We start from the raw sequence: 144,179 nt of genomic DNA, 5'->3' as shown, positions 1-144,179 counted from the left end.
TCATAAGGAATCAGCTCCCCATCGATTAGTATCCTCAGAATCCTGTATACATCCTCGAGGGTGGCTGTCATCTCCCCCATTGGTAAATAAAAGGTGCAAGTCTCGAAGTGCCACCTCTCCGCCAGTGCAGTCAGTAGTCTCATGTTCGCCTGAAACTTAGGCACATACAAAATATGTCTCAGACCCATAGCCTCAATAGCCTCTCGATCCTCGAAGGTCAGCTCAGGTCGCAATCTCTGCGTTGATGGGAACCTCTCCCATGACTCTAACATAGGCAAATACTCCTGCAGTCAAGCAAATCAATCATGTCAGTCATAGTGGCATTCACTGTTCATCACAAAATGCTACTTTTTATCTCAGTGCATATGGTACTCTATCCTAGAGACACTCACTGTTCATCACAAAGTGTTGCTTCTATCCTAGTGGTACTCCCTGTTCATCACAAAGTACTACGTGTGTGGCACTCCCTGTTCATCACAAAGTGCTGCTCTGATTTGCACTCACTATTCATCACAACGTGCTGCTCATATTTTAGTACTCCCTGTTCATCACAAAGTACTATATCTTGGTACTCAACGTTCATCACAAAGTGCCTTGATCTATCCTATCTTAGGGCCTCTGCTTGAGTGAATCCTCTTAAGTAGTTTCCTAATTGGCAACATATGTTCTATCACAGAATTGCCAATCCTAGCCCTATTTGCTATCCTAGTTCTCCCTAGAGGACTTGCTTGAGTGTATCCTCTCAGCAGCTTATCCAATCGACTGCGTATGTTCATCATAGAATTGCCGATTTGACCTAGAAGACACAAATTCACATTTTTTTGGACACAAACGTGCTTTCCTGACATAAATGTGCTTGACGACTGCATAAACGCGCCTGAAACACACAGACATGCCTATGCTCTGCACAAATGCGCCTGGGCGACACAAACATGCCTTCTTGGCATAGACGCACCTACAAAACACAGACGTGGCCGCATTTTGCACAGACGCATTTTCTGACATAGACGTGCCTGGCACAAACACAGACGTGCCTAGCGAGCATAGACGCGCCTAGCACCAACGCAGACGCGCCTAGACATTTTTGACATTTTTTTTGACCCTAACCTAGAGTGCATTTATTACCCTATCTAGCATGCATTAATGACAACAATAAATGCAACAAAGTACGAGGAGGTTTTGTGGTACTTACCGGCTCTCCTGCCTCTGCTGGCCTCTGGAATCGGCGAACGTGGTCGAATCTGTGAACAAAGGCCATCACTGTTGATTGCTGCTACTCTTTTCTCTCTCTGCACTCTGATCTCTTGGATGCGTGGATGACAATGAAGATGTTCTCCCCTCGTGGTCTATTTTATAGACTACCCTAGCCCTATCACTAGCCCTCATTTCCTGAGTTAGTCTTCATTATCTCGTGACTCTGTCACTTTATCCAGTCAGTCCATTCTATCCCGTCTTTCTTATCGAGAGATTGTCTGCAATCTTTCCAGACATTTTCATCGAATCTCTCGAGGAGGCATATCATTCCCATCTTGGGGTAACTCTATATCAATTCATCTTATCTTCTTTGAAACAACGTGACAAGCCGCATTGTCTCAAAGAGGGGCAAAATGTAGACACCCAAAACTGTCCAGTCTAATTAAATAAATATTTTTATTTATTTAATTATCTAAGCTTAATTCTTCTATTAATTAAATAAATCTTTATTTATTTAATTAATTCATTTATCCTCTTCTAGCCTTATTTCTCATTTAAATAAATATATTTATTTATTTAAATTATCCTTTTCCTAAATTAAATAAATATTTTATTTATTTAATTGATCCCACTTCTTCTATTAATTAAATAAATTTTTATTTATTTAATTAATTCATTAACCTTTTCTACCCATGACACATGTCATTCATCTCTTAATTCATACACTACCTACCCCTTTCATTATTTTATTATTTCTTTTACCTAGCCTCTAATCATAGCCGACCTCCTTTTACACCTCTCAATCTTATCTCTCCATTTCTTATAGTGTCTTCTATATAAGGAGATACTTCCTTCATTATCAACCCTAATCAATCATTCTAACTACTTGATCAATTGACTACCTGGCATAGGCGATCCTACATGCAACCACATTCCGTTCTTTGTTGAGCTCTTGTGCACATAAAATCTGAGAGCAAATATATCAAGCAAGATCAATGGAGATAGGAAGAATGGAGATCCAAACCCTATTGGACATGTGATGGTATAATCTTTGTGATTTCATTTGATTTGCATTGTCTTAGGTAATCTTCATATGTTATGGTGGATCTTTGTTGTTGTTAGGCTAGGGTTTTGTGGTTGAATTCATTTAGCCTTTCAATATCGTTATTATTGCTATCCATTTTCACCGTATACAGTATCAGAGCCAAGTTGTACTAATCGTAATCAGATCTTGCACTTTCTTACTATCGTTAAATTGATGACAGGCTCCAGGATTGAGGAGAGATTGAAAAGGTTTGTGATCAAAGGTTTAGCATGGTCACATAACTCTTCAACGTCTTTCAAACTAAGTATTTTTGAGCCATTGCATTCTTGATTGCAAGATATATTATACTCAGCTTATCCAAGAGATTGAAGTATTATCATTTGGCTGACCTAGTTCTAGGTCGTATTGATTTTATGATTCTAATTGCCCTAGTTGGTAGACTTATCTACTATAGAACATTATTTAGATATCAGCGTTATCTTTGGTTTGCATACTCCTTTATAACTCAGAAGTTATTCTAAATTTCTGCTTGAGTGTTGCAAGGTATTATAGATAGATCCTTCGTTAATGTTTTGATTGGAATCAAGAATGTTTTGGTTTCATCATCCACAATTTTTATCTATATGACTATGGTCTAAATACATATTATGTTCTCTGCATATGTAACTTAGATATTGTTATCATGTTAAATAATATGGATTGGTTCTATTATTGACTTTTGATCTAAAAGTTCTAAGTATTCTTGTGATGAATACTTATTCTAAGTCAGAAGCTATGCTTGGTTGAGTTATGTTTTTTTTAATGATCTTCATTCATGACATTTTTGTTGACTTGAATTCTACTTGACATGAATGACTTATGGAGATGTGTACAGTCATGAGGAGCTAATGATTATTTGCCTTGGCATCATTGATATAAGTATATCAACGTGTAGGAATTTTATGTTCTATTAATTATGGAGATGAACTCTTAATGAATAGATAGATCACTTTGACTTAATATTTTGGCCTATGGGTAATTTTACTAATAGGTGTTCTTGACAGAAAAGTTTAGTTGAAAGATGATGTGCAATCTTGTTCGTAGTATGCAAGGGTTAATGCTAGCCTTGTAGTTCATATAATATAAATCTTTTTGATGTGCTTTTTGATGTATTGGATTCTTCTACTATTATAAACTACCTTGAGATCTATTTTGTTTTGATCAAATATAAATTGTGCTTGGTGGTTAACAAAGAGTATAACTAATGAGTATTTTATCATTTTGCAGAATGATGTTGTTATTAGATCAATTTTATCAATGCTCATTTGTTTTGATTCACTTCTAATTACTTTCCTCTGGAATGAACTTCAAATAGATGAACTAATGGATATTATGGCTGCAATCAATCTTTGGTCTTTTCTATGTTCTTTCTTCTGATCTGAGTGAACTACTACCTTCATTTATTGTTACACCAATGTTATAAGTTGTTCTAGTAATCATGTGTTTTAGAAAACAGCTTTGAGTTGTTCTCAACCTTCAAATCTGACCATTGATGTAAATAATGAGATCTACTAAATATTTTATGAATAACTTATGTGTGGCTCCTTGTTGTTTTAGAAGTGTATTAAAGATCCCTTTTGCTCTTAATGTTTTAATGCAAACCTCTTTTTTGTTTTGTTTTGTAATACCAAAGATAATGATCAACTATGGACCTTAATGGAATCTTGAGTTCTGATAATTGTAGATTCATTTGTGAGGCCCTACCTCAACCCATCCTAGCATTTCAGTGATTTTCATGTTGGAACTATTATGGATGCTTTATTGTTATGCATTATGCATATAGAACTTTATATGATCCCAAGAATGGGATAACATTGATATATTGATGCTTCGTTTCTATGCATTATGGATATAGAATTTTATATGATTCTAGAATAGGATCACATTGAGATGGTGTATGTCATTATTTGATTTGCGGGACTTTATTATGATGCTAGAAATATGATGCATATACTATGAACGGATTAAATTTATGAGGATTATGATAATTGCTTATGTGGATTTGCTTTGATATATGGAAAATTGATTTTAATATAGACTTTTATCAAGGCATAATTAAACTGGGGAATTAATTTTATATAGATTTATTATCGTAATTATTGACATAATTTTATTAATCAAGGATTAATCAATGAGGATAATTTATAGATAAACTTTCATATTGAATTAATTATGGATGTTAGGTTAAATTTAATTTGGGGAATTTTTTTTAATGATTATTATTAATTATTTTATGCGAATTCTAGCCTATGAGGTCAATATTGGCCAAATTATTTAATAGTTAAAATTTGAAGGTTTAGGGGGATTTAATTGGCTATAGTATAAATTATATTTATTTGGCATATATCTTTCCTAAGATTGTTAACCTTATTGGTTGTATTTAAAGAAAGTGAATTTTCAAGCGCCCCAATCAATTAACTTTAAATTAAGATAATATTATTATTTTAATTGGCCTGAAATAATTTTAATACAATCGAGACATTTAAATATCTCTCGACTTTAATTACTAGCAAATTAATTAGGTTGATTAAATTAACTAGTTAAATTGCCATGACCCTCTTAGGGAGTAATCAGTCTTCATTAATAATTGTCGTGATATTGATTGAATCAATTATTCCAACTTTAGTAAACAAATTCTATTTACATCTTACTTAAGACAAAACTTAATTGATTTCATTTTACACGTAGCTTATTTTATGAGTTTATGTTATCAAAAAAAATAATTTGCTCTTCCGTTTTTTGCCCAAAAGTTTGGGCACGACATTTTGGTATCAGAGCCAGGTTTCCAACACTAGGAACCTTTCTCCATTATGTTTCACTTTAATTATTTACTTAATTAAAAATTTTCTCAAAAAAAAATTATTTATTTATTTCATTTTATTTTCTCATAAGGATGCCTCTGACTTCGCGACAAGCTTGCAAGTGCGGTAGGGGTCCTAGGCATGCACGTATGGCACGCGAAGATGTTGATAGGGAGGAACCAGTTTCAGAAGGGGACCTAGAGGCTCCTCCCAAATGACCGGTTGACCGAAACTGAGATATCTTATTAGCGCTTCAGAACCTAATTGGGATAGTACGGGATAGGCTTCCAGCAGTTGACCATCATGCAGAAAACCAGAACTCAGGGAGCCATAGATCAGCAGATAGGGAACGGAGTAGGAGTCCACCTCCTAATCCCTTAGAGGGCTAGGTTGAGCATGAGCCTGAGTCTGTTCATCTACCCTAACCACCTCTAGTAGTAGCACTTGTATATTTTGAGAGAGCACGTCATGATCCAAGGGATCTGATTAGAGAGGTTTTGTGCCTCTAGCCATCATCTTTTGGGGGATCTATTGATGGGGTAGAAGCTAAGGCTTGGATTTTGAGCCTAGATCGGTTCTTTGGATTGTGTTCCTATGAAAGCAATCTTAAGGCACGAGTAGCAGTTCACCTTTTCAGAGGAACGACCTCCACATGGTGGAGACAAGAGGAATACAAGTATGGCCTAGTTGCAGACACCCTCACATGGGAGATCTTTACAAAGAGGTTCAGGGAGAGATACCTATCAGAGCACTTCAGGTAGCGTAGGATAGAAGAGTTCCATGATCTCTAGCAGAATGGTCTCTCAGTGACCCAGTATGAGAGTAAGTTCTTCGAGCTCATACCGTATGTGGATTACTTGAAGGAAGAGAAGCTTCTTGTCAACCATTTTATGAGGGGACTGAATGCCGGGATAGCAGGACTAGTGAGGATGGCCACTCCAGGAAGACTTCAGGTTGTCGTGGAGAAGGCCTTAGGACACAATGGATGGGTTTCAGAACCAAAACTCTACACCCCAGTCTTTCAGGCTTTAGAAACCCCACTAGAAAGGAAACCACAAGAAAACATTGGGGTCCTTTAAACCCCCTCTTCCACAGGAATCACAAAAGAATCAGAGGCAGAAGCCCCCTCAGGGACAACAGGGCTTTAAGCTCAAGCAATGGCATTCCCAGGGTCCTATGCGCAACCAGAGAGCACAGGGTACTCATACACCTTTGGTATGGACTCAGTAGTCCTCTAGGGGTGGGTATAGTGGTTCGAGCAGGACAAGTGGATAGTCTTTCTCTAGGCCTCAGGGTGTATAGTTTCAGGCACACGGTGCTTGTTTCACATGTGGAGCCATGGGGCACATGGCAAGAGAGTGTCTGCAGGGTCAGATGGCAGGTAGTTAGAGGATGGCAGCATCAGAGCCTACGGTTGGGTATATGAGAAAGTCCCATTGAGTCTTCATAGCAATTAACAACTGCCAGGCAGAGCACTAGGCCATAGTTATTGAGGCTGCAGGTATGATCAGAGGTATCAGTATTTCTATATTGTTTGACTTAGGAGCTACCGACTCCTTTATATCTCCATTGGCTCTGGAGCATTGCGGGCTAGTGGCAGATAGGCAAGAGGTCAGTTAGGAAGTTGAGTTAGCTTTAGTGGCTAGAGTGTTAGTGGATTCAGAGTTTAGGGGATGTCAACTCTAGATTGGTAATACCACCACCTTAGTAGACCTTAGAGTTACATTGCTTGGATCTTATGGCATCGTACTTGGCATGAATTGGCTTTAAACCCACAGAGACATGATGGATTGTTGCCTGAAAAAGATCGAGTGTGAGGATGATCATGGTGCTCCCATACTAATTACTGGGATTCAGAGGCCCGTGTCTCTTCGTATGATTTCTGCTATGCAGCTTAAGAAGAGCATGCAAAAGGGATGCCGGTTGTTTGCTATCATCATCAGTGATAGAGAGGAAGAAAATGAGAAGGAACCTTTCCTAGATGATCATCCCATCCTTGAGGATTTTTTATATGTGTTTCCAGCTGAGCTACCTAGTATACCACCTAGCAGAGAGATTGACTTCCACATAGACCTTGTACCAAGAGCCAAGCGAGTTTTGAGAGCACCTTATAGGATGACCACGAATGAGCTTAATGAGCTCAAGATTCAACTTGAGGAAATCTTAGAGAAGGGTTGCATTCGTCCTAGTGTCTCCCCTTGGGGCGCATCAATCATCTTCGTGAAGAAGAAGGATGGATCCCTTCAGTTATGCATGGATTACAGGCAGCTGAATAAAGTGGCCATCAAGAACCGCTATCCCTTGCCCAGGATTGATGATTTGTTTGATCAGCTTCAGGGTGCGAAAGTGTTTTCCAAAATAGATATGAAGTCAGGATACCATCAATTGAGGATAGTGGAGAGTGATATCCACAAGACCGTGTTTCATACTAGATATGGCCACTATGAGTTCACCATGGTCCCATTCAGTCTTACAAATGCTCCAACTGTATTCATGAGTCTCATGAATGGAGTATTCAACACTTTCCTTGACTGGTTTATGATTTTGTTCCTCAACAACCTATTAATATATTCTTGGAATGAGAAGGAGCATGAGGAGCATTTTAGGCAGGTTTTGCAATGTTTGAGGGACAACCAGCTGTACAACAATTTGTCAAAGTGTGATTTCTTTAGGTCAAAGGTCAAGTACCTTGGGCATGTTATTTCCGGTGATGGGATCTCAGTTGACCCATCAAAGATTAGAACTATTATAGATTGGCCAACACCAAGCAATGTGACAGTGGTCAGGAGCTTCATGGGTCTATCAGGGTACTATAGACGCTTTGTTGAGGGATTTTCCAAAGTTGCACATCCCATTACATCCCTTCAGTGAAAGTGAAATAAATTTGAGTGGATAGAAAGGTGTGAGAGGGCTTTTTAGGATTTGAAAAGGGCACTCACTAGTGCACCTTATTGTGCTAGACCCCACGGCTGACTTCTTGGTATGCATAGATGCTTCTTTGGATGGATTAGGAGCAGTCCTTATGCAGGAGGGTCGAGTTATAGCTTATGAGTCTAGGAAACTTAAGACTCATGAGCTTAAATACCCTATGCATGACCTTGAGCTTGCAGTAGTAGTGCATGCACTTGTGAGGTGCAGACACTTCCTTTTGGGTCATTGTTTCGAGCTTCATTCAGACCATCAGAGTTTGCAGTACATCTTCACCCAACCTAATCTCAATGCCCGTCAGAGGAGATGGATAGAGTTTCTATGTGAGTATGATTTTGATGTCCACTACATTAAGGGGAAAGAGAACGTAGTTGCAGATGCCTTGAGTAGGAGATGTCATGAGGTATACTCCACATCTATGAGCATAGATTTGAGAGATCATATATTGTAGTGGTTACCAGAGGATGGATGGTATCTAGAGGTTTTTTAGGTGATTTGATCATAAGATACCCTAGAGGGGAAGTATGTTGATTATTCCTTAGAGTCCGATGGACTATTACGCCATAGAGGGCACATCTATGTACCTTCTCCCAAGGGATTGCGAGAGTTCATTATCATGGAGGCTCACAGAGCTCCTTATGCAACACATCCTTGGGTTAAGAAGATGCATGTAGACTTGATATAGTTGTATCATTGGCCAAGTATGCAACAGCTTATTGCTGAGTTAGTAGCCTGATGCCTTTAGTGTTAGAGAGTCAAGGTGGAGCACCACCATCTAGGTGGGTTACTCCAGTCTCATGCTATACCAGAGTGGAAGTGGGATAATATATCCATAGATTTCATCATTGGTCTTCCCATGTCATCTCGTCGCCATGATGGTATCTTGGTGATAGTTGACAAGTTGACCAAAGAGACCCACTTCTCAAGAGTTTGGACTATCTTCATAGCTTCAGTAGTGGCACAGGTGTTCTTGTGAGACATTATCAGGATTCATGGCGTCCCATGCAAAATTATTTCTGACAAGGATTCCCTCTTCACTTCTTCCTTTTGGAAGGTATTATAGGAAGCAATGGGCACCAAGCTCAATTTTAGCACAGCCTATCATCCAGAAATGAATGGACAGATAGAGAGGGTTAACCAGGTGTTAGAGGACATGCTCCGCATGTACGTCTTGGATCATTAGACTAGATGGGAGTAGTACCTTCCTTTAGTAGAGTTTGACTATAATAATGAGCATCACACTTCTTTGGGCATGCCACCTTTTCAAGCCTTGTACGGTAGACCTTGCAGGACACCTTTGAGTTGAGACTGTATTGAGGATAGAGTGGCCATAGGTCCTGAGATGCTTCCTGATATGGAGCAATAGGTGATTTTGATTAGATAGTGCCTTAGAGAGGCACAGGATAGGCAGAAGAAGTATGCAGATGTGAAGAGGATAGACTAGAGCTACATGGTTGGGGATAGAGTTTTCCTGAGAGTGCGACCACATAAGAGTCCAATCCATTATGGCAAGGGTTCTAAGCTTGCACCTCACTTTGTCAGACCATTTTAAATCCTTGAAAGGATAGGACTAGTTTCTTATGGCCTAGCTTTGCCACCTAGCCTGTCATGCATCCACGATGTGTTTCATGTATCAGTTTTAAGGAAGTATATCTATGATGAGTCTCATATTTTAGATTGGGATGCCTTGCAGGTGGATTTGGATAGACAGCTAGCTTTGGAGCCCATTCACATTTTGGCTCGCCAGACGTTGGCCCTTCGAGGATGAGAGTTGGACCAGGTTAGGGTCCAGTGGGATTGCTATGATGACGTTACAACTTCATGGGAGGACACAACATATATGAGATCAAAGTACCCTCATCTTTTTGATGAACTCTAGGAGGAAATTCATGCCTAGAGGGGGAGGGTGTGAGGCCCTACTGCGACCCATCCTATCATTTCAGTGATTTTCATGTTGGAACTATTATGGATGCTTTATTTTTATGCATTATGGATATAGAACTTTATATGATCCCAGGAATGGGATAACATTGATATATTGATGCTTCATTTCTATGCATTATGGATATAGAATTTCATATGATTCTAGAATAGGATCACATTGAGATGGTGTATGTCATTATTTGATTTGCAAGACTTTATTATGATGCTAGAAATATGATGCATATCTTATGAATGGATTAAATTTATGAGTTTTATGATAATTGCTTATGTGGATTTGCTTTAATATATGGAAAATTGATTTTAATATAGACTTTTATCAAGGCATAATTAAATTGGGGAATTAATTTTATATACATTTATTATCGCAATTATTGACATAATTTTATTAATCATTGATTAATCAATGAGGATAATTTATAGATAAACTTTCATATTGAATTAATTATGGATGTTAGGTTAAATTTAATTTGGGAAAATTTTATTAATGATTATTGTTAATTATTTTATGTGAATTCTAGCCTATGAGGTCAATATTGGCCAAATTATTTAAAAGTCAAAATTTGAAGGTTTAGGGGGATTTAATTGGCTATAGTATAAATTATATTTATTTGGCATATATCTTTCTTGAGATTGTTAACCTTATTGGTTGTATTTAAAGAAAGTGAATTTGCAAGTGCCCCAATCAATTAACTTTAAATTAAGATAAGATTATTATTGTAATTGGCCTAGAATAATTTTAATACAATCGAGACATTTAAATATCTCTCGACTTTAATTAGCAGCAAATTAATTAGGTTGATTAAATTAACTAGTTAAATTGCCATGACCCTCTTAGGGAATAATTAGTCTTCATTAATAATTGTCATGATATTGATTGATTCAATTATTCCAACTTTAGTAAACAAATTCTATTTACATCTTACTTAAGACAAAACTTAACTGATTTCATTTTAAATGTAGGTTATTTTATGAGTTTATGTTGTCAAAAAAAATAATTTGTTGTTCTGTTTTTTGCCCAAAAGTTTGGGCATGACATCATCACTTCTCTTGTAAGAGGTTGATGGGGCACGGTTGGATGATTTGTGAGGTTTGAGTATTCTTTATTGTGCTTACTCCGTCTTTTGTTCCAAGAGATTGAATTTATATCTTGTCTTACTAACATTGCATAATGTTACTATTCATTAGCTGAAACTATTTTCTACAAATCCATGATTCTAATTGTGGTTCCTCTTTGAAAGATTTCATAATTGATTTCTTAGGATTTTCATTTTCTATTGATGACATTTGATTGGCAATCTTGTTGTATAAACTCTTGATGGAAGTTATCCTCATCTTATCTCAATAATTGTTCTATGGGTCCACCTTATTGATTGAAAGATAGATGGACAGGATCCTTGAGATTAACATAAAAGATTGATTGTGTGGAAGTTAAGAGGGAGAGCCTCTTTCTGAGTTTGGTATACTCTAACTTATGTTGGTTGATTACCTTTTTTATGAGTATTAGGATGGAATTTTTTTTTGGCTCAAGTATTTTTAATTGTTGAAATGACTTGATGCTTGGCTATCAGTCTGATATTGAGGATTAAGAGGGAGCCCTATGATCTTCAATAAAACTCTTGGTATGAAAGAGTACTTGATAAGCCTAGGGTTTTGTAAAGATTCTATCCTGTTCCTTAAAGTATTTGAAATGCTAATTATGATTCCTTATGTGGATGATCTAACTCTAACTAATAAAGATATCCTCATGATTTAATAAGAAAGAATTAGCTCAAAATTGAGATGGAAGATCTAAACCTAAAATGCATTACTTCTAGGTTAGAAGTGTGGCAAAAATCTAATGAAATTATTCCAAGTCAATTTTTCTATTGTTATGTTAGAATTATGGATTGTAAACTTATATGGAAACTAACTTAAAGAAGTTGAGTATGTTTGCAGTCAACTATGATTTTGCAGATTCATCTGAATAGAGGTAGGTTGATTGGTGAGTGCTTCAGCTAATCAAAACTAAGCATATTGTTTCATCCAATCATATTTTGATATTTGCAAGACACAATTGATTATGGGTCGAAGCTGCTTAGGTTCAGATTGGTCAAGAAGTGTTACGAACAAGGAAAACACTTCAAGCATTCACCTGCTATGATCTCTTGGACCTACAAGGACAGTCCTTAGTTGCATTGAGTATTACTATAGCTAAATACATTTTTGCAAGTGTTGCATCAAGAGAAGTAGTATGGTTTCTCAAAATTCTTGTTATGCTATTTTGATTTATTATTAGGGTTGTATAGAGATACCTAACAACTCAGTGTTTTAAGGCAGGACAATCCTATGTTGCAGATGATCTCACCAAGTCTCTTGAAGCTTGAGATAGACTTGGAGTTGTCGAGAACACCACCTTGCTTGAGAGGGAGTCTCAACCTCAGTGATACTTTGTGTTGTATCAGCCACCCTCTACGGGCAATGTAAGGTGGTAGTGTAATCTTCTCAGGGAGAAGAGTAATTGTTACCATCCTCTGTAGGCAATGTAAGATAGTAGAAAAGATTCTCTCCACCCTCTGCAGGAAATGTAAGGTGGATCCAGTCTATGCTTGTGTGCGATCAGGAAGACTATGCTATGTAGTTCCTTTCTATGCTTGTGTGCTATATGGAAGACTACAATATCGTGATTATGTCTATTCCATTTCTTGCTTGTGTGCAAGATGGAGGATTATGTTTATTAGATTCCATTCTATGCTTGTGTGCAAGATGGAGGACTATGTTTTCATTTTATGCTTATGGAGAGCAATGATTATGTATCTCCACTCTATGCTTGGGTGCAAGATGGAAGATTATGATGTTACATTCTTCTTTGGGAGAAGACTGAGGTTAAGGCAATGAATGATGGATATGCATGATCGATGGCATGGAAACACTCCATGATGTGCATGAATAATTGTGCATGTATTCATGAGTTGGAAGTGTGCATGTTAAAGTTTGAAGTCACCCTCCACAAGCAGTACAAGATGGATACTATGGGATACTTGTTGTGATCTTCTCTCAAGAATATTTGAAGTTGATAGCTAAGTTTGGATTACAATTTAAACATTGTATGTATTACTTAGGGCTAGGCCCTAATCTTGTAACCTGATTGTAAGATTATCTTTCTCCCTAATTAAGAGGGAGTGTTGATTATAATTAGGGAATTGTGGATTACAATTGCCTTGGGCAACATTGGAATCTGCCCAAGGGGGCTAGCCCCTTCCCCAACATGTAGGGCTGGGCCCTATACCTCACGACGTCTAATAAAAGACTCCACACTACACTCCATGCTACATACATGCTAACATGCCAACATGAATAGGGCCAACGCTATCCTTATGCATTTCGGTCAAATAAATTAAAGGTCTTTAGTTTATAAGTCAAGCCGACATGATTAGATTATTTCTCCACATATAAATAAACATAAATTTCACATCATTACTCACTCATTCAGTTTTATCATTCCATGCAAATGATACCTCTACCTAAAATGTGAAGTTTGAAGAAGTAATATTGGTGATTTGTATCTATCATAAAAGGCGCTAATATCAAGAGCAAATACCGGTGCAAGGAGGACGAACTATTTTGCAAATACCATTACAAGGAGGGTGAACTATTCCAGATTCAAACAACTAGGGTTGCAGTCTAGTTTTAGGCAAAGGGGTAGACTTAAGATACAATAAAGTGTTGACCTAGGGTGTGGATCTAATTGTTGTTTACTGTGTTAAATGGGGAAGGCTTGAGACTTACAAAAGTACAAACTTGTTGAAGACCTTATCAACCCTATGTACAATCATCTTCAAGTACTAAAGATAAGTGTTGTAATCTTCATATGAATATAATCCATAATCAAATCTGAGGATCTTTTCTGCCTGGGTTTTTCCTCCTAGGAGGTTTTCCAAGGGTAACCATGTCTTGTTCTTGTTTATTCATTTCTATGTGATACCTAAACCTAGAAAACTCTAAATCTTGCATCTAATCAATTTAGTTAGAAACTAAAATCTGTTTTCTTAGTTTATATTAATCTGAAAGTGCTAAAAGTTAACAATACCAAGGGTGGAACATGAAGGGGGCATCAATTTTTAACACCTTTGCAAAAGGAGTAGGGAGACAACAGATGAGATTGCCAAATAACATAAATTAGTCTGCATTGGGTCAAGGTATGATCCTAGACGGAAGGCCTTAATATAGTGGGAAATTTATCCTAGGTATAAAAGACCTCTCATTCTGGACCCATATGAAATGCATGCTACTCTTTCATTGCACCAAGTAGGAAAGAGTGATCCCATTGAAACAACCATGTTAAACTTGAATGTGGCCAGACTCAACATTTACCAAATAGATTATGTCAAGCATTCGATGGAACACTTTAAATATTTTAACCATAAGGAAAGAGAAAAATGTGAGAAATGGCAGGAAACAATCCTGTAGCTATAGAAGGAATCAACCCCCAAGAGAGTAGTTGATCTTGATGAAGAACAAAAAATCATTCTAGCCTCACAGGATGCAATCTATTGGAAGTACAAAGCAAAGAAGTATGAAAAATAATTGAAAAGGTGGATGCATAGAAAGAGACATCTGTATGCTCATTAATGACAGGGGTGATCAAGCACAAAATTGACAATATGGAGGCACAAATGGTCCATTTTTGGTCTACCTATAAGCAAACCTTCTCAAGCATTGATCACCATATGATTTTGAAAGAAAAACTAATCCATCGGGATAGAGTGGAACCAGAAATTTTGAGAAAATATGATGAATTTTATCAACTACCGAAGGGAGATGTTGATAGACTTGAAGATCTAGAGGGGCTTCCAAACTTGATGAGTGAAGGAGAAATATTAACCCTGGAGCAATTTAAGAAGGAGATGGGAGGTAATCTAGAGTATATGATTTCTAAGACAAAGGAGGATGAAGATTTGGCACCATAAGTCTCGAGAATAACTAATACTTTGTACGCACATGAGTATGCAATGAAGAGATTGATCATTGAGTGTGGCACTCACCAAGATCTAGCCTATGTTGAACACATAGGGAAATTTAATCTTGTCCTTAGAGATAATTAATTTTAGTTTACAATATGGTTATTTTGTAAAGAACATGACCGTTGGTCAAGAATCATGACTGTTGGATATTTCCACTATATAAAAGAAATAGTTTTTTAACATGACGATATCTTTTAGAAAGAATGCTTGAACTATTATGCAAGCAGTGACATATCCAATATTCAAGCATTCTGTAAACAATTTTTTCAATTAATGACCAATTTCCCATTTTCTCTTGAGTATACAGATAAGTTTTTTAATCAATCGGTTCCTTTGTGATTTATATTTCGAGTAAATATAAACTACTTAAAATATCTCTACAAGAGATATTGTTTGAGTAAATATTCAATTTCGTCATTAGAAGTATGATACTTAGAATATTTCTATATGAGATATTGCAACATGCATCTCAATATGTAAGGTATATTCAGGCTCAGATAGTAAAAAAAAACAAGTACTAAAAGACAAAAGAAAAGTAAAGGTTTCATAGCACTGACCTCAAGTTCAACACAACTACTACTATGAATATCATTCACATACTCCTTGGATTCATCATCATCACTATCAATATGGACAGTTGTATTGGCATCAAGGTGTTTTTATTTTCATGTTTCTTGGATAACATTTCTCTGCATGTAGTTAAATCATCAAGCAAAAAAAATTATCCATATGAGGAGTAATTCATTTAAAAAATAGTCAACAAAAGGTAAAATTTCATAGATTCATAGAGCTGAATCATGCGTAGAGGATGGATCAAACAAGGATGCCGAGGGGAATAGTGAGAGTTCACTATGCACAGTTAGAGTCCGTAGGTCATGCGGAGACGAAGGCTCAAACAAAGTAGTATATTTCATGGAAGAATCAATGTTGATAGATCTTATTCCAGAGGATATCTTGAACATAGTATTTTGTAAACTTCCTCTTCATACTCTGTTCTAAATTGAAAGTGTTTGTACTTAATGGAGAATGATTCTATCTAGCTCTCTTTCAGTTTCACAATCTTTGGGATCAGAGTAATCGACAGGTGTGGCTAGTGATGGATCAATATGATGAAACAAGTGAATCCTTTATTGTGAAAAATCTATTACAATTACTGATTATTATCCTCCTATCTTTGATAGATTATTTGAGCAACAAATATTGGAAAATAACACAATTGCAATTTCACAAACTCATAAAAAATGTGCAACACAATGAACACAATATATTCAAACAATTATCCCTAGAAAAACCCCAATGGGAAAACCAGTACTGCAGATGAGAAATATATTAAACTTCAGCAAATTAAGAGATACAAATATTGCTTGCCTCTTATTGACAGAGCTTTGATGATCTCCTAATCCTCCTGCTGATATTCCACCCCGCTACTATCCCAACGCTATCACTGCATCCTTGCTAACATTGCAAGACTACTTGCTAACACTGCAAGTTCTTCACACCATTCATTATTTTCCAAATGCCCCCTAACCTCTTTATATACTACTCTCATTGGAAAACCAACGGCCGATATTAATTCTCAATCAATGGCTGAGATTAAAAACAACTAAACAACCCTAACCAAATTAGTTGCTAGAAGTTTCTAAAAAGAATCAAATAATTAATAAAAATTGTTTGAACTCTAACTACATTTGTTAGCAAACAATTATTTACTAATTATTTAGCAAATTGACAAACAGCTGTCCAACCTACCAAACTAACAAACTAACACTCCCTCTTAGCAAGGAAGGTGTTCTGCATGATACCCAACTTCTCTCTAAAGATGATGAATTTTGCTTTCCCCAATGCCTTTGTCACAATGTCTGCTACCTACTGATCTGTAGGTATAAACTGTAGTTGAACAACTCCACGTTGTACACAATCTCTCATAAAGTGATACCTAATGTCTATATGTTTCGACCTATCATGAAACACTGGATTCTTAGTCAACTTAATGCAACTCTGATTGTCGCAGTGTATCACTGTAGTCTCCACCTTCTGACCAAACAAGGCTACTAGCAACTTCTAAAGCCATATAGCTTCACATGTAGCCATGCTAGTTGCTATGTATTCTGACTCTGTAGAACTCAGAGCCACAAACTTCTGCTTCCCACTGAACCAAGAGACAACTCCTAATCCTAGACTGAAACAACACCCTAAAGCGCTCCTCTTATCTGTTGTACTACCTGCCCAATCTGCGTCAGTATAGCCCATCAACCCGATTCCTTCACCTTGAGCATATCTAATCCCATACTTGATTGTACCTCGCAAATAACACAGCACATACCATGTGAAAAATCTATTACAATTATTGATTATTATCCTCCTATCTTTGATAGATTATTTGAGCAAAAAATATTGGAAAATAACACAATTGCAATTTCACAAACTCATTAAAAAAGCGCAACACAATGAACACAATATTTTCGGACAACTGTCCCTAGAAAAACCCCGATGGGAAAACCAGTACTGTAGATCAGAAATATATTAAACTTCAACAAATTAAGAGATACAAATACTGCTTGCCTCTTACTGGCAGAGCTTCGACGATCTCCTAATCTTCCTGTTGATATTCCACCCCGCTACTATCCCAACGCTATCACTGCAAGACTACTTGCTAACACTGCAAGACTACTTGCTAACACTGCAAGTTCTTCACATTATTCATTATTTTCCAAATGCCTCTTGACCCCCTTATATACCACTCTCATTGGACCGAGATTAATTCTCAATCAACGGTTGAGATTAAAAACAACTAAACAACCCTAACCAAATTGATTGCTAGAAGTTTCTAAAAAGAGTCAAATAACTAATAAAAATTGTTTGAACTCTAACTACATTTGTTAGCAAACAATTATTTACTAATTATTTAACAAATGGACAAACAGCTGTCCAAGCTACCAAACTAAGAAACTAACATCTATTGGGCTTGGATTGATTGATGTGCCTAAAGGCTAAGCTTCAATAAGTTATTGAATGAGGAGTGGAGATGCGCTGACTCACAATGGATTCTCAAGGGGGAGATGGGGGTCTTTTGGTTTTTAGCTGTAAGAAAAATGGAACTCTTCGAGTCAAATCTTCGAGTCATTAATTTTTGTCTGGCTGAAAATTTATCAAAATATTATTAATTTAAAAAAAATCTCAGATATTATTTGAAGAAAATAAATATTATACTGTTTCTTTGCCCAGTTTTATACCAGTCACTGTGCTGATGCCTCATCACTTCAGAAATTTTAATTATTTTTCATTTCTAATAAATGAATTATCAAAAATAATTTTTGATAGAAGTAATATCTTTTCAGTTTAAAAAGGCTGTTGATTTTGATAGAAGTAATATCTTTCTAGTTTAATTTGGCTGGTGACAGATTTATATATTTGGCTGTTTTGTGAAATTATGTATGAAATCGTTGATAAGAAGAAAATATTTCATGTTGTATGTATTTTAGTCTTGAGAATAAGGATATTCGAATTCTTATGTATAAGAGAAGAATGATAATGGTTTGTAGAAGTAAACCAATGGATCTCCTACCTATACACATTGATTTTTTATGAGCTTGAATAGCTTTGATTGTAGTGTAGATCTGAGTATAAAGCAGTTGTATCGCCCCATTGTGTACCAATATTATTTTGTTTAATTTTCTTTCTGAACTAATGATCCTATGTACTCCATGTGAACAAGAAAGAATGGATTAGAAAGAAAAGTGATTTAATCTTTTTGGTAAAGTGAAGTTATTTATGACACGAGATGGTACTCTCCCCCACAGCACAAAACTCACTTCCCAGATCTTCTTTGGTCTTAATTTGAGTTCACAATCACACAATAGCAGTGGATTACATTCATGATTATATTAAATTCTCAAAACAAAACAATACAGTAATAACATTATGGAAAATGACCCTCTCATTGGCCTCTCAACCCATATTAAATCTGAATCACATTCTTTCCTGATTAGAAGGTGTCAATTAATGTGAAAAGTATGTCTCAACCAAGTAGAGATATTGCCATGCTTGGATATTGCCATTTCATGTGGTCCCTTTCAACTGTCAATCTTAATGATTGTTTTTGATAAAGATAAACAGATTTTACATGGTCAATCTTAATGATTGTTCTTCTGGATATATAATAATAATCTCAATCTTAAGAATGAGGTTCTAAAATCTATAGAAATTAAAAGTTAGTTGAGTGTCACTTCAATTTGTCATTTTCCTTGAAGGAAGCCAAGTTGTGTTTCCGTTTCAGAAATTCTACATACTCCTCCTTTATTGCTCTTGTAGTATTTGGTTCTAAAATTAGAGCTATCATGCCTCATAATAGAGTGGGATCTCATTCTGTTTTGTAACATTTTGATATTATTGGCACTATTATTTATTTTGGTCTTTATCTTGATTTCTTGAATATGTTTTTTCTATTGGTGAAGGTTTTTCAATTTGCATAGTGATTTTAACTTCCAATCTATTTATTTCCTACATGACCTAATGCTTAAAGTTTAACTTCTCCTCTTTAATTGGAACGACCACCTTACCTCTCAATTTCCTGGCCAACTATATTTTTCTATTATGTATTTTCCTATAAATTCAAGAGGCCAACTATATTTTTCTATTATGTATTTTCCTATAAATTCAGTAGTCTGTGCCTGTATTTAGTTTTGGTCAATAAAGGCAGAGCCGAGTAGTTTTATATTCAGTAGTCTGTGCCTGTATTTAGTTTTGGTCAATAAAGGGACATATTGATCAGAACCCGTCATTTGAGATAATCTGCGGCCATACTAGCAAACAGTCTGTCTCTTTATTACTCTCAACTCTTTAATTCTGCCCAAGTTTTTAATTGCTGCTCCATTCAATTTAGAGGACTCTCCTTATTCCCTATTCCCTACCCACCTCCTCATGCGTTTCACCCTTAATTCTCTTTCTTTGGTAACACTGTCTATTTCTATTCACCGCTTCGAGCTGGAAGAAATGGGAGTTAAACGGTTTCTTTTCAACACCTGTATTCTTGCCGTTTTTCCTTATTTCTTCGATGGTTTCTAAAGCCTTTTATTTTTGTAGCCTTCCACTTTGTATTCTTGCCGTTTTTCCATAATGCTTCGATGGATGTTTGTGCAGGCTGCGATGGAAGCCTTTTTGACAATCCATTTTTCTGCATATCCTGCAATCATTGTAGTAGATGAGACAATATTTCCTTGACGCATTGCATTAATGTATTCTGGACTAAAAGAGAGGCTGCACAACCTAACTGAGCTGGAGCGAGAGAAAAATTGAAACCCTGGAAAACTGAAAAAAAACTGAAAAATGGTTAGGTGGTGCTGCGATTGCCGATTCCCTAGGTACCCCTGCACCAGAGTCTCTTCCAGGTACTCCTAAACTAGATATTCTTATTAGAGTTTAGGGTTCAAATATTAATTTGTAGTTATATTATAAATTATCTTAAAAAATAGTTGAATTAATTCAGATATAGTAATATATTTTACCAAGTTTTCTAAATAAAGAATATATTTAACTATGTTTCTTTCTGTAATCACCATGTAAAAATATATCATTATCTTATTATGCATTTTTTAATCTTAACAGTAATATCAGAGCAGATTAAAAATATGAAAAAGGATGATAAGATTTTATTGTTTCTATTTCTGTTAAAAAAATTGGTAGCTATTTTAGATTGAATTAATGTTAATTTGTGTGCTAAATCATCTAGTTAAATATTTGATCTAGTACGCTGATTAAAAATTTGTCACTTAAAAAAATTAATTAAAAAAAAAATATTATCATTTCAAGAGAACAAAAGTTATTACATTTCTTTATGTAATATTATACTAGCCATTGTGCTAATGTCTCATCATTTGGCAGATTTTGATATTTTACAAATCTCATAAATGAAAAATGAAAAATGATCTTTGATAGTGCTAACTTTTTTAGAGTTTGAACATGATGTTAAGAATTTACATATTTAGATATTTTTTATTTTTTGGTGTTTTGTGAATTTGAAGTATGAAATCTTTCCCTAAAAGAATATTTGAAGTGGTAAGTATCTTGGTGAGTAGAATGAAGGTAAGAACTCAAAATATATATAGACGTCTACTGAATATATGTCTACAAGATATCTTCAAGGCGTTGTGGTATGTCAAATCCACCATTAGAGCTCTCAACATTCAAATTTGCAGTGCCCATTCATTTTGTAAGGAAAAGAGACAAGTTGCAAGTGTGGAGAAGGAATGTGTAGGGTAAAATAATAGAAGGCCCAAAAACATGAGAATTTGTCTAATGGATTTAAGGTGTATGTTGTAGAAATTAATACAAAGTGGGTAAAGTTTAGTGTTGTGCAATCAATTATTTGAAGTTGTTTGACTTCCTACAATTAGAAATATCTTGATTTCTTGGATGGCTATAACAACTGATAACAACAATGCAACCTTTCTCTCATTTAGTAGCGTATGGAGTATATTCTTTATGACACTATCGAAAGCAAGTAGGCTACAACTCTAGGAGGAAAGTACAAAATTGGAGTTTTAGAGTTTGCAAAGTTTAATGATAGCAATGATCAAGATTATGATTTTATCCTTATAGAAAAGAAGGTTGTTGTTAGGAAAGTTTTAGAATTGAAAAAGGGTGATTCAAGATAGTAAATTGGCATTAAGGAGAACAATAGTAGATGTTGCAAAAGTAGAGAATAAAGTAAGATTTATGTTGTAATGAAAGCTACGTGAAGGGAATATGCAAGAGGTTGGATGTCTCTAAAAGTAGTAAGAAAAGAGCTTATTCTTGTAAAAGGGAAGATAGTGGTAATGGAGATGAAGAAAGTACTGAACTTTTAGGAGTAAAATTTATAAAAGTCTTAGGATATGATAAAGGCCTTGAAGGAGAATGACACAAGTTTAGAAACCTTAAAGGATGAAGAAAATGAAATCCATTATGTATGTCTGTAATGTTAGCAAACGGGACAAAGAAGAGGCCTAATAAAATATAGTAGAATAGGATCGAGAATTTCATCTTATGTGGCAATGGATAAGTAGAAATGCTATGTGTGTAGCCCATAAGTAAAGAGTTGGCTCAAGTTCAACTCATTTAAGAACTCATTCACAAATGAGAAAAAAGAGGAGACAAACCTTGCGAATGAGTACAAAGAAGAGAACGTATTCAAAAAGTTATAAGATATTGGTGTAACAACTATGACAAAGGAGAAGATGACTCATTAGTTTAAGTAGATAAGTGGATAGCCATGGTGGATACAAGTAAACAAGGTAAGGATAAGCCTCAGTTTTTGCTATCAAATTTCTATTTTTAGTACTAGAAGAAAACTATAAAAAGGAGGCATACATCCTTATGATGAAGGATGATGATACAAGAGAGGCTTGCCATGAGGAGAAAGGAATAGAGGTGTTAGTATTTAAAATTGAGTTTAGAGAGTGGTTTGGTAAAGATGAGTAGAGAATGGTAACTAAGGAAGTAGAAACAAAGAAAATTATACGAGTTGATAGTATTGGCCAAGGAAACATTCTAGTTGAGGAGAATGCAAGAAAGAGTGTCACGAGGAAATTATGGAAGAGTAGCACAAACATGAGGGTACATGTAGGGATAAAAGGTTCCCGTGGTGTTTTATTTAAGTGCAATAAATGAGTAGTTTGTGTGTGAGATTTCAAGGAGTTCATTGACTAATTGAAAGTATATACAACATAAAGTTGCACTTATAAGAATTAAGAAAGAATAATACATGAAGAATTGTGCACTTGAGAGTATTCTAGGGAGAATTGTTCCTTGTCACTAACATTCTTCCCATTTCTTAGAATCTCATAATATACTACCCTATTCAACTCCCAAGGAATATTAGCAAAGGAAACAAAATCTAAAAGATCACTTAGCATAAGAGTAGTTTTTAGCAGCATAGCCACTTGCCAACTAACTCCATCCAAATTTTTCTCATTCAACATTTCAATCATTGCTTGAGAACCTAATTCAAAAATATTCTTATGCAAATAGAGAACACAAGATATTTCCACTGCATAAATAACACTAAGAGCTTGCATGAAATTATTAATTTGGTGCCTTTTATATATAAAAAAATGGCCACCCCAACACTATCTCTACGAATACTTCCAATCCCAACATGCCCAAGTAAAACTCTAGAAAAACTATTAATATTAAGTTTGATACCTCCTTGAATAGGGGAAGACCATTGACTCTCTTAATAGAAATTTCCTTTGGCATGTTGAATTTCTCTAAAAAATGAATATCTAATTTCATAACCACCTTAAGTTGAAATCCTAGATTACAACCAATTGACCAAGGTCCACTTAATAAGAAGGATAATACCTCACTAGTAATTCCTCTTGATCTATATTAGTAATCATATGCCACACTTGGTGCACAAAAAAACTCTTATCCTAAAATATCCTACATTTTTTTATAATCAAAGTTACCAAAGAATGAATGTAGGACGAATATTACAAGCTATATGAAGAAAATAAGTATTAGCTAGGGGCTTTCCTAGACTATTACAAAGTTCAACTAGATAAGTAGAATTAACACAAGCTTCTTCTAGGCTCCTCACCACAAGCACCAAATATCCCTTATAGAGAAACATATAAAGAAACAATGCCAGGAAAATTCCTCACTATTATTGTAAAGAACAAAAATAGAAGGCCCTATGAAATATTTTGTTCCATAGTTTCTCAAATGTGAGGCACTTATTTTGTGCATTTTGTAATTTCTATCGAAACCTCAGGTGTCATTGTATGTGTGCACTAGTACACATATAGGACTGCATGTGTCCTAATTCAAATAGGTTTCTACTTTTTACTTAGTCATCGATAGTTGAGTCTTTCCTATTTTTTTTCATTGTGATTCCTCTATATATATGAGGATCCGCATTGTAATAAGGTATGAATATTTTGGCAATATAACAAAACTTTGTCAGTTTGAGAAGCACTCTAAAACTTTGTTTCTACATGTAAATCAAATTGAAATCAATAAAAGAGAAAAGTTCCTTTCAATATTTGTGTTGGAACAAGTTGTAATATGATGACATTATTCAGAGTTGATTGTAAGTATTGTAATGTTATCTGGAAGAGATTTAAACCCAATCTTGTAGACTTTGAGTTGCTTATTGTGTTTATAATTAATCTTATGTTGTCAAACTTGATCTTGTAGTCTTTGAGCTTCTTATTGTGTTTATAATTAATGTTATTTTATCAAACTTGATCTTGTAGTCTTTGAGCTACTTATCACGTTTGAAGTTAATGTTTCATTCTCAAGGAAAGAGATAACTTTCAGTCTTTGTGTTTCTTTTACCTTCTATGTTTGTGCATTTAAGGTGAGGTGTATGTTGAAGTCTTTGAGATACACATATTTCATCTTTGTTTTTGAAGCTTTATAGGAAGTCATGGAAAGTCTTTGAGATTTCATGAGCTTCTTGATTAATTTTGCTTGGTTGTACTCAAAAGTTTGTTGTAAGAAAGGATCATCTATTTTCAAGGAAAAGGATATGATGAAGGAAAAACACTTATTATAAAAAAAGAGAATACAGTAGACTAACACCTTATTAATTAGCTTAGTGTACATAATTTTATTTCCTAGTTAAGTGTTAGTGGTTTTTAGTAGCAATAAACAGGGGGCACCTTCTCTTATAAATACGAGAGATTATACCTTACTTTTGAAAGGTATTGTCTCACACACTATGGTGAAAATCCAAATTTGGTAATCTCTCTCTAGTTTATAAAATTTTCACCCAACAGTTTTTGGCGACTTTGGTGGGGATACGATACACATCCAAAGGCCTCATTCTTTTGGTTGAGGTATACTAGCATCTTATTCATTATTATTTTTTTTCTTTTAATTTGTCAAGATTTCACCAAGGACATGTAAAATGGTTTCCCAAGGTCCTTTGGGGAATGCTTTTGGTCCATTGAATCTGACTCCGCCTCTACATGCTTTTCTTGATAGCTCGCAAAATAAATTTACCAAGTTCTATGTGGATGGCACACAACATCCGAATGAACATCTTGCTACTTTTTATATTATATGTGGGATTCTTGGTGTTGAATATGAAGATGTTTCAGTAAGATTGTTTATTGAAACACTCCAAGGTTTTGTTGTTGATTGGTTCTACCATCTTGCACCACAAACCATAACCAATTGGAAAACACTTAGATAAAATTTTGAAGAGAGGTTCATGTATGTAGAAGATGCTCATGCATTGATTTCATTGTTGACACAAATGAAAAAAGAGTAAAAATAACCCATGCGAGAGTGTGTGGCTTAATTTAACAAGTTGTCTAACAAAATTCCAGTGGTGTCTCAACCCATTGCTGAAAAGTTGAAATGCTTCTTCATCAATGCTCAGTTGCTTGAGGTGAGTTTCTTGTTGAGACCTTGCAACTTTACAAGATCTAGCGGTTGAGGTTGAAGATGATCTTATCCTTATGGGTAATATAAAGATAGAGCCCAATGGGTCCAAACAAATTCTCCTTTGTAATCATTGTCTACTACGAGAACATATCCTATGGTGTAGAGGTTAGCTAATGAACTACTTGCCCTCAAAAAGAAAATAGCTCAAGTGGTATTCTCTTCCCCTTACAAAGACATTCCCAGTAGGTCATATCCAATTATTCCTTCTATTTATGTAGCTATAAATCAAAACAAGCTTCCTTCACCACAAGAAAAAAAAATGTACTTGAGGCACCACTAACAAATGCAGTAGTCGGGAACTCTTAATGTGAACAAACTGACCTTGATAATATCTTCCAAGAGGATGAGGTAGACATAGTTGGAAACTCTCATATTTGTTCAGTGCATTATCAAGGATTTGTTGAGCAAGATACCATGGGGAATAAATCTCTAGGTGATGAAAGCTACTTTTCAAAGGTGTTGGTGAAGGAGGTTCATCACATCATGACTAGTAAAAAGATGGATATGCATGAAGGTACTAATTAAGATGAAAAAAATGAGAAAAATTGATCTATATCTCAAGGTCACAAGCTTGGACATATGTGCGTATGGAAAATAACAAGGAACTTGATGAAGACCTTTTCACAAGCGTAATAGAGGTGTTTTTCTTAAGTCTTGATGACAATTCTCCTAGTGGTGCAGAGCACCTAACCCAAACATGCACCAGGAGGTTAAAGATCATGTCATGAATCATTTCACTCATATTTGAGTTTATATGGTCATTTTAATGTATTTTGAGTCATTTTGTGAAGCATTGTAAGACATTTGTTCAAGATGTGTATTTGAGTCCTAATATGGTCTAGGAGATCACATTGTGAAAATATGCCCATGGAAGGATAAATAGGATGTAAAAGTTTTTTTTGAGTCCATCTAAATGTATTTCAAGTGCACAAGCAAAGATTAGGGGTCATATTTATCAAAATGTCAAAATTGTCAATTGTGTCAAAAACGTTGTCAAGCACAAATTGCATTATAAATTTGCAAACCAAGAATGTAATTGGTCTTGGGTAGTTGTAACTACCATATGGATGTGTGGAGGTTATAAAAACCATCATTTGGTCTAATCCAATGGGTGTGTGTAATATTGGAGGAAGGAAATGAATAATAATTGAAGTTTTTACACACTCCACATTGTTTTCTGGGTATTGCAGTCTGATCATTCATGTTTTTCTTTATGAAAAATCATTTGTATCCATTGGAAATGTATTTCATATGATAATGGAATGAGTTAACTTTGTTTTCCCTTTGGTTTCATTTAATTTCAATCAGTTTGAAGCAAGTTGTGCAAGATTTGGTGAAAATTATCAAAAAAACCCTCCAAATTGGGGTTTGTGGAGAGTTTCACTAAAATCTTTTGATTTCACCATTGGAAATTGTTTTAACTTTGGTTTTTGATAGAGGGTTGAACTATCTTTCAAATTAATTCAGTTTCATTGTTATTGGTTAAGTATTTCATGAGATATTTGATGCCCTAGGCAGACTGGGTATGCATATTTCTTGTTTTTTCTGTAACAGTCAAAAAGGTTTCGGTACAGAGAGAATAAAATTCAAATTAACCGTTGGATCGTTCTCAATTTTGGATATGGTTTTAGAAACATAGTTTTCTACACCCTCACCGAAGAGATCTTCCAAATATGCTCAGGTTTTAAAGTTATTAATAACTGAGTACGGGTATATCAAACTGTCATTAACCGGGACAGCATAATGCATTGTTTTGGTCTTGATTAATGTTCAAAGGGTTGTAAAATGATATGATGGATTTGATATTGTATTGGTTGGTTGATATTAATATTGTTTTGGACTGTAGAATAATGATTATGATCAGATTATGCCTCTAATACAAGTGAAGATGTTGTGTTGAGATTGAAACTCCATGTTGATTTGGGATTCTTGAAGGGTTTTTCATGATGCTCCGCATCACCTAGATCTGAAGTTTGTGAAAAGGATGATGAAGAAAGCTATGCAGACATATTTTTACTTGACTCATATGAGTAAATTCATTCCACTTAGCATGAGGTTGTGGTTGAGGAATCAGTTGATAAAGGCACAATAGGTGAGAAGAGGTCAGATTTTATCATATCAATTGAATGTGCTATAAGACATCTAGCTTGGTTAGAAGCTACCAGGTCATCAAAGGCTACACTGGTTCCTAAACATGAAGATACCATTGAAACTAAGATTAAACATGCATTTGTAGTTGACTAGGATTAATCCTGATTCATTGATTCGATTTGGAGTAGCAAAACATATAACCCATTAGAGGTGGCAAGTAAATTTGTTCATTTCTCCTAAGAAGCAGTGCATCATATCATGGTACTACTATTCGTACTTCATCTACACCTGGTGGCCTATGATTATGTCAATCAAGGCACCTTGCTAAACAAAGGAAGCTACTTTGGAGTACTAGTTAATGGTTCACTTGAATAATTTATTGGTGTTGGTTAGTCTCCAGGTTAGGTTAGTTTCCCTTTCTAATAAGTGTAGCTGCACAAAGTTGAGGTGTGGTTTCTTTTAGTTAGTTCCCCAGTCTATAGCCCAATGGATGATAAAGGCATCTACAGTTCTAGATTTGACCCCCTTCAATCTTTCCAACTATCGAAGGAAGTTCCCTAGTCAGAGCTAGTTGTTATCCTCAATTTTGGCTTGCTCAAAATTGTGGGATAACCCCTACAAATATTGTCCAATTTTTAGCCCATATGTCCTAAGCATATTGATCAAGGTAAAATTTTATTGTCTCTATTCTTGACTTGGTCCTCAAGAATTCATCTTGACTTGAAATCCCAAGTTGTCAATATGAAAGTTTTAGAAAATGCCTTTTATGAGTTATTTTTATTTCATCTTTGTAGAGTTTTGTATCAAATCGGGTCCCAAACCTGATTTTACACTTTTGTAGGGGTTTCTGGTGTCAAATGAGGTCTTAAACCCGATTCTGCACTTGTGTAGTTAGTGTTGGTGTAGTTCAGATCCCTAGACCTGAATTGCACTTGACTTTATGTAGCTTAGATATATGAACCCAAACTGCACTTAACTTTGTCCAATTTGGATCCATAGTCCCAAACTGCATCAAAATTGCACTTCCATTATTTCTTGGTGTTGGTTGGGTTTGTAGGTTTGACCTAGAACATGTCTCTCCCTTTGGTGTAGTTTGGAAATATAGGTCCGAGCTACACCTATTTTATTCTATGCACAATTTAAGTATAGTTTGAACCTAGAGGTCTGAACTACACCAATGACATGTTTTTCCCAGGTGCAGTTCGCATCTGTAGGCCCAAACTACACCTTGCCTTTGTTCTTAATTTTCAAGTGTATTTTGGGTCTATGAGCCTAAACTACACCTTTGAGCCACACTTAACCTTAAAGTTAATTCAGTACTATGTACCTGAATTACACTAAATGTTGACACAAGTAAATAAGGTTCATAGGCCTGATTTACACTTGTTCTACCATGATACAATAAGGTTTTTTGTAATACCAATGGTGCCAAATTCAACACATATATGATCCAATTTAGTTCAAATGATCAAGATGACCGATGATTGCTCTTCTAAAGTATTTATGATTTTCCTATGGTATAGTGCCATTCTTGTACCGATGAAAGAACCATCTCTAGGGAAAAGACAATGAAGTTCAACAAGAAACACTCCTATTTTTTGTTCCTCTCATCCTTAGGGGAGTCAAACATTGTAAACACTAGATGATTATGAGATACAGGCTACCTAGAAACAATACGAATAATTTCTAAAAAAGGATGATCATAATTAATTTGGCATACTTAGCCATTTTTATGCATCGCTAGTGTAGTGGCATTTCGTAATTTCCATTGACACCTTAGGTGTCATTCTATGTATGCAGTAGTAAACATATAGGACTGCATTTTTCCTAAGTCAAATAAGTTTCTACTTTTGACTTAGCCATAGTTAGTTGATCCTGTCCTATATTTTCTCATTGCACTACCTCTATATATATAAGGATTCTCATTATAATAAGAGATGAATCTTTTGGAAATGCAACAAAACTTTGTCGGTCTGGGAAGCATTCTAATACCTATTTTTAAGATGTAAATCAAATTGCAATCAATAAAAGAGACAAGTTGCTTTCAATCTTTGTGTTGGAACAAGTTATAATTTGATGAAATCATTCAAAATTGATTGCGACTATTGTAGTGTTATCTGAAAGAGATTTAAATGAAATCTTGTAGTCTTTGAGTTGCTTATTGCGTTTATAAATAATGTTATGTTGTCAAACTTGATCTATTAGTCTTTGAGCTACTTATCACATTTGAAGCTTATGTTTCATGCTCAAGCAAAGATATTACTTGTAGTCTTGTGCTCCTTTTACCTTCTACATTTGTGCATTTAAGGTCAGGTGTATGTTGAAGTCTTTGAGGTACACATATTTCATCTTTATTTTTGAAGCTTTATAGGAAGTCATGGAAAGTTTTTGACCTTTTATGAGCTTCGTGGTTAATCTTGCTTGGTTGTACTAGAAAGTTTATTATAAGAAAGGGTCATCTATTCTGAAAGAAGAGGATATGATAAAGGAAGAACACCTATTCTAAAAAATCGAATATGGAGAAAGTAACACCATATTGATTATCTTAGTTTACATAATTTTAGTTCCTAGTTAAGTGTTAGTGGTTTTTAGTTAAAATAAATAGGGGGCCTTCCCATATAAATAGGAGAGATTATACCTTGCCTTCTGAAAGGTCTTGTCTCACACACTATGGTGAAATTCGCATTTTTTAAGCTCTGTCTAGTTTACAAAATTTTCACCCAATAGGGTTTTATACTATATTCAGGATTAGTGCTTGCATCTTGATGAGGTGCAATAGATAATGCCGATAGTAATTAATATATTGTAAATATTAGAAATATCTAACAATAATTATGCTTATTATTTTATTTATTTTAAAATTTATCTAATTTATTGAAAGTTTATTTATTAGCATTGTTTATTTTTAATTAACAATAAATACAAAATAATAAGGTTAACAGTTTACATACTTTTTCACTCATTTGTAGTAAATTTAGAACACTAATATTGGCAATTAATATTGGAAAATTTTGAATGTGAAAAACTAATAGGAAAAATAGAGCGGGTGAGTGGGAAAGTTCGAAGGGGCTCTGCTAGGGTTTCGATGGAAGATGTTGATGAAGCTGATGATGGGGATGGCGATGGTAATGGTCCCGATGTCTTCCTCTTCCAGGATCCTGGTTGTAGTGACTTCTTGCGGGTTGGGGTTGTTGGCTTTTTTGTTGGACCTACGTCAACCCCTAGTTCTGCCTTTGCCTCTTCATTCTTTGTTTGCAGTAAGGCAAAGATCATTTTGGTGCATGATGGCGAAGACATGGCATTTGCACCGCTGGTCATTGTCTATTGGATGGTTGTGTTCTTGGATCTGGTGATGATTCATGTTGGGGGCATGAGCGCTAGGCCGAGAGGGTATGATTGTTACTATTTCTCCTATTTTTAGGGCCCTGTTTCTGTTGTTAGGGTTCCTGTTTGTCATGACATTGGGTTTGAGGCGACCTTTCTTAGAAGCTGGGAAGGTGTCGATGTGACCTTGGTCCATCCTTTTTTGGTGGATGTTTCTTATGTTGATGGGTCCCTGCCTTTGTAGTTGGGGTTGAGTGTAAATCTAATGCTTGTCTTGGAGGGATCTTCGTTGTCATTTCTTTGGGGTCTAGGTGTGGAATTTGGGCACTTTCTTGGCATGGGAAGGAGGTGGTGTGGGAAGGAACTTCTGTTGCTAGGTTCCTTTTTGGGTTTGTGGCCTCTCCTCTCCCTGTTCTTTTCCTCTGGTTTCTAGGGGCTTTTTCTGTGTTGGGTCACCTTCTTCTAGTTGTTGTGGGACTGCTTCTATGGTACTCTATGAGAGGGATTTATGGGCTTCAAGACCTTTCCTATCCTTGTCTATCTGAGGTGACTCTTTCTCCTATGGAGGTGGAGATTTGGTGGAAGGGATTGGTTTGGTTTCTGTTGGCTGTTGTGGACTTTGGGCTATCATTTCGCCTTCTTTCTTGTTCTATTGAGGTGGATATCTCTCCTATTAAGGTGGGGAGATGGTTGGAAAAGGATATCTGATTGCTCATGTTGTTCAAGCTGCTGGTGAATATTGCCTATTTTTTTCTCTCATGGCTATCTCTACTAGAAGGTCTGGGTTTCTTTTTTTTCCAGTTTTCCAGCTTGTTTTAGGGCTTGGCTCTTTATTGTTTTGTCTTTTTGTTTGACCCTCCTATTTCAGGTTTTGGGAGCCTTGGAATCCCATTATTGGGCTGTGGGAGCTTTATTTTTCTCTTAGGTAGGATGGATGTTGGTAGTTTTCAAGGGCCCAGTGTGGCTTGTTGTTGTCCCTGTCTTTGGTTAAGGGCTGGTTTTGTGTTTGAAGACTTGAATTCTTTGTTTAAGGTTAAGGGATCCTAGGAAAACCTTTTGATGTTTTTGGGTGCCAGTTCAAAACCCAGATTCAATGTTAGGGGAGCCTTTCAAAACCCTTGGTGTGCAGATTGGGTTTGTATGGTCAATTATTGTAATCTGGAGTTTATGATGGAGGTAATGGGTGTCTAGATCCACTCATGGTTGCAATCGTAGGTTAAGGGTCCCCTTGTAAAATCTTTGTGTTTGTTCTTGGGGGTGATTCTTTTAGTCTTGGATCTAGTAGGCCTGATGGTTTCTTTTTAGCAACATCGTTATGCATTAGTTGGAAGCTGAAGAGTTAGTTGTGCTAGTTTTTGGCTGTGGTTTTCTTTGTTAATATCTTTGAGAAGCCTGCTTTGTTGGGTTATAGATCCCAATAAAATACATTGGGTTTTGGGTCCCTTCAAAACCTATTGTATGGGGTTTCTAGTCCCCTTAAAACCTGTTTTCCCTTAATCAAAAATATTAGAAATGGTTAGGGAAAAACCTAGTTTTTGGAAAATAATATATTTCTCAATATTTTTTTCTTTTTGAAACTGCACTGGAAGGTTTGAATGCAATTAAAAAATAAATAAATATTCAAGCATAGACAAGCCAAATGAGTTGCATGCAAAGTGTGGAAGCATAATCGAGGCATGTGAATTACATTCAGCAAGCCACATGGTGGGAAGGACAATATTCAATTTTACAAGGTGTTTTAAAACTTTGGATTCATTTTCTTGTGCTTAAGATTATAGCCTCTAATGATAGCCATGATATTATGGACATAATTACGAAGTTCCAAAAATTGACTTATTTAAGGGGTCAAAGAAATTTGGATATTCAAAATATTGAAAAAGGTTCAAAATAATTTCTATAGTGATTGAAATGTGGAGAAAATTGAAAAAGTCCATCCAAATTTGAGTCAATATAGTACTAACTAAAATAGATACGGTGACTACATTTATGGAATTCCTAAGTCATATCGAAGCTTGCTACTGCACTAAAATTTATTTCTATTAAAAAGGCAATTAGTCCTTATGAAATCCCTTTATTTTTTTCTTTGGCATTTAACATGTTAGGCTCTATTTGTCATGGTTAAATTTATTGAATGTGGCTACTTCAGGTTTTTGCAAACTTTTGCACGATGATGAAATGATCTTGAGCACTCTAAATTATTTGTTTATAATGGACACTTCAAAAGTTTTTGAGGTTTCAGTTTCAAAGGCCTAAATGATTGATTTTTTTAATCTTTGTTTGGAATTTAATGCATATAGGAATTGAACCTATTTCCTAACTAATGTGGTTTTGCTAAAATGAAAATGTGATTGGTAGAATGGATTGAACTTCATTTAAGTTAGTTTGGTGTGAGTTAAAAGCAGCCAAAACATATATTATGAGGGTTCCTACCATCACCACAGAAATGGTTGATGGTAAAATCAATTGTAGGTTGAAAAGGTAAATTGCTCATACATCAAGTTGATTTCAACTACTCATATAGATGGTTCACAAAAAATTCAAGGAAGACATTTAAGCTTGCCAACTATCAAGGAGACAAAATCATTTTTTCTGCGTTAGATTTAGTCTAGTGCTCTTCAATTATTATTTATATAAAAGGAAGTATATATATATATATATATATATATATATATATATATATATGAACTAAATAATTTGTGTTGGTTTTTGGTTAAGGGATAGGTTAGCCTTTTACTGCCTGATTTTTATGTATATGGGGAGGATAACCCAAAAAATCCCCGATGTCTGGATGAGCGAGTTCATGAAATTCACTAATAGGCTTAGGCTATGTTTCTAGGATATTTTATAATGATTTTCTTTTAGTTTGGCTAGCTTTTGGCTGGCATTTGCTAGATTTGATGATATGGTCTGTTGATTTTATGTGCCTATCTTTAATGATGGAAGATTCTCTATAGGTTCTAGATCCTGGTAAAATCTGAGGGTTTCGGGTCCCTTCAAAACCTGGTGTATGGGGTTTCTGGTCCCCTCAAAACCTGTTTTCCCTTAATCAAAAATATTTCAAGTTTAAGAATAGAAAATATACATCATTAAGTGGATATAAACATGGCTCTTTTTTTTAAGTGGGCAATTAGCAATACTTATATATCTTTCAATTGTTCTTCTTAAATTCAATAATTGTTCCTCACATCCATGAAATGCATGACTCCATTGTTTACCTATACTCTAAGATCTTGTAGAAGTATCTTTGCACTAAACCTTAAGAACAAGCACAAGATGACATGAAAGGAAGTAAGTGTGGTTGATTGATGATGTAATTTATGAAGGTGATGATGATGAAAGATAGAGATATTTTAGCATTAAGAAAGTACACTAATGATTGATTGACAAAAATTAGATGGGAGAAGTCTCTTTTATAGTAGTCTCCATATAATGTCCCTTTAATTAAAATATTATAGTTTTAGAACTAATTACTTAGAACTACCATTTCAAAGGGCTTGTTTTTTATTAAAACACTTAATTGCTAACCAAAATTTGTATAAGGATGTCGATTCCTATGTTGAACCAACTGTTTATGTCCTACTTGCGGAAGTGTTATGCATATGGAATGTAGTTGCAATGGATTACTGATATATATATATATAATATAGTTGAATATGCTGATACATTTTGAATGCAATATAATTTGATGTATAAGATATGATTCATCTTTCTTATATGAAGCTTATATTATGCAAGATTAATAGTTTATCTCAAGATTGATATATAGATCAATTTTTATCTCTAACATCTTCTTGAACTTTATATGAACTATATTTTTCAATTATCCTCCAATGTACCCTCCTCTATATTTCTTACTTCATATTCATATATCTCTTCCAAAATATGCATGTCCTTAAAACACATGCCTTTTCCAAAAGAAGTGATACTTCCTAACAAATCATACTTCTATTATAATAATTGTTGAATTTTGGTGTTTTTTTCTAATAAACAAAACACTGCTTTATAAAATTAGCCACTGGTATTTATGTCAGTTTATATATAGATCACAACCTATATACAAATTGCATCCCTTTGTATCCTCCAAAAAAATCATCCATTTAGGTCATTTTGTATTTACTATATTTCCTTTTATTTGAATTGTTTTCATTTGTTAATAAGAATTATCTCCATCTTGAATGACTATTTTTTCACCATTATTATTGGATATTGGCTGATACGTTGTCATTGATGTCAAAATATGTGACATATGTGGAGATTGTTGATGAGAAGATTGTTGGATAATTTTTTGTGTATTTCAGTGTTGTAGTTTGATTCGAAGAGTTGATTTAGCGTGTGTATTACAGATGAGTTGATGTGGTTTAAAGGGTTTTAAGTATGTTGTCTGTAGATGGTTGATTCTAATTGGCAAAGGTCTACATGATGATTTGATCAAGTTCTAAGATCCGGTATTGTGGATGTTATGCAATTATTTGTGTTATCCGGTATTTTGGTTTGTGCTCTGTATTCCTCTAAAATTGCTATATATTTGGTTACATATGTATGGAATGTGTTTTGGATGTTGATGTGTGTTCTCAATTATCTTGGTTCATTATTTGGATATCCACAAGTGAATCTTTCATCTTGACAGCCAGTTATGTTGATATTCTTGAGCTCTGGTAGAGAGATGATGATGATTCTGATGATCCGAGTTGTTGTGGTTGTTGTGATACAATTTACGTTGCTTGTGAATGTATTTTAATCATGCTCTATATGTATTGGTAGTCAGCATTGATTATTGTGCATGTTATTGAATATTGTCCTCATCTAATGATGCCCTTCATGTTATGTGATATTCTTGGTGGTTGTAGATTGTTGTGGATGATCGAGGCATGATTCTTCAAGGTGTTGCGTGTTTACGGTATTGATTTGGGTCTAGACTATGTCTTAGCCAATAATTTTTTGTCCGCATGTATTGTTGTAGCATGTGAGGATATTATTTTTTAATTTGTATTAAGGGTTTAGCCAATCTCAAAATATAGTTTGATGAATTGTATAAATATATGTAATAATCATGTAAGATGGATTTCTGCAAGTGTCTATGTTGTATACGTGATTAAGTGATCAAGTTGGATGTGCGAACAAGTGATTTGATCTTTCAGAAGTGTGAAGGAAAAGAGAAGTGTTGCAGAGAAGACTGTGCTTAACCAGAACTATATTCAAGCATATGGAGATGTTATTTTGACAATTCATATGATTTGGATTGTAGTCTGAATGTTTTTACAAGTCAGTGAGACTTCTTGTTAGCCTTCCCTTAAGGTTTTAGCCTTTTTGGGTTTTTTATTTTGAGTAGTGAGCTCTAGGCAGTGTCCCTGAATGCATGTGCATTCCTATTGTAATATTCACATTTACTCCTAACAGGGTAATATCTCATTGTGGGTAGGTTCCCACCATGTTTTTTTCCCTTAACCAGCTTTTCCACATCAAAAATATTGGTGTTATGTGTAATATTGATGTGGTGTTGTTTCATGCTTTAATTGTTAATCATTAGATCTATTTTATAGTTTAAGTTGCTAAAGTTTTGGTGCAAACTGATTCACGCTCCCCTCTCAATTTTCTGCATTGTTTCCAAGAAATTGTATCAGAGCTAGATCCTTTGGAATAAGCTTGATTGCTTGAGGAGATCTAGGGTGGCAATATTTTCTATCAAGAAGGATAGTTTGAGATTCGATGGAATAAACAGCACTCTTTGGAAGAGTCGGATGCAAGTACATTTGAGATGCATTGGAGAAGAGTATTGTAATATCACTAAGAATGTTTATAATGTCCCTCAAAATGGTTCCTCTACTCTAGATGAGCTAAAGGAAGCATAATAAAAATATTAGAGCCAAGGAAGCAATGTTGAGTGCCTTGTCAGATTCTGAAATGACTAATGTAATGGATGTTCAAACTTCTCATGAGATTTGAGTAAATCTGGAGACCTTGCATGAAGGTGGCAATAATGTGAAAGTTACTAAGTTTGAGAGTTTGAAAGGAAAGTATGAGAACCTAAAGATGGGTGAAGATGAGAATAAAATCTCTTTTATGCATAAGGTGAATGAGCCTATTTGCAGTATCAGATGTTCTGATGGAGTCCTTGAAGAGTGAGAGATTGTTTCTAAGGTGTTAAGATCCTTTCCTCCTACTTACAAGCATAAAGATGTTGGTATTGATGAGATCCAGACTTTAACAAATGCGACAAGAGATATGTTGGTTGGCAAGCTTGCTGCTTTTGAGCTGAGTGAGTTTGGAGACCCTCTTCTTAAGACTGAATCTGCATTCAAAGCTACTATTTTTGGGAAGAAGAGATATGATCTAGGATAAAGTTCTACAAGAGTATCTAGATATGAGAAAGAGATGAAAGAGATGGAAGATGAAGAAAAAGAGCTTGAGGAGCTTGAAGCACTTATTTCCATAAGATTGCCTAGAGGTGTCGATAAGTATGAAGGGAAGATACCAATAATTTTTTTTCATGTAATAAGATAGACATTTTGCATCAAGGTGTCCAGAAAGACATACAAATCCTAAGAATCCATTTAAGCCATATAAGCCTAAATATCAGAAGAAGTGTTATTATACTACTAATAAAGGTGTGACAGATGATGAGTCGGATAAGGTTAATTCGGGAGATGAGTTTGTGTTCATTTCTATTAAAGAAGATGATCGTATAACTATAGATTCTACAAGCTACAATAATGAAGAGAAAGCTTTAGCTACTAAATTTGAGGAGAAAGATGAATGGGTAATTAACAGTGGTTTCTCTCATCATATGACATGTGATAAGAGTAAATTTGTGAACTTGGAAAGGTATAATGGTGGTGTAATAAGATTTAGAGATAACAAAGCTTGTGCAATCCATGGTAGAGGTTCTATTTCTCTTGATGCTAAACATAATACTGATGATGTGTTGTATGTTGAAGGTTCAAAGAATAATATTTTGAGTGTTGGTCATATGATTGATAAGGGATATAACTTACAATTCAAGAATGGGAAATGTGAGATCTTGAGGAGCTCTAGAACTGAGATTGCATCAAGTACAAAGACTAAAGGTAATATCTTTCACTTGAATGCTGGTGGTAATAGTTGTTTGATTGCTCAAATTGATGAAAGTTGGTTATGGCATAAAAGGATGTGTAATGTAAATTTTGATTACATGGTTAAGATAAGTTCTACTCAGGAGTTAGAAATCTATCAAAGTTAATAAAGCCTTCTAATTTGGTGAGTAAGGAATGCTAAGTAGGGAAGCAAAAAAGAGTTACTTATAAGAGAAAACAGTATAATTATAATAGATTGTTGGATCTTGTGCATACTGATCTATGTGGTCCTTCTAGATTAAGAAGCTTGCAGGGTGCCAAGTATTTCATGTTGTTGATTGATGACTATTCAAGAATGATGTGGGTTACTTTATTAAGGGAGAAGTATTAAGCATTGGAGAAGCTCAAGATTTTCAAGGCTAGAGTTGAAATTGAGACTGGAATGAAGCTAAAGTGTTTGAGATCTGATAGAGGTGGAGAATTAACTTATGGTGAGTTTAATGCGTATTGTGAAGATCATGGAGTTAAGAGACAATTATCTACTCCTAGAAAAACATAGTAGAATGGTGTTGTGGAGAGGAAGAATAAAATAGTTTAAGAAGCTTCTAGAACCATGATTATTGAAGGAAATGTTCCCCATATATTTTGAAGAGAATCTATGAGTACTGTTGTATACACTCTTAATCGAATAAATGTCAAAGGTGATATTGGTAAGACTCGTTATGAGTTATGGTTTGGTCATGCTCCAACTATTGGATATTTCAAAAAAAATGGTAGTAAATGCTATATCAAAAGAGATGAAGATCTTGGAAAGTTTGATGTTGGATATGATGAAGGAATCTTTTTTGTTATTCTATTAAAAGTAAGGCCTATCGGTGTTATAATAAAAGATTGAGAAATATGGTTGAAAGTGCTAATGTGAAGTTTGATGAAGGTAATATAAGATAAATTAGATCTTGCGGATATGAATGTAATGATTAGGATGCTATTGTAGATAAAGGGAAGCCAATGTAGAATCAAGTTCAAGTTGATCTAGAAAAGCCAAAGAATCAAGGAGAAATTGCAGTTGTTAATGCAGAAGAAAGAGTTCAAGAACCTTAAATTCAAGAAAATCCTAAAACTCCTAGGTATGTAAGGTTGAATCATTCAGAAAATCAGATTATCGGTGATAAGAATAAAGGTTTGATGACTAGAAGAAGACTTGCCAAATAAATTTGTTTAATTTCTAAGATTGAGCCTAAGAATGTTGATGAAGATTGCAAAGATGAAAATTGGATTAAACCTATGGAATAATCAAATTGAAAAAAAATATACATGGATTCTTGTTCCTAGACCTAAGAACAAAAATGTAATTGGAATTAAATGGGTATTTCGGAATAAGTTGAATGAATAGGGTGAAGTTGTCCGAATTAAAGCTAGACTTATTTGTAAAGGTTATTCATAGATGGAAGGAATTGAATATGAAGAGACTTTCTCTCTAATGGCTAGAATTCAAGCTATTAGATCATTTCTTGCCTATTCTTCTCACAAAGATTTCAAGTTTTATCATATGGATGTCAAATCAGCCTTTTTTAATGGAGAATTGGAAGAAGTCTACATTGAGCAACCAGATGGATTTCACTCGATAGATGAAAAAGACATGGTTTTCCAGTTGAGAAAAGAACTATATGGATTGAAGCAAGCCCCTAGAGCCTAGTATGACAGATTGGATAAGTATTTGATAAAGCTTGAATTTAACAAAGGTATTGCTGACAATAATATTTATTTCAAGATTGATCAGAATAATATTTTGATTGTGAAGTTTTTGTTGATGACATTATCTTTGGAGGAAATGATTGTCTATGTAAGAAATTTGTTGAAGAGATGCAAAAAGAATTTGAAATGTTTATGATTGGTAAGATAAAATTCTTTTTAGGATTGCAAATTACTCAGTTGGATAAAGGTATTTTCATATGTTAGTCTAAGTATGTGAAGGAACTACGAAAAAAATAAATATTTTTAGGATTCTAAACCTGCTGGTACACCTATGGTGACCGGATGTAAGTTGACAAAAGATGATGACTCTCTGAAAGCTAATCAAATGAAATATAGATCCATGATTGGTGGTTTGTTGTATTTTACATAGCCTAAACCTGATATAATGAATGTTTTATGTCATGCTGCTAGATTTCAAGATGCTCCTAAGGAATCTCATGTTACTACTGTAAAATAGATATTCAGATATTTGAAAGGAACAATTCACTTTGATTTGTGGTACTCTAAAAATAATGACTTTACTTTGAGTGCTTTTATAGATGCTAATTGGGCAGGTGATGTTCATGACCGAAAGGGCACTATAGGTAGTGTATTATTTTTGGGAAAGAAGTTGGTTTCTTGGGCAAGTAAGAAGCAGAATGCTATTTCTTTATCTACTGCAGAAGCTAAATATATTTATATTGCTAGCAATTGTACTCAGGTAATTTAGATGAAATAGATGTTGAAGGATATAAGAGTTATCTATGATGAACCTATTGTTATATATTGTGACAATTCAAGTGCTATCAATATTTCAAACAATCCAGTGTTGCATTCCAAGACAAAAACATATATTAATCAAGTTTCATTTCTCTAGAGAGAAGGTGAATGGGAAAGTAGTTGGATTAAAGTATGTAGCTACATAGGACTAGATTGCTGATATCTTTACGAAGCCTTTGCCTAAATAAAATTTTGAGTATCTGAGAGAGAAGTTAAGGGAAAATGACCCTCTTGATGAGAACTAAGGTGCATGGATTTGCATTAGTCTAGTGAACTTCATAGAGATATCTTTATGATCTAGATTGATGAGTGCGGCTAATACTTAGGGGGAGTAGTCAATATCAGTGTTGGTGGTTCAAATGTTCATATTTTTGGGAAGAGAAGCCTGATTCTTGAGCTTTTGTCATTAATTTAAAAGGGGGAGAGAAGTATGTGAAATACCCTAATTTTTTTAGATTTGAGTTGTTTGTCAGAGGGCAGCCTATCCTTGTGATTTTGAGGGAAATTACTATGAGTACTTGATTTCTTTCTTTGCATTGATTATTTTCACATTCATATGTTGTCATCAATGCCAAAGGTGCAGATTATTGGATATTGGCTTATGTGTTGTCATTGATGTCAACATTTGTGACATATGTGGAGATTATTGATGAGGAGATTGTTGCATAGATTTTTGTGTATTCCAATGTTGTAGTTTGATTGGATGACTTGGTTTAGCCTATTTATTTTAGATAAGATGATGCGGTTTAAAGAGTTTTTGGTATATTATCTGCAAATGGTTGATTCTCATTTGCAGAGGCCCTCGAATCTTTCAGGGTAACAGTTAGTTATGTTGATATTCTTGAGCTTTGGTAGACAAATGATGATGATTATGATGATCTGAGTAGTTGTGGTTGTTGTGATGCAATTCACATTGCTTGTGAATATCCTTTGATCATGTTCTATGCATATTGGTGGTTCTTGGTCGCGCCCACAAAAGGATATGAAAATCACAGTAAAATCTTTTCTGGGAATTGGGCATTCCATCAGGTGACCAATATCTCTCTCCGAAGATGTTCATTTACTTGTCAAACCAGGGGATGTATACTTTAAATGGTGCAGCAAAATATATGCACTAGGAACTCATTTTGGTCAAATCTTAGCAGAAATACATATTGGAAAGAAATTCTACCTACGCTACAGGAAGGTAATGCAAAGCTCTTTAACTCAACTATGATTTGATTAAAACAGATATCATGGTAACTACAACTGAAACATAAACTATGAACTGGCCTTATGTTGCAGGAACAGGCACAGTGATGGATTCCTTGTGCTGCAGGAGCAATGTAAAGCTGAGTTTGTATAAAAACTTTAAAGATGAAAGCAAACTGAAGCTTTAACAAGAAAGAACAACTAACTAACTACCTACAGATACCTACTAAGTGGGCCCCCTTAGCAAGCATCTCCTGATTATGCAGATGCTAAACTCAAAACTTCATTAAACTTTATTCATAAAAACAGAATGATATACATTGTTTTGTTGATGTGGAAACTAACAACAAACTCTGTCTCTGGTTAAACAGATTCTGTCTTTCATTATCATATTGATTCTTACATGATAACTACTATTTTGATCTTATCTTACTCTATCTATATCTCCCTCCCTTCTCTCTCGCGCAGGAGGAGAACTTTATTTCAAAACAGGAGAGCAACTAACTAACTAACTCCATCAAAGAAAGACGTGGGAGTAAAATATATCCCCGAGTCAAGGAACAAACTTCATAAATGAATTTATGCATTCAACCAGATCCAGAGAGAATCTAGCGCTCCACTCTTTCCCAATTAACTGCCATTAAAATTCTTTCCCATGGTTTCGGTCACAGAGTCTTCGTCGGAGCTCTCTCGAAGTCGTGCAGGAAATGGACTTTACTGCAAGGCCGAGATCGGTTGCGCTTGACTCGATCGTTCTTCAACAACCTGCGAAACAAAAGGTAACAAGCAACAGAAAAAGGCGTATGGCACATACACGATATCTATTCATTAATCATACATTTAAATTCACTTCATCATTCAAAAATTGTATACGATATATCAGTCATTTTAGGGAGTCAACGGGGCAATAAATGCAATCAAGTCAACACAAAGAGTTGCAGGAATATAAAAGTATCTTGCTACAGGATATCCCAAAAAGGTTTCAACAAAGTCTGAACATTCATGAAATAACAAAAGCAAAGGCATTTAAAAGTTTATCATAACATCCAAATTATGAGCATATTTTAAGCTCATCACTGCCCCCTACTTAGTCCAATGCTGGTCCTCCAGCATTAACTTTCCTGGTGGTTTCTCTGAAGTCGGTGGCTGCTACATGACTCTGAAATGGATTTTTAAACTTGTAATAAAATCCTCTGAAATCCCAGCATTTTTCATACCTTTGGTCTTCTAATTCATTGTTAAGATTTCTAGCCTAGTGAGGATAAAGTGGCCACATTAGCACAGGGGGTCTGAATGTCAGCGGTAACCACAGTTCAAATCTTGTTTGAAGTCCCAATTGAATATATCTGCTGGTTTGTTTGAGAGCTGCTGTGAAATTTAGTGGACCATGCAGTTCTGATTTTCTTAACCCAACAGTTAATCTCTCCCATCTTTTCTCATTTCTGGTGAATGCCAATTTCTAAAATGAATATTGTTGTGCCTGGAATTCATCATATACTTGTTTTCTGATATCAAATATTTTCTCTCTTGCTGAAACATTATTAATACCATATGTCAGATCAAACCAATATTTCAACATTACATGGGGGTTTGAACTTTGAGAACGTAATGGAACAGGCTCTGTTTTCTCAGCTTCCTCATATGTTTCCCACTGTCTGCCATAATTCGCCTCATTTGCTGCCCATGACATAAATGCTCTCAAATGAATATCACCAATATATGGAAGATGATTCCATTTTGTTTCAAATGGTATTAAAAAGCCATGCAAATAGAATTCACACAAAGAATTCCTTAACCAGTTAGGGGCTGCCTAGTATGCTTCATAGAATTCCTTGGCAGTATGAATTATAGGATCTTGGTTTCTGGAAATTATCATCAATTGGAACCATAAAAACTGTTCTTTAAGGCACAGAGCATAAACTTTGGGTGGTGGTCTACATTCCATAATCTGACCAGTTACTTTTAACATTTCGTCCATTTTTGCTTTCAACTCAGCAATTTCCTGCTTCTGACTTTCAATTTTCTTTTTCAATTTTTTCTTTTCTATTCCCCATAGACTTTATTGCATGTCAGTCTGGGCTATGTATGGGAAAGTCAGGGTTTGCAATGTAACTGTTTCCCAATTAGCTTTAACATATTCCCGAAACTCAATTAAAAATGTTCTCTTGTACACAACAATGGCTTTACAAATTGTAGGGTGGAATACAACTTCACTAGGCACATTCAATTGTTCAGTCTGTTCTTGCTCTTGCTGCAAGATAAATTCTTCTTGTTGCTGTGGTGGAGAAGTCTGTGCTTCTTCCAAAAATTGCATAGCAGCAGTAGCCAAATCATCAAGATTTGGTAACCCTTGCTCATTATGCCTTGTTTCTTTTGTCTCAACTTGTTCCTCTTCAGGAACGAACGAACTCTGGGCAGCATTCTCGGACACATTCTGAGAAATATTAAATTCGGACTCAACAGACCCTTCTGAAATTACAATCACCTCTGGTTGCGGTAAAATAGGGGAGGTCTTAGATTATTTCCTTGCAGAAACCCTTCTTGGTACTGATGCGGCTGCAGGAGGTGTTTCGGTAGCTTTCCTCTTCCTTATTTGTTCAGAGGGCTTTGCCCTACCAGAGGATGATGGTGAACTAGTAATAGCAACAGGTGTTGCTATAGGAGAAACAGCTGCAGGGGAAGGTGCTACAGGAGAAGGGCATTGCCTTTTCTGAGAACGAGGGTCAAATTTTGGGGACCCTTCTGCCTTTGTTTTTCCCTTTTCTTTCCTAGTGGTAGACCTAGTTTGTACCTTAGCAGAGGATTTAGGTGTGAAATTTGCAGGACCAGGTGCTACAGGAGTAGATGACCCTTGCCCTGTTTTACTGGTAGATGGGATAATTGCACGTACGTGTGAAGAAAGATGATGGCATCTGCATGAATTGACAAGTGAGAAAGATATCTTAATTAAGGCTGATGCGGGTGGATGACATGGATGGGTGAGATGGGCAGAAGATAAAGAAGTGAAATGGGGGTGATGAATGAGAATGGAGGAAAAAAAGGGGTTTCCTTGTTAAAAAGAAAACCTTTATTATGGGCATGCTTTTTTTTTTGAAAATTATGGTAACGCTGCAGGAGAAAGGCTAAAGCCTTCGGCTGCAGGAAGAGTAGCGGGAGGAACCTGAACGAACTGCTGCATGAATTCTTCCTTGGAGATTGGTTTGTGGTACAACCGGAGTCGGTGGCCATTCACTAGCAATTTGAAGCGGACTGGGTCTATTGTTACCAGCTGTACAGCTCCATTGTTGAACACATTTTCAAATTCATAGGGGCCAAGCCAGCGTGTTGTGAGCTTACCTTGGTTTTCTTGATATCTGGAATCATATAACAGAGCCCAATCTCCAGCAGAAAATTTCCTAGTTTTAATGTGCTGATCATGCCATTTCTTCCTTTGCTGTTGGATTGCTTCTGTATGCTGCAGGGCGGCTTTTCTCATTTCGTCCAAAGCATTTAGCTATAGGAGACGGTCCTTCTGTGCTTCAGATATGTCTATATTGAGTTCAAGAGCTGTCTTCAAAGTTTTGTGTTCAAATTCTATGGGTAACATAGCTGTTTTTCTATAAAGCAGCTCAAAAGGTGTAAACCCAGTTGTTGTTTTCCATGTAGTTCTGTAAGCCCAAACTGCTTCAGGAAGTCTATTGCTCCAATCTTTTCTATGGATCTGCACTTTCTTTGTGAGGATCGCCTCAATTTCTCTGTTTGTTACCTCTGCCTGACCATTGGCTTGAGGGTGATAAGGGCTGGACTTCCTATGTTTGATTTTATAGTCATTCATTAGTGCAGTGATCAGATTCGACATAAACTGAGCTCCTTGATCAGTTACAAGCTCTCTAGGAACTCCAAACCTTGTGAAAATTTGTTCATACAGAAACTCAGCAACTTTGTTATCTCGGGCATGAGTCATAGTTGCTACCTCAACCCATTTTGTTACATAGTCCGTGCAAACTAGAATGTATGACTTTTCATTTGATGGTGGATCAATTGGTCCTACAAAATCCATCCCCCATTTATCAAAAGGGGTGACTATTATCTGCGGATATAGTGGCATTTCATCAGACTTAGTTGGTCTTCCCATGTGCTGGCATCTGTCACATTTTCTTGTATAGGCCACAACATCCTTATGTAATGTTGGCTAGTAGTACCCTATTGTAAGAGCTTTCATTGATGTTCTTTTTACTGCAAAATGTCCTCCACATGGTTCATCATGGCAAGCATGCAATATGTCATAAGTTTCATCTTCTCTTACACATCTTCGCATTACTTGATCAGGTCCAGTATAGAACAAATTATTTGCAATCCAAGAAAAGTTAAAACTTTTCTCTATTAACAATTTCTTTTCTTTTGGAGAAAAGTGGTCTGGTATTCTGTTAGCTGCTAGATAATTGGCAATGTCTACATACCAGGGTATATGTGCAGCGATGGAAAACAAGTGTTCATCTGGGAACCTATCATCAATGATCTCATGTTCAACAGATGCAGCTGATTGAAGTCTTGATAAAAAGTTGGCTACAACATTAGCTCTCCCTCGTTTCTCAATTATGGAAATGTCAAATTCATGTAACAATAGGAGCCAACGTGCCAACCTACCAGAGATGGCAGGTTTGTTCATCAGATACTTAATTGCTGTATGGTCAGTATGGACGAATATCTGATAACCTGTGACATAATGCCTAAATTTATTTAAAGCATACACTACTGCAAGCAACTCCTTTTCTGTGACAGTATAGTTGAGCTCAGGACCTTGAAGGTTCTTGCTGATAAAGTAAATAGCATATTCAACTGAATTTTCTTTTTGATTCAGAACTACTCCTATACCAAAGTCAGAAGCATCAGCATGTATGTGAAAAGGCAAATTCCATTTTGGACCTTGAAGAATAGGGGCTTTAGTAAGCAAGTCTTTTAGTTGTAGGAAGGATTTTTCACAGGCCTCTGTCCACTCAAATTGGGAATCCTTTGTTAACAAAGCATAAAGTGGATTGGCAATTTTACTGAAGTCTTTAATAAACCTTCTATAATACCCTCCATGACCAAGAAAACTTCTGACATCTTTCTATTTTGCAGGAGTTTGTAAATTCTAAATTACTTCAATTTTAGCAGGGTCGACCTGAATTCCATTCTTTGAAACATGATGACCTAGAACAATACCTTCTTCCATCATTAAAAAACACTTCTCACTGTTTAGAGACAAATTTTGCTCTCTACACCTTTTCAATACTTTTTCTAAATTTACCAGTGCTTCTTCAAATGTGACTCCATAAGCAGTAAAATCATCCATGTAAATCTTCATACATTCATGAGATATATCAGCAAAGATACTGATTACTGCTCTCTGAAATGTTGCTGGCGCATTGCATAGGCCAAAAGGCAAGACCGAATAAGCAAATGTTCCCCATGGACAGGTAAAAGTGGTCTTATCTTGATCTTCAGGGGCAATTTTTATCTGATTGTACCCACTGTAACCATCCAAAAAGGAAAAATATCTTTTGACAGACAGTGAGTCTAGTACTTGATCTACAAAAGATAGTGGAAAGTGATCTTTTTTAGTGGCACTATTCAATTCTCTGTAATCTACACATACTCTCCATTTTCCACCTTTCTTGGGGACAATGACTAATGGAGAAACCCATTGACTGTCAGAGATTGGATAAATAAAACCAGCATCAAGCAACTTTTGAAGCTCACTTTTAACTATTTCTCTAAGTGCTGAATTTACTCTTCTTTGAGGTTGTCTAATTGGTGAACAATCTTCTTTGATATATATCCTATGAGTACAAACTCAAGGATCTATTCCTTGCATGTCCCCATATTCCCATGCAAAAGCTTTATGCTGTTCTTGTAGCATTTTTAATAGGTCAGCTTGTTGAGACTGTGACAATTTGTTATTGATATTCAAACAATGACCTTGAGACAATTTTATCTACTCCGTGAGATTACTCATAGAGTGTATAGGTAATGTTTGTATCTCTTGTGGAAGCAAATTATGAAAAATCACTGGAAGTTTAGGCAGTGAACTTTTAGAATCTGGTTGCTGTAGGAAACATTGTAAATGAGTACCATTTGGACCAGATGAACTACCCATATCAGAGTTGTACTGTAGAATTTGAAACAGCAAGGCCTCTTCACTCTGAAGTTGTGAGAATGGGTCATTTTGAATCATCATTAATTGAGCCAAAGAATTGGCTTCTTCAATTTCCTCCCCCATATCTGGCCAAATAGGTTGGGACAAATCTGGCTGAGGTCTAACAGGCGGATACAGAGCCAATTTCTTTGTGGACTGCCCATCAGAAATGGTCATATCTCTAGAACGACATCCTATAAAAGCATCAGAAGTTGCTAACCATGGTCTACCAAGAATAACTGGATATCCTCCTAAAGTTGTCTTGACTGACAATATTGTGAAATCAGCAGGATACTCCCAAGTTTCAAGAATGATAATTACATCTTCTACTATGCCATCAGGTTTAACTGTGGAGCTATCTGCAAGCTGCAGAACTGTGGGTGTAGACCTAATGTTTAAAATGTTCAGGGAGTCCATAGTATGCTTTGTCATGACATTAATGGCAGCACCTAAATCAATCAAAACATTTTTTACAACTTGGCCATTTACTTTTATTTGCACTACAGGACTTCCAGGGTCAATATATTTTGGAATAACTACATTTCCCAACATTATATCAGCCAATTTTCCTAGTACATGAATTGTTTGAGGATCCTTTTTCTTTCGTCCAAGCTTCTTCAAACAGGCTTCTTTAATAGCTTTTCCAAAAATAGGAATATCTTTAATAGCCTGAAATAAAAGAATTTGAATTTGCACATTCTTGAGTTGATCCAGAATGTCAAAAGTGGGTTCTTCCATGGGTTTATATGCAGTACTTTGCAACCTCCGAGGAAAAGGTGGTTTGTCTTGATTTTGCAGAACAGGCTCTTTAGGAATTGTATCAGTTATGGGCATGTGCTCAGTAGGAACAACGGGTATAGTAGATTCTTCATGGGGAGAATCTGGTATTTCAATAATCAAAGGTGATTTTGGAGCAGGTAAAGTAGTTCCAGACCTCAAATGGATGTCATTAATGTTTAAAGCATAAGCTTGATATTGGTTGGCTTCAGCAAGATACATAGGCTACTGCTGTTGCTGTTGCTTTTTATTGGGATTGGGCAATGGCTGGGCAGGCATAGGTGTTTGTTTTGGAGGTCCAGGATTTGTGACAGTTACAGCAGGAGGCGGCATAAGGGCCTATGGTTGTGGCTGTGGAAGCTGCAAGAATCTAGAGGACTGGTTTTGCCATTGCTGAGGGCCTCGCCATTGGGAATTTTGTTGCCAATTTCCTAAAGGTGGGGTCCATTGCCCTTGTGGCTGCTGCCATCCTCCTTGAGGGGATTGCCATTGCTGGTTCTGATAAGTAGGCCAATTTGGTTGAGGTGGATTACAGGGTGGTGGTGGTCCATATGCATGTTGCCATTGGTTATTATAGCCAAAATAAGAATTACCAAAAGTTAAAGGGTCTTGAGGCATACCTTGTCTTTGGGCCCATGGTCTCCTTTGTGCAACAAAGAACACTTGATCATCATCTCCTTCTACTGGCTTGAAGTCAGTAAGTAGTTGTTTGGCGTCCAAATTAGCCACCATCTTGTATCTGCAGTCACGCTTCTTTTGTCTACAGTGTGGACAAAACTCGGCCAAAACTGCTTCAACCTCCTCATGTTTCTTCCGAGCTTGCATAGTGTCCAGTTGTGTAGCCATATCATTAATGATGCCTTGCTTGAAGTCAGATAGCAAATTTGTTATCTCCATTCAGGAAACTCCACTAGAAGAAGACTTCCCTATTGTAGCATGATGACCTCGACCTTTCTTAACTATTGCTCGAGACTAGTTAAGACATATTTTCTTTATATCATCTCAAGGCAGCTGGGTTATATCACCTCCTCCTATCAGGTCCAGGGCATCTATACAGGAATCACCGATACCCCTTAGAAACAGTAGTTTCTGAGAGTCCTCGTTGAGGGTATGGTTTGAGTTCCTCTTTAGTGAAAACAAGAATCTGGAAATATAATCTTCCAGACTTTCATCGTCCTTCTGTTGAATTCGGAATATGTCATCACTTTTGCTGGCACTCTTACAATATTCCTAATACTTTTCAACGAATTTCGTCTGCATGACCTCCCAACTATCGATGACACCACTTCCCAGACTCATGAACCATCTAAGAGCTCCTTCCTTCAAGGTGGAAGGAAATAACTTTAGTTTATGAGCGTCTGTGTTGTAGTCATAACTGCGACAGAGGACATCAAATTCAAACAGAAAGGTTTTCTGGGTCCTTTGTGACCAGGCCATAAAACTTTGGAAGCAAAGAAGAGGGAATATTTTTAAGATTGTCAGTATCTCCCTGAGGAACAATAGGAAACTCAAATGCAGGAGGTGGATTATTTGCCATGTTTGGTTGCTGGAATAACAGAGCGAATGGATTTTCCTCAAGTTTGTTGTCAGCTGGGTCAAATGGTAGTTCAATAAATAGATTTTCAGGGAGGAACCTTCCCAGGGCGTCTCTTCTTCTTCTATGCATGCAATATGATGAATAGTGACTTGACAGATTTAGAAAATTTTACCAACAAGCTAAACTAATGCTAAAAATGACTTCTGATAAACTCCTAGCTAGATGCCATCCCCGCCAGCGGCGCCAAAAATGGTCGCGCCCACAAAAGGATATGAAAATCACAGTAAAACCTTTCCTGAGAATTGGGCATTCCATTAGGTGACCAATATCTCTCTCCATAGACGTTCATTTACTTGTCAAACTAGGGGACGTATACTTTAAATGGCATAGCAAAATATATGCACTAGGAACTCATTTTGGTCAAATCTTAGCAGAAATACATACTGGAAAGAAATTCTACCTACGCTACAGGAAGGTAATGCAAAGCTCTTTAACTCAACTATGATTTGATTAAAACAGAAATCATGGTAACTACAACTGAAACACAAACTATGAACTGGCCTTATGCTGCAGGAACAGGCACAGTGATGGATTCCTTGTGCTATAGGAGAAATGTAAAGCTGAGTTTGTATAAAAACTTTAAAGATGAAAGCAAACTGAAGCTTTAACAAGAAAGAACAAATAACTAACTACCTACAGATACCTACTAAGTGGGCCCCCTTAGCAAGCATCTCCTGATTACGCAGATGCTAAACTCAGAACTTCATTGAACTTTATTCATAAAAACAGAATGATATATATTGTTTTGTTGATGTGGAAACTAACAACAAACTCTGTCTCTAGTTAAACAGATTCTGTCTTTCATTATCATATTGATTCTTACATGATAACTACTATTCTGATTCTATCTTAGTCTATCTATATCTCCCTCCCTTCTCTCTCACACAGGAGGAGAGCTTTATTTGAAAATAGGAGAGCAACTAACTAACTAACTCCATCAAAGAAAGACGTGGGAGTAAAATATATCCCCGAGTCAAGGAGCAAACTTCATAAATGAATTTATGCATTCAACCCGATCCAGAGAGAATCTAGCGCTCCACTCTTTCCCAATTAACTGCCATTAAAATTCTTTCCCATGGTTTCGGTCACAGAGTCTTCGCCGGAGCTCTCTCGAAGTCGTGCAGGAAATGGACTTTACTGCAAGGCCGAGATCGGCTGCGCTTGACTCGATCATTCTTCAACAACCTATGAAACAAAAGGTAACAGGCTACAGAAAAAGGCGTATGGCACATACACGATATCTATTCATTAATCACACATTTAAATTCACTTCATCATTCAAAAACTGTATACGATATATCAGTCATTTTAGGGAGTCAATGGGGCAATAAATGCAATCAAGTCAACACAAAGAGCTGCAGGAATATTAAAGTATCTTGCTACAGGATATCCCAAAAAGGTTTCAACAAAGTCTGAACATTCATGAAATAACAAAAGAAAAGGCATTTAAAAGTTTATCATAACATCCAAATTATGAGCATATTTTAAGCTCATCAGTTCTCATTGATTATTGTGCACATTATTGAACATTTTCCTGTTCTTCATGTTATCCAATATTATTGGTGGTTGTAGCATGTTGCAGATGATCAAGACATGATTGTTGGAGGTGTTACGTATTTGAGATATTGATTTGGGGATAGACTATCTCTTAGCCGACATTGTTTTGGTCTCCATGTATTGTTGTAGAGTGTGATGATATTATTTATAATTTATATTAAGGGTTTAGTCGATCTTGAAATATAGGTTGATGAATTGTATAAATATATGTAATAATCATGTAAGATGAATGTTTGTGAGTGTCTGCATTGTATTTGCGATTAATTGATCGATTTGGGTATGCAAACAAGTGATTTGATCTCTCAGAAATGTGAAGGAAAAGAGAAGTGTTGCAAAGAAAACTGTGTGGTTAACTCGAACTATACTCAAGCATATGGAGATGCCATTTTCACAGTTCATATGATCTGGATTGTAGTAGGAATATTTTTGTAACTCAGTGGGACTTCCTGTAAGGAAGTGATCCCTCCCTTAAGGTTGTAGCTTCTTAATGGTATTAACATTACCATTCATACCATTAATTAATTGTTTCATATCACCTATAGTATAATCATTTCTTTGATACTTATTCAATCATAAAATATTATTTTGTTTTCCAAAGTAATTGCTAACTATTGTTTAAGTTGTCAACTTTTGAGGAAATGGTCCTATTAGGAGAATTGATTTATCTTTATATGTATGTTAATTTGTAAAGATAATAAAAAAATATTACTATCTTTATTTGAATATTTCAAGAATATTATTAAATAATAAATATTAACAAGTTTTAATTAAATGATAATATTTAATTAATTTCAAAAAAAATTTCCTTGATAATTATTATATGAATTAATAATAATATTTTTTTCATTTAGGATATATATACTAATCAAGGAGGGGACATGACACTCCAAGAAAATCAAACGCTTATATTAGGAGGTTAAAATATGAATGGCAATGATCACATAGTTAGAAGATAATCAATAGATAAAGAGGTTAAAGCGAGATGGAGGCATAAGATTGAGTGGTAGATGGTAATGAATAAGATTAAAAGGTCAATTTGAATGAAGGGCTAAAATTGAGTGGTAGGTAGGAATTAAGTAGATGTCTTGTCATGTAGATAGGAGAGAGAAAAAAGGAATGAGACACTTGTCACATGCCTATGAATTTAGATTATGATATATGTAAACAAGTTAGAGGGCGAGGATTAAATAGAAGATGATAGTGAATTAATTAAATAAATAAAAGAATTTATTCAATTTAAAAGAAAAAATGTAAGATGGATACTTATATAAATAATAAATATTTATTTAATTAACAATGAAATAATGGTAAAATAATTAAATGAACATTAAATATTTTTTTAATTGAATAAGGACAATTTTAGGTGTCTACAACAACCTTTCATCCAATTTCAATATACACAAAGTTGATAGATTTCTTTTATAGAGAACATTATTGAATTTTCTTTCATTTTATTTATTTTTTCCTTTTTATGTTTACAACAAATTTAAAATCATGTATCTCGTAAACAATGAAAAGAGAGAATGGGTTCGTATGCAAATGATCACTATTTGGATCTTAGAAAAACTCCTCCAGAAAATAGTTGTTATTATCTGCTAGTAGCCACCCCATTCATCATCTTCATCATTTGGTTCATCCTCCACTAAGAATACTTCCACTTGAAAAGGTTTTAAACTTTTTTTCTTGATCTTGCTTTGGTCATCAGCATCATTAATTGTTAAGTCACGACCAATGGTGGTGATCAGGAGAACTGGAGCGAGCGCTAAGGGTTTTGGAATGCTCGATGCAGACGAGCAAGAAGATGATGGTGATGTGGATGGTGGGGATCCGTCTCCCACCCTGTCCTGTTCTCGTTGCCCTCCCTATTAGGTCTGCTATGTGGTGCCTTGGTAGGCGAGATCTATCCTGCGTGTTTGCCCTACGTTTGTCTCCCTCTTCTTGTCCGACTTGTGGCCTTTGACTGTTGCAGTTGCTGGCCGTATAAGATGGGCAACAAAGGCTCTGCTATTGTGGATTGTCTTCTCCCTTCATCCGGTTTTGCAGGATGGTTCGTTGGTTTCAGGAGAGACCTTCCATTTGGTGGTTTTGGAGGTCAGGGACCCTCTCGTCTTCTAGGTTCCCTCGCTGGCTATTCTTTGTTGCCTCTCAAGGGTTGGAGCTTACTTTTGGTGTGGTGTGGGCCTTATGTGGACAACCTCTTTTCTGTAGGAGCTTTGGATCCTATTTTTGCCTTGGAATGGGGAGTCTATGTAGGATCCGAGAGGTTGCTTTTTTCTTCCGAAGCTTTTGAGGGGTTTTGAAGGCTTGGGGTTATTTGTTTCTCGAGGTTTTTTAAGCCCGAATTTGATGCTTTTACTGATCTATTTGAGGGATCCTCCTACTAACCCCATTCCTTCTCCCCCTGTTATCAGGATCTACAATGAAGGATATTTCTGTGTCGGCAAAGTTTCAGTTTCCTATCTCAAGCTCTTGTTGATAATTTTGTTCTAGGCGAGGCTCTCTTTTACGGATGGAACTTGTTGGAGTATGAATGGCTATTTGGTGCTCTCCCCATTCTTTCTTGCCTTTGGTCCTCCTTTTTTCCTATAGAGGTGGAGATGTAGACTGTGGCCAACAGCTCGAAGATACTGGTTTTTGGTTTGGGGTATGAATCTCTATTATTTCAGTTTATGGTTATCACATTGTGATTCATTTTGATGGCATTGAGTTTCATCTTGGTTAAGGGAGCCAGTAAAAACCCTCCTCTGTTATTTAGTTTAGCTGTCCGGGTGATTGTTGTCAGTTTTAAAGGGAACACCTTAGCTTTTTCTTGTTTTTGGTTAAGGGATACTCGGTTTGGAAGCCCATTGTTAGGCTGGGGGAGCCTAGTTAAAACACTTTTATCAGGTTGAGGGATCCTAGTTAAAACCCTCCTGTATGGTTGTGGGTGCTAGTCAAAACCCTCAATGCCTTTCAGGTTGAGGGAGCCTATTTAAAACCCTCTTTTGTGGTTGTGGGTGCCAGTAAAAAACCCTCAAAGTCTTGTTTCTTTGTTGGGGTCCAGCCTGATATTTAATGTTCTCTATTGTCATGTGGCTGGTGTTTCGTTGTTGGTTGGTTGTATGGATTCATTGTATATCTTTTGATTAGTTGATTCTTTCTGGGATCTCAAAACATGTTTTTCCCTTAATAAAAACCATCATTAATTGTTAAGTGTATTTAATATACATTTCATTAAATATTTATATATGAAAAATAAACATTGTCTTTGAATAATTTTTATTTCAACTATTCGTTCATTTACTTAAATATAGAAATAAAACCTATACATATTAAAAAAAATTGAACTTAAATTTGATAATTTTGGTAGTCATTTATAAGTCCAATAATTAATATTAAGAAACACAATACTAATCTTATCTTATTAAATAAGAAAATCAAATTAAATGTAGATTAAAGTATGCCAAAATTACAAAGTTTATATTTGTAAATTAAATAAAAAATAATTCTTTGCTAAATGTATCAATAAATAGTATTTATGTTCTTCTAAATTCATTCACATACCTTGTCAACACATCTATCTAGTGGTTTAGACAGACATTAAAAATGATATTTTGTAGTAAATAATTTATTAATTTTTTAATATTTGGTTGGGGTTTCTATTATTTGTGTCAATTACCATTGAGAAGTAATGTAGTTTTTCAATTAAATTAAAGTAAATTTTATCTAAATTAAATTAAATTTAATCTTGACTTAAAACATAATATTTAGAATAAAATATTTTTATGTAGAAGGTGAAAATTTAATTTAGACTTTTTAAGGTGATATATTTTATTTAATTACTAAATAATAACTTATTTGTTACATATCTTAAATATATCACTATCACAATTCAATTTTATTTAAAGATGGTCTAAAATATTTAATAATGAAGTTGTCTTCACATGTACATTGGAAGATTAAGGGATAAATATTATTTAAATAATGAGGTGGTGCATAACATTAAAGACTAACAGTACATGTTTTGTATGATAAGATGTTAAAATTATTTTGAATAATAAGATAGTACAAAACATTAAATAACCCCCTCGTGTGTACTATAGTATAAAACGTTAAATAACCCCCTTGTGTGTACTATAGTATAAAACATTAAATAACTCCCTCCTGTGTATTATAGTATAAAACATTAAATAACCCCCTCATGTGTACTAAACTCAAATGTTAAAATATAAGATTAGATGTTAAAATTAGTTTAAAAAAAATCCAAATTAATAAATAACAAGAGCTGTAGTCCCTGCCAGTTGCATTAGAAAATAACAGTCAATATATTGAAGTGAAACTGTTTTGTATAGAATAACTTGTACATGTGTTCGACATCCACTAGCAGATATGCTCAAAAATATGCATGAAAAACAATATATTATCAAGTAACAATATTATATTTTTGTCTAAGTGCAAGCAAAACATGTGTTCCACATCCACCAGCAGATATGCTCAACAATATGCATGAAAAAGAATATATTATCAAGTAACAATATTATATTTTTGTCTAAGTGCAAGCAAAACATTTTATTTTAAATGTGTGAGTATTAATAGACAAAAAGTTTAAAACTGTTGTTTAGTGAAATTGCCTGTGCAAAATGAGTGAAAGGATGTTCATTTTTTTAAAATAGATGAAAACATATACTACAATATTAATTACACATAATGTCTGGACTAAAGCATCAAGCATGCAACAAGTGACTATGACAATGTTTAATGTCTTAACTAAAGCATCAAGCATGCAACAAACGACTATGACAATGTTTAAGATATGCATAATACATATCATGGTGAAAAGCTTTTTGCACAAAAATGGACATAAATTTGAGGCTTATAGAGAGTGATAGCTATCTTCGATAAGTAAGAGGATTTCTTTTTTACAGTGCATTAAATTATGATATTTATATAAGAGTTCAACTGCAAGTTTTCTTAATATTGACAAGAGACATTAAACACATATCCCCTGAACCATAGTATTATCTTACCGTTTTTCAGATAAGTAGCAGAAGGCTGAATCTAAGGAATATCGTATATGTGGTAGCAGAAGGCTGAATGTCAGATCTTAATTAAAAAAAATTGAGTTGTGGTATAATGTTTATAGCTATAGTTATCTTTCCATGGTGATAGGTTACAGTTGTTCATCAAACAACAGCGGAACAGCAGCAGCTGTCAGCTATGTTATTGCTATTGATAACAAGAATAGTTGTGTTAATTTAATTTACAGTGAATATTTTCAACAAATTCATCTTTGAATTTATATTTAAATCTAAACAATGGATTACTACTGATTTTATTTACAATTCTCTTCTACCTACTACATCCAATAATGGCTAGATTCATGTAATCAATTACTCTATTTAAATCTTCAATTAGTCATCTAGACTTATTATGTAGAATTTGATAAGAGTAAAGTATTTTGCAGAATTAAGCCAGACACCTAGAGATATGCTTGGTTGATATTGCCCTTTTTCTTCCACATTTTTTTTTGTTTTATTTCATGATTGCATAACAACTATCGGGTAGGAGTGTTGATCCAGCTGGTGGAGTGGGCAGGTGGGGGGCCTGTGTTTAAGCGTGTGGCTTTGTATCTTTTCGGTTGATGTTTAGCGTGGTGTTCTGTTTTTTTTGTCTTGAGATGTAGCCAGTGTGTTACTGTTTCGACCATTTATTTCTTTTTGTGAGGGAGGGCCCCTATTTATTTCTCACAAATTAATCAAAGACAACATCATGACCAAGAAAGAGGATATGTATGAAGAAACTCTCTGAAACATTTAAATAAAAAAGAGTATGTATCATTGAAGTTTCCATACTTAGTTGCGCAAAAAAATCATAGAAGATTAAGATTTTAATACAAATTGTTAGGAAAATACAAAATATCTAATCAATTCCATTTGTAGTTCACTACGAGCTTTAACAATGATGATCCTAACTACTCTGAGGTCCAATGATTTGGATATGTTGATAGAAACAAAGACACGTCCCATCTAAAAGCATACCACTATGATACAAATTTTAAGCTCAAATAATCTATTCGTATAACTTAAATAGCTTCCAGAAACCGACAATAAATAAATGCATGAAAACATTAAGAAAATACACCTTGTGGAATCACAGCTATTCTAACAGTTTGGCCAGTTTCTTTCGGTAAAATCACCTGAAAACAACCACATATTATTAATATCACTTGCTCATTTAAACATGTTGATTACAATGGATATCTAAAGCTTTCATAAAATATAACAACATAAACAATTTCACCTAAATGAAAGTAAGTTGTAAAACAAACTCCTTACTAGGACTCTCCATAAAGAGAAAAATCACTTTTACTGGCAAAATAATACAACTGAAACTAATTTTGACTGTTCAGGCATGTTGCAGCTGGATACTGACTTCAAAGGACATCAAAATTTTCAAGATTCATGCAGATGAATAATGCAATTCTTCTCTCAAAACTGAGAGCGAGTTGGGCTTAATTAAATTGAGGAATGTCATTATGTTTCCTAGTAGAAACTGATTAATCAGTGCCAGACAGAGTCCTCGCACTAGAATTTAGTTGCGTAGCTTAGAGCTCTGGACCCAATTTCTAAATTCAATCTCAGCTAAATTCATTTGGATGGTTTAATGGAAGAAAAAAAGGTTGAACTAATATGCCTGTCCACAACCCATTGTACTTTTGCACAAAATTTGTGTACTTGACCGTGCACACAATCCAGAAAAACAGCCTATGCTGCATTTTCTGATTTTGCATCCTCCTAATTCCGTGGCTAAAATAAACGACAAAATAAATGAAACTAAAGTTGCTCTCTTGTAGGCTTAGTGTTATGAATGTAAATAAACATCTTTACATGTTATGGAAATGTTTATAGAACTTAGGTTGCTGGTTTCTACCACAAATGCACCTAAACTAGACCATTTCGAACTCCATGCCCAAAGCTACACTTTAAATAAAAAATCATATGTATAGATAATAGAAATCTTGCACTATACCAGATCTAATCACAGCTATCTAAAAATTTACTATTGCCCTTAGTTGCTTATCTAACAGCAATAAAAATGCAGAGATAAAATAAAACACAACTCATATTAGAACAACACACATTCTATATTACTACTTAATAAAAGGAATACAAGGATTCCCTATAAATAGAGTTTTCCAGCTTCACTAACAAAAAGAATTCAAAGGCTATAAAAATAGAACATGCATGACATGCAATATTTGGTGAAAAAGAAACCAACACTTCTAAAGAAAGCTCTAATCTAAGAATAGTCTAACTGCATGCATAGCATGTTTTATTTGTATGAGAAATAAAAAACTATTAACTAAATTAATCTAGTTGCATGCTGGTGTATGGTGGTGGAGGCTAAAAACAGTTATGAGCTGCATGGAGTTGCATGCTCTAGCAACATCAGTTATCAACATACTCCCCCTTGGTGCTGAGAGGGCTCACAATCTTATCTCGTAGTGCTAAAAACTAAGCTTTTGCAACTGCTTTGGTGAATATATCGGCTAACTGATCTTGGGTGTTGATGTGCTTCAATTCAACATCCTTCTTCTACACCAAATCTCATATGAACTGATATTTCATATCAAAATGCTTTGTTCTGCTGTGATGAACCAGATTCTTAGCTAACTTGATGGCACTCACATTGTCACAATAAATTACTGTAGGCTGAATTTGTTTCTCTCCAACTTCTTCTAAAACTTTTCTGAGCCAAAAAGCTTGTCTACCTGCTGAGGTAATTGCAACATACTCCGCTTCTGTAGATAAGAGGGAAACAATACTTTGCATTTTCGAGCTCCAGGTAATCAAACCAGAACCAAAAGAAAAACAATTTCCATATGTAGATTTGCGGTCATCCATACTACCTCCCCAATCTGAATCACTAAAGCCAACAAGATTTAACTTTTCTGAAGAGTAGTAATGAATACCAAAATCCTTTGACATACCTCAAAATCCTCTTGACAGCCTTCATATGTATTTCAGATGAATTTGTCATATACCTTAATACAAGTGAAACTGAATGGGCAATATCAGGCCTCTTGTGGGTTAGAAACATCAAGCTCCCCACAATACTTTTTTAAGTTGTCTCATCAACTAAATCAGCACCATCATCTCTAGATAACAAAACTCCATGAGCACTTGGAGTGGAGGTAGGGTTACAATCAATCATATCAAATTTCTCCAACATATCTTGTGCATACTTTGTTTGACAAATCAAAATTGCATCCTTACTTTTATAAACCTCCATTCCTAGAAGATATTTCATCAGCACAAGATCTTTCATCTCAAATTATTTCATCATAGCAGCTTTGAATTCATCTTTCATCTTAGAACTACCACCCATATACAAAAGATCATCAACATACAAACTTATGATGAGGATATCAATACTTTCTTATTTGTAGTAAAGGGTAGGATCACTCTTACTTCTTTGGAAGCCATTTTCATGAAAGTATCCATCAATCCTAGCATACCACGCTCTTGGTGCTTGCTTAAGACCATACAAAGTCTTCTTCAACCTATAGACATGATGCTCTTTTCAATCCACTTCAAAACCTTGTGGCTGCTCCACATATACTTCCTCTTCTAAGTACCCATTCAAGAAGGCACTTCTTAAGTCTATATGATGTATGCTCCACTTCTTCTGCACTGCTAATGAAATCAACATTCTTATGGTCTCTTGTCTTGCTACTGGTGCAAATGTATCTTCATAATCAATTCCATACTTTTGTGTGCAGCCTTTAGCAACTAATCTTGTCTTGTGTCATTCAACACTCCCATCACTATTAAACTTGGTCTTGTAGACCCATTTGGTGCCAATCTTTTTCTTGTCATGCAGATGTTTTGTTAACTCCCAAGTGTCATTCCTGTGAATGGAATCCATTTCTTCTTCCATAGCTTGCACCCAAACCTCATTAGTACATGCATCTTCAAAACATGATGGTTCAAAATCAACCTTGGCTAATTAAAGAAAAATTAACTGTCTCACCTATTGGGCTTTCTTCATGTACTTGATTTCCACTCCTCTGGTAGATATCACTCAATCTCCTTACCTTCCTTGTAGAACTTGGAGAAGAAGTTGGACTTGAACTTGGTACTAAAGAACTTGATGAAGGGTTGCTTGGTGGAGTTAAACCACTGGATATAGAAACATTAGTTGGCTGCTCATGATGAATATCACCAATTATATCATCATTCAAAACATATTTTGGCTTCTCAACATGGCCTTTTTGATGACCATAAACTCCCTCTTCATCAAAAATCACATCTCTTGAGACAATAAGCTTGTTAGTGAGGGGATTATACAATCTATAAGCCTTGCTTTTCTCCCTATACCCAATAAAAATACATGAGTCACTCTGTGCATCTAACTTTTGTCTATTCTGATCAAGTACATGCACATAAGCCAAACAACCAAAAACTTTGAAATGATTAACATTAGGCCTTTTTCCATACCAAGCTTCATAAGGAGTCATATTTTCTAGTGCACTGGTGGGGCTATGGTTGAGGATGTACACCGTTGCAGCAACTGCATCTCCCCAATAAGAATTGTTCAATCCCTTGGTTTGTAACATGGACCTTGCCATTTCAACCACAATACGATTCTTCCTTTCAACCACTCCAATTTGTTGAGGTGTGTATGCAGTAGTAAGTTACCGCTTGATGTCATTAAGATTACAATAACTCTGGAAAGCCTTTGACCAAAATTCTCCTCCACAATCAATCTTTAAACACTTGATCTTGCATGCTTTCTGATTTTTCACAAGGGCTTTAAACTTCTTGAATGTATCTAGGGCTTCATCTTTGGCCTTCAAAAAATATACCCAACAATTTCATGAGTAATCATCAATAAAAGTGATAAAATATGATGACTTACCCAAACTCTTAGTCTGTATAGGACCACATATATCTGAATGAACAAGTTGAAGTGGGTGATGAGCCCTCCATGCATTGCCCTTTGGAAACTTTTCCCTTGTATGCTTTATTTTAGCACAACCTTCACAAACTTCCTTGTGTTCCTCAACCTTGGGCAAACTAGAAACTAATGCATGCGAGGTTAGAAACTTCAAACTATGAATATTTAAATGCCCATACCTGAGATGTCATAACCAACTTGAATCCTCATAAGCCATATTTGCCAAACTATTGTTATGTTCACCAAACCTAAAGGGGAACATCCTATTTCTTGTCATAGGAATAACAGTGATCACCCTATTACCCTTATTCTTATCATAGATAGTACATGTCTTATTCTAAAAGACTAGTTTATAATTTTTCTCGCATAGCTACCCAACACTTAAAAAATTTTGCTTCAATTGTCGAGTATAATAAATATCATGAATACTATTCATACCTTCTTTTGTTTGGACCTCCATAGCTCATTTGGCAGCTACCTCCAACGATTTATCATCACCAAGCTGGATCTTGGATTTGAAACTTCCATCCTTTGTTTAGAACAACTTCTCATTCCCTATCATATGGTTAGAGCATCCAGAATCTAGGTACCAAACATCTTTACTAGTATTTTCACCCTTGGCATAAGATAAAAATAAGTGATTTGGAAGATTCTCACTACTTTCTTGAGCATAGTTAGCCCTTTTACCTTCTTTCAATCTGCATTCTCTTTCAAAGTGGTCATACCTGTTACAATGCTAACATTGAACATTTCTCTTATCAAATTTGCCTCTACCTCTTCCTCTGAAACCACCTCTTCCTCTTGAGCCACCTGTTCCTCTACCTCTTGAACAATTTTGGCTTTTCCCTTTACCTTCACCGTGATTGATTTTGGCACTACTGCTGCTTGCATCTTCATTTTTTGTGATTAGCAATTTAGAGGAAAACGCTTTCTCTACACCTTCAAAAGAATATTTTAATATTTCTTCATGAGACATCAAGGATCCAACCAGTTGATCAAACTGCAGTTTTGTCAAATCCTTGCTTTCTTCTATGATTATTGCTACATGATTCAATCTAGATGTCAAAGATCTCAACACCTATTTAAACAAAACTTCATTGCTTATAATTTCCCCAAGTGTAGCCATTTTATTGATCACGTCTTTGACTATAACTCAATAATCACTTATACTTTTAGCTTATTGCATCTTCTAATTTTTGAATTCTTGCTTCAATGTCTAAAGCCTGACCACTTTAACTTGATCACTACCCTGGTAAGCTTCTTGTAGAGTCTTCCAGGCATCTTTGGCAGTTGTTGCTCCTGATATTCTTGGAAATAAGCTCTTATCAAGAGCTATCTGAATCTGAAACAAAGGTTGAGCATTTTTTTTCCTTGCTTCCTTTCTTGTTGTTCTTTCATTGGTTGTAAGGGCATTCCAATCAGTTGGCTCCTCATAACCTAATTCAATAATCTCCCACACATCTTTTACAATAAAAAAGGTCAACATCTGAATGCACCAATTATCATAATCATTCCCAAAAAAATCTTGAACGGGCATATGGTTAGAGTTCGACATGATTAACTTTGGTGAAATTCCAACAATAAAACTTTAACCCAAAACAATTTTACCTGCTTTGATACCACTTGTAGAATCTAAAACTGCCCCTATTCTTATAGGCAGTTGATCAAGAAAATATAATAACAGAGAAAACAACTAACAGCAATAAAAATTGCAAAGATCAAATAAAACACAACTCATATTAGAACAACACACACATTCTATATTACTACTTAATAACAAGAATACAAAGATTCCCTATAAATAGAGTTTTCCACCTTTACTAAAATTTGGTCAAAAAGAAACCAACAGTTCTAAAGAAAGCTCTAATCTAAGAATAGTCTAACTGCATGCATAGCATGCTTTATTTGCATGAGAAATAGAAAACTATTAACTAAATTAATCTAGCTTCATGCTGGTGTATGTGCTAGTGGTGTAAATCAGGCAATGGTAGTAATTCCAGTGGCGGTGACTCCAGTTTCTTGTCGTCATCTCCATGATTTGTGGGTATGACCTATAATTGCTTGATATTGCATAAGCCTAACTAAGTGAACCATGTAAACAACAAGTTAAACTCGGTTTGCCTCTTCTGTTCATTCCAACAATTTCTACATGATCAAGGTTCATGCATTGGTTCATGATTTGTATAAAATCATGCTTTGGCATAATGTAATCAGAATTCATAGAGTTTATTTTTTGCTTTGTTCTTTATTCTGATTTCTCCTGCAAGTTTTTCATTACAATATGCCTTCATCTTCTTCTTCTCGGGCTCTGATACCATGTTATATTTTCTTATCTAGATCTATCATGTGCTATGTAGCTATAGCTGCAAAATTCTACAGTATGGTGGTGGAGGCTAAAAACAATTATGAGCTGCATGGAGCTACATGCTCGAGCAACATCAGTTATCAACAATATTTGGGATCGATAAAGAGGTGGAAATGAGCCTCTCCTGTCTCTACAAACTTTGCACTTGCAGTAGCTTTTATCAAACTAATAGCGACTATATTCCTATTCCTTCACTTGTACTTTCTGAATTTCCAAAAACCTTTTTGAATGTTCCTGGAAAAAAATAAGGATTTGCATCAATTTCATGATAAAAGCTTCAAATCAATGCCCATTTATAAAAATTATACTCACCACACCATATTTTGAATGAATTAGTCATGTCATCTTTAAAAATCAAAACATTTTTTATGCTTTCAAAAGACGAGAACACACAGTAATGACATACATCGCATATGATATGGTCTCATCTCTTTGGAAAAGCAGCAAGTTTAAAGCATTAGGGATACCCCAAACCTTTGTACTCCCTTTTAAATTAATTTATATTCATATACCAAATTATTAAACGCCCAAAATACTATACAAGGCAAACTTATAAACCAAATTATAATGAAAGTGTAGTATAGTTACTCTAGATTTAGTCTACCCTACTGATAATTTCATAGCGAAAAGTAAAAAGAATAGACTAAGTGAATAGTTTGAATGATGAGACCATGTTTCTGACCACGATGAAAGCATGTTTCATACATTTTCCTTAGAACACAAAACGTCATTTATTGAGTCAAAAGGCAATGAAGCTGACTCCACTTAGAAATGAAATCTTTAAACTTCAATAAAAGACACTTTTACAGTACAACTTAGGCCACCTCCAAAGACATGTTCAATCATTGTAGTGGCCTTTCCCAAGTTTTAAATTTAGGATTCTACTTTCTTTGTGCAAAACTACAACATATTGTTTGAAAATATCTTAAAGTAAACTGATAGCTATTTTAAATATTTTTTATTCAAACAAAGCGCAGCGGCATTGAAGTCGCTTCACATTATATGCTGTTAAAGAATGAATTTCAATAAATACTAATTAGTCAAAATTAAATAGCGCCCAAAGAATTGAATGACCCACTTAAAAATCATCATGATCAATATTTTATTTCACATAATTTGCATTAATGAATCTCCATCAACATTTAGTATAAAGTTAATACCAGCAGTCCATGGTCTAGTGGCCTGGCAAAGCAATTGCCATGATGAGAAAATAGCTAATCAGTTAAAAATTACAGCTTTTATTATATGTACAATTTTGGTACTATCATATCACATTTGTAGAATGACTTTTCTTGGGATTTAGTTTTCACTTACTGAATTTTTGTTTGTATAATTATGCCAGACGCTAAGACTTTTCTTCCTTTAGTATTGGCCTTTTACTTTTCTCTGCATTTTATTTCGCTGCCTGCACAACAATAGCAACAAAACAATACTGATTTTATATTCGAGGGATTCAAGGATTTCAATCTGAGTCTGAATGGAATGGTAAACATTGATTCTTAAGGCATTCTACACCTCACTAATGTGACACAGTGAATGCAGGGCCATTCTATTTATCCTATCCCTCTACGGTTCAGAAATGTCTCCAGTAAATCTACATTTTCTTTTAGTACTTTGTCATGTCAATTGTGCATGCATATCAAAATGTGGGAGGCCATGGATTGGCCTTTGTGATGACACCTAGAATCTTCCAGGATCCTTTCTGAGTCACTACCTCGATATATTCAATCTGAGTCTAAGTGGAATGACAAACATTGATTCTCGAGGTATTCTATAGCTCACTAACGTGACACGGTAAATGCAGGGCCATGCTATTTATCCTATCCCTCTACACTTCAGATATGTCTCCAGCAAATCTGCATTTTCTTTTAGTACAACTTTTGTCATGTCGATTGTGCATGTATATCAAGATTTGGGAGGCCATGGATTTCCCTTTGTGGTGACACTTACTAGAAGCTTCCAGAGATCCTTTCCCACTCAGTACCTCGGTGGTGACTTTAGTCTTATAATCACATTTTTGCAATGGAGTTTGATGCTGTCACGGACTATGAGTCGCATGACACTGATGATAACCATGTTGCAGTGGAGTTTGATGCTGTCACGGACTATGAGTCGCATGACACTGATGATAACCATGTTGCAGTAGACGTTAATAGCCTTATTTCAAACATGTCTGCAACTGCAGCCTTTATGAATGAGAGTGGGTTGTATCAGGAATTTGATCTCAACGCTGAAAAGAGCATTCGGTGTTGGATAGATTTTGATGGAGAGGTTAATTCACTGAATGTGAGTGTTGTACCAAGGGGTTTGACAAGGCCCAAGCTGCCCTTAATTTCAATACATCTTGACCTTTTAGGGGTTGTTGAGGAGTTTATGTATGTGAGTTTTCTTCCTCCAGAGGGCTTCTCTCCAGTGCACAGGATCTGGATCTTTCAAACCTTCCAACAGTTTTGGTATCAAAGTCTAAGCATATGTTGAGATTGCAATTGGAGCATCCGTTGCTTCTGTGGTAGTTATGATAAGAGAAGTTTTTGCAGGGCTACATTTTGCCAAGAGACTGAGGGATGCTGAGATTGTTGAGGACTAGGAGATCGAATATGGGGATCACTACTAAGGGCATTAGGGATGGGACTCCTTGGAAGAGGCGTTTACAAGGGGGTCTTACCCAGCAATGGGATAGAGCTTGCTATGAAGAGGGTTTCACATGAGTCTAAACAAGGGCTGAGAGAATTTATTTTTGAGATTTCAAGCATTGGGAGACTCCGGCGTCAAAACCTTGTTCAGTTGGAATTGCTTCTTGTTTATGATGATATGCCAAATGGCAGGCTCGATAGTCTTTTATTTGGAGATAAAAATAATATTATAAGTTGGGAATAGAGATACATGATTTTGAAGGTTGTGCCTGTGGTCTTCCTTGACAAAATGCAAGCAAGAAGCCGATTAATATTCATTTCTTTTGACATTGGAAACATCAGTCAAAATAACAGACCCTTGTTTTACAATTGTATTCAGAAACTGTAAAATTTGAGCTTTAAATTTGAAAACAACAGAATAAAGTATTTTGAAACAATAGCAAGTGATTCACCTCAAGATCCTGCAAATTTCTGAAAATGAGTACACAATTTAGCCACAGTATATCACACAGAATCTACCCACGGCTCTCCTCCTTTCTACTGAGAATAAACAAAACATAGGCTTTTCTGCAACTCACAACCTGTAGATGGAAATATCAATGCGCAAGCTAATGGGACGAGAAAGCATTAATGACACCCATAAAACCAGTAATATTATTACATATATCAATGCAGAAATTAATCACACAGTTAATGAGATTAATAAACAAATATCGATGCACAAATTAATAACACAATTAATAAAGATTAATAATATATTTTTTCAAAAATAAACCCCAGCAAAATATGCATTGTCCAATGATAAAACAAATAAATAACAAATTACCAAACAGTTTAATATAAAAAAATACAATTTTGCAAAACCAAATTAAACTATAAAAATACAAAAAATTTCAAGCTGCTGAATTGAATTATTGCTTATTTCTTTTGACATGAAAACATAGTCTCCTGCTATATAGACGGGGACTAATAAGAATGTCCGCTCTTGGGTTATAAACTAGATGTAAAAATCATTTAAAATAATAAGAAAGCCCACATGTTCATTAAAGATTAAAAAGTAAAATCAAACATTAACTAATTTGGTATACATGAGATCAAATGATGATTTAAGGTTCAATATCGTCAGGTGAAACCATACTGGACGCGTGTCTCGAACAAAATGAAACCCTAGGGGATCTACAACAAAATGATGATTTAAGGTAAAATCAAACATTAACTAATTTGATATACTGGACGCCGAACAAAATGTTGATTTAACGTTCAATATCGTCACGTGAAACCCTAGAACAAAATGAAACCCTAGGGGACGCGTATCTCGAACAAAATGAAGAAAAGTAAAATGCAAACTAAACCAGACATAAACGATAATTTTCCCCTTTTCCTCGTACACCAACTGCAATTTGGAAACACTATAGGTCGTCCAAAGCCAACTCAACAGAAAGTCACATTTCCTAAGAAAATAATTGATGGCTCCAAAAAAATTTGACATAAAAATATCTTGGGAATTGCTCAAAATTTCCTTGCAATGCAAATTCTACTTCTATTTAACCACACGGATTTGTTTGAGGAACCGCACAGAGAGAAAATGGCTTTCACAAGAGAACGTTATGAAGAAAAAGAGGCTTATACAAAGTGGCTCACACTTGGAATTGGGCCATGCAGAGAGGATTGTTCAAACGGAGATAGACATCGCAAGTGTAAAGTAATGGATGCAGAGAAGAAAGGTGAAGAAAAGGAGGCTTATACAAACTGGCTCACACTTGGAATTGGGTCATGCAGAGAAGATGGTACAAACGGAGATATACATCCCAAGGGTAAAGTGATGGATGCAGAGAAGAAAGGACTTTATACCAAGAGAGAGATGATGGCTTCCAATAGAGAATCTGATGATTCAAGTTTCATCCATGGCATCAAAAGAATGATAATCGATTGGAATGGGATTAACTGTGAAGAAAAAGAGGCTTATACCAGCTGGCTCACACTTGGAATTGGGCCATGCAGAGAGGGTGGCTCAAACGAAGATAGACATGGAAAGGGCAAACTAATGGATGCAGATGATGCCGGACCAAAAGGACTTTATACCAGCTGGCTCACACTTAGAGCTGAATCATGCGTAGAGGATGGATCAAGCAAGGATGAGGACAAGGATGCCAAGAGGAAAGGTGAGAGTTCACACTGCACCGTTCTTTGTCTCCTAGAGTGATTTGTGTTGGGGGAGAATATATTTGGTTAATTCAGAAAAGAGAGGACTTTGTCAGCCATATAATTTCGATAGATATAGATGCCGAGGAGCTGAAAATATGGGCAGAAGTTTACCCTTCTATCTTCAATGTGAGGAACTGTCTATCAATGCCCTTAAGCTTTTGTCCACGCCCTTAGATTATCTGAGATGACATTCTTCTTGGCTTTTAAGGTCCATTGATTGTATTGCAATTGTCCTTTGCCGTATTCAGTTATCGATAGGAACCAATTTTGTTTCGTTTAAGTTGTTTTCTGAACCAATCAAGCTGTGTGTACTGTTCCAAACTATTCCTTCAATAAAGAGTTCTAAAGAGTTTTGGGTTTCAATATCTTCAATTCTAATTATATTGGAAATTAATTTTCGAAACGGTTGTATTAATTTAGATACTAATATATTCTGTAAAGTTTGATAAATAAAGAATATGTTCTTTATATTTCCTTTTGTTATTGTTTTGTTATTGTTTTGATCTTATTTTACCTGTTTTTTCTGATCTTAAGAGTAATATCAGAGCAATTAAAAAATTGATTATTAGTTCTATTAAAAAATTGTTAGTATTTTAAATTGAGTTAATATTAATTTTTGTTCCAGTTCCTGTTGTAATGGTTTGGTAGGCTGGTCAAAAGTTTGTTAGAATATTAAGAGAAAATATAATATTTTAAAAATATCAAAAATTGTTTTGAAGAAAACAAATATTTTTTTATGTTTCACTACCCAATATTGTACCAGCCATCTTGTTGATTCCTCATCACTTAAGAAATTTTGATTATTTTTCATTTCTAACAAATGAAATATCAAAATGATCTTCCGCAGAAGTAACATCTTTTCAGTTTAAAATGGTTGTTGACAGATTTTTTTTTTTTAATCTTTTGTAAAATTAAAAAGTGAAATCATTGATGAGAAAAAAATATTTCATATGGTATGTATTTTAGTCTTCAGAATAGAAATAAAAAAATGAATGGAACACTGTATGTTTTAAAATATGTTATACTGACTTTTAAATTATCTATTTATAAATCAGTCATTATATAAAATTCTATGTTATCTGTTATAAGAACTCTACTAGTTCTTATATGTTAAGGTTCTATAATGTACATGTGCATGCTTCGTCCAAGTTTTCATATGAATATTTTAAATTTCTTTATATATTTTAAATTTTCTTATTTTTATATAGCCGTCCCCTTTGCTATTCCCTAGCCGTCCCCAAAATTGACAAAAAAAATCACTATCCCAGAAATACATACCCCATCCCCTACGGTCCCATCCCAAAAACTCAGGGTAACATAGATATAAATGCATCTCCTATGAAATTAGACTCATTTCCTACCACTAAAAGTTTTCTGTACATTTTTTCCACACAACTCTTACCATATTCCACATATATGTTCTATTTGGATTAAATTTAATAAGAAATTACAAACAGCAAATTATAGCATCCTAATGGAGAACCAAAACAATATTTTTTCAAAAATGGGGCGGATGGGAGTACATATAATCTGAATGGAGATTGCAATAGCAGGTTTGTTTATTGTTTATAATTGTTTGGATGCAAGGAGCAATGCACTTGACCCAGACATGGGAAGAATGATAATGTTTTGAAGGAAGCCATTACACATACTTTATATTTAGATCTCCTACCATATAAACCTGCTTCGTCTGCTGTGGAGATCTCCTACCATATTTATTATTATTTTTAACTTCCTTTCTGAACCAATGAATCCTGTTGGACATAATCACCAATTCCATTTACTCCTCTACGGTAGACTATAATTCTCCTGCTGCTTAGTGTCTTTTCTACGTCACCTTGTCTTTTCAATCAGCTCATATATGGCATTTAAATTAAATTTTTTTATTATAATCTTCTTGGGATTTGCATTTCATGTTTCTGCTCATTGTTTTTGCCAAGCTTATAGGAATAGAGGGGCAGTCTTCAAGTCTTTGGCTAGGTGTGAATAGAAGAGTCTAGAAGTTAGGTCTCAGAAGTATTTTTTAATTGTTGTAGCCAAAATAAGCGGCAGTTTTAATAAGATTTCAGAATAGAATACGGGTATATTTTGTGAATGTATAATCAGTGTGATGCAGCTGTTTGTTTATTTTTTCTGCAATCAAATATTTTGTATTATCTGATAGATATATAAATAAATGACATTTTAAATACATCATAGTTTTATCTTGTTTTTCATTTACCTTATTTCAATTTTCTTATCTTTGCCTATGTCAAACAGTGGTATCAAAGTTGAAGGTGTGGATTGAATATTTCTAAAGCTTTTGAAGTAATAAAGGGATTTTTCATAATCAATCATAGCAGCTCCAAGCACACGTTTGACAAACACACAGATTTGTCAATTTAATGGCCAGAACTATGATTATTGGGCAATTACAATGAAGGACATATTCATCTCTCAAGGTTTATGCGTGTTTGAGAAAATGGCTACCTAGAATCAGCTGATCCGGCAGCATACAATGCCTTAAATCAAACAGAAAAAGATTTGTTTAAGGAGAACAGGAAAAATGAATTGCCTATCAAGGAATGGCTAAGGTGAAGTGCCTACCAAGGAATGGCTAAGGTGAAGATAGACAAGCTAAAAGTAGTAAGAAGATATTTTAAGGCAATATACATGGAAGAATAAGATATAGTAGACTAATTATTCATTCAAATCATTGGATTCATAAAACCAAATTAGATCACTCTTGGAGATAGGAGAGTAGTTGAAAAGAGTTAAGAAGTTTGCCTACAAGGTTTGAATGGATTTGAATGGATTTTGGTGGTCATAGATGAGACACAAAATCTCTCACATTTTTTAGTTGATGGGCTGCATGCATCACTCATTTCTCATGAGAATAGAGTGAATAGGTTAGGAAATTCAAATTTGGAGCATGCTTTCAACACACAAGTCTCAATCAGCTATGGTAGAAGGTAGAGGAAGAAATTCATATAGAGGTGGAAGAAGCAACCCATCAAGCTTAAGTGGAAACTCAAGTGGAAGAGGTGACCATCAAACATTAGCTCAAAACCAATTTCAAGGCCAAAGGTATAATAAATATTAAAGTCGATGTCATTATTACAAAAAATATGGACACTATTTAAGTGAAAGTAGAAAGAAACAATATGATTCTAGGCAACAAAGTCCAAAACTTACCATAAAAAATCAATATCAAGATAGCATGTTTATAGCTTGCAAAGTTGCATAAAAAAAAGAGAAGGATATATGTTTTGTAGGATTAGGTTGTAGCAATCATATGAGTGGGAACTTATAAATGTTTTACAGTTTGGATGAAAGTGCAAAATTAGATTTCACATTGGGTAATGATAATAAAGTTTCAATTATGGGCTAAGGAAGTGTCAACATTCTAACCAAAAATGGGAAGAATTTTTTACTTTAGATGTCTATTTTGTCCATAGATTGAAACATAACTTAATGAGCATTGGACAACTTATACAAAAATGTATAGAATATTTCTCAAGAATAAAAATGCACAATTTTAGACAAATTTCCAAGAAATCAGCTTCTAGATAAGGCTCAAATGCACATCAATAGAATGTTTCCTCTAAGGCTAAAATGGGATTTAAAGGTAGAACTTTCTCAAGAACAGTCTTCAACAAACTCACAAGAGAATGAAGAGAAAACTACAATAACCAAGTAATATTTCAAGCTGAAATTAAGGACGAGAATTGGTTATGGTACCTAATATTTGGACATTTAAACTTTAGAAACTTAAAACTATTGTATAAGAAAATAATGGTGAAGGGATCACCACTAATAGAAAAACTAGATAAAATGTGTGAAGGATGTACCTTGGGTTGACAACATAGGGAATCATTTTCAACATGAAAGTCATAAGGGAAAACAAACCATTGGATATTGTTCACTTATAATTGTGTGGACCAATGCAAACACCCTCAATTGATGGAAGCTACTACTTCTTGACATTCATTGATGATTTCACAAGAAAGACATGGGTATACTTTATAAAACATAAGCATGATGTGTTAGACTATTTTTATCAATTCAAGGCTCTTGTTGAGAACCAAAGCAGGCATCTCATCAAAAAATTAAGAGTGGATAGTGGTGGTGAATACATTTCAAATGACTTCATAAAGTATTGCAAAGACCATGGAATCCACAAGAAATTTACCACTAATCATGCCCTTTAACAAACTAGTGTAGCTAAAACGAAAAATAGAACTGTCATGGAAGTGACAAGAAGCATGTTCAAGGCGAAACATTTGTCAAATGAGTATTGGGCTGAAGCTATAACATATGCAACATATTTAATGAATATATGTCCCACTAAAAGTGTCCCCAATATGATTTTGGAAGGAGAATGGAGTAAAATAAAACATAATGTTTCCCACATGAGACTATTGGTGTTGAATCATCAAATACTCCATCAAATGTGCAACAAACACAATCTTCAATTGGGACTATTGGTATTGAACCATCAAGTCCACATTCAACAGGTTCAAATGACATATCAAATCCCACATTAGCAAGCTTGAGGAGACAAAAGATTATAATTTTAAGTGAGATTCATGAACAAAATTAAGGTCTAAATAATGCTATCGAGGAAGAAAAATAGGGGCATGCAATGGATGAAGAAATAGATGCTAATAAGAGTGAAGTGGGTTTACAAAACAAAATTGAATGCAAATAGTGATGTGGAAAAATACAAAGCAAGGCTTGCAACAAAAAGTTATTCACAACTACTCGGAGTAAACTAAATTGAGACATTTGCAATGGTAGCTCAATTAGACATTGTAATGTTCCCACTTTGAGATAGGATTTAATAATATAAAATAATAATAAAATTAAAATACACAAGATTAAAAATAACATTTAAATTAAAAATATATAATTAAATATAATTAAAATTAAATTAAATTATTTACTAGACAAAGGACAAGGAATGAAAAGTTGTGTCTCCCTCAATCAAGAGATATAAAAGGGAGAAGAGAACCTCATTCAAGAGGTTTATAATTGGAGAATTAGAGGTTTAGATCTGATTTAAATAAAAGTGCAGATCTGATTGTGGAAGGTTATGTCCCTTTCAAAGGGCAGATGTAATGAAGATTTGTACTCTTTCAAAGGGTGATGATGGTAAAAGGGTGTGTCTCTTGACAAAGGGCATACATGATGAAAGGGTATGACCTTTCCTTCAAATTGAGAGATATAAAGGAAAGAAATCAAAGCATCCATTGACATCACCATTGATCAATCTTGATCAAAACTATTATTAAGTTATAAATAGTAACATCTTTGTTCTTGGTGGTATGCATTGGAATGCGCTTAATATGAAACATGATAATTAACTCATACTATCATATCCCCCCATATTCTTGTTAGGAGGCATTGGAGAAGAGTACATATAGGATCAAACATCTACAACTATCATTGAGTTAAATGAAGAAAACATTCAAATCAAGAGGATTATAACTTTTCATTAAGGAGGATAGTGTTTGGTTATGAAGAGATTCTGAAATAAAGAGTCATGCCTTTGTCGAGAGGGTAGACATTGTCGAAAGGGGCATCTCTCTTCATAAAATCATGGCAGTATATATGGAGGGAAATATAAGGTAGAAAGGGGCATTGAACAACCTTGGAAGGGAGACGTAATCAAGGAAACAAAAAGAAGTAAGTAATAAGAAGAAAGACAAATAGTTGCTATGGATATACTCAGCTAGATATCTGAACTGGTGATAATTTTGAGCACTAGTAATGAATCAAATAATAGATAATAACCTAAGTATAGGCAGTAACTTAAATAACTGGTAATAAATTTGAATGCTGGTAATGATTTGAGTATTCATAACAATCTAAATAAACTAAACTAATTCATGGGAAGTAGGGTAAATTTCTGTAAGGCACCCTACATGATGATATTGGGTAGGAGAACTGCTATAAGGAACCCTAGATGATGATATTGGATAGGGGGGACTACTATAAGGAACCCTAGATTATGATATTGGGTAGGGAGAACTGCTATGAGGCACCCTACATGATAATATTGAGTAGGGTTGTACAAGGGCACTCTACATGGTAGGGGGGACTACTGTACAAGGGCACCCTACATGGTTACATTGCGTAGGGGAAAATTGTTGTACAAAGGCACCCTACATGATTACATTGGGTAGAGGGAACTCTTGTACAAAGGCACCATACATGGATAAATTGGTTAGGGGGGAACTACTATATTAAGGCACCCTACATGGTTACATCGGGTAGGGGGTACTGTTAATCAAGACATCTTACCAGATCTTGCTCTATAGCTCACTACCATAACTGATGATTATTACTCTATTAATGTTACAAGAATCCCTCTTTATGTTTTTGATTACAGGAAAACTAGGTTTCAAAGGGACCCCGAAACCCTTTACAAAGGAGCCATAAAAGATAAAAGCATTAAGAAACTAAATGGGACATATAGCGAAAAAACTAGCAAAGTGCTAGGCAAAAGCCAACACAAAAGTCCAACACTACTAGCAACAACCAACAAAAACAAAAAAAGACAAATTAAATTATGTTTTTAAGGGCATTAGCCGATTTCTTGCTAATCCCTTGCATTTATTTGATATTCTCCCTGAGGATAGGGATTTCGTTTGATGAAGCTAAGGCAGCCTTTTTCAAGCTCACCCTGGTCCTTTTAGCCACACCTCCAGGAGCACTATCCACATTCCCAGCCTCAATAGCAGCTTCTTCAGCATAAAGGTCCACAATAGACTTGGTAGGGTTGGGACCATCAAGGTGTTTGGCTATTTCCTCCATGTTCATGATCGCAGAGTTGAGGATCTCTTGAATCAGAATCAAGAAGTTCTTCATGACAGCCTTCCCTTCCTCCAGCTTGTTGATCTGAACTTCCAGCTTCTCCACCTTTTCACGCATTTCCTTTTCCCATTGCTCGAGGTTGCTTTCACCTTTCTGTCCCTGCTCTTCCTGATGTTTAGCCTTTTTTTCCATTTTATCAATTCTTTCATAAACCCATCTATCGAAATCCAGACGAGCATCAGACTGGTTCTTAAGCTTATCCAGGATAAGTGTACCACTATTCATCTCATCACCAACTCTATCCTTTTCCATGCTCGTATCCTCCTTATCCTTGTTTAGCTCTGTTTCCATTTCCTTGTCCTCTTATTTTTTCTAGTTATCCGGATTCTCCATGGGTTGGTTGTTGAGATCACCAAGGATCACACTGTGGGTAGGTTCCTCCTTATTACCCTCATCCTCTTCTTGTTTTTCCTTCTTATTACCACTCTCTATTCTGGATGTTTGCTTGACCAAGCTATTTTGATTGGACTCTTCCTCTTCCCCCACTTCCTCATCTTTCTATCTCTCTGCCCTGTTAGTATCGTTAGTCTCCATATCACTACCTTCTTTTCTTGTATACTCAGAATCAACCTCCACATCCTTATGTTTATGGCTCAAATCCGTGTCGTCCACATTTTTCTCCACAGAGCCTTTTTTAGCCTTTTTACTCTATTTTTGCTTATCCTTGCTGGGCCCAGAATCCTCACTTTTCCTCTTGCCTTTGCTTGCGAAAACTGACAACCTTTTATTTTCTTGAATCACCAAAATCTTACAATGCTCATAAATGAGCAAAATAAGACCATAATGTAGCACAGGAGAAGAGGGGTGCTTACTGTGCTTGTTCAACGGGCGTGATAGGGACCTGAAAACATAATAAGGAAGAGACACTCTTTTCTCATGCCTAAAGTGGTTCAAAAGCACAAAGTGATAAGTATGGACCCTAGTAAAGTGGCCCTCCACAGTGATATACTCCATAATGGCATTAAGCACAAACCCCCAAATTATTTTAATGTTAGATGCTTCATAATACCCCCCAGATGCTTTGCCTAATTTAGCTCTCTCCTTATCTTTGCATGAAAAGAGATTCACAACATTATTGGAGACTTTCAGGTCCCTAAAGGAATTGAGGCTAGTATGGGGTATACCTGTGACCGTAGAGACGGGGTCCGTGTCTAGCTTGAATTTGACACCATGGATTTTGAAAGTGTCATTTTTCCAATTTTCAGTCACTCTAGTAACCACCAAGTTAACTTTGCTTTTCTCATAATCCACTAGTTTTTCCATGAATGGTGTCATAAAACCCTTCTCCAGCTTCATCTAGACCTTGGGCATCTCCTGCCATCTAGAAGGGTTATCGGGTTCCTCTCTTCTAAGGTAACCTCACATTCTTGAATTTGTTCTATAATTTTTCTACTTCAACAAATTCGAAGCGAGCTTCCAGATGACACTCGAACACTTGAAAATAAGCACCCACAAAGTGTGCGAATTTTTTCTATTCTTATTTAAAACTCTTCCCTTTTGACAAGCTATCATCTCCTTTTTAAAGTTTTGATGTTTAATCATTAATACAACCATGATTAAAATGCAATCTTTCTTTCTCCATAATTCTGTCCTTTGTAATGAGGTCTTTAATATTGAAATCAATATTACCTTCACCATTCCATATGCTTTGTTTTTCAGAGATAACGCCAAGGTTAGCATGACTGTTTGAGATGATATTTTTTTCCCTAAAAGCATGCTCAATAATAATAGATTTAAAAATAGTAATAATTTCTCTAGCCTTAAAACTGATATTTTTGATAGACCACGAAGAGTCAGCTTCACCCTTTAGGCATTTAATAATATTAAGAGAATCTCCCTCCAACCATAATTTGCATGATTGAGATTTTTACCAATAATCAGAGTATTAAGGGTAGCCGAAGCTTCAACATAGCGACTTATTTGGTTACCTAAAGAACCAACAACAACCACAAGCCAACCTCCAAAGAAATTCTTGACAATACCCTCATATCCAGCATTTCCAAGATTTCCCTTAGATGTCCCATCGAAATTGGCCTTGATCTATCCATGGGGAGTAAAGCTTTAGAAAAAACCATCTCTACCTCTATCCTTTCTATTTCTGCTATTGGAAAGGTTCCATCTTTCATTAAAATCTTCCTTAGCAGATAATCCAGTATCAATACCATATAAGCAATCATGGATCTATCTATAAATTTTATCCACCACCACTTCAGGTTTCACACTTTTTTCCCTAAAAATCCTGTTGTTCCACTCCTTCTAGATGTTCCAGGTGACAATGGGGAGAATAAGTTTTCAGAGCTCAACATTCTTAGAATTAGATCTAGGGAAAAACCATTGCTGCTAGAACTCTTCCAGTGAGTTTGGGAAAACTCAACTCAACTTCTACTTTTTAAGAATTATATTCCAAATATCCTGACTGAAAATGCACTGGTAGAGGATATGGTAGGCAGACTCCTCTTCCCTGCAACAAAGAGAGAACCTATTAGGAAAAAAAAATCCACTCTTATGGAGATTATCAAGGGTTAGCACCTTATTTTGGATAAACATCCAAAAGAAGATATTAATTTTTGGAGTCAAATTCTTCATCCAAAATTTCGCCCACAAAGGAATCTCATTCGAAACTTTGTAATGTATAGAGATAGCTGAAGAAATAGAATATCGCCCATTAGAAGTTTCCTTCCAAATCATACAATCCTTAGAAAGCTCCATGAATATTTTGGAAGAGAGCAAGGTCTCCAAAAATCTTAGGCTCAAACAAACCTGGCTAAACTCAATCCACTTACCATTTCTCCAATAGTCCCTAATAAGATCTCCATACCTTCTTTTAAACCAGTCTTTCCATTAATTAAGAATGGTGATTTCCTCCAGCGGTTTATCCATTAGCCATATGTCCTCCCAGAATCTGATAATTCTCCCATTACCTAGTTTCCACTTTCTTCCAGCAGGAGCCCAGACTTTAGCCATTTGAAAAACATTCCAAATAGCAGAGCCATCCACAAGGAAGGAATTATCCATAAATTCTTCATCAAACAGTTTCATATGAAGGTATTTCTTTTTCCAAATGAAATTCCATTCCCTTTCCTCCCCTTTCATTCTCCAAATTTGTTTAGCTAATAGGGCATTGTTCATAGTCATAATGTTCTTTATTCCTAGGCCCCCAAAAGCCTTAGGAGTACAAATTTAATTCTAGGCAATAAGGAGGATTCTATTTTTATCTTCCACTCCCGATCATAAGAATTTTTTTGTATTCTTTCAATGACCTCAACAAACTTCCTAGGGATCCTAAATATACTAAGGGCATAGATAGGAAGAATTTAAAGAGTAGCCTTAAGCATCGTCACCTTACCCGCTTGGCTGAGGAGGGCTCCCTTCCACCCAACCAATTTGGATTTAAATCTATCAACCAGCTTCATCCAGAAATACTCCAAAGGCTTTAAGCATAGAGGGAGACCCAAATAAGTAGAAGGAAACTCTGCAATTTTACATCCAAGGATCCTTTCAATTGTTCTTTGTCTATCTACAAGGGTGTTGATAAAGAACAAAGAACTCTTATCCCAATTTATTTTTTTCCCAAAAGCAGCTTCATAGGAATCCATGACAATCTTCATATTTCTAGCTTCTCTTATGGTAGCTTATCCCATGGTAATAGAGTCATCTACAAACTGTTCATGAGTATAGGTTAAGTTGGACAAGGCAGGCTTAAGGACTGTGAGTTTCCCTTCCTCCACACTTCTCAAAATAAGTCTACCCAAACTTTCTACCAAGATAGTAAACAAGATAGGAGAGATAGGATCCCCCTATCTTAGGCCTCTAGAACTTTTGAAGAAACTTGAGGGATATCTGTTAATAATAACAACGGAAGAGGTAGTACTAGTCAGCTGAGAACATAGTTGTATCACCTTTTCCCCAAACCCAAAAGCGTTCATAATTCTGAAAAGGAATTGCCAATTCACTCTTTCATGGGCCTCCGACATATCTAGCTTCAGAAAAAAGAACTATTTTTTAGCAACAGTTAGAGAATGAATGTTCTCATGAACCGAAATGATGGAATCCAGAATTTGTCTACCAGGGAAAAAACCATTTTGTTGAGAAGAAATTATGTGAGGAAGGATATGCATCATTCTATAAGTGAGCACCATAGATATAATCTTGTAAAAGGAATTACAAAGACTAATAGGTCTAAACTTATTGAGAGAATCAGCTCCAGGGATCTTAGGGATGAGGACAATAAAAGTAGCAATGAGTTCTTTGAGAAGCCGTCTAGACACAAAGAATTCTTTAACACCATTACAAATGTCAATCTCCACAATATTCCAAATTTTTTGAAAGAAAAACATAGGGAATCTGTCCAGACTAGGAGACTTGTCTCCAAGAAAGGAAAAAACAACGTTTTTGATCTCTTGATTCGAAGGGATCCTAGATAGATTTTTGTTGTCATCCTCATTTAAATTGGTAGGATAGATTGAGCAAGAAGGTCTTGATTTTTGATATCCAAAGAATCCTCACCACCCAAAATATTACTAAATAAATCCATAGCTTCCTTTCTAATTTCATCTTCATCTAACAAAATACCCCTATTACTAGATAAGTTGGAGATCGTGTTGGCCGCTCTATGCTTAAGAGCAGTCATGTGGAAAAACCAGGTATTTTTATCACTTTCCTTCAAGTATAATCGTATATATAGTCACTTATATGATTATTCCCTAATGTAATTTGTAGCACCTTCCCTCTTTATGTTATACATAGCTAATTATATATATATATAGTCACTTATTTGATCATTCCCTAATGTAATTTGTAGTACATCTTCTGACTTTATTTTTGTAGGTTATTTGACAACATTAGAGACTAAGGTACCTTCTCTTAACCACTCTACTAATAATTGATATCCATAACTAGGATATTTTAAACTAATTCACTAGGGGACATTACAGACATTGTAAGGACAATATTCGCCATAGAAGCTCAAACAATATTGTTAGTATATCAAATGGATGTGAAATCAACTTTCTTCAATGGATTTTTAGATGAAGAGGTCTATGTCAAGCAACCACCTAGGTATGAAATTTTGGGCTATGAAAATAAGTCTTACAAGCTCAAGAATGCACTCTATATAGTAAAATTGACTCTTATCTTTTGCAAAATGGATTCAATAGGTGCAGTAGTGAGCTTACTTTGTCTACCAATATGAATGAAGAAGGTGAGATCATAATTGTGTGTTTGTATATTGATGACTTGTTATTCATGGGTGACTTATTAATTCACAAGTTTAAAGAATCTATGGAGAAGTTATTTGAGATGACTAATTTGGACAATCCAAATTTGTATAGAAAACTTATTGGTAGTCTCATGTACTTAAAAACCACAAGATCAAATATAATGTTTGTAATTAGTCTCATTTCAAGTTTCATGAAGTCACCAAAAGTTTCTCATTGACAAGTAGGAGAAAGAATATTAAAATATGCTAGTGGAACAATGAACTATGAAATTCTCTATTCAAAGTCAATGAATTCAAAATGATAGGATACATTGACAATGATTGTGTAAAGAGTATACATGATAGGAAAAGCATTTTTAGTTATGCTTTTAATTTTGTATCAGCTGTAATGTCATGGACTTCAAAAAAACAACCAGTTGTCAGTGTTTCATTAGCTGAAGCTGAGTATATAGGAGTTATAGGGGTAGCGTGTCAAGCAATGTGGATAAGAAGAATGTTAAGAGAATTGAGGCATGGATAAGAAGAGACAACTAAGATCTATTGTGACAACAACTCAACTATAGAACTCTTGAATAATCCCATCTTTCATAAGAAAAGAAACCATATAAATACAAGGTATCATTTGATTAGAGAGCTGATCAACAGTGGAGAAATCATTTTAGAGAATTGTAGATCTTAAGATCAATTTGCTGACATCTTCACCAAGGCACTAGGAAAAGAAATTTTTGTTCATTAAAGAAACAACTTGAGTATTATAGATGACAACTGTTATTAAGGGAGAATATTGAACATAATCACCAATTGCATTTACTGCTCTACCATAGACTATCATTCTCCCACTTCTTATGAGTTTTCTACCTCGCCTTATCTTCTCACTCAGTTCACATGGGTAGAAGTATTTTGTATTGTTGTACCAATAGCAGGTGCAACCATAAATAGGATTAGTGTTAAAACGATTTCAAAATAGCACAGGGGATTATTATTTTATATTTTGTGGATGTATAACCAGTATACTGCAGCTCTTTTTATGAAATCAAATATTCTATATTATCTGAGATATATATAAATACATGACATTGTGAAAACATCATAGTTTTATCTCTATATTTTACTTGCCCTATTTTAGTTTACTTTATCCTCTTCCTCTGTCTATAAGTTCCTTCAATAAAGATTGTTTTGACAAGAGGGTACTCTTCCCCATTGCCTTAAACATGTACAAAACTTAGTTACCTCAAACTCTCACAGGCAGATCCTCTTTGTTCTCAATTTGAGTTTACAATTACACAACAACAGTGGAATACATTTATCATTATATTAAATTCTCAAAACAAAAAAAAAGGGAAAATAGCCCTCCCATTTGCCCCTCAACCCATACTAACTCTGAATCATATTCCTTTGTGATTACTCATGTGCAGGTCTTCCCACTATCCTCGCAGCTCCGATTCTTTTCTTCTCTCTTTTAATCTTCTACGCAACCCCAATTGTCATTCTTGTTCCGCACACTAACCAATGTTTTTCCTCAGTTCATTTTATATCATCCTGTAAACTTTATAGCGCTATCTATTTGCCTGTGATGCAAATAGACATTGTTCTATTATTTAATTTCTATGCAAGCCTTTAATTGCTGCTCTATTCAAATTCCTTGTAGCTTGACGGTTCAAATTCCTATGATGACCTTCTGTCATCTATTCTATGCTACTTGGAGGACTCATGTGTTTCACCCTTTCTCTTTTTTATTTTTTAGCACTGTCTATTTGTATTCAACGCTTCAAGCTGGAAGAAATGGGAATTAAAATGGTTTTTTTTAGCATCTGTCATTTGTATTTGTTGGATGATTTCTAAAGCCTTTCATTTTTGTAGGCTTCCACATTGTATTCTTGCCGTTTTTCATTTATGCTTCAATGGATGCTCGTACAGGCTTCGAGGTTGCTGGGCAAATTCATGCCTGCCAATTTTATTTGTTTGAATATCCTATAATCATTGTATTCTGTAAGATTTGATGGATGCCCATGTCCTGTCTTTGTATAAAATAAATTTGCAATCACAACTTCTTGAAAAACAACTTCAACCGATAGTGATCTTTCTTGATAATATGAAAACAATAAAGTTGGCCATCATAGCAAAACTACATTTTTTTATTTGAAATATTATTTAATCAGAGATTTGGTACAAAAGAGAGTGGTACAAGTCCAGTATTTCCAAATCTCTTAGCGTACTATAGTATAATCTTTGTTTTAGTATTATTTTCTGCTTCTGCTTTATTTGCATGCTTATTAGTTCAGGCTACCAATGCATTGGATTATAAGCATATATTTTGTTCAAAGTAAACTGATGTATTTTTCTGAGTGTTGTTTATATGCAGCTCTGTGTTTCTTAAAAATATTACAGACTATATTTAAATTATTCTCTTCAGCAAAGGTATCTTTACTGTGCAAGTACTTAATACTTCATTTTCTTGATATCTATTAATGTCATTGTTATCTGAGACTGTATTTACAAATTCTTCATGTACAGACTTTTAAAAATAATTTCTATAAACTCTTAAAACTTTTAATGATGGAGCAGTAGACAAATTACACTAGTTGAGAAATCAAATATAATAAAATAATTTAGACACACATAGATAACTAAATAATGGGAATACAATTAATAGGCCCTACAATCTAAGAAGAATACGTACAGTAGAAAAACTTTTATTGATGGGGCAGTACATAGATAACATGCCCATACAGATTTCTTGGTTTAGAAAACAAATATATAATAAAATAATATAGACACCTATAGATAACTAATTACGGCAGATGACAACGGAAATACAGTGAAGGCCCCTACAAGCCAAGCAGAACACCTAGAATAGAACACTAGATTTGAGAAAATATAAGGGCATGGGCATAAACAAATTGTAGCCTTCAAAATAAATTGGGAAAATTATGGGCATTACAATCAGCTCTCCCGTATTCATATAAATTATATTGCTGAATGGCCCTTTATTTCCTGAATCTGCCAAATATAGTCCCTCCACAACGAATCAATCCAGAGAAAAAGAGTGGGGCAATACAACTGCTTTATACTTCATGAATCTCCACTGAAAGGCCAGCTCATCAAACTCATAAAAGAATTAAACATCTGCATTCATGTTCAGATCCATTGGTTTTCTTTTACAAACCATTAAAATTCTGCCCTTGTACATATCAATTCCCAAGGCCAGTGTTTTATGCTCATCATCAGCCATTTGTAATCTAAACTACTACCTTTATATCCATTTAGATCATAAGTACCCACACCTGCTTCATGTTTAACAAAACAAGCCGAAGCTTGTGTTGTTAGACCAAGAGAAGAAAGTCTGAAACAGGGGCATTTTCCTATCTATGGAATTCAAGCGCAACATCTCTATTTTGTAAATCATTTTTTTTAATATATATAAATATATAATATTTCTAATAGAACTACCTTTCATCTCTTTTTTTTGTTTGCTTTCTGTTTTTCCTTCTCTTATCATCTTATCATCTGCCTCTATGGATGGGCAACTTGAGGCAACTTCCGACTGTGAAGCAATTTGCATGAAGTTTACTTGATCCATTACTTGAAAGATTATTCAATTTAACAAATAGGAAAAACTAAACTGAAAAGAAGAAGACTGCTGTCAATTTTTTAGAACTGAGAAATATATTTGTATGCATTAGCTTGAATAATAAAAATTATTACATAGTCTCTAATATAAATAGAGAGCTGATCAAAGATTAAAGAAAGCAAAAAAAACTTAAAAAACAGTCATCGACTGCCTTACTGCATGCACAACAGTGAAAACAAAACATAAAAACAAAACAAAAATCAAAGCATATGTCTATCACCATATCTTGCAAACTGCAGATTTAAAGCATTAGAAAAGATAGAAAAAACTGATTTGCTCTAACTCGGCAATTGATCATTATCTTCAATCTCCCCTGAATGATCAATGGAGGTGAGTTCCAATTGATTTCGGAAGGCAGTAAAAGGCACCACTGGAAGAGCTTTGGTGAAGATGTCGACAACTTCCTCAAATGAAGGACAAAACTGCAAATCCACTTGTCCATCTTGAACCAAGTCAGGAATATAATGATGACGGATCTCTATGTGCTTCGTTCTGGCATGAAACACTGGATTCTTTGTCATGGCAATAGTGTTGTTGTTATCACAATAGATGGTGGTTGGATGCTCAGGAACAAAATATAGATTTTTTAATATCCTTCTTATCCATACCGCTTGAGAACTTGCTGATAAAGCTGCCATGTATTCCACTTCTGCTGAAGAAAGAGCCACTATCACCGGTTTCTTACTACTCCAGGATACAACTCCAGAGCCAAATGAAAACACATAACCAGATGTTGATTTCCTATCATCCACTGAATTGGCCCAATCTGAATCTGTGTAACCAACTAGTTTAAACTTATTAGTGGGAGAATACTGAATGCTAAAATTCAGTGTACCACTCACATACCTCAAAATTCTTTTAGCAGCCTGCCAATGTGACTCGTGTGGATCTTGCATGAGCTAAGATACGAGGCTCACATCATACATAATATCAGGCCTACTGGTTGTGAGGTACACGAGGCTACCAGCCAAACTCCTATACGGAGTTGCATCAACCTTGGGACTAGCATCTTCCTTGGTTAGTTTTTCACCAAGGGCTATGGGGGTTGCAAATGCTTTGCATGCCACCATGTTAAAATTCTTCAATAAATCATTTATATAGTTGGATTGAGAAATAAATATACCTTCTAATGTTTGTTGTACTTCCACACCAAGAAAATAGTGCATAAGCCCTAGATCTGACATTTGAAACTCTTGTTTCATTTCTGCTTGAAACTTCTCCATGAGAACTTTTCTATTATCTATATAAATCAAATCATCAACATAGAGGAAAACTATGAGAATATCATTACCAATATGTTGGACATACGAGGTAGGCTTTGAGTGGCTTCTATTGAATCCTTTCTTCATGAAATAACTGTCAATCCTAGCATACCAGGCACGAGGAGCTTGCTTCAACCCATAAAGGGTTTTCTTCAACTTGTAGATTAATTGTTCTTTTTCAAGAACTTCATAACCAATAGGTTGTTCTACATAAACTTCCTCATCTATGTAACCATTAAGGAATGCTGCTTTCACATCCATCTGAAATATTGGCCACTTGTATTGTGCTGCAATAGCCAATATAATCTTGACTGTGTCAAGTCGAGCCACAGGAGTAAAAGTTTCTACATAATCTACTCCAAGAGTTTGTGCAAACCCTTTGACAACTAGTCTTGCCTTATGGCATTCTACTGAACCATTTGCATGATATTTGACTTTGTAAATCCATTTCACACCAATCACCTACTTACCTTTGGGAAGTGGAACTAATTCCCAAGTATTATTCTTATGAATGGAATCCTTTCATCATTCATAGCATTAACCCATATGGATTCTTTCACTGCTTCTTCATACAAAGAGGGTTCAACTTTAATTGTACTAAACAAAGCAAAATTAACAATTAGATTTATACTAGTACTTCTCTGATAAATATCAACCAGACTTCGTACCTTTCATGGAAAGGATGCTAGAACTTCCACTTGAGCTTGTGGGGAGAGGAGGAGGAACACTGTTATCTTCCATGTTTATGATTATTGATGAATTTTTCTGCACATCATCTTTCCATACTCCCCCTTCATCAAAACTCATAGCCTGACTAACTATGCATTGCTTTGCCTCAGGATTATACAATCTATAGCCTTTAGTTGCAGTAGAGTAGCTGACAAAGATACAAAGTTGGGATTTGGCATCCAACTTCTTCCACTTTTGATCTGGAATATCCACATATGCCAAGCATCCAAAGATGTGAAGATGAGCCACTAAAGTCTTGTGACCACTCCAAGCTTCCTTTGGAGTCATATTTTGAACTGCTTTCGTGGGACTATAGTTGAGAATATATACTGTAGTGGCAACTGCTTCTCCCCAAAAACTATTTGGAAGATTTTTTGTCTGCAACATACTTCGTGCCATTTCCATAATTGTATGGTTCTTTCTTTCAGCAATGTCATTTTGTTGAGGTGTATATGCGGCAATAAGCTATCTCTGGATGCCATTTGTACCACAAAATTCAGAAAACTCATTAGAAGTAAACTACCCCCCTCTATCTGTTCTGATAATGTTGACAAGATACCCACTTTGTTTTTCAACCAGTGCTTTAAAATTCTTGAAGCATGCAAAGGCTTCAGATTTTTGCTTCAAAAGATAAACCCAAGTGTGGTGAGAGTAATCATCAATGAATGTGAAAAAATAAAGGTTCTTACCCAATTATGGCTCTTGCATATCACTACAGATGTTAGTATGCACAAGTTTTAGAGGAGATCTGGCTCTCCAAGATTTACCCACCAGAAAACTGTCTTGGTGATGCTTGCCAAGTGCACACCCTAAACAAACTTCTTCTTTTGCCTTGATTGGAGTAATACCTCGCACCATATTTTTCTTATTCAACAAAGTTATCCCTTAAAAATTCAGATGACCATATCGTTGATGCCATAACTATGAATCATCTATGATTGATTTTAGTGCATGCAACTTACTAGAAACCAATTTGAGAGGAAACAATCTATTCTCTATCATATAAATCTTTTCTACAAGATGATAATTATTAGATTTATCAAAAAATTTGCAGCAGCTATCTTCAAATACAACTTTATAGTTCTTTTCTAGAGGTCCTATACTCAAAAGACTATGCTATAATTTTGGCACAAAGAAAGTATTATGGATATTTGTAGTGTCTCCTTGCTTAGTCTTGACTGTAAGGATACATTTTCCCATTACATCAGCCTCCTTATCATCTCCAAATTTAACTTTACTCCTCATTGAATCATCTAATTTGAAAAAGAAATCAGATTTACTTGTCATGTGATTTGAACAACCGCTGTCCAAGAACCAAACATCCTCTTGGGGTTCTTTTGCCAAATTGCATGTAAAGAATGTAGAATTCTTTATGTCAGAAGATTCTTCTGTATAACTAGCTCTTGACTTATTCAAGTCAAATTTCTTCTTCTCGCACTCAAATTCATAGTGCCCATATCTTTCAGAATATCTACACTGAATACTTCTTCTATCAAGAGAACTTCATCCTCTTCGTCTACCTCTTCCTCTATTATTTCCAGAAGATTCAGCTTGAAATTTAGCAGTATGAGAGGGAGGAGATTTGGATTTTTCCTCAATATTCATAGAAGATTGGAAAGCTTGCACAAAACTTTCCATAGAACACTGCATGTTCTCTTCATGAGATTGCAAAGAACCAATTAATTCTGCAACTTTGAAAATAGTTAGATCTTTACTTTCTTCAATAGCAATTACTACTGGATCAAATTTAGGAGGAAGAGACCTCAAAATTTTTTCTATAATTTTCTGATCTAATATAGTTTCACCTTGATCGTCAGATGATTCACAATACCTGGAGTCCTAGTAATAAATTCATGAATAGGCTCAGATTCTTTCATCCTCAAATTTTTAAATTCTCTTCAAAAAGTTTGAAGTCTTACCAATTTAACAAACAGAAAAAACTAAACTGAAAAGAAGAAGACTGGACATTCGAGGAAAAATTGAGACATCTAAGGAAGATTGAATGGTGAAAAGAGGTTTGTTATCCTTCTTTCTATCTTCTTTCAACTGATTTTTCTGTTGTAGTGTCCATGTATGAAACCCTCACTGGAACAAGAAACCAAGCTTCTAAGGAAGCGGGATTTCATCCGATCTCTAGACCAAAACCAACTGATCAAATATGAGTATAAGTATCATGAATAAGCCGATTCCATCACCAGATTGTACCAGAGCCTATAATATCATACCAGATCCAAGTTAACCAGAAACCACTCAACCTACCGGGACCAAAAGGGTGTTGGTAAAGCATCCAAACAACTAGTGTTTACATCAATGACAAAACATAAATTAAACACATAATCAATTCCATCAAATGGCCAATAATCTCCTCCTTTGGCATTGATGGCAACACTAGATGTGAAACAAATCTAAATACCAATAAATTCCAAAGAAGTCTCACCCTGTGGAAGAGAACCAACAATCACCCGCATATAATTCTGAATATCTCTCCCTTAAATTTTATTTTTTGACTTTTACTTTTTCATATCAATATCACTCCCTCTTTGACATGAATGCCAGAAATATGATAGAAATATCAAAGCAAAAACATAAGCCTTTGAATCTCAACACTGACTACTCCCCCTGAGTAGTAGCATCCCACATCAGTACCAGAATGAATAGTTTCTCTGATAATGCATGTCAGATTGATGCCAAACCGCATCAATCAAGTCTGCGTCGGAGGGGCAGAAACCCCCAGTCAGTCTCTCAGGTATTTAAATGATTCCTTGGATAAAGGTTTAGTGAAAATATCTGCAATCTTATCTTTAGTGATCACATAAACCAGTCTGACTTCATTTGCTTCCACATTCTCCTTCAAAAAGTTATACTTGATAGATATGTGCTTTATTTTAGAATAAAATACTATATTCTTTGATATATCAATAGAAGTAGAGTTATCACAGTGAATAACTACCAATGCATCACAATCCACCTTTATATCCTTCAACATTTTCTTCATCCATAAAACTTGTGTACAGTTAGTAGCAGCAACAACATACTCAACTTCAATAGTAGATAGAGAAGTACATGATCGTTTCTTGCCGATCCATGAAACCAACTTCTTTCCAAGAAAGAAAGCTTCACCAAAAGTGCTTTTCTGGTCATCAACATCTCCAACCCAATTAGCATCTATATATGCACATAAAGTTAAGTTATCATCCTTAGGGTACCACAAACCATATTTTGATATACCTTGCAAATATCTAAAAATACTTTTCACTGCCATCTCATGATTTTCTCTAGGATCACTCTGAAATATTGAAACAATACAAACAACATTCATAATGTCAGACCTAGTCTAAGTCAAATAAAGTAAACCTCCAATCATAGATTTGTATCTTGTAGGATTTACCTGTGCAGAAATATCTTTTCTTATCAATTTCTCACTTGTAACCATACGAGTTCTTACCGGTTGGGAATCTCCCATACCAAATTTCTTCAACAATTCCTTAGCATTTTTAGTTTGATAGATAAAAATACTTTTGTCAGTCTGAATAATTTGAAAACCTAAGAAAAATTTCATCTCACCAATCATAGACATCTCAAATTCTTTCTCCATATTCTTAGAAAATTCTATGCATAATTTATCTTCACCTCCAAAAATAATGTGATCAACAAATACTTCAAGAATTTGTATATCGTCATTAGTGATTTTATAATATAAATTGCTATCATTGCTGCCTTTAGTAAAGCCAAGCTTTAAAAGATATTTATCCAACCTTGCATACCAAGTTGTAGGTGCTTGTTTCAATCCATATTAAGCTTTCCTTAACATGCAAATCATATCAATATCACCCGATAGTGAAAAAACATCATGTTGCTCAGTATAAACTTCCTCATCAAGATCTCCATTCAATAATGCACATTTAACATCCATCTGATAAACTTTGTAGTTTTTGTAAGCAGCATAGGCAAGAAATAGTCTTATAGATTCAATCCTAGCTACAGGTGCAAAAGTCTCTTCATAATCAATTCCTTCCTTCTGAGAATATCCTTTAAAAACCAATCTAGCCTTATTCCTTATAAATTTACCATCCTCATTCAATTTATTTCTAAAAACCCATTTAGTTCCAATGACATTTTTATTTTTAGGCTGGGGAATCAAAGTCCATGTGTTATTTTTCTCAATCTGATCTAATTATTCTTCCATAGCCTTTAACCAAAATTAATCTTTACATGCCTCAATTAATGATACCAGTTCAACTTGTCAAATTAAACATACCTCATTAGTTTCCAATCTTCTTCTTGTCATCACTCCATTGCTCTTATCCCCAATGATTTGATCTTTAGAATGATTTAGTCTCACATACCTAGGAGTCTTCTAATTCTCTGTTCATCTTCCTTGTTCTTCAGTTACTGCAAAATTGTCTGATGTTGCTGGAGTAACTGGTTCAACTCTCTACTTGGATAAAGGTGCTACCAGTTCAGATATAATTATTTCCACTTTTGGTTCCTTCTCATAAACTCTGATTTGACTTCTGTTTAGCTCATCTACTTTCACATTAGTACTCTCCACAATTCTTTGCAATTTGTTATAACATATATATTCTTTGGTTTCATTAGAATAATCAAGAAATATTCTTTTATCACTTCTAGGATCAAATTTCCCAATAGTATCACCTCTCCTATACAACATTTACTACCAAAATTTTTGAAATACTTAACTGTAGGTGTATTTCCAAACCATAATTCATAAGGTGTCTTACCAATTTCTCCTTTTATATGTACTCTATTGAATGTATAAACTGTTGTACTTATTGCTTCTCTCTAGTAGATATGAGGTAGATTATCTTCCATCATCATTGTTCTAGCAGCATCAAAGATAGTTTTGTTCTTCCTTTCCATAACTCCATTCTGCTGAGGTGTCCAAGGAGTAGAAAATTGTCTTCTTATACCATGCATGTCACAAAAGTTATTAAACTCACTGGATGTGAATTCTCCACCATGATCTAATCTCAAAATTTTAATCTTCAATCATGTCTCAGTTTCCATTTTATCCTTAAAGATTTTAAAATATTCAAATGCTTCAAATTTTTCTCTCAAAAAAGCAACCCTCATAATTATAGAATAATCATCAATGATTAGCATGAAATATCTATCACCATGAATTTTTTTAACTCTAGTAGGGCCACATAAATAAGCATGAATAAAGATCAAGAACATCATTTGATTTATCTTGTATACTCCTAAAAGAGGTTCTAACTTGTTTACCTATTGATATTCTTTACATACCGGATTATAGGGCTTCATAATCTTAGGTATATCTCTAAATGCCTTAGTTGAACTGATCTTCACAATGCAATCAAAATTCACATGGTAGAGACTTTTATGCCATAGCCAACTCTCATCAATCTGTGTAATCAAGCATGTCTTCTCACCGGAGTTCAAATAAAATATATTACCTTTTGTTTGTGTACCGATTGCAATCTCCAATCCATATCTGTTAATGATTTTGCATTTTCCATCATTGAACTATAATTAAAATCCCTTATCTACCAATTGTCCTACACTCAAACGATTATGCTTCAAATCTTCAACATAATAAACATTGCCAGTATTGTTCTTACCATCCAATGATATAGTTCATTTTCCTTCGATCATACATACCTTGTCATCTCCAAATCTAACTAGTCCACCATCAAATTCTTGCAAAGATAGAAATTTCCCTTTATCTCCAATCATATGATGTGAACAACCACTGTCAATTACCCATTCATTGTTGTCCTCAATTTTAGTGGCAAGTGCCTTCTCTTCAGGTACATTCTCTTCCAGTGTTGGATCATCTTCCTTGATAGCTAGAAATACCCATTGTTTCCCATTGACAGATCCACTAGTAGAGTCTTCTGTTGGTTTGTCATCAGAATCAATAATGCCTCCCTCATCCACTATGAAGTATGATATGTCTATGTTTTTGTTGAATCTATATTTGTTCCGATATCTATGGTTAGGCTTAAAAGATCTTTTAACTCTTTCTTCAAATCTTGAATTCCTTTCAGGACATCTAGATGCAAAATGACCAATCTTTTTGCATGCAAAATATTTAAAAGGTTCTTTTCCTTCATACTTACTTCCTACTTGTCCTTTTGGTACTCTTCTAGAAAATAGTGCTTCAATTTGCTCATGATAACTCAATGATGAACACCTAGTACCAAACCGGTACTGAGAGGGGGGGGTGAATTAGTACAGACACAAATACCATCCAAAACTAATTTGATAGCAAACACTCACAATGACTGATAAATAGAGATACCGGTAAAATAGAGTGCAACAGATAGCATCCAGAATAACTCAAACAGTCATGAACCGGTTACTTACTAAGCTTTTCTCTTAGCTCAATACCACATTATCATAATATTCTCATGCATGAACTAGTAGACCCAACCATCAGGTCTTCACAATAGTGAGTTCAATATGTTTTATAGACAGGCATAAAACATAGAAACTTCATGTGCATAACAGATAAAACAAAGCATCACAAGACAAAAGCATTACACATGACACACATATTTTTCACGTGGAAACCCAACTGGGAAAAACCACGGTGGGGATGAATACCCACAAGCTGCTTTTTGAACTCTTTAGAAGTCCGCTCTATTAGGAGCCTTGTCCGGTTAAGAACATTACAATAGGTTCTGGTAGGAACCGATCCTTTTAGGGATCACTCGGTTAAGGGTTAAACCCGGTAGGGTCACCTTGTTAGAAGATTTTATGAACTCAATAGCTGAAAGGATCTCCTAAGCTTCTCTAGCTTCTCAGAACTCATTAGCTTTGAGTTACCCGGTTAAGGGATTTACAGCAAGCCGGTTAAGACCATCCGATTTAAGGGATTTTGAATCAAGCCAATTAAGGCTACCCTGTTAGGGGATTTTGCAACTGTTGAAGTGGTTAGAGATCAACAGGTATTACAATGATCTGTTAACAGTACTTAATACTAATACAGATCCATTTAGGCTCCTATTTTCCTTCTACACATACACTTTGCAGGTATCTCTTTTCTCCTATGGTCTGGCAAGAATCTTGTATCACTTTCATTGGATACACACTCACAACTTTTTGCCAACAACTTTAGATAGAACCCTAACATCGACCTTATAGGGAACATATAGGTCAGTAGCAAAAACCCTAAACCCTAAACCTGTTAGGTTGAGCAATTCAAACGGTTCGATCCTGACTGTTGAAACATATTGCATTGAATGCACTAGTCTTGAGTCAATCTCAAGACATTCTCCATCGTCCATTATCCACCGTTTTCATGGCAGTTGATAACCCATCACACGTTATCACTATTTGACAAACTTCGCACATTCCCGAGGTAGATAGGAATAGTCATCTTCATGCAAGATCCTTCACGCGCACAGAGCTTACATGGCAACATGATCTGTCCTCCATCATACTACCAACTCATCACACAAAGATCACCGATTGAGTCACACAGACTTGAGATACTCCAACCGGAAACCCTGAAGTGGAAGCTTCCTTACCAACCGGTAGTCATATAGTGCTTCCATGTGCCGATTCCCATAACTGCATACCGGTTCACTTTGAACAAATGTGTCGCTTCACTTTGGCATATACCAGTTCACACATATGCCAGTTTCTCTTTCTTCACTTATCTCATGGGTGAACTCACAAAGTTGGTTCCCATTTTTTGGTACGTCCTGATTTTTGCTGAAATCATACATTTCTTAGAAAATATAATGATTTAATCTTTAAGAGGTCCCAATTTTAAGTAATTAATTGAAGAGAGTTAAATCAAAGGCTCTTAGATCAAAATTTCTTGGATAGAACCTCTCTACTTCTAAATCATACTTGCAATGGAGTCTCCTTTGCATCTATCAAATGCTGATAAAAAAACCAATTTTACATTAGCTTTTGGGGGGTCAAATTAATTCATTTAAATTTTTTTTTTTAAAAAGTATTTAGTCCTTATTATAAGCTTTCCAAATAGTATAACTTTTAATATATTTAATTTCATTAATATATTTTTATTTTATTTCTTATGAATGTAGGTTTTTCACCGAACATGAACTTCTTTGTTCAATGCATTGGGAAAAATAATAAACTAATTCAAAATTTTTTTGAAAAATATCTATGCACTAGGTATTGATGTTTTCTTTCTAACAAAAAAAAGAAAATTGAATTTTGATATATATAGAACAAGTTATGTGTTCAAACGTACACCTATATCTAAATTATAATTAGTCAAACTTCAAAACTTAATAAAATAAAAAATATTCAACATGTCACTATCAAACTAGTTGCATGCCCTAGGTATTGATGTTACAAACCAAAATTCAAAAGAATTAATTTTTTATCATTTATAGAAAAAACATTATGCGTTTTGGGATACATATCACTCTTAAAAAATGTTGTTTGTTGTAGAAAAATACTTTTTGAGGGAGATGGAAAAATCAATAAAATTTTATTCAAACAAATGTGAAAAAAAAAAATTTAGAATATACAAACAAGATGTTAAAAATCACTAGTTTATATCATCTTCAAATTCTTAACGGTTTAAAAGTTATAGGTGTCGGAAAGTGAAGGTTTTTTTCAAAATATTCATATAAGTGTCAAAGTTGGTCAAAAAGTGGGAACTAGTATTGTGAGTTCACCCTCATGTGCCGGTTCACACTATGTCCCATATTGACATCAATGACAACATACAATATCAATATGTCTTCATGCCAGTTTACATAAGGCTCATGCCGGTTCACATAATGCGAACAATCTCACCCTTTGGCATTGATGGCAATATACAAAAGATATCTTCTCTACTTCACATCTTCTCCCCATTTGCTGCAGATATCTTTTCACTTCACTTCTTATCCCCCTTTGACAACAATGCCAAAGTGGAGGTACAATCACCACTGTTTCCTTATGCTGCTCCCCCTGAGGAATAGCATCTTTAAACACACCAATCAACCAAGGATTTGTCTATCCAGTACCTAACTGATGTGGAACAACCACTTTTAGTTCACCTCCTGAAGGGGCAATACCCCTAATTCACCTCTCAAATGCACAAATGTTGTCTTTGGGAGAGGCTTGGTGAATATGTCTGCTAACTACTCCTTACTGTACACATGCTCCAGTGCAATCTCTTTATTCTGAACCTTTTGCCTCAAGAAATGATACTTAAGCTCAAAATGCTTGGTTCTAGAATGTAAAACCGGATTCTTTGATATATTGGTAGCACTTGTGTTATCACAGAATATACTTACTGGTTTAGGCACAGGGATCTTGAAGCCTTCCAGTACATGCTTCATCCAGATTGTTTGAGTACAGTTCATGAAAGCTGCAACATACTCCGCTTCCGCTGTAGACTGAGAGATGCAACTCTGCTTTTTACTCATCCATGAGACCAGTCTACCACTGAGAAAGAATGCACCATCGGTTGTGCTCTTCTGGTCATCCACATTATTGGCCCAATCAGCATCTGTGAATACTTTCAGATTGAAATTATTGCTATATGGGTATCACAATCCATAGTCAATTGTTCCCTTCAGATACCTAAGAATCTGCTTGACTGCACTCAAGTGAGATTCTCTTGGACTCTTCTGGAACCTTGCAGTGATGCCAACTGCATGTGCAATATCCGGTCTGCTATGCACTACATAGTGCAACTTACCAATCATTGATCGGTATTCCTTCTAATCAATCAGTGCGGAATCATCTTCCTTTATCAATTTGCAACCGGTCACCATCGGTGTACCAACCGGTTTGCTATCTTCCATGCCAAAAGTCTTCAACACTTCTTTGACATATTTGGACTGAGTGATGAAGATTCCATCTTTCATCTGCTGGATCTACAGTCCAATGAAGAACTTAATCTCCCCTATGAGTGACATTTCAAACTCTTTCTTCATCTCATCAGCAAACTCATGACTCATCTTGTCATCTCCACCAAAGATGATGTCATCAACAAAGACTTCACAGATCAGGATCTGATCTTCTTCAGACTTCAAGTAGATATTACTATCTTCACTTGTTCTCTCAAATCCAATCTTCATAAGATGGGAATGTAGGCACTCATACCATGCCCTAGGTGCTTGCTTTAGACCATATAATGCTTTGTGTAGCCTACATACCATATCACTATCTTCAGATAGGGCAAACCCATCTGGTTTCTCAATATATACTTCCTCTTCAAGTACACCATTTAGGAATGCAGATTTTACATCCATTTGATACACCTTGAATCTCTTAAAAGCTGCATATGCAAGAAGCATACAAACTCCTTCCAATCTGGCTACAGGAGCAAAGGTTTCCCCATAGTCTTCACCTTCTTCTTGAGCATATCCTTTGCATACCAGTCTGGCTTTATTCCTAATCACTGTGCCATCCTCATTCAACTTATTTCTGAACACCCATTTGATGCCAATGACATTCTTATGCTCTGGTCTGGGTACCAACGACCATGTACCATTTTTCTCTATCTGGTCAAGTTCTTCTTCCATTGCCTTGATCCAGTCTTCATCATTATGAGCCTCTTTGAATGATTTAGGCTCAAATTCAGAGATCATGCATAAGTTTTCTCTAATCTTTCTTCTGGTAAGGATTCCTACATCCTTATCACCTATGATCTGCTTGGGATCATGATTCAACTTGACATACCGAGGAATGGTCTTAATTGGTTCTTCTTGCTTTTCTTCTTCATCCTTATCTTCATCAGTATCAACATTCACCGGTTCAGGAACACTATTACTAGTGCTCACTTGATTGACAACCAGTTCCCAAAAGGTTGCAACTGGTTCATTTACAACTTGCTCACTACCGGTTTTCTTAGTCTTCTTAGAGGATTCATCAACTCTTACATTGATGCTTTCCATAATTCTTTGAGTCCTATTGTTGTAGCACTTGAAAGCTTTACTCTTGGTGGAATATCCGAGAAATATTCCTTCATCACATTTAGCTTCAAATTTTCCCTGATGTTCACTCCTCTTGATGTAACATTTGCTACCAAAGAGCTTAAAATAATTTACCACAGGGGTCTTACCGGTCCAATACTCATAAGGAGTTTTGTCCTTGCCCTTTTTGATGAGTACCCAGTTCATAGTGTAAACTATAGTGCTCACCGCTTCTCTCCAAATGGTGTGAGCAACCTTTCCTTGGATCAACATAGTTCTAGCTGCTTCAACCACAGTCCGGTTATTCCTCTCTGCTAGGCCATTCTGTTGTGGAGTCTGGGTGGTAGACAGCTGTCTCTTGATGCCAAATTCTTCACAGTACTTGTTGAATTCACTGGAAGTGAATTCCCCTCCTTGATCAGTTCTGAGACACTTGATCCTTTTATCTCTTTCCTTTTCCACTAATGCTCTGAAAGCTTTGAATTTCCCAAAAGCTTCAGACTTGTCTTTCAAGAATGTGACCCACATCATTCTTGAGCAGTCATCAGTGAGAATCATGAAGTACCTATCACCCTGCACACTTCTAGTTTTCATAGGACCACATAAATCAGTATGCACAAGATCAAGCAAGTTGTCAGCAGTGAAAGATTTACCTTTAAAAGTTGAGGAAGACATTTTCCCCAATTGACATTCTCTACACAAGGTATTATCCGGTTTGCTTAGTACCGACAACCCTCTAACTGCCTTGATCTTACTAGCCTTCACAATGTTGTCAAAGTTCACATGGTAGAATCTCCTATGCCATATCCAACTATCATCAAGCTTAGCCATAAGACATGTACTTATATTAGCATTTAGATGAAATAGGTTACCTGTAGATTGCATGCCGATGGCTACCAATTTACCATCTTTACCTTTGATTTTGTAAACTCCATTCTTGAATTGCAGAGCGAGTCCACTATCATTTAATTGGGAAACACTTAGAAGGTTGTGTCTGAGACCATCAACCCAATACACATTGTCAGCACTACTCTTTCCATTCAAGGAGATGGACCCTCTACCTTTGACCATGCATGGTGCATCATTGCCAAAGCGAACCACACCACCATCATACTCTTCTAATGATAGAAACTTGCTCCAGTCACCAGTCATATGGTGAGAGAAACCACTATCAATGATCCACTCATTATAATGTATGGTGAAACCTAACATTGACCTTATAGGGAACATACAGGTCGGTAGAAAAAACCCTAAACCCTAAACCTGTTAGGTTGAGCAATTCAAACAGTTCGATCCTGACCATTGAAACATACTGCATTGAATGCACTAGTTTTGAGTCAATCTCAAGACATTCTCCATCGTCCATTATCCACCGTTTTCATGGCGGTTGATAACCCATCATGTGTTATCACTATTTGACAGACTTCGCACATTCCCGAGGTAGATAGGAATAGTCTTCTTCATGCAAGATCCTTCACGCGCACAGAGCTTACATGGCAATATGATCTGTCCTCCATCATACTACTAACTCATCACACAAAGATCATCGATTGAGTCACACAGACTTGAGATACTCCAACCGGAAACCCTGAAGTGGAAGCTGTCTTACTAATCGGTAGTCATACAGTGCTTCCATGTGCCGGTTCCCATAACTGCATGCCGGTTCACTTTGAACAAATGTGCCTCTTCACTTTGGCATATACCGGTTCACACATATGCTAGTTTCTCTTTCTTCACTTATCTCATGTGCTGGTTCACACTATGTCCCATATTGACATAAATGACAACATTCAATATTATTATGTCTTCTTGCCAGTTTACATAAGGCTCATGTCGGTTCACATAATGCCAATAGCTCAAACTCATATCTTCTCTCTTCATATCTTCTAATTCCTTTATATATAAATCTTTCTAGTCTTACTTACTGGTTGCAGATGTAGATGCATGAAAATCAAGTTCAGTGTTTACAGCTCCAGAAAGTCCAAATTCCTCAAGCTCAAAAGCAGATAGTTTCCCAACCAAGGTGTCTCTATGGATAAATGTATTGGCCATTGTTCTCAACTCATTGGTAGTAGTATCCTTCATTTTATAATCCAATGGTAGGGCTCTCAAAACTTTAGAAACAATTTCATCTTCGCTCAGAGTTCCACCACAACATTCAATTCCCATAACAATCTCATTTACTCTGTCCACGAATGTAGTAATCTTTTCATCTTCTTCCATCTTTAGGTTTTCATATCTCACCTGGTAACCATCAAGTTTAACAATCTTCACTATAAGGTCACCTTCATTAGAGTCTCCAACTTATCCCATATAGCCTTTTCCAGATGATTTGTCTATTAATCCCATTATTTGCTGATCATAAAGTGCAGACAAGAGGGGTTCTCTTTCTCTACAATCATTCTCAAAATCCTTGTCTAGGTTTTCTGAAGGAGGATTTCTAGATCCTGGATTAAAGGGTGTGACACCATTCTGTATGATCTCCCAAATCTCCTTGCCAAGACATCTCAAATGAGTCTCCATCCGAATCTTCCATATTTTGTAATTTGTTCCATCAAGCCTTGGTATATCCCTTCAAAAGATACATCCAAAAGAACTAGATGAACTTGAATTGTTAGTCGCCATAGGATCTTCCTCAAGTGGTTAAGATTTTTGCAGAGAGGACCAAAGCTCTGATACTAATTGTTAGACAGTTCAGATAACCGGAAGACAACTAAGAGCAGGGGCTTGAATCATTTGTCATAGATTACTGGAAGTAATCAACAATTTAAACTTTAATACCAGAACCCAAAACACTATACCATAATAGAAGTTAATCCAATTAAGCATAAACAATAATCACAGAATAAAAGCCATCCACACAACACCAAGATTTGTATGTGGAAAACCGGGTAAAGGGAAAAACCACGGTGGGAAGCCTACCCACAGTCAGATAACACTTCTGCAGTAAGTATGTGAATTACAATGAAGGGGCCTACACTTGTAGGAAGGCCAATAGCCTAGAGCACACTTCTCATCACAAAAGGAGTCTCATTGACTACACACAAATCTAGACTACAATCTGGAGAAGTGTTGAACTGCAAAAGATAGCATCTCCTATGCGTGAGTACAAAACTGGTTAATCTCAATAGTGAAGGACTAAATCCTCTTAGATAAAGCCAATTTGATCTCCAATGAACAACCAACTCCTCTACCTGAATGACATTACATTTATTTGTACATTACATTCCTTTCCATGACCTCTTACATTAACCATGATGATCTACAATGAGATCTTATATCTATTTATACAAACCCTCGACCATAAACAATCAGGTCAGCCATGCGACAATAAACTGATTACATAATTAGAAATAATGTCAGCCTTATACCAAACAAGTAATATCAACAGATAAGACATCCCCAAAAAACATCAAAAGGTCTTATCCACACGTTACATAAATGTTGGTCCATAACCTAGATAAACCGAGACCAAGTATAGGTCCACATGCTTCAGAAATGATCTCCAAACACCAAGTGTCCAACATGATCACCAATAACATCCTAAAACACCATCAGAAGCTGCACCAACACCACTTATGCATTTCATGAAAGATCTCCATCAAAAGCTTTGCTGGTGAAACCTTTGTTGGAACCAGAAACAAAGCTTCTAAGAAAGTGGGATAGCATCTTATCTCCAGACCAAAACCAACTGACCAATTATGAGTATAAGTATCATGAATAAGGTAATTCCATCACCATATTGTACCAAATCCTACCAGATCATACTAGATCCAAGTTAGCCATAAACCACTCAACCTACAAGGACCAAAAAGGTTCTGGTAAAGCATTCAAATAGCTAGTGTTGACATCAATGACAAAACATCAATGCAACACATAATCAATTCCACTAAATGGCTAATAGACATAATACACACACACACACACACACACACACACACACACACACACACACACACACACACACACACACATATATATTATGAAAGAAAGTTACAATCTCTCTAAAATCTCATTTTTCATAAGATAACATTTCTAAAATTTTGATTCTTTTTATGATTAAAATGCATATATGCAGTCATACATTTATCAAATTTAAGCTCTGGCCATCCTCAATACCAACTTAAAATTTATACTTTCGATTATAAGAATAAAAAATAATAATTTTCAAATACTATCTTAACTATTAAAATTCATTGAACGAGTTGCTATTTTTTATCTTTGATCAAATTAACGAGTCTTATGAAAGAAATGTAGCTCAATTAGTTAAGAATAGTTGGTGAGGGTGATGGTATGTTCCTTGATTAAATATCATCCATCAAGGCTCAAATCCTCAAAGGTATGATATAATGTAGACTCCCTCAACCCTAAGTCCTAAAACACTAACCCCTTTTCGTAATTAACTCAGTCGAAGAGATATCAAGATAAGCTTGTAACTTTGACAAAATGGAGACCCCTCAATTTTTTACTTGAAATCAAAGAGATATCAACATAGACTCGTTATCTCATATTTGAAATGATATAAAATCCTCCAAATAAAAAATTATTAAGTTTTTTTCCCTAATCATATAACTCTTTTTCAATCCTAAAATTTAATTTCCCTCCCATCAATTGTGTTTCATTGTTTCCTCCCCTTCAACACTTTGGTCCATAACTTTACCACTTTTAGAAACAAAACAAAAATCATAGAACTAGTACACCTACCTACGTACAACTAATATGATGGGTGAATAGTTGGTCCAACAACCTCAATGTCTATCAACATTTTTTTATGGTTTTCTCTTCACCAATATTATACCGTCAGAGAGAATACACATAAAAATCTCAATGGGATATTTGATGACTGATCATTGTGTATAATCTCTTTACCTGGTCTCTCTCTCTCTCTCTCTCTCTCTCTCTCTCTCTCTCACACACACACACACACACACACACACACACACACACACACACACACACACTCCTTCTCTAGATCTACCTATAACTTTATCTCTATCTTTATCCTCTAGCTCTATCTCCTTACCCTTCTCTAACACTCTCACTCTTACCCTCTCTATTTATCGCTCTCTTTCCTCCTCTCCCTCTCTCCCCATTGTAAATATAATAAGACCATATTGGTAATGGAACCTAATTATCTTCCTAATTAAAAGGTTTTGCTTCAATCATATTTGGATCCATGTAAGTGGATGCATAGTTGATTTGAAGATATGAATTGTCCATTGATACTTTTGTTGAACAAACAACATTATTTACTAAATAGCTTGCCTATCAAGACTTCATGTACAACACAAATGCATACAAAAATAGACCATATTCTTCTATTTTACTTTCCACATGTCCTCGGGGTCCTCGGGGTACCAATTGCACACCAAGGTGCAATTGCTACTTCTATTTAATAATCGTAAATTAATTAAATTTAAAACCATTGAATTATACAAAAAATAAATAGAAGGCTGAAAACCATGAGGAAGAAACCAACCATTATTTATGTCAATTATCATAGAAAAGGAGACAAATAATATGACTTAAAAATAATAGAAGATGATGGAGAAGATTGCCTTAAGAAGCAATGAGCTGAAAGAAGTAACATGTTAACAACTTGTAAAGTTGGGTTGTACAACAATAGAATACCTTTGTAGATAATTGATGAACAAGATTAGGTCATGTCAATGGAGGAGCATGAAAAAGAGGTAGCAACCATGGAAATTCTATGAGTTGATTGTTTTGGGAAAGCAATCTTGTTGTAGAATTTGAATACAGAGGATAAAAAAAATAAACATAGAAAGTTGCAGGACACAATTAAACAAGGAATAGTATTTAACACACAAAAAAATCTCTTATTCAATCTTTTAAAATTGATAACATCTTAGAAATCTTTCTCAGACTTGACCACAAATGGCAAAAAATGTTATTTTTATAAAGATCGTAGTCCCTTACAATAGACTGTACAATGCAACTAAAAAAAGGAGAGGAAAAGATTCTCTCAACATGCATTATCATGTATTATTCACACAATTTTTAACTGGCAATTATAAAAATAAACCAATGAAAACTAAATCTCCATTGAATGTCAAACTGCACATGGAAAAAAATGAATAGTGAGAAATTGGACTAAAATATATGCATGTCGATAACTCTCATGATTCACCTCTCAACATCCCCCTTGATGTTTAGACTCACAAACTAATTTTAAAGCTTTAAAAACTGGATCTTTGCAAGTCGATGTGACCTTGTTGTACAATATAACTTAATGTGGCAAAGTTCAAACCCTTGCAACTCATTGTGCAACATTTCCATCCAACTCATTTCTCTTATTCTTGAGAGGTCACATAGATTTTACCTTCCTTTCTCTAAAGAAGACCAATGACACTTCAATGTGGCAATCACACCAAGTAGTCATCAACTACTTTACTAGAAAATTCAAACGTTGATTTATCACTGCCTTTCTTCATATGTGAACACTTAGACTTATACAACTATTTGAACATGTTTGTTACTCCATCGATAATCAATCTACATACAACCTTTTGTAGATTGTCCATTCATCTCTTTGTTTCAACATAATTTTTTGCAATGATTCTTCAACCCACAAATTGAGAAATGGTGAATATCCCAACACTTATATTCTTTATGTGCTTCCCTATGATAGTGTGAACATATCATTCTTTGAGCTAATTTTAATGAACTTGTAATACTAGCAACATCAGATCTATCTTTCTTACCATATCCAAGACCTTTATTTTTTGGCATGCTAATTGGTTGAATGCTATTTTGAATTCCTTACCCATGTTTTCCTAGTACTCTTCCATCATAACCGTTTTTTTGAATGATCCTCAAACAAATATTATTTTTAAAACAACCTTTATTTTTAGCGTCACAACTTGCACCTGTACATGCAAAACACATCCTTACTTTCAAATTCAAACTCTTTTCCTAAATAAACTTTAGCTCCATCATCCGTATCAAATGGAAAAAAATCACTTGTATCGCATGTGGCATCACACATCAAAGACTCTAACCTTAGATTCTCATTTTCTTTTTTCAACAACTTGAATTTTTCTTCTATATCTTCACTTTTCTTTAACTTCATCAAACAATTTTAATTTTCTTCTAATTCTTTATTTTTTCTTTAATATTCTCCATTTAATTTTGTATCTTCTCAATTTCAAACAAATACTCACATCTTTCTTTTCCAAATTCCTTTAAATTTTCTTCTAACTGTGAATTACACGTCTTAATTTCCATCAATTCTTCTTCTAAAAGATATATCTCATAAATTAAATTTATGGGTTCGTTCTTATCTCTTTTACCTATTTTTTCCATGGATAAACAAACTTTTCACATGGATTGGTTGTGATGGTGACGAAAATGGAGATGACAATAATGGAGATGACGGTGAGGGCGAAGGTGGGAGATAGGGTTTCAAGGGAGGACAGAGATAGAGAGGGAGACACAGAAGATGACAACGAAAGCATGGAAGCGATGGCTTCGGGTTCGGCGTGATTGGTGATGGACCTACTTCTCCCTCCTTTGTGTGGTGGTATGTCGACGGCCAATGTCTGGCTAGGGTCTTTTACTCTTTTACCCAGGTGAATGGATTTTTCTCTAGGCGCGGATCTCTTTGGCGGCCCATTTTTGAGTGTGGTTGGGATGAGGGAGGTTGGGTCTGGCTCGGTTATGTTTCCCGCGTGGATGTGAACTGCCTTGAGCTGGGCTCTTTCCTACCGGATGGAGTGTACTAGGGCAGGGGGTTTCTGGCCCTCGCTGCCTCTTCCATTGCCTCTAAGGCCATATTGGATTTTTGGTCTGTGATGGTTGTTGGGGCTGGAGTTTTAGCTTGGTGTAGGGAGTTTTGGCTTTGTGAGCCACCAGATCGATGAAGCATGCAATATTAGAGTGTGAGGAGGTAGAACTAGTTGACCCAAAAAAAAGGGAATTAGGAGCATCTGTAAAAGGAAAATGCAGGAGATTCATGTGTTTAGTTGTTTGCTAAGAAAATGTAAATGATATTTTGGTTGAAGGTGTGTCTTTATATGAAACAGACAATTTGAATTACATCATTAATGGTTTAGAAGGGTGCAAGCATCATTTTTCGTGTAATTAGATGATGGACTCTTTATGATGGCTGAAAATTTTCTGATCGTGCTTGAAAATAATTTTTTAGGTGGTAATTAATATTTTCTACAAACATGCCATAAGCTGGTAGTTTTAGTCATGGTAAGGACAATGTAAATAAAGTTTGATGGGCCCCAACTAGCGGGAAATTTTTGCAATAAACAAAAAACATCGCACGAGAAAGGGACATTTTTCTATTTTTTATTTTTCCATTGGGGAAGACTATTGTGAGGGTCATTTTTTAAATTGTTTACATTCTTTATGCTATACATTATAAAATTATTCATAAAAAAATCATCTCAAGAAAAATTTTAAAATACGAAAATAAATTTTGTATTGTAACTTTAAACATGTAAGTAATAAAGAGGTAAGAAATGATCAATGCAAAGTTGTGAATATATTATTATTTTAACAATTTGTGATATATAGGTTCTTTTGTCTTTATTTTTTTTAGTACTAGTATATCTATATTTAAAAAATATAGGTAAATTATGTCAAGAGATATCTTATAATAGAAAGGAATCTACTTGGTTTTATTGATTGTTCCCTTTTAAATATTATGGCACTCTTCCAGTATCATTTGAATGTAGCAGTTTCATATAGTTGGAGACAAGTGGTGAGGGTTTTGTTTTATTTGGAGTAATAAAATAAGGCATCCACAAAAACCAAAAGATGGCATAATTCATGCATTTACCACTCATTTGCATGTCAAAGGGTTTCAAAATTGAATTTTCGTCTATGGACACTTTGATGTCATTGTAGATGCCTCTTAGCATAATAAATAAAAAATATTGTTATTATAGTTATTTATTAACATTATTTTTGTAATGATTAAAACTTACAAGTATGATATTTTAAAGGTGAAATTTACATAATAATAATAGTTGTATCTGAATCATCTTTTTCTAAAAACTTAACAGAGCTATTATTGCGAGCCATGGGAGGAGGGTCGCAGGGTTTAGTAGGGCTTCAAAACAGGGTTCTAGGGAAAGGAAGATGGCGACATGATGCCAGCGCAGGCTGCAGGGAGCAACAAGGTTTCAAAGAAGGGTTGCAGGAAATGGAAGATGGTGGCAAGGTTTCAGGGATCCTCAGTAGGCTCATCAAGGACAGACTAAGGATGCCCTCCGATTTGCCCAATATTCAAATTTTGATTCCCCCAATATTCAAATTTTGATATCAATCCCTTTACCAAAATCTTCAAAAACAGACCCTTTATCAAACCAATTTCAGACTTACCTCGAGGGAACCGATGGTTGAATCGTTTTGCATGTCTCCAAGATTAGTCAGATAGCCCTGACACTTTTTTCAATCGACCCTTTTCTCAACCAGCCCGCTCATTTCATATTCAACCCCACAAAGAAAAAGGAAATCTGCTAAATTATTTGAACTTCAACAACTATGACCAGGGAGCGTCACACAACCAAGGGGCTCATAAGGATTCCAGAGGACACTCAGGCAACCTCCCATCTTTTCAAAAACCATTCAGGTGGGAAATTTTCTTTTTAACCCTTGCCCATCCTTTCAAAAATCATTCGGGCGGGAAATTTTTTTTCAAAACCTTGCCAAAAAGCTTCCAATTTTGACAATGTTTTGGTCAAAAGACCAAGAAAAACAATCCATTTTTGACATCTGTAAAGCATCTCCATTTGTATCCCAATAATCTTTACTCAAGGATTGTTTTGTCGAAGGGGATAATGAATCAGATCATCAAGGTGATCATGGAGACCCCCTCAAGTCAATACCAGTGGACCTTGTGTGGAAAAGAAAACAGGCAAATTTCAAAGAGGTGGATACCTCTTTTCCCAATCCAGCTCTGGTAGAGAATGCTTCCCCCATCAAGATAACCTTTCCTGATCATGTTCTCTCCCAGTCAGTCTCTTTTATCTGAAATTCAGCTCTCATCGGTAAGTTTAGTTCTTCGATCCCTCTTCAAACTTTGCTTTCATGGGCTAATAGTCATTGGTCGGGTCTTCGTGACATTTTCTTTATTGATAGCCATTCGATGTTTTTTATTGCTCTATTTTCATCATCTAAAGATAGAGACATAGTTCATAAAAACAAAGGCTAGTTTTGTCAAGGGGCTGGTCTTTTTACCTTGTCCTAGATTCCAAACTCTAAACCAGATGCTAATCTATGTAGATTTTACCCTCACTGGATTTCATTATTGAGTTTGCCTTTGGAATATAGAGATCCGGATATTGTTGAGATCATGGCCAATCAACTAGGAATCTTTGTTTCTCATGATCTTATATCCTTTGAAATAATCCAAAGAGATGTTAGAGTTTGCGTTCTTCTTGCCTTAGATAAAACCCTGCCAAGGCACTTCTCTATCACATCAAAATGCGGTTTATGGTATCAAGACATTTTTTTGGATAACACAGAGGTCATCTGCAAACATAAGCACCAACTAGGTCATTTTAATAATGCCTGTAGTGGTCTTGAGTGCTCAGAGCTTTTAGTTTGTAATAATCACTTCTTAGACCCTCTGTTGTGCATTGTCCACCAGCACAAGGTAGTTTTTTCTTCTGATTCTGTACAACCATGTAATGACCCCTCTGAGCCTCAGGATGACTTAAATCTTGAGCCATCTTACGTTCAATAGATTAATCAATTGACCAATTACTTTATCATGTATATCTGGATTCTCTATAGCTATAAATCTTCCTTCACACTCACACTGGTTCTCAAATTATGTGACAAAACATCTAATAACAAAGAAGCTATAGTTTGAGACCTAATGTTTAATGAATCCCCGATTGATATTAAGAGTTTAATGCAAAATTTATCAGTTTCAGGGGTAGCTATTTCAAATAAGGAAGGTCATATTTAGGAAGTAGGAGATGATATCTTGTCCACATTAGCTGCCACTATGATTGAGGAAATCGCAGAGGTGGAAGGTGTTAGTATGACAAACGTAATGTGTCCCTTATGAAAGGCAAGGTGTTGTTGTTCAACTATTGACCTCTCAGATAAAAAGGAAGTTCCCTTGGTGAACGAACCTCCTGTTCTGAGTAAACTTGTTGAATTAAATCCTCCAAACAAAATCCACCAAAATTTCTCTTCGATCTCTCCTCACTTAGATCTCCATTTGTAGGAAATTAGGCAGGAAGAAATGGAAGCCCCTCCACAAGATGGTGAGACAAAGAAAATATTTTTTGACTATGCATAGTCCTTATCGGTTGAGCAGAGCCCCAGTTTGAAATCAGAAGTGTTTACAACCCCTAAAAAGAGAGGTAGAAAACCAAACTCTGTGAAGATTCAAGAAGAAATAGAAGCAGGTGTGCAGAGTACTTTAGACAGAAAATTCAAGGTATCAAAAAGAATTACAAGGAGTGCAAAAGGTACTCCCTATTCACAATGAAAATGATTTCTTGGAATTTCAGGGGCATTAATGCTCCAGACAAAAGAGGGAGAATCAAGTCAAATCTTGATTCTTCAAAGGCTAACATCTTTATACTCCAAGAAACAAAGTTATCACAAAATAGTGGCTAAATGGACACAATTTGGATCTTCCCATATGCAAGGTGTTGGGGCCTCAAGAGGTTTTCTTATATTATGGAATCCTAAAAAAGTTCAAGCTCACCTATTAGATCAAGATCATAATTAGAAAATGTTGAAAGTAGTATGCTATAACATGACCCATGACCTTTACGGTATTCAATGTTTATGGCCCCATCCCCACTCAGGAAAAGAAAGACCTATGGGACAAACTGACTCTTTTACTCCAACAAGAAGAAGCACATAATTTTATCATTGGGGGATATTTTAATGCAATATTGTCTCATAAGGAGAAACGAGGAGGAATCCGCCCACCCCCACGAACTATGCAAGATTTTCTATGCTCCACCATAGAAAACAATTTATTGGATGTGCTTCCCAATAATGGTCTCTTCACTTGGACTAACAGGAGATCAGGCTTCCTTCAGATTGCAGAGAGACTTGATAGGTTTTTAATTCCTTTGGAATGGCACCTTAATCAGTTCAGTTATTGTTTAGATATTCTTCCTATTTTAGAATCAAACCATTTTCCAGTTCAAATTGTCTTTGAATGGCAAAACCAAAACCCCATGCCATGTTTTGGTTTTTCTTTCAAATTTAAGCACATGTGGTTTAGACATCCACACTTTCAGGCTTTATTAAGACAATTGTGGGTATCTACCCTTGCATATAGTGGAACAAAGATGTTCCAATTTTTTAAGAAACTTCAGTTTATTAAGGTTCAGGCTAAGGAGTGGAATAGAAAGGTCTTTAAGAATATTTTTGCTAAAAAAAACATCATTGCATAAAAATTGGAAGAAGTTAACCAAAATATAATTTCCAAGGGACTGGATCAGATTCTGCATTCTACACATAAGGGTCTTCAAAGCGAGTGGGAAGAAGCTTGTAAGAGAGAAGAAGAATACTAGAGATAGAAATCAAGAGAGCTCTAGTTGAAGCAAGGAGATAAGAACACAAAATTCTTTCATGCATCCACAAAACAAAGAAAAGAATCAAATGTTATATTCTCAATCAAGCAGGAGGACATAGGGCTATTAACTAAAAATTTAGTAGATATTTAAGATGAAGGAGTAAAGTTCTTCAAGAATCTTTTAGCCCCTATACCTTCTAATTGAGATCCTTCTTGGAAGGATAATGTTGATATTTTATTGCAATCTATCCCTCCTTTGATCTCCAAACAGGATAACAGAGTCCTACTAGCCCCTTTCACTCTAGAGGAAGTCCACAAAGTGGTATTCTCTCTTTCCCTAGATAAAGCTCAAGGTCCGGATGGGTTCACCACCGTCTTTTTCCAAAAGTGTTGGGATGTGATTGGTTTTGACCTCTTGGTAGTAATGGAAGAATCTAAGAAAAGGGGAGCAATGCTAAAAATATTTAATGCAACAAATATTGTTCTCATCCCAAAAACACCTTCGCCATCAACATTCACAGAGTTTAGACCTATTTCACTCTATAACACAATCTATAAGATCGTAACTAAGGCCATTTACCTCAAACTGCATTATCTCATACCTAATATCATCTCGCAAGAACAAGGGGGTTTTGTCCCAAGTAGGGAGACTATAGAAGGATCCCTAGTAGCACATGAGGTTTTGCACTCTATCCATGAAAACCAACAAGCAAATTTTTTTGTCAAACTTGACATGATGAAAGCATACGACTGGGTTAAGTGGGATTTTCTCTTTAAGGTATTATCTAAATTCGGCTTCTCAGACAAATGGTGCAAATGGATCAAAACTTGTGTCTCAGGTGCACACTTTTCTATTCTAATAAATGGACATCCCTCATGATTTTTTCAGGGTACACAGGGAATAAGACAAGGTGACCCTTTATCACCTTTTCTCTTCATTCTTATGGCAGATTCCTTTAGTAGATACATCAAATTTCAGTCTTCAAAAGGGCTTTGGCTTGGTGTCAGTCTTCTAGGTACTTCAATAGCAGTAACTTACTCTCTTTTTGTAGATGATACATTGTTATTTGGTAAGTCTTCTCGAAAAGAAGCTAGGCACATCAAGCAAACATTGGAGATCTATTCTTCTGCTTCAAGCCAAAAAATTAGTGCTGCTAAGTCTAATATTTTCATCTTCAACACACCTTCAATCTTGTCACTAAGAATATTCAAGACTATGGGCTTCCCAATGGATCAATTTCCATCTTCTTACCTTGGCATTCCCTTTTTTATGGGAACAAACAAATCTTCTTATTGGTCTGTTGTTATTGGTAGAATCAAGGCTCAAATTTTAGCTTGGAAAGTAAGGTGGCTTTCATTATCAGGTGGAATTCTTCCTATTAAGTCAGTGTTAACAACAATACCAAACTATTACATGTCTGTTCTCAAAGCTCCCTCATCTGTCACTCAACAATTGCAGAAACATGTTAGAGATTTTCTATGGAATAGTAATATGACAAATGAAAGGAAAATCCCCTTAGCCTCTCTAGAAAATATGTCATGTCAAAAATCCCAAGGTGGAGTAGGTCTTCATAATATAAAGCATCGCAAAAAGGCTTTTGGAGGGAAATTCATTTGGAAAATTTACACTAATCCTATTTCCAAATGGTGCCAGATTATGGAAGCTAAATATCTAGACAACACTCAACCATCTAGAGTATTGACAATTTAGGATCCTCTGAAGGGGTCAGCTATTTGGAATTTCATGATGGATTCAAGAAATTTAATATCTAAGTATGTTTCATGGGAAATAAATAATGGTCTTAGTGCTAACTTCTAGATAGACTCATGGTGTGGGCATCCTCCAATTGCTCAAATGGATAATATGGAAGATATTATGAATATAGCTATAGCTCATTAGGGTATAAAATTGAGTGACTATGTGTCTGATGTAGAAATATTTTCAGGTAAAATAATTTGGAAAGACCCAACTCTTCTCCCAATATCCACCCAACAATGTTCCTCCTTGGGAACTATCTTATTGAATAGGACAATTCTCATGTCTAACAGAGAAGATGTGTTAATTTGGGCAACTTCTAAATTAGGACAATATTCAATTAAAGAAGGTTACAAAGCCTTACAAAAGGGTTGTAGTAGTAAGGTAAGTAGTCGGGCATACTCATTCTATTGGAATGATATTGTTTTGCCAAAAGCATGTTGTTTTGCATGGTTAACATTGAACAAAAGAATCCTAACAACAGATAGACTAGTAAAATTGGGCATTTCACAAGCTTTTAATTGTGTATTTTGTGGCTTAGAGGAAGAATCAGTTGATCACTTATTTTTACATTGCACCTTTGCCTCCCAATGTTGGCTCTTCATCATGAATAAACTCCAAGTTATGATGCCCTTCTCGAAATCACTTTGGGATATGTTTAACTCTTGGCCTCTTTTATTTTTTTCATCAACCTTCTCAGACATTTTGAAATGTGCTCATGCTCACATCATTTGGGCCATTTGGTGGGAGAGGAATAAAAGAATTTTTAGAAAACATCCTCTTCTCTGGATCAAGTTTTGATCAATATGGAAAATTCGATTGCATAAATTATAAATTCTTCTCTCACTAATTCCAAGGACATTCAGTCATTCACCCAGTGGGATAAGTTAATTACAAAATCATGGAATGGTATTATTTTGCCAATAGGGATTCCCCCAAATTGATCCTCAACTTATGTTAGAGATAGGTCTTTCATAAAATGGGTACCCCCAGCACCTAATTTCTTTAAGATCAACTTCGACGACTCTTCCTATGGAAACCCAGGGAAGTCGGGGATTGGAGTTTTCATTCGAGATCAATTTGGAAATATGTGTGCTTTCCAAGCTTCTCCCATCCCTCTGGGTACAAATAACTTGGCAGAGGCAAATGCCTTGCTAGCTGGCCTGGTGTTAGCAAGGAAATGCAGTTTCTCTAGCATACATATAGAAGGGGATTCATTAGTTATTATCAATTCAATTACCTCAAAAATATCTAAGACTTGGCATGTTTCGTATGTTTTGAAGCATATCTTGGATTTACTTGACACATTTTCAGATTACATTGTCAACCACACATTAAGAGAGGGCAACTCTGTTGCTGACAAATTAGAAAATATGGGTTGCGATGGAATTTCAGTTGAGTTGGTTGCATCTCCTACCAAACTATCTTCTTTTCCCAAATTGCTTGAACTGGTACAAAAGGAAAGTACAACACTCAAATCATAAATTACAACTTAATAATTACTCACATGTATGCATTTAACCTAAAGCCTGCGAACATGATGACTGCCAAGACACTAGCATTTGTGCATTTAAATGTAGTTTGTGGATGGTATGAATGAAATATTAGTGCGAGTACTCTAAGATTTTCATGATGTCATTTCACACGGGGCAAAACAGATTTTGGCCTCTCACACGTCCTCCCAACTGCATTACGGTCACAAGTTAATGCAAGAAATGGTGAACTTGATTTTAAAGTTTGATTAATTATTGCACTTCAAGATGTTAATTTTTGTTTATAAATGGAAACTTGGATATTTTATATACACAGTTCTCAGCAGAAGTTTTCAATTTTTTTGATTTTTGAAGTATCTCAGTGTTCTGCAATATGGAGAATAGCTCTTGCAAAGGGTGCAAGAAATTGTATTGGGAGTACATGCCATGGAACGACCGTGTTCCAGTGCGAATTTCAGAACCCTCGATGGCTTTTCATGGACACATCAATGACAGGGACCTCCACTAGCTGTTTCTTCTGCACAACCCACAACTAAGAAGAGCAGTCAAAGATTTCATCAGTGAGGAGATTTTGTCCCCTCAAGCCAAAAGAACCCTTTTTCCCTATCAACTTCTTAGTTCTTTTCTATCCAACACTCTGGATCTCTTGCAATCAATTCCTCTGCTTGAACTTGTGTTTTTTAAGTTGGCAAGATAGGATGTGCTTGCACCTGCCTCGTTCCATGAAGCCCTGGTTAATTATAGTCTATGGCAGGGGTTGACTCTCCTTGGGGGCCTATTTCCATGATATTTTATTCAATCTAGCCATGCTTACATGGTGCTTTATGATCGATCCAAGCATGCCCTCGAATGGAAAACTTCCGCCATGTGAAGAACAACCTACAACAATTTGGCAAACAATTGGACAAGCATATTGTGCACAAAGTCAGAATCAAAGTTGGGGCTCTCATGGTGATCTTGGAAATAGAAAATATTGATCCCAATCTGCCAATTTCACAACCAGTGGAAAGGGAATGGGCTCCAGATAGGGTGCCAGACCTCAATGCACCGGTGCAGGATGAGGCCATGGGATGAACTACCTCCTCTCAGTCCGAAGTGGTAGAGGAGTGGGAAAAGATCTCATTGACCCCTTCAAGAGATGCTAGACTATGACAACACACGGAGGTCAATATGTGAGTGGTACTTCGTCACCCTCAAGAAGATGTAGTGTCGGTGTGATGGGAGGTAAATATTCCAGCCTTCGATGCCCCTGAAATTCAAACCCAGGGTGATGCAGCCATGGACGAGTAAAATAATTCTGGCTCTATTTTTTGCTGCTTAGAATATGCTCCATTTTGATGTGTAAGGAAATTTGTTGGAAACCGATATGACTCAAAAAATTTTGACTGCTCATTGTTATTACCACTGTTGGTCTAATCATTTATTTCCATCGGTATAACAAAACTGGTAGCAGAGTCATCTTGTTAATCAGCCGGCTAGTACTGGTAATCGAGACTCTTTTATGAACCAGTTAAGAGGATAACATACCAGTATCAAAGTTCTGGTATAACACAACCGGTAACTGGTCATGGCAGCTCTACAGTGTTCCAAAAACCAGAGTTCTACTTTCCAAGTTTTCATGATAACCGGTTGTGGGGGTAGTTTTTTAAGGTTTCTTTTGGACTTGTCCTGACCTGCTACTCTAAATTTGGCCTCTATGAGGCTTGTATTATGGGCAGGTTCTATCTCTCTCTTCGGATCTTTGGCGGGCTCCTTCTCATAGCCTCTTTTCCTCTTTGTTCATTGTATCCAAGCAAGGATATAGGGTTTTCTTCCCGATTCTTTCCCTATTGAGCTCTTGAATCAGTCTTCTTTTTAATATATATATCAATGACTTGCCACTTTTGTTCAAAAAAAAAAAAGAGTTGTATCTATTGTAGCAAAATTTGTCTGGATTTTTAGTTTTGATTTAAATATATTTTGTAAGATATTTTTTATTCTATTATATTTAATTATATTATAAAATTTAAAAAATATTAATAATTTTAAAATTTTGGAAAATTGAAATGATTTAACAATTATTTTACAATAAAAATTGATTCCAAAGTTTATACAATTATTCTACTATGATATGTAGATTACCATCTTTTATGAATTGAATTACAATCTTCAATCTAATATAAACATAAAATAATATCTCAATTCTTTCAATAATATTATTTTGGTAATTGGATATAATTGCAGACAATACAAAACATTTTTTTTTAAGCTCCAAAGCCGATATGAAATTATACTTATCATATGTTTAAAGTGTAGGAGCTTCAAAGTTTTGGTGCTCCGTCTAGTGGAATCATTATCTAAATAGATAAATTATTTCAGAAGCCCACAATAAAATTTATTTTCCCAAAGCAAAGATGCAACCTATAAAATAGTGTTCCTATAAAAATTCAGCATAATTGAGGATAAATATTATGAATTGTGTACCATGTTTAGAGACAGGAGGCTTCCAATTCTATTCTAATTGTACTACTAGAATGGTAAAAAAATTGATACACAATTTTAATCCAAAATTTTTCAATGCTAAATTTAATTCTTTTAAAAATATAAGACTACCTTATCATACAAACAATAAACTTAAAGAACGAGACCACTTTGACTTGCAAACACTATACAACCAGTCTTGCATAGGACCACCTTATAAACACTTATTTTTTTTATAATAAATCATCACAATTACTAGCGCTTTGGTCCTCGAAATGGGATTTTTTAATTAACTTTCTTAGTTGAGAAAATGAAGAGTAATTTTAAAGCAAGGGTTCCATAGAATTATAAATTCTTTTATGTTTAGAAATTTTAATTGGAAGTGATGATTTAATACAATTATATGTAATTATTAGAATTTAAATTTTAAATAAATATTATACAAGATATTCAATCTACATATAATAGTCTTTAAGTTAGTGGAAAAAACTTTAGGCCCTTTTCTAGGGCCTAAATTTGGTGGTCAAACTTGCTTGTTAACCAAACTTTTCATGTGATTATCCATTCAAAATTTCTCTTCAAATACTAATACATAATCTACATATAGATCTTATAAAACAAAGTTACAATCTCTCTAAAATCTCATTTTTCATAAGATAACATTTCTAAAATTTTGATTCTATTTATGATTAAAATGCATATATACAGTCATACATTTACCAAATTTAAACTCTGACCATCCTCTATACCAACTTAAAATTTATACTTTCTATTAAAAGAACAAAAAAAAATAATTTTCAAATACTATCTTAACTATTAAAATTCACTCAACGATTTCGTAATTTTTTTCTTTGATCAAATTATCAAGTCTTACGAAAGAAACGTAGCTCAATTAGTTAAGAACAATTGGTTAGAGTGATGGTATGTTCCTTGATTAAATTCCATCCATCAGGGCTCAAATAATCAAAGGTATGATATAAAAAATGGGAATTAGATTGTACCCCAAGTGAATTTGACATAATGTAGACTCCCTAAACCCTAAGCCCTAAAACACTAACCCCTTTGAGCAATTAACTTAGTGGAAGAGATAACTAGATAAGCTTGTAACTTTGACAAAATGGAGACCCCTCAGTTTTAGACTTGAAATCAAAGAGATTTCAACATAGACTCATGATCTCATATTTAAAATGATATGAAATCCTCCAATATAAAAAAATATTAAGACTTTTCCCCTAATCATATAACTCTTTGTCAATCCTAAAATTTAATTGCCCTCCCATCAATTGTATTGCATTGTTTCCTACCCTTCAACACTTTGGATCATAACTTCACCACTTTAAAAAATAAAACAAAATCATAAAGCTAGTACACCTACCTACGCACAACTAATATGATACCTGTGGACAGTTGATCCAATGATCTCAATGTCTCTAAAGTTTTTTTATGGTTGTCTCTTCACCAATATTATACCATTAGAGAAAATACACACAAAAATATCAATTGAATCTTTGATTACTGATCTTTGTGTAGAATCTCTTTACATTGTATGATTCTCTCTCTCTCTCTCTCTCTCTCTCTCTCTCTCTCTCTCTCTCTCTCTCTCTCTCTCTCTCTCTCTCTCTCCTTCTCTTGATCCACCTCTATCTTCCTCTCTATCTTTATCCTCTAGCTCTATCTCCTTACCATTTTCTAACTCCCTCTCTTACACCCTCTATTTATCCCTCTCTTTCCTCCTCTCCCTCTCTTCCCATTGAAAATATAATAAGACCATAGTGGTAATGGAGCCTAATTATCTTCCTAATTCAAAGGTTTTATTTCAATCATGTCTGGATCCATGTAAATGGGCACATAGTTGATTTGAAGATATGAATTCTCCATTCAAACTTGTTTCGCACAAACAACATCATTTACTAAATAGCTTACCTATTGATCTAATTTAAAACACAAATGAATACAAAAAATAGACTATATTCTTCTATTTTACTTTCAACACCTCATCGACGTACCATAGTAAATTAAATTTAAAATCATTGAATTATATAGAAAAACAATAGAAGGGTGAAAACCATGAGGGAGAAACCAACCATTATTCATGTCAATTATCTTATAAAAGGAGACAAATAATATGACTTAAAAATAATAGGAGACGATGGAGAAGATTGTGTTAAGAAGCAATGAGCTTAAAGAAGTGACATGTTAACAACTTATAAGTGTAAAGTTGGGTTGTACAACAATAGAAGACCTTTGTAGATAACTGATGAACAGGAGTAGGTCATGTCAATGGAGGAGCATGAAAAAGAGGTAGCAACCAAGGAAATTCTATGATTTGATTGTCTTGTGAAATGGAGCTTGTTGTAGAATTTAAAAATAGAGGATAAACAAAAATAAACATAGAATGTTGCAGTAAATAGTTAAACAAGGAATGGTATTCAACACACAAAAAAATTCTTTTATTCGATCTTTTAAATTTGATAGCATCTTAGAGGTCTTTCTCAGACTTGACCACAAATGGCAAAAAAAAATATTTTAATAAAGATCATAGTCCCTTAAAATCGACTATACAATGCGACTAAAAATAAGAGAGAAAACGATTCTCTCAACATGCATTATCATGTATTATTCACACCACTTTTAACTGGAAATTATAAAAAATAAACCAATTAAAACTAAATCTCAACTGAATGTCAAACTACACATGGAAAAAAATGAATAGTGATAACTTGGACTAAACTATATGCATGGAAATGACTCTCATGCATCACCTCTCAACATACTCCCCCTTGATGTTGAAAATCACAAACTAATTTTAAATATTTAAATACTAGATCTTTCCAACTCGATGTGACCTTGTTGTACAATATAACTCAACGTGGTAAAATTCAAACCCTTGCAACTCATTTTGCAACATTTCCATCTAACTTATTTCTCTCATTCTTGAGAGGTCATATGGATTTTCCCTACCTTTCTCTAAAGAAGACTAATGAAACTTCAATGTGGAAATAACAACAAGTAGTCATCAACTACTTTACTAGAACATTCAAACACTGATTTATGACTACCTTTAGTCACATGTGAACATTTAGACTTATACTAATATTTGAACATGTTTGTTACTTTTCTCCAACCAGGTCCATTGATCCATTGTTAATCAGTTTGCATACAACCTTTTCTAGATTATCCATTCGTCTCTTTGTTTCAACATGATTTTTTGCAATGATTCTTCAACCCACAAATTGAGCAAGGGTGAAGATCCCAACACTTATCTTCTTTATGGTATTCCCTACGATAGTGTGAACATTGCATTCTTTGAGCTAATTTTAATAAAATTCTAATACTAGAAACATCAAATCTTTTTTTCATACCATATCCTAGACCTTTATTCTTTGGCCTCATAATTGGTTGAATGGTCTCTTGAATTCCTTTCCCAGGCTTTCCTATTACTCTTCCTTCATAACCCATTTTTTGAATGATCCTCAAACAAATATTATTTTTAAAACAACCTTTATTTTTAACATCACAACTTGCACCTATACATGCAAACAGATCCTTACTCTCAACTTCAAACTCTTTTCCTAAAGAAACTTTAGCTCCATCATCCATATCAAATGGACACAAATTACTTGTATTGCATGTGGCATCACACACAGAAGACTTTAACCTTAGATTCTCATTTTCTTTTTTCAACAACTTGAATTTTTCTTCTAGATCTTCATTTTTTTTAACTTTATAAAACAATTTTAATTTTTTTTTAATTCTTTATTTTTTCATTAATATTCTCCATTTATTTTTCTAGCTTCTCAATTTCAAACAAATACTCACATCTTTCTTTTCCAAATTCCTTTAAATTTTCTTCTAACTCGGAATTACACTTCTTAATTTCAATCTATTCTTCTTTTAAAAGATATATCTCACAAATTAAATTTATGGTTTCGTTCTTAGCCCTTTTACCTACTTTCACCATGGATAAACAAACTTTTCACATGATCTACCCTCTTCAATCTCTTAGGCCATCTTTTAACTTGTAGGATTTTCCTCTTAGCAGTGATGAATGGTGATATTTCTTTAACAAAATAGAAATATAAAAAATAATTAGAAAATATTCACCTCACAAATTAATGCCAATGTCCTATCTTCACAACTTTCTCCTATTCCTTTGAGTCTCCAATAGCTTCTTGGTGCACTCTTTTTTTCTGTTTCTTTAACAGTTTCTTTAGATTTGCAATCTTTCTTAGACATGAACAACTAATCTTCTTTCTTGAAGCTAAGATCTCCTTTCATAGTGCAGGTTCTTTTCTTGACAAAAGAAACTTCTACAAATAAACTCCTTGTCTAATTGCTATGGTCTCATTTACCATCTTACAACAAGAATTCAACAATAGGTAGCAAACAAAAATTGAACATCAATGTGACCTCAAACAATAGCTATTATTTTCAACAATCTTTAGCAACGGCTTGTGGCCATGGTAACTATTTTTTGTTGGCAATTGACATTGAATTGGTTGGTTTCACTTTGTTGTCATTGATGGAAACATCGTATTTTGTTCCAGCTTGATGTTTTTGTTTAGTTGTATACCAACAGGCACTTCATAGACACTACACTAGCACCGGCACCGGTACCAGCGAGATAGAAAGATTTCTTTGGTTACCAGCAATGAAGGCCGACATGGTTTAGAATATGGTCATCGATATTGGAGGCTGACATCAACAATTTTTTTTGATATTCATGCATTTATGTTATCTAGCCGACATGTAATTTGATATTGTAATAATTATTGTAAGTCGACATAAGGCATGATAAGTTCTATAGGATATATAGGTCAGTTCAATTAGATCATTTTGATATAGATATGGTGATGAATATGTGAATGTTATATAATGTTAAATATATCATAAAGATTATGTATGTGAGGATATTTATGTAAGGTTTATTCTAGTAAAGGGTTTATGGTTTCAAATCGGAACATACAGAGCTTAAAATAGAACTATATTCTGGCTTAGAAGATGTTATCTTAGCAGTTCAACACTTCAACACATTGTAGTCTAGGTTTATATGTAGTCAGTGAGGCTCTATTTGTGATTGAGCAGTGTGCTCTAGGCTGTAAGCCTTCTACAATTGCAGGCCCCTTATATTTTATAATATCTCTTCATATGACCAATTGATTGATATTGTGGGTCACAAATCCCACCATGGTTTTTTCTCTTTGAGGTTTTCCACATATAATTTTGTGTGTTCTGATTCTCATTTATGTGATTGGCTTATTGGTTGCTTTACTTCTTTCAATTTTGTATGTATTGGTATACCGGTTGGTGTATTCATGTTTTAATAAGGCTAAAATTAATCCTTCCAGAATAGCACTGATTCACCCCACTCTTAGTGTTATTGGATTCCAATATTTTCAATGATCTTTTTCAACTAAGCTCTGTTTCTCAAAACCCTATTGATCTTCTATGATACCATATGTAGAATTTGAAAATAGAGGATAAATATAAATAAACACAGAATGCTGCAACAAATTATTATAAAGGGAATAGAATTTAACCAAAAAACAAAAATTATTCAATCATTAAAAGTTGATTACATCTCAAAGGTTTTTCTTAGACTTGACCACAAATAGAAAAAATATTCTTTTATAGAGATTGCATCCCCTTACAATAGACTATAGCATGTAGCTCAAAATAGGAGAGAAAAAGACTCTCTCAATATGCATGGTGGTGATGCTCATGCATCACCTTTCAATGCTTTCCACTTGAGGAGAAAGGAAAGTGATACTGTCATGAGAGAGTTACAAAATATGAGTGCTAATATACGGCTACATGTGGCGACAAGAGGATTCCCATGATTCTAAAAGTAAATATAGTGAATAAGTACTTTGTTTGTGAGGCTACAAGGAGGTTACACATGAGTTGCAAGTAGATGTGTAAAAAAATTACAATTATGAAAAACAAAAGAATAGTACAAGAAGAATGGTGCATAGGGGTAGTTGTAATTCAATGCAACCAAAAAGGCATTAGGAAGGTGTCAGAAAAAGGTCTAACAAAATAAATATGTGGGACTGAACTTATAGTGATAGTTGATATAGTTTTGAGATATTCTACTAGTTGAAGTGGTAGAACAAATAAAAGCGATGTTGACAGTGACAATAGAGAATGAATGTAGAGATATTTTGTTAGTAGATGAATATGGAAAGTAGAAAGTTACTAGTTTCAAGAGTTTTTTAATTTTTACGGCTTCCCAGGTGCTACAAGTAGGAATAGAAAGTGATTTAAATGATGTTTATAATGGATAGAAAAAAGGACGCCAATAGAAATTCAATTGAAGGAATTTTTTTATTTGAGGTAATAAGCAATAAATATCCACTAATTATTAAGGAAAAAGAGGAGAGGATACATGATGTTATGTGTGTTGGCATATGCACACTCCAATGAGACATTGTATGTGATTGAAGGTTTTGTCATTGATGGAAACCTTGCAATCTTATGGCATCAACAAAGGCATTATACCGGCATCAGCAGATCACACTCTACACCGGCAATCAGGACATCGACACCGACATAGAAGAAAGGAAGTATACCAGCACAGAGACTGATAGGATTTTGTTATATTATATTTTATTTATTATTGTAAAAATGTGTAAGCTGACTTGGCAAATTGTAAAATGACTCATATATAAGAGAGATCATTGTAGACATTAGAGATAGGAGATATAAGCATAAAGGAAAATATTAGGCAGACCTATTATGTGAAATATAGGTCAAGGGGTATATGTAAAGAACAGAGCAGGAACCGGTACTGAATCTGGCATTCAAGATGCTATTATAAAGCAGTACAGGATATTGTATTTGTATAATCCTTATTGTAAGTCAATGAGACTTCCCATTGAGCAGTGAGCTCTAGGCAGTTGGCCTTCCTACATATGCAGGCCCCCCCTATTGTAAGTAATATTCTCTTATTGGCCAGTGAGTGTATATTGTGGGTCACAAATCCCACTGAGGTTTTTCCCACACCGGGTTTCCTCGTTAAAATCTTGTGTTATGGTGTGCTTTTCATGTGGATGTTTTTCATTCTGTTTATTGCATTATTTCTTGCATACCAATACACTGTTATATTATGTTCTGCATGTTTTAAGTTAAGAAATTCTAATTACTAGTTAGATACTGATTCACCCCCCCTCTTAGTATCTATGGGATCCCTAAAAATGTCTAAGGTGTTGTAATCAATGGTAGTCTCTTATAGTAGAGAAGTGCCATAGGAAAGGAAAATGCATGATAACATGATGATACTACAAGTAGATAAGATAGGTGATGACAATACTAAAATTTCTAATATTTAAGATTTGATAGAGATAATTTTAACATGGAGAAGAATGAAAGGAAGATTCAAGATTTTTTCTTCACAAAGCCAAAGATATGGGTTAAAGAAGAACATGAGTAGAACCATGTGTTGGCAACAACAATGAAGGAAAACTGAGAGGGGAGTGAATAATTTTTCACCAGATTATAAAACTTAACCTTAAAAACAAATCTGATAAACTATTGTTTAACAAACATAAGAAAATTGATAGCATGACATAAAATACTAAGATTTTGACATGGAAAATCTGGTTAAGGGGAAAAAAATGGTGGTAACCTACCCACAATAAGATGATACTCTGCAATAGTATGTAAAAATATTACAATGGGGAATACACATGCATTCAGGCACATTGTCTAGATCTCAGTGCTCAAGATATAATAACTTGGAAGGCTACAACCCTCAAGAAAGTCTCATTGACTTACAATAATGTTCATACTACAATCTGAATTACCTGAGCTGAAAAAATATCATCTCCAAATGCTTGATGACAATTCTGGTTAAGAAAATTTGTCTTCTCTGCAACACTTCAATATCTGCTCAATCACAATGTCAAAGGATGTATTCTCTTATTCACACTTTTACCAATCTTTGATAATGTAGACACTATATCAACACATAATTTACATGACTTTATCACCTATATATATTAATCATCAACCTTGGAAACAAGGTTGGCTAACCCCTCATCTGATAATTATAAAATTACATCACACGATGTAAAGATTGACCACCAGACCAAGATGATGATATAAATGATATAGAAATGAACTAAATCAAATCTCTAAACATGCAACACCACCCGAAATCATGCCAAGGTCAACCTCAACATGCTACACCACCAAGAATATAGCATAACATGAAGAATATCACTGGTTCAACAAAAACACCAATATCACGCACAAGGATCAATGCAAACCACCAAAAAAAATAGGACACAATTAGGAAACACAAAAAATCACATTAGAACCATATGCAATAGCTACCCCAACACCACTTATCAGATGTTCATTGATCAACACCTAAAACTCAAGAACACTCAAACAACAACAAATCAGACTAGAAATATAGCTTTTGGATAAGCAAATCACAAGCCATCTGAAATGTACATACACATGAACATCCCAAACATTATCCCAAAATCATAACTCAAGATTTGATCACACTAGAATATACCGGAGGAAATACTGAACTCTCCAAAGTATTGATCAGAAAAACTAAACTACAAATTGGATCAATAAATCATGAGAATATGTTGACATAAATGACAACAGCATATCCAAGCAGCAACAATGTCCAACAATATCCCCCTTTGGCATTTATTGCATCATATGGATGTGAAAAATAATCAATGCAAATAAAGAAAACATCTCCAAAAAACTCCCCCTAAGACCAAGCTCACCAACAGTGGATAAGACAGTTTTCACATGCTTTCTCTCCCCCTTTGACATCAATGACAAAGGTTCTCGGAATAGAAAACCAAAATATCCTCCTTAGGTAAATAAATCAGTTCAACTGAACCACAAATAGACTACTCCACTAGAGGAGCATCATAAACTCATTAAAAAAGATAACGAGATAAGACTATGAAGTCCACTAGATTGATGCAACGCTTAGTGTATCTAGTGCCCATCGGGAGGGGTAGATACCCCTAACTTGTCTCTAAAATAGCCAAATGTATCTGCAGGCAAAGGCTTAGTGAAAATATAAGCAATTTGTTCCTTTGTAGACACATACTCTAGCTTCACTTCCTCTTCACTAACTTTTTCTCTCAAGATATGATACTTGATTGATACATGTTTAGTCTTTGAATGTTGCACTAGATTTTTTGACATATTAATAGTACTATAATTATCACAATATATGATATTAGGCTCATCGTAGATAACTCTGATATCCTTGAGCATTTGTTTCATCCAAACTACCTAAGCGCAGTTACTAGTAGGATCAAAGTACTTAGCTTCAACAGTAGATAGGGAAACTAAATCTTGTTTCTTACTTGCCCATTAAACAAATTTACTACCCAAAAAGAATATACCACCGGAGGTACTCTTCCAGTCATCAATATCACCAACCCAATCAACATCAGTTTATGAACATAACATGAAATCATCATTCCTAGGGTACCACAAACTATAATCCACAGTTCCTTTTAGATATCTGAATATCCCCTTTACAATAGTGACATGACTCTCTTTCGGATCAACTTGATATCTAGTAGCCATATACACAACAAGCATAATGTCAGGTCTAGTATGAGTCAAGTATAGCAATCCACCAACCATAGATTTGTACAAGGTTTGATTAACTTTCAAAGATTCATCATTTTTAGATAGTTTGCAGCTAGTCACCATAGGAGTTCCAATTGGTTTAGAATCTTCTGACCCAAAATTCTTCAACAATTCCTTCACATATTTAGCTTGAGATAAAAAAATACCTTTTGCAATCTATGAAATTTGCAAACCTAAGAAAGATTTCATTTCTCCTATCATAGACATTTCAAATTCTTTCTACATCACTAGCAAACTTCATATTCAAGTTATCATCTCCTCCAAAGATAATGTCATCAAAAAAAACTTCAACAATCAAAATGTTATCATTCTCAATCTTAAAATATAGATTACTATCAATAGTACCTTTATTAAATCCTAATTTCAGCAAATACTTATCTAATCTAGCATATAAGGCTCTAGGGGTTTGTTTCAATCCATAAAGAGCTTTCTTCAATTTGAATACCATGTCTCCATCATCTAATAATGAAAATCCATTAGGTTTCTCAATGTAGACTTCTTCCTGAATATCACCATTCAAGAAGGCTGACTTGACATCCATCTGATATACCTTGAAATCTTTATAAGCAACATATGCAAGCAATAGTCTAACAGCTTGAAGTCTAGCCACCACTGGAAAAGTCTCCTCATAATCAATTCATTCTTTTTGTGAATATCCTTTACATACCAGTCTTACTTTATTTTTGACAAATTCACTGGCTTCATTCAATTTATTCCTGAATAGCCATTTAGTAAAAATCACATTCATGTTTTTAGGTCTAGGCACAAGTTCCAATGTGTTATTTTTTCAATCTAATTCAATTCTTCTTCCATAGCCTTCATCTATTTATCATGTTTCTAAGCTTCAACAAGTACTTTAGGTTCAATTTTGGAAATCAAAAATACCACTTTAGCAGCTAACCTTCTTCTAGTCATTACGCCTTTATTTTTATCACCTATAATCTGATTTTCAAAATGATTCAATTTTACATACCTCGAAATCTATTTATTATTCTGACTTTCAAGTTCCTGTACCTCTCCACTGAAGAACACAAATGAACACTAAGAGGGGGGTGAATGAGTGTATTTCAAAACTTTAAGTTCAATGTGCATATTTTAAGGATGTAATGAAAACATAAACACGCACACACAAGAGCACATCACATAACACCAAATGTACTAGGAAAACCCAATGTGGTAAAAACCTTGGTGAGAATAGCTGGTGGAGTCTACTACTCCAATCCAGCCTCATAGTAAACAATAGTTTACAATGTTTACGACACCAACCCAAGGAGCACCAACCCTTGAAACTTTAGGGAACCAACCTAAGGAGCATCAAACCCTAATTTTATGAGCACCTACCCCTGCTCTGAGCACCAACTTGAAAAGATTTATAGTGATTGTTCAAGTTTACAATGCAATGATAAAGCCTTGTTACAAAAGAGTTTTGTAACACTTAAAAATTTATCATATCATGAGAATGAATTTCTTTGTCTACCGAAGTTTTTCCTCTATTTCTCCTCCTTCCTCTATCTGGTTATCTTCTTCTCTATGCTACAAAATTACTCTCTAGAATGATCTATTTTTGCTCTATTTTCTATTGGCGGCTACACCCTCTATAACTCTCTCTCTCACAAATATAACAACAAACCTCTATTCAACACTTCATATATACTCTCTACCTCTGTCACACCTACCAAAGTCGAATCACATTTATAAGTACTGCTAGATTGGATCGACTATGTACATATCAGATTTTTCTTCTACTACAATCTTGAATATTTTATACAAGTCAGTTGTCTTAGAGGTCTGCAACTCAAGAGATTTTATTCTCTATCGTGAATAAGATCTCAAATCAGCTACCTGAATTAAATGCATTATTTTTATCTTCAAATCATTCTCTGTACTTGGATTACTATGTTTAGTAATCTTCCTCCGCCCAAAGGGTGAAATCCCTCATTTATTAGTTTTGTTTTTTAAGTATTTATCCCTCCTTATAAGCTTTCCAAATAGTATAATTTTTTATATATTTAATTTCATTAATATATTTTAAATTTATTTCTTATGAATGTAGGGTTTTCACTGAACATGAAGTTATTTGTTCAGTGCTTATGGAAAAATAGTAAACAACACCCAAAAAATTCTGAAAAAATATTTATGCATTGGGTATTCAAGTCCTATTTCCAACAAAAGAAATAAATTGTTTTTTCGTTACATATACAACAAGTTATGTAATATCAAGTGGACATATGTCAAAATTACAGTTAACTCAACTTTAAATACTAATAAAATATAAAATATTGAATATAATCTTACAAAATCAATTGCAAATACTAGATATGGATGTTACAAAACCAAATTTGAAAGAATCACATTCATATCTATTATAAAAAAAAATTTATGCTATACAGAGTGAGCATCACTCTTTAAAAATGTTGTTTTTTGGAAAAAAAACTATTTTTCGAGGGAGATATAAGCATGGAAGCAAATTGATTCCAAAAATTATAAATTTTTTTTTTTTAGAATGTACATACAAAATGGAAAAAATCAATAGTTCACATCATCTACAAATTCCTCTAGTTTAGAAGTAATAGATGTCTAAATTTGAATTTTTTTCTAAAAAATAAATATTGCAGTGTCAAAGTTGGCAAAAAAGTATAACCCACTATTGTGGGTTCACCCCAAAATGATTTGCAATCCTTTCTAGATCTACACATCCTACCTGCAACTCGGTCACCATTAATGTGTCTTTCATCCTCTCTGAAAAGTTCAACAACTACCACACTGAAATCCACCGTCACCGACTTCAACATATCTAATCTAATTTATTTTTTTCATCAGGGAGCCTCGTGTCTTCATATTCTTCATCCAGATCAGATGGTCAAGGTTGGTTGGCCACCATGTAGATCATTTTTCCTATTAGCATGCACACATCTTTTTATTCAGTCTCCAAGTCACTTGGTCAATCCTGGTCAATTGTCCATGTGGTCCTCTGAGTCTACCGGCTTGTAGACATAGTCGCAAAGTCAGTTATAGTCTTCAATTTTGCCGGCAAAATACCCTTTCATCTTTCTGACAAGTGTCCTTTGATTTTCTCTATACATGCCACATCGTCAGGTCAAACTTGGTCAACACCCATGTGGACTATCGAGCTACTCAAATCCATTGAACTTCCTGCATGTTCTACCCATGACGGATAAGCTCCTATTATTCTCAAGAAGCCTTCTTCTTTCTTTGTTAGCCCACACCATGTTATCATAGTCTCTTAACCCACGTGAGATAAGATTTATCCCTTTAAGTCTTCACTTTAACATTTTCTTATCCTGCGGCCCTTTCCTTATCATAGCAGGGATGCATGGGATAAGGAAACCTTTCTTTTTCCTTTATACTCTTATCCCACAACAATTTTCTTACTGTTGTGAACCCTCCTAGGATAAGGTTTTCCTTAGTATCCCTTGATTTACTTTTGTTATCCCACATGCACCTTGTGTAGCCTATTACTTCATTCAAAGATAAGGTTTCTCTCTTTTGTCTTTTCTTTTTCTTATCCCACGAGACCACCACGTAACCATTTGTCTTGTGTGGGATAAGCTTTTCTTCATGACATGCTTTCACTTGTTAGCCTACGCAACATTTTATGTGCCAATTAACCCACACGGGATAGGGTATCACACTCTCTTTTCTTCGCTTTTTCTTATCACACGGGAATCTTCAAATCCCATCTTGGTCACGTGAGATAAGCAGGTCGTTCACTTCATTTTTTTTCTTATCCTATGGGCCCACAAACAATATCCTCATCTCATCCGAGATAAGCGTCTTCAAGCAATCTCCCTTTGATTTCTTATCCCACAAGACCATATCTCTCTTCAAGTTTGACGATGCGGGATAACGGGGTGTCTAATTTTCCCTTATTAATTGTTATCCCGCATGACATTTTGTGAGTATCTCAACCTGTGCAGGATAAGGGAATCTGCAATATTCCCTTCACTTTCTTATCTCACGTGACATTTATTGATTAATTTTTACACCATGGGATAAGAGCTAACATCTCTTTGCTTTGACCTCTTTTGACTATCTTGTCCCGAACAACCATCATTGATCACTTTTGACAACATGGGATAAGAGGGACCACTTTGTTCAAGAAGTCATATTTTGACAACACGGTATAAGGTATAACATTGTTCTCTTCACTTAAGTGTTAACCCATGAGGCATTCAACGCTCAACCAACATGTTGCGGGAACACCATTTTCTTATTATCAGAGTTATCTTGCATAGTCTCTTCTCTTCTCATGAACACAACATGGAACCCATGAATACACATGAGTCAAATAGTTGTTGCCACATAGAAATCGACATACCAACCACAATACATGACTCGGCGACTATTGTTGACATGAACGAAAAGTGAAGATAATGAATCTGGTCGAAACCCCTACACAACATAATCTGCATGTTATGCACAATTTCTATCTGCTTCTTAGTAACCTGCAACCTCTGGACACCCCTTGATGTCTACCTACTTCTCTGCAACCCTTTGACATCCCTTGACATCAATGATAATAATGCCAAAAATATCTCCTTTTGGCATTTATTTCAACACACTCTCAAACCACTTCCTAGCCATTTAATCCCCCTTTGAAAGCAATGGAAAAGGATGAAAAAACTGACAATCAACTGTACATGAATGCCTCTTCCAATCTCGATCATGACACATCATCAATACATTAGAAATTTCCTTTGCAATAAAAAATTGCAATAACCCTAGATATCGATGCCTCCAACCTTCTAGTAGGGGAAGAGTCCAAATCACTCTTCTTTACAACCTTCTTATTCTTGATCTCCTCTTGGATAGATGTAGGGTTGTTGAATTCCTTTTAAATATTTTATAATTCTTCACAATCATATCCTCCATTTTTGTTTTGTGAGACACCTAGCTACTTTGAATATCCTCCATAGCCTTCATAGTTTTATCTATGTCCTCTTTCTAGTCAATATTCTTATATAGCCTCTTTAGTTATTCCTTAATACATTCCCATTTGTCTAAATTCTTGGACACACTATTAGTTTCTTCCCAAATTCTTTGGTCTTTATCCTCCACAACCCAACTAGAAGCTCTAGAATCAACTTTAACAAGGGTTTCCAATCTATTAATTTTATTCATTTCAATGTTAAGCTAACCCACAAGCCAATGAATTATAGCCTACTAGTTATTGTAACCATCACAAAATTTATTAACTCTCTCCACATAGATATGGAAGTCCTATTTTATAGGAAAATTTTCCAAACAGAGGGGTGGGGAACCATAGGAAGGGGTTGAAGGGATACCCTCTTTGTTAACAAGTCTATCTAGGATCCAATATGACTTGATAGACCAACAAGTGGAAGAATCATCAAAGGTGTTTTCTTGACCCTTCACCTTGTAAACAAAACTAACCATAGTAGGAGGAGCCGAAGGGTTTTTAGACTTAGCCAATCTACTAGGGTTTTTCTAAGTAGGAGTCCCCACAGGTTTGGGATTGGGGTTGGGTTCTTTACAATCTGGGATATCTAAAAGCTCAATTCACTAAGAAGGGCTAGAAGGATTAAAGTTGGGCCACTAGAAAGGGTTCTGTTCAGATGAAAATTGTAAAGCCGAAGGTTAAGCCCTTGGTTTATGGGAAGGACATCTTTTGTTTCGCCACATCAATAGATTAAGAAATAGATGAAAAAAGTCAATATAGGAAATTCATTTTCAATTCATACCTTAAATGATTACTTGCATGGAGAAAGGCTATGAGTGGAAGCACTTGAACTTTGTATCCAAGGTAATGAAGTTCATAAGGAGCAATGCCACCTCTTTCCAAATACCAAGTAAGTCATTCCTATTGAAATCGCTTTGATAATGGGCCACATTTTCTCCTGGATTCAAGAACCTTTTAAAATATTCTTTGTAATTATCCTTCAGTTTCTTAGTCAAGGTAATTCCCTCAACCACTAGACCTATATCAATTGTAATTATATCCATAGACATATTAAATTTTACTCCACCCACTTGAACTTTATCATCATCCCAATATTTGTTAAATTATTCAGACAAGGTAGGGTTGAACCTCTTCATTCCTTCCACATAGGTCGCCAAATTTCCTTCCACCACCTTTTTTTCCAAAAAACCCATTCTATTTAAACTTGTCACAATTATTAGGTTTCACCTAGATGAGGTCCCCACCCATGGTATGCATAGTAAAACCAAGTATAGGAATTAGAGATGGATATCTTAAATCATCTTTGGGAAAGATAAAACAAAGGGTGGCATTTCTAAAAGAGTATCTATCAAAAGATTTTAGAAAGTGAGTCCTTTCTAATAAATACTTATAGTGCAATGTGGCTAGGAAAGAGACTAAAAAGGAAATAATAAAATATTTAAATCTCAATGATATTTTTTTCTTCAACGATCATAGCATGAACAACCTCATATAATTATTGTAACATCGCCTAGGTTTTATGGCCCTCGATAAAAGGACCTAAGTTATCTACTCTAGAAATAATTTTATATCCTTCTTTGAAGCTATGTGGGTATCTGATATGGGCAAGCGTAGCAATCATTTCTTGGTACCTAGCTTCAATTTCTCTTGCAATACCATTATAACATTTTTTGAATCACCTTTAATAATTTTTTGTTGGTAACCTTTGTGTTTACCAATTACGATGCCAAAGAAAGCCACCGTTACTTTTTCCACATTAGGCATTTGAGAGCTCAAATTTTCCATACAGGTCACCATGATATTTCCCTTCAAATCTCTAATGACCCCATCCCCATTGGCCCAACCCAGATTAACTTTAGAAGACACATCAAAATTAAGTTTCAACCAACCGATGTTGTAGGAGGACCATTTAATACTATTTTTAAACCCAATAGGTGAGAATATAAAGTTTGAAAGGATGTCTATCAACACCTAGTTACAAGTGATATTCCATTTTAAAGTTGAGAGAGGGTGGGAGTGTTTGGATTTACCAAAGTCTTTCATATTATCCTTATCTTGGTTAATAATATAAAATGATAGATCTTCTCATTGAGTCTTATGGTCTCTAAAGATTCTATTGATGTGTTCTTTCAATAAAATCCAACTCGTATGGAGGAAGGCCTACCCCTAAATTTCATGAATGAGAAGATGGGGGGATGGGGGAGTCCAACTAAAAGAAGCCAACTTAGGGTCTAGGTGCCACACCCAAGAAACAAAGAATAAGCTATTAATAACTTTTTTGATAAACCAAGAGAAGGGACAATGCAACAAAAGGTGGTTGATGCTTCCCTTTGCCATCTCAAAAATAACACATGTATTCATTATCTAAAATCCTCTTTTCTTAAGGTTGTCTATAGTCAAGATCTTTTTAGGAGAAGCAATTCACCCAAAAAAAAAAAACCTTAGGGATCATTTTCAACCTTCAAATGTACAACCAATTGGAAGAGGAAGGAGGTGGAGGAAGGAGAAGCTAAAAACCTAATTTGACAGAGTATTGTCCTTCCTTAGGACTACTCTAGTGCACACGAACATATCCTTCACATCCAATTTGAGGAGTCTAAAATTATTTAAAATCATAGGAAGATACTCTATAGCTGTTTACAATAAGGGGACAAACTCCTTGAAGGAAAATTTCTATCTGGGGGGAGAGGCGCTAGGGAGCCAATAATTCATTAAAAGAGTTTCAAATCTATCGACCAAAACACTCTCAATAGATGAATAGATCGGGTGAAACTCCAATGAGAAAGCCAACACCTAAGGATCCTTATAAAACATAATACACCTACCATCCCCAACCTAACAATGTGAACCTTTCTGGAGTAGACGCTTGGACTTTATCAAGCTGTTATAAATATATAAACCCCTAGGAAGTTCATCACTATAGAGGAAGAGGTTACTGTTACCTCCATGGATGTATTTTTTTTCTATAATAATTAACTAATCCACCTTATCCATAATAAGTCTCCAACCAATCTTAGCAATTAGAGTAGAGATTAGAGAGTGATAAATTCTAATGCCAAGACCACTTGATTCTTTACAAGAGAAGAACATTACCTAGCCAACTAAGGAAATTATTTTCTTTTGTTCCACACCTGACCACAAAAACCTCCTTTGGATTTGATCTACTTTCTTATCCCAAGTAGGAGGAATATGGAATAAGGACAACAAATACACCATGACACTCTAAATAAAAGCTCTGAAGAGCTGAAGTTTACCTACATTACTGAGGAGGGCACCCTTCTAGCTTACAAGTTTATTTTGGATTCTTTTGACCATACCTAACAAATACTATTCTCCAACTTACTAGTCAAAAGAGGAAGGCCCAAGTAGGAGTCTAGCATAGTTCCAATCTTATAGTTGAAAACTATAGCAATTCAGGCCTAGAGGTTAGGGTGCTCATTCATGAAATAGGAGCACTATTATCTAGATTGATAATCAATTTAAATTCACTCATGTACATAGATACTTGATAGAGATCCACCCTTTAGATTGCAATACCAACACTAACCCAATTACAAGAGTATTATCAATAATTTTTTGATGGGAGATCGTTAGAAGAGTAGAGTAAGGTTTAATTCTTTTTATGCATCCTCGAAGGATGCTAGTCTCAATGTTTGTGCCTAAAACATCAGCCATAATAATGAAAAGATAGGGAGATAAAGTGTCTCGCTACTTGAGGCCACTGATTTAGACAAGAAAAATTCTTGAAGGGAACCATTAACTAAAATACAAAACATGGGTGAACCAAAGCACACTTCTATTAACTTAAGAAATTTACCATCAAAGCCATACCTTCTAAGGACCTTAGAATAAAAAGGCCAAGAAACCCGATCATACGACTTGGAAATATCCAATTTCAGGAGCATGCACTCTTTATTTCTCTTCTCCATGGAGTGAAGGGATTTGTGAACTAGAAGAACAACATCCAAAATTGAATGGGTAGGAACAAACCCTTTTTGATGATCATGAATTATCTTGCGAAGATGGGGTTTAATTTTGTTGATAAGAAGTCTAGAAATTATTTTGTAAGGTGTATTACAAAGATTCATATCTTGAATTCTATCATTTTGTTTGCCACATTGTTCTTAGGAATTAAAACAATATGCATGTTATTGATCTCTCTTAGTAGAGAAGCAAAAGATAAAAACTTCGGACCAAATAAGGTGACATCCTAACCCACAATGTCCTAGTATTTATAGAAGAAGAAGGGAGGAAAATAGTCCAGACCCGAGGACTTAAACGTGCCCATACAGAACACCATGAACTTTTAACCTAATATTTAGAAAATTTGCAAGTTAGATGTTTTTTTCTTCATGGATAATAATAGAGCGGACAATGCTGAGAAGCTCAAATAAAAAATCCATCTCGAGGGTCAACGGGGGTGGGCGATTGAGCATGGTGAAGAAGTAATTAACTGCCTCATTCTTAATATCTACCTCATTAATGAGAAGGGATTGAAACTATAATTCATGGTGTTTTTTAATGTTTTAGTACTATTAATGAACCATATATTGGGATTGAAACTATATTCTTTGATATGATATAGATTTTGGAAAGGGGGTCTAACCTAAATTTTATATAACTCGAGAAGCAACCCAAGTTATAATGTGTCACAAATAATCTCAACTTCATGGACAAAGGCCTCACCAAAGAGGAAAGCATCATTTGTGAATTTATCATGCATAACTGGCTCAATATCTCTAACCATTAAGATACCTTTCCAAATTATACCTTCCTAGAGTTTTCCACCTAATCCTAAGGCTAATCCTAATGCTCAGTTAGAATGGCTCACTAAGAATTGCATGGCTCTTGGAACTTTGTGCAAGTATGTATTAGATGACCTCATCTTTCATATTGAAAAGTGTGCTACAATCAAAGATGTTTGGGATATGTTTCAGAAATTTTATGGTCAAGTTGATGAAATCAGAGGTTATAAGATTGACAATGAGCTCACCAACTTGGATCCCAAGAGTTTTGATACAATCCAAGATTATGTCACCAAAGAAAATAAGCTAAGAGCAAAGTTTAAGGATTGTGGCATTAACAAAAATGATGCTCAGTTGATATGCAACTTGTTGGACAAGCTTGCACCAGAATATGCAACATTTGTGTCTAGCTTCCAAACTCATCATTTCACAATGGGAAGTTCCTATGTTATGCCTTCATTTGATGTTTTCACATAAATTTTGATATTGGAACAATCTAAGTTGTTGAACGTGTGGTTTCTCAAGTCTTCAAAGTCCAAGGCTTTGGTGGCTAATCAAGGGAATCAAGGAAGTCAAGGCAAAGATTCCAACAAGAAGAAGAAGCAATCTAAGTCACAGCCACAATAGGAAAAAGGACAATCATCCTCTCCATCACAAGGTGATTTTTCATCCTCTTCCAAGAAGGGGACACCACCTAAGAAGGATAAGCCAACTTGTGCATATTGCAAGAAGTATGGTCATGATGAGCATCGATGCCACACAAAGCAAGTTGATGAGTTAACTAATCTTCTTAAGAAAAACAACATCAACTTGCCATCCGCCTATACAAATAAGGATTCATCTCCTTCCTCTTCCTCATAGTCTAAGGGAAAAGGGCAAGAATTTGTGGCTACAACAAGTTCTTCACGGTAGTAGATACTTAACTCAGGTGCCTCATATCACATGGGTTCTATAAAGGAGTAGTTTTCTTCATTGGAGCCATCTAAGGTACCTCACATTTACATAGGTGATGATACACAAGTAGACGTTGAAGGGAAAGTTTTAGTTGACATGGATGATGGAACATTTGAGAATGTTCTCTATGTTCCTAACTTGTCTACCAACCTTCTCTCTATCTACCAAATCACTCACTATGGGAATCGGAAAAAGGTTCAGTTTACACCAGATTCAGTTGTGGTAAAGGAACTTGATGATGATGCCTTGGTAGCAGTGGGACAAGTCAATGACAACTCAAGGCTTTATTCATTCTCCCACTTTGTGCCAAGTTCACCTTCTAGGGCCTTGCTTACTCATTCAAATTCAAAAAGTAAGTTATGGCATGAGCGGTTTGGTCACCTCAACTACTGCTATCTTCAGTAGCTCAGCACTAAATACATGGTCACAGGTCTACAACGAATTAGTTTTTCAGAGGGTGTATGTTCAGGTTGTTCCATGGGCAAGAATCCCGAGGAAAAGTTTGATAAAGGGAAATCTTGGAGAGATTTGAAAGTTCTTCAACTTGTTCACAACGATGTAGTAGGTCCATTTCCAGCACCTTGATTTAGTAAGGCCCGCTATGTCCTCACCTTCATTGATGACTACTCCCGCTTCACTTGGGTCTACTTTCTTATTCATAAGAGTGAAGTATTTGATAGATTTCAGGACTTCAAGACTCATGTGGAGAAGCAATCCGGGAAAGTGGTGAAGATTCTTCGCACAGATAATGGAAGGGAATATGTGAACAAAAGACTTGAGGATTTTTGTACATTTGAGGGGATTGATCTTCAGCATTCTGTAGCATACACTCCACAGTAGAACGGAGTTGCAGAATGCAAGAATAGAACTCTCAAAGAAATGGCTAGTTGTATGATTCATGCACATTCTCTTGATCCCACCTTTTGGGCCGAGGCTATCAGTTGTGCCACACACATTCAGAATCGGGTTCCTCATAAAGCTTTGCAAGGTATTACTCCTTTCAAGGCTTGGGCTAGTAGGAAACCGATTGTGAGACATTTCAGAGACTTTGGGTGTCCAACATGGGCTCGCATACCTCTGCAGAAATGCAAGGCATTGGAAGCACAGAGTCGACCTTGCATATTTGTTGGATATCTTGAGGGTGTTAAGGCATATAGACTGATGGATCCTGAGACACATGAGGTGTTCATTGAGAGGAGTGTTCACTTTGAGGAAAGCTCTCCTAGCTTAGCCTCTCTACCTCCTCCACCTTACTCCATTGTGGATAGCGATGTTAGTGATTCAGAAGATGAGACTCCTTCAACTTCGACTCGCAGGGTTACACCTCCACAGGGTCCACTTGTAGTTGGGGAGCCTCATTCTCCACCTCCACTTAGACCTTGTTGGGCTCGACAGACACTTGATTCAGTAGGTTCTCTTTTTGGGGATCCTTCAGATACATGGAGAACTTGATCACAACATCAGGATCTTCCACATGCATTCATTGCTACTGCTTTCGATCCACAGACATTTTGGGAAGCATCAGGGGTTCCTGAGTGGGACCAAGCTATGGAGGAAGAGTATGGTTCCTTGATGAGGAACAACACATGGGATTTAGTCCATCTCCCTAAGGGGAGAAAGATGGTTCGATGTAAGTGGATCTATCAGACCAAGTATGTTGTGGATGGTAGTGTGGATAAGTATAAGGCTCGGCTTGTTGTGAAAGGTTTCTCTCTGGTTGCAGGTGTTGACTATGCTGAGACCTTTGCACCCGTAGCCAAGATGAACTCCATTCGCTTGACACTTTCTATTGTTGCAGCTCATGGTTGGGTTGTACATCAGATGGATGTGAAGAGTGTTTTTTTTCATGGTGATCTTGATGAGGTGATTTATATGGAGCAGCCACAGGGTTTCATCTAGGATACATCCTTGGTTTGCAGACTAAGGAAATCCCTCTATGGCCTAAAGCAGACCCCCAGGGCTTGGTACGCCAAGATGGATTCCTTTCTTTTCTCCATAGGGTTCACCATGTGTCATTCTGATCCGAATGTCTACATTTTGTGACAGGATGACTCTCACTTGATACTTGTGCTCTATGTTGATGATTTGGTCATTACAGGGAGTACCGCATCCATCATTAGTAGGGTCAAATCTGCTTTGCATGATAGATTTTCAATGACTGATTTGGGTCTTTTGCACTACTTTCTTGGGATAGAGATTTCACAGTCACCTTTCAGGATTACACTATTGCAGCCCAAGTATGCTCTTGATCTACTTGCACATTTTCATTTGGCTGATTGTAAGCCTGCCCCGACTCCCTTTCTTTCAGGAGTCAAGCTTGAGGCTCAGTGTTCTTCTCCACTAGTTGATGCTACTTTGTATCGTCAGCTTGTGGGAAGTCTCATCTACTTGACCCATACATGCCTTGATATTTCATTTGTAGTTGGCATGGTTTTCTGCTTCATGCAGGAACCACATGAGCTTCATTGGAAAGCCGCCAAATGCATCCTTCATTACATCCAGGGTACACATCACTATGAGATTCACTATGCAGCAAGCATAGAACTTCGCTTGGTTGGTTACATAGATTTTGATTGGGCTGGCGATCTTGATGATCGTAAGTCTACTTACAGTTACAGTTTTCACCTTGGTTCAGGCCCCATTTGTTGGCAGAGCAAGAAGCAGCATGCTATTGCTCTTTCTTCGACTGAGGCTGAGTATCGAGGTGCTATTAATCTAGCGACTGAGACCATTTGGTTTCAGCAGATTCTCACAGAGTTTGGGTTCACCACTCCATGACCGACAGTTCTACATTGCGACTATTAGAGTGCTATTGCTATCTCGAAGAACCCGATCCAACATCAGCGGACCAAACACATCGAGATCCATATGCACTATATCTGAGAGCTCATTCAGGAGCAGGTCATTGATTTGCAATATTGTCCTACAACTGAGCAGGTTGCAGAGCTATTCACCAAACCTTTCACCGAGAGTAAGTTCCAGCAGTTGCTAGCTCTCTTGGGGGTGCGAGATGTGTCATTAGGGTTGGTCAGCTAACTTCTCCTTCCTCTCTTATGGGGGGGACTTTTTCCTCTTTGAGGTTTTGTCCTTCTTGTTTGAGAGTCTTTTGTACTTTCATCTCTCTTTTGGGGGGGAGTTTTTTCCCACTGGTTTTTCTCCCTTTCTCTGTTTGTGAGAGATTGCATTCCATGGTTTTGCTTGCTTTGTTGACTTAAGTCTTCATTCCCCTAAGTTGCACTTAAGGGGGGGTGTTGGTGTAAATAAATATTCATTATAGATATTATTACACTTTACTTAAGTTAACTTAGGATAATGCATCTTTTCATAGTTTGGATTTGAGACACTTAGGGAAGTGTGCACATAGGGATAGAGCTTGTAGGAGAAATTCCACCTTTTGTAGTCTTGTTTTGTTGTTACACTCCACATTTGGTGGGTCATCCACCTCTTGTGGAATATTATATTATTTCTCCTACCTACCCCTAGTATTTCTTACCTACCCTTGTTTCTCATTGAGCTACATGTCATGATTGTGTGCTCGTATATCCATATGGCCTTGCCTATAGAAGAAGGCTTATATTCATTGTATTGGTGAATCTAGTTGATCATTTTCATATTGATGAGAATATAGTTTGTTCTTGTCATTCTTTTGTCTCTATTTTAATACTTTTCATTGTGCCCTTGATCTTGGCAAAATCTCACAGTTTATATTAGATAATCTACATATTGTAGTAGAATAATTGTATTAAATTTCTAATCAAATTTTATTGCAAAATAACTGTTAAATCATTAAAATTTTCTAAAATTTTTAAACTATTAATTTTTTTAATTTTATAATATTATTAAATATAATAGAATAAAAAATATCTTACAAAATATAATTAAATCAAAATTAAAAATCAACACAAATTTTGTTACACTAGATACAACTATTATTAATATGTAAATTTCACCTTTAAAATATCATACTTGTAAGTTTTAATCATTTCAAAAATAATATTCATAAATAATTATAATAACAATTATTTTTTATTTATATTATAAAAAATAAAGACAAAAAATCTTACATATCACAAATTGTTAAAAACAATAATATATTCACAACTTTGAATTTACCTTTTCTTACCTCTTTTATTACTTACATGTTTAAAGCTACAAAACATAATTTATTTTCATATTTAAAAATTATTCTTGAGATGGTTTTTTCTATGAATGAACCGAACAATAGTCTTCGCCAATAAAAAAATAAAAAATGGAAAAATCTCAAGAAAGTGGGATGTATTTTGTTTACTGAAAATTTCCTCATAAAATATTAATTATATGAAAAAAGATGCTGACCAATGGTGCAGACTGCTTTGATCATCTTGCATCCTTCTAAAACAGTTTAGACCACTGATGATGAAAATTAGCTTGTCCATTTCATATAAAGAAATACCGCCTACATTACATACTAATTTCTTAGCAAACAACCAGACACATGAATCTCCCCCATTTTCCTTTTACAAATTCTCCCAATTCTTTTTTCTTTTGGTCAGCTAATATTGCATGCATGTTACTCCAACTTCTTGATCACACTACACTCAACTTCACCGAACTGGTGGCTCCCAAAATTCCTTAAAATTCACACTTTAATATTACTCATCAGGGTTTTTGGCCTGCTATTCTTTTTCCGCACAGAAAAGCTCACTCTTCTTCTACTTACGAAAATGGTGCCCTTGCTACAAAACTCCCATGGTTTTACCTTTTCTTGAATGACAGCTCGCTATCCCCACTCCGTCCTATCTTCCTCAACCCCACCGGTGAGATCGTCTTGATCTTTCTCTCTTCTCAAAACTCACTCCAAACTCGTCTTATTACCCAAATACCTATTAACAAATTTGAGCATCATAAATGCATCCACAAAAGCTTTGAATAGCTCATTTAGCATCAACCTATACTTAAATCATCCCCGGAAAAAAAATAAATGTGCTTCCCACTTAAATCTATAGACTTTCCACATTTGAATTCCAAGATCTGTAATAGCCGATTGGACATACCAATGTGCAAGTAAGGGTTATATGAAGATGGTGCTTTAAATGTGACATATAATTAAATAAAATATGACATAAATAGAAAAAAAAAACTATATTATAAGAATAGAATGATTTCATATGTAGCAAAATCTAATATAATAACTTGATTTGTAAAAAAATATTAAACACATAATTTTCTATGAATCTCTTAACATCTTGTTTGATCTATAAAAAAATATTTGCATCTATCAAAGATCATTTTTTTATAATTTATTTGTGAGATTTGAAAAATAATTGAAGTGATGAGGAATTAGCAAAATGGTCAATAGAACATTACATGAAGAAAAAAATATTTAAAACAATTTCTAAATTTTTTTAATTTATTTTTTTCTTAACATTTTTCACAAATTTGTACTCAGCTTACTAAACTACAATAATATGACCTAAAACAAAAATTAATATTAACAAAAATCCAAACAATATAACCTGATCACTTTTTTAACATTATAATAATGACACTTTTTTAACAGTATAACCTAAAAAAAAAGCATTCTTTATTTGTGAAAACTTGATAAAACATAATACTATACTAACATTTCTAATATCACCACACATACTTATTTTGAATCCTGAACTCTCACTCTTTATTGAAGATACAGCACATGGAGAACACAAAATAAAACAATATTGGTGCACATAGATAACTAAATACGGCCAAGGATGACAGACATAAAATAAGGAAACCTTAAAACCAAGAAGAAAATCGAAAGCTTAGCGGCATTGATAGAAAGTTCCTCACATTGAACATAAATGGGGATACTTCTGGCCATACATTCAGCTTCCCAACATCTATATCTATTGAAATTATATGACTGAATGGCCTTCTCTTTCCTGAATTAAGTTTCGGCCAGGTCATTAAGCTATAATAATATGAACTGAAACAAAATCAATATAAACAATATCACTTTTTCATCTTTTATAATCTTGTGTTAACCTCTAAAATCAGCAAATACATATATAAAATTAGATAAGAGCATGTTCTTACATTGTAATAACGTTCTTTATTTTGCAGAATTTGATAAAATATACTACAATACAAGAAAAGATATCATGATGTTGGGGATGTGCACCTCAAGTTTGATCCAGAAGAAAAGACCTATTAAATAATTGTTATAATTGCAAATCTTTATCTTCTCCAAAAAAAAAGAAAAGAAATTAGTTGTTTTGATTTATAGATTTGCAGAACAGAGATGGAAAATCCGAGACACTCACTTAAAACAAACAATAATTACAGAACATACAATAATTAGGTTTTTTTCAATCATTTTAATGCAGCACCAGAAAATTTACTGGTTTTCTCAAATGGAGCAGAATCATCTGAATGGGGATGCAATGGGGATGCAATGTGTAATGCACCAGACCTTGGGGATTGTTATGTACAAGGGCAAAATCATAATGGTTTGTAAAGCTGAACCAATAGAACTCCCACCATATGCACATGTTTAGATTTTTTTTGAGTTTGATGAGCTTGGCTTGCAATAGAGATCTGAAACTGCTTTATATTCAGATTTCCAGTGCAAACCAAGCTTATCAAACTGATTAAAAATCAAATCCTGCACATATGCCGGAATATCTATTGGTTTTCTTTTACAAACCCATTGTCAATCTTCCCTTATGCATATCAGTTCTCAAGTTCTGATACAGTTACACTGGCATCCCTAAAGTACAAAGAAACTTGTTACTCCAATCTCCATTCAGATCAGTATCCACATCTCTCCCATTTATAAAAAAAATAATAGATTTTCGATTCTGCACAAGAATGCTTGAGAAAAAATCTAATTATCTTACTTCCGTTTACTATTTGATCCAAGTTAACATCTCTGCTTTTCCTTATCTGTTCTACAGATCTAAAATGCCAAACACCCATTTCTGAGAAGATAAAGACATCAAATAATTACAATTACCCGATAAATCCTTCCGTTTGAACCGAACTTGAGGGGCACACCCACATCATCAGCCACTGCATCTCCCTCGTTTCTTGGTCTGATGAACTTTATTTTAATCAGATTCTCTCTTGGACTTCTTCATCTCTCTGTGAGGTGCGTCTAACAAATCCCTCTGGTTAGATAGAATTAAAACTTGCATTGCAAGAAAAATTAGGGTTATTTCTAAAACGTCGGTGTAATTTCGAAAAATTAGGGTTATTCCGTAAAAGTCGGTGTTATTTCGAAAAATTAGGGTTATTCCGAAAACGTCGGTGTTATTTCGGAAACGTCGGTGTTAATTTTCAACCAAAATTTTACTTTCTCTTGCGAATTTGGCTTTGGACTGTTCGGAGTGTTTTCAAAAATCTAATGGATGTCCAACCAGAGTTGGTGTTGTCACAATGCCAGCCTAGGATGGGAAAAACCGAGAAACTCGCGGGTTTCCAAAGTTGAGTTAGTTTCGATTTTACATTTTTTCGATTTTACAAGAGATTGGTTCTCTAGTGGAGCTAGGTCTTCACCCCTATACAATTTGAACATCATCGGATCTTATGCATAACAAATAATGGAAGATCTATATATATATATATATGAACATAATTTAAATCTTTACAATTTAAGATAATTTTTTTTTAATTAATTTAAATATTTATTTTTTAATATTGTAGACTATTTTATTATTCAAAAGTTGCATGTTTGAAACATTTTAAAAATAAAATTTAACACATAAATTTCAAATTGCTTATTATGTGGAAGCCAGCTTTCAAGAAGACATTGCTTATGATGTCAGAGCTTACTTTAATGAAGAGATTGCTTATGATGTCAGAGCCTACTTTGAGGAAGACATTAGTTATGATCTCATAGTCTTTTTTTAGGAAGACATGGCTTATGATGTTAGACCATGTTGATGTCAGAGCCTGGTTTTAGGGAGATATGGCTTATGTTGTCAGAGCCTACTTTTAGGAAGATATGGCTTATCCTTCATTGGGACTTCAAAACCCTTTTATATTTATGCAAAAAAATTGGAGGATTAAAAAAAAGTAAATCAATCCATGATATATTTTAGAACATTTATTGAGAAAGTAGAAGCTTTTGACTCCATGGGGAAAACTAAATCTTACAAATGGACAAATAGAAGAGAAGGATTCACCAGTATATTAGAAAGGATGGATAGGTTTTCTGTTAGATGTAGTCCTTTATCGATATTTGACCATTATTCGATGTAGCTAGAACTTAAAGATAGTAGGAAATGAAAGAAATGATATTTTAAATTTGAAAATATTTTGTCGTGGGATATTGAATTGA

Source organism: Cryptomeria japonica, chromosome 3 (genome assembly GCF_030272615.1).
Source record: "Cryptomeria japonica chromosome 3, Sugi_1.0, whole genome shotgun sequence".
NCBI lineage: Eukaryota > Viridiplantae > Streptophyta > Pinopsida > Cupressales > Cupressaceae > Cryptomeria > Cryptomeria japonica.
Note: the sequence above shows the minus strand (reverse complement) of the source record.